This window comes from Helicoverpa armigera, chromosome 1 (genome assembly GCF_030705265.1).
Source record: "Helicoverpa armigera isolate CAAS_96S chromosome 1, ASM3070526v1, whole genome shotgun sequence".
NCBI classification, from domain to species: Eukaryota; Metazoa; Arthropoda; class Insecta; order Lepidoptera; family Noctuidae; genus Helicoverpa; species Helicoverpa armigera.
The window spans coordinates 3,009,396-3,132,663 of NC_087120.1; the positions used below are offsets into that span (position 1 = coordinate 3,009,396).

General features: G+C 35.9%; 3 protein-coding genes and 1 long non-coding RNA gene across 5 annotated transcripts in view; 1 reads left to right on the forward strand and 3 right to left on the reverse strand.

Annotated features, from left to right (window-relative positions):
* LOC126054805 (uncharacterized) overlaps positions 1-509 on the reverse strand; it is an 8,705-nt gene extending 8,196 nt beyond the window's left edge. Inside the window, exon 1 of the long non-coding RNA XR_010277265.1 lies at positions 1-509. This exon is cut by the window's left edge and continues 5,801 nt beyond it. This is a non-coding gene — a long non-coding RNA (uncharacterized LOC126054805).
* LOC110379467 (transmembrane channel-like protein) overlaps positions 1-4,338 on the reverse strand; it is a 28,662-nt gene extending 24,324 nt beyond the window's left edge. The window contains exons 1-2 of the mRNA XM_021339142.3: positions 4,267-4,338; positions 1,616-1,699 (exon numbers count right to left, since the gene is read on the reverse strand). Coding sequence (XP_021194817.3) covers positions 1,616-1,699; positions 4,267-4,278 — 96 coding nt within the window. The 5' untranslated portion in view covers positions 4,279-4,338. The remainder of the gene's footprint in view (positions 1-1,615; positions 1,700-4,266) is intronic.
* Positions 4,339-14,196: 9,858 nt separating this feature from the next.
* Lanb2 (Laminin B2) lies at positions 14,197-39,665 on the forward strand. Its single transcript, XM_049844544.2, has 29 exons — positions 14,197-14,381; positions 19,924-20,042; positions 20,375-20,523; positions 21,368-21,485; positions 21,730-21,913; positions 22,276-22,481; positions 23,077-23,180; positions 23,567-23,752; positions 24,101-24,326; positions 24,772-24,986; positions 25,290-25,504; positions 26,101-26,464; positions 26,896-27,081; positions 27,446-27,643; positions 28,148-28,317; positions 28,748-28,872; positions 29,294-29,449; positions 30,120-30,240; positions 30,588-30,772; positions 31,225-31,342; positions 31,535-31,776; positions 32,237-32,441; positions 33,049-33,286; positions 33,702-33,904; positions 34,451-34,532; positions 34,615-34,703; positions 35,187-35,316; positions 37,715-37,808; positions 38,337-39,665. Exons 1-29 carry the CDS (start codon positions 14,253-14,255, stop codon positions 38,470-38,472), a joined length of 4,893 nt encoding a protein of 1,630 aa, XP_049700501.1. The 5' UTR covers positions 14,197-14,252; the 3' UTR covers positions 38,473-39,665.
* Positions 39,666-61,413: 21,748 nt separating this feature from the next.
* LOC110379464 (inhibitory POU protein) lies at positions 61,414-115,752 on the reverse strand. Of its 2 annotated transcripts, XM_021339138.3 has the most exons (4): positions 115,492-115,752; positions 81,938-81,994; positions 73,962-74,144; positions 61,414-64,093 (listed from the first exon to the last, which is right to left on the reverse strand). In XM_021339138.3, exons 1-4 carry the CDS (start codon positions 115,612-115,614, stop codon positions 63,386-63,388), a joined length of 1,071 nt encoding a protein of 356 aa, XP_021194813.1. In that variant the 5' UTR covers positions 115,615-115,752; the 3' UTR covers positions 61,414-63,385. The 2 variants fall into 2 exon arrangements, with proteins under 2 accessions (XP_021194813.1, XP_049702255.1); XM_049846298.2 differs by lacking the exon at positions 81,938-81,994.
* Positions 115,753-123,268: the final 7,516 nt, after the last annotated feature.

The following is a 123,268-nucleotide window of genomic DNA, read 5'->3' on the forward strand; positions in this document are numbered from 1 at the left end:
TTGACCATGTCACTTTGTTTTCCTTGAGTAGATAAGTCCTTGATACATTATTGCGGTTGAGCAATCAGTGCTGTGGTCATCTCGTCTTCGTTTAAGTGTTTCGCATAGTGTGGCGTGATCATTAATTTTATTGTATTCGGAGCATTCGCGCCCCATTGGTAATTAGGCGTTTTCTGTTCTTCCCGCTTCTGATATAAGCTAGGGTATGATCTCCTAGCCTTAATCAGTAATAAAACGTCAATTCGTATCACAATAACTTCTTGTATTCACTTTTAAAACACAATTTAATATCAATCGTAAGAAAACATAGTTTATCAGTCCACGAAGGAAGCGCATGGAAAGCGCGCGCTCTAACTGTCAAAATCTCTTTTTAGTGTTGTCCTCACAGTAGAGGTAGTGTTGTCCGTATAAAACTAAAATGATTTAGTATACTTCGGTAAATATAGTATAGTTCCTTAATGTATGAAAAGAGAATATAACATACAGAACAACACAGGATAATATTAGTCTAACACTTTCAAGGACTCACACCCTGAGACTGAAACCAAAGCACATACCTGGGAACAAACTGATTTAAAGTTTTATTTGTAGTAGGTACCTACTTTCGACTCGATTTTTATTTTACTAACGTATATTGTGCCAGTGCTAAGTTAAGGCCTCCCCCAAAGTCTTCCAGTTTTCAGCACGCTGCTTAAATCTTCAGGAATGAATGATTCACATTGTTAAACTTATAATTTACTTAAACTTATATTAAAAGTGACAATTGTTCAGTTGCTAAATTACATACTCAAATACTATATTGGTAATAGTTGATGTCACGATTAAATCACGATACTATATAACCAAATATGAAACACAAAACACCGCCTTTGTCCGACTGCGCAGAGTATTACATTTCGTTAATTGGCTCCGTTTAGAGGTCGGGGAGTGCCCTGATTGGCTGTAATTACCTTTGTGTACCTTTCCCAGTAATGGTTACCGTTAAATGTACTCAGAATTCGGGTTTTTGAAGGTGTGAAGAATTTAGAATGAAATGTGAGTAAAATTCTAATTTATATACTTTGCGATGTGTTTTTGTCGATGGTAATTCTACGGTGTGTACCTACTGTGTCCATAGTTTTGGTGATTGGAATAGGTAAATGTACTCACAATATACAGATTTTGCCCATCCAAACTTTGGGCCAACAAGAACATAAGTACCGTGACACAGAGTGTGGGTACTTTTAACCTAAGTACTAACTGATTCTCGCGGTTTCACTTTCGCTGTCCTGTAGAAATTATATGAATCTGTCTAGCCTTTTGTGACGGCTGTGGCAACTGAATGCAACTGAATACCCGTATTTTCCATGAATAGACCGCTTCAACAAGGCTGACTTTCTAACCTCACTATAAAAAAAACTTATGGTCGAATAACGAACCACCTCTTTTTGGAATTGGTTAAAAATAAAGACGTTTTCGCATTTAGGACGCCCTCGAAAAACGCGTCGCGGCGTGCGGCATCGCATAGCATCGCATCGCAGTTTTGTGTGGAAACCCTTACGGTGCTTAGGTGCCTATAGTTAAGTACCTACCTAGATTTTATCTGTAGTAGCTAAGTAGATACAGTGTTACTTACCTGCGGAGTCAGCTCCGATTTAGCTGTGTCTATCACAACTCTCGGCCGAGGCTCCAACTTCAAGATGCCACGTTCTTTATTACCCTGCAGAAGAAAAATACTTTATATAATATACTAGCTTCTGCCAGCGGTTTCACCCGCATCCAGTGGGAACTACTTCCCGTACCGGGATAAAAAGTAGCCTATAGCCTTCCTCGATAAATGGGCTATCTAACACTGAAAAAATTTTCAAATCGGACCAGTAGTTCCTGAGATTAGCGCGTTCAAACAAACAAACAAACTCTTCAGCTTTATAATATTAGTATACATTTTGTAATTTTTCAAGTATGTACGAAATTACTGCAAAGATTTAATCGGGCGATAGTTGATTTTGGGCTCATAAACCAGTATGCAGATGAATGGAAGTACAGACATAACCACAATTAGGTTTTGTTCGGTGTCAGACCGATTAAAAAGTTTGATTGAATTCACAATAACAAAAAAAAAACACTAAGAACCAAACGAATAATCAGCAGTAGCGCGCAACCTTAGACTTACTTACATTTAGGTTAAAAAACAGCGGTAGAAATGGTGAAGAATTTCTTTGCAAAAAGTTTTGAGACCATACCGTACACTTTGAAAGCTCGTGAGCTTCTAAATATTTCAATGGCAAACAAAAGAGTGGTGTTATTAATTGGTCATCAGCTGCTGGTACAATCGCCAACAGTGATGGTATGAAGTTCCGCGTTTATTTAACCTAGGTCAATGATTTGTATAGTACAAATACATTAATCGTCATCAATGGTTCCAAAAAGTTGTTTAGCATCTTAAAGCCTTCCTCGATAAAAAGGCTTTACTTCTAACACTATAATAAATGGTTCAGCTCGGGCCATTAATTAGATAAAAAAACATACAAACTCTTCAGATTTCATAATACCTATAGATAACAAGCTATAGATAACTAAGTAGCTTCCGCCCGCGACTTCGTCCGCGTGGAACAGTTATTTTGGGCTAACGCTGACTTTAATTATAAAAAAAGGTTATAGTTAGCTAACCTTAAAAGATAGACCTCTGCTGTCGCGGACTTTTTTTTAGAACTTTTAAAGGGGAACAATTCTGTCATACATGATTTTTGACAAACTTTAACGCAGCGCACGCAGCGCACGCAGCGTTAGCTCTCTCAATAGGAAAATAATCCCCGATTTTGAAACATTCTTCATTGTTGCTCCGCTCCTTTTGGTCTTGCCGTGATAATATATAACCTATAGCCTTTCTCGATAAATGGGCTTTCAAACACTGAAAGAATTTTTCAAAGTAGACCAGTAGTTCCTGAGATTATCGCGTTCAAGCAAACAAACAAACTTTTCAGCTGTATAATATTAGTATAGATAACAACTGTGATACAATTACAATAACTCCTCCCCGCCATGTATTTGGGTATTTTTATTTCAGCTGACTGTACTATCTATTGAAATTGATCAACCAAAAGCAGTCAGTTTTCATCACTGGCACTGAGCTGGTACATCTATATCATTATTTCATCATTTCTTAGTGACGTTTATGCGATCTTCTTTGGAATCAACTCTCACTACAATTAAAATAAACTTTCCTAAAGAGGCACTTTTTTCAGACGGGTAAAGGATACCTTGCGTTTTGACAGTCTGTGTTTTTGTTGAAGTTAAAGTCAAATCATTTATTTTATTTAGGCCTTTACAAGCACTTATGAATGTCAAAAATTATAAATAGGTTTGATTCTAGTTGTCCGTAATTCCATCAGATAATTAGTACTTCCAAAATATACGGTGACTGGTAACACGTGAGTCATGATTATAAACAACTTTCTCTAAGTAACTTTTTATATACTCATAAGTTTAATCACAATAACGTAACAGTTGTTTCAAACCTTGCATTTTCAGGCAGTCGTTTGCTTGTGATTAAAATACTACTGTACTAATAAGTACATATAAAAAATATCTTTATTACGTAAAATTTTTTAGCATCAATTGTTCACTAATTACCGTGTATCGGTCACTAATTACCAGTCAAATCCTGACAAGCCGGTTAAAATATTAGCTAATTAATTAAGATATCATTTTAGTTACGGTAAACAGATTCCTCACTAGTTATCACTAAAATTAAAACAAAAGAAAAATATTTAAGAACTGTCAAAAAGCATGTTTGTCTTCGCCAAATTCAAAGTCGGACAATCTCACATTTAAAAACAATTAACAGGAAATTTGCTAGCAAAAAAATTTAAAAAGTGCTTTTAAGTTTTACTATTTACAACTTAAGTACCTATAAGAAAAATTATCAACACTCGCAATAAATTTGTATCTATATTATTTTACCACAGTATAATTAATTAGTCAAACTTGTGTCGGGGGTACCTCGCTGTATCCCTTAATTATTATTATAATCAAGACAAAGTTTAACAAAAGATAACTTGACACATACCTATTCTATATAACCAAAACTAAAATATGACTTAAAAAAAACAAAACGCTTCAAAAAATGTTAACATACTAAAACTTTTATGAAACTACATATTTAATTTTATTTTTCTAAAAACCCCGAAAACTTTCCTAAACTGTGCACACAAATTACACTTACGGCCAAAAAAGTTGACCACACAATAAATAAATTAACAATACAAAAATAATAATTGTGAATACCTTTCCGTCCATCGTGAGGCACGGAGCAGATAGCGTAGTAAAGTACTGCTGTGCCAACTCTTGCCGGGTGGCAATGAAACCGCTTGCTGCAAACGGTATAACTTCATAATCACAGATTTTGTAAATCCGTTCTTTTTACTGTTCGATTGCCAGTTACCAGTTACAGCCTTTTTATCGTCCCGCTGCTGGGCACAGGCCTCCTCTCACACGGAGAAGGATTGAGCATTAATCGAAGGATTGTTCGATTACATATTATTATTTGTTTTTGTTCTAAATGTATATTTTATATGAGCTTTCTTAGGAAGTGTCTATGGTTATGAAGTAAAAGGATACATGGATTATCTTCCATTGAGAAAGTTTTGTAAATCATCCCATTTGTTTCTGAGATCAACGCGGTTAAACAAAACGAATTCTTGAAATTTATAATTATTATTACAACGGAAACTGTACGGAATATGTAATTTAACTTAGTTTTGGACAAAGTCGTCGTTTATAAAAATAAAGTATAGTTTGACTCAAAACTCACCATGATTTCATAAACAGTAGTAGATAAAACATATTATTATTCTTTTGACATCCTTGCGATGCAATGTTCTGTTTTCAAAAATCTTCATAGCGTCAACTGGATTTTACATTATTTACTATAAAAAGCAGCTGACTGTTTTCACAATACTATCAAAGATGCACTTAATAAAATCTAAATGTTTATTTTTTTCATTCAGTTGTCACTTTTTCCGCAGCACCTTTTCACTCGCTATAATCTCAAACACTGGAAAATAAACGCGTAACTATGTTATGGTGCCATTTCACTCATTTGTGTAATTAATAACACGTATGTGTGTCAATCGTATACGTAATTGTAAACATACGTATACGTCATAAGTTTACTATGAGGAACTACTGAGGAGCTGGCAGGATAGGCTGAAGTTTATAATTTAAAAAGTCCATAAAGCTAAAACTAGAAAAAAAATCCAAAAACTTAAAAATCATTTTTTACAGAAACCAGTTTATGCCAGTTTCGAAACCAGTTTGTCAGTAATTAGCGGAAAACTGTGGGTTGTTAAAAGGGGTGAGACAACGGGTTGTTTTACATCACTCATCCACTGCTATTAAATAAAACGTCCCTTGATTACATGAATTCTCCAAGGTCAGTTACTAGTTAATTGCAATTTACGTTGTTAATTAATGCCATTGTTTTCCATTTAAATTGCATTTTAGTTGAAGTAAACAACACAATTGCATTAAGTGCATTTATTGATAGAATACATAATTCTATTATTCTGTAGTGAATGCTTACAATAATCCAGGAATTACAAACAGGACATTCTGAAAAAGTGCTGTTTTGCTACAAAATTTTACAAAACGTTTCTCCATTTTCTAAACGTTATTGCTTCTTCCCGAAGGGGCGCAAACTCTCCAGCAATCTATGTTCGTCAGCTAATCCACGATAAGACTCATTTAAACATCAGTAGAATTAAATACTAATAATTAATTATAAACTCTTTTGGCTCAACTTTTTGTGTTTCAACCGTCACCTGTTGCAACCGACCACATACTCTGACAAACTTAAACCAGCTAGGTAAAATATCTATGGGGATGTGCGACTATACCCTGTCAACGGTTGTCGTGTCTCGTCACGGCAATCGTAAAGACTGCTCCTGACCCGTTGTCCAAGTCGTTCACCCTTTTAAAAAGGTATACAGGAAGAAGTTAATGAATCAGTTCGGGTTTTGATTTTTATTGAGATACTATCTTTCCGCCCGCGGTTTCACCCGCGTCTCGAGATAACTGCTTCCCGTAGCCGGATGGTGACAAAAACTCCTATCTAACTATCTAACTGCCCTCTAATTTTCAGCCAAAGCGGTCTAGCCGTTTTCATGTTATGTCGTGACAACGGAAAGCGGGTTTCATTTTTATATATATAGATGTGATTGGTTTTATATCGGCAAAGGTGTAGAATTTGAACTGCTGAGAGTTCAAAATACATATTCATAGGTAACGTTGTGTAATGTCTTTTTTTAGGGAAGCGTTTTAGTAAATAACAAATTGCAATAAGAGCATAATTATGAGATTTTATATCTACATATAGTTTTATATGTCTGCGTTGTTTGATAGTGCACATTTTTAGGCCATTCTGCCTTTTTAGGGTTCCGTACCCAAAGAGTAAAACGGGACCCTATTGTTTTCGCTCCTCTGTCCGTCTCCGTCCGCCTGTCACCAGGCTGTATCTCATGAACCATGATAGTGAGAGAGCTGAAATTTTCACAGATGATGTATTTCTGTTGAGGCTATAACAACAAATACTGAAAACTAGAATAAAATAAAGATTTTGGGGGGCTCCCATACAGAAAACGTGATTTTTTTGTCCGTTTTATAAATAATGGTACGGAACCCTTCGTGCGCGAGTAGGACTCCCACTTGGCCGTTTTTTAAGTATAGATTTTAATCAAGTCATTAAAACCGTTTTCAAAATACACAAAATGTATAAAAGCTCCATCTATTGACAGTATTTGGAATTAAACTCTCACCACCCCAAGCACATCGTCCTAGGGGTTGAGGGCTGTTCTCTGGACTCAAAACATTTACATGCTTTTGTAATATTGTAGCTGTAAACCGTTGGGTGGCGTTAATTAGTGTACCTGAAAATACGCAATATTTTAAAAAAGCGTTTATTTATCTATACTAATATTATAAAGAGGAAAACTTTGTTTGTTTGTTTTTTTGGTTGTAATGGATAAACTCAAAAACTACTGGACCGGTTTTAAATATTCTTTCACCTTTAGAAAGCTATATTATCTGCGAGCAACACAGGCTATATTTTATCCCGGTGCGGGCAGTAGCTCCCACGGGACGCGGGTGAAACCGCGGGAAAACGTCTAGTACTCTATATTCTAAGAGTTTATTTATCATATAAATTGCACATTCATAAACAATTAAGCTCATTCAAAAAGCTCAGTCACACAACTGAAATAAACAAAACGCTATTCTAGTCTAGACACTATTTATTGTGCAATACTGTTACTGTTACAGCTTTTTTATCGTCCCACTGCTGGGCACAGGCCTCCTCTCACAAAGGGAAGGATTAAGCATTGATCACCACGCTTGCTCAATGGGGGTTGGTGATTTCTGACTTTATATGTAGTATTTATTGTGAAATATGCCTTGAATATTTCAATCATTTCCTATTGTCATTATCAATATCGAGTGAAAATTCATATAAAGGAACTCCTAAAATAATATATTTATTATTCTAGTCGAATTTACCTGTTGTAATTATATAGTAAAGTCGTGGTGGCCTAGTGGGCAAAGAACCAACCTCTCGAGTATGAGGGCGCGGGTTCGATTCCAGGTCAGGCAAGTACCAATGCAACTTTTCTAAGTTTGTATGTACTTTCTAAGTATATCTTAGACACCAATGGCTGATAAAAAGGTGAAAGAAAACATCTTGAGGAAACCTGGACTATATAGTCTGAAATCACCAACCCGCATTGAGCAAGCGTGGTGATTAATGCTCAATCCTTCTCCGTGTGAGAGGAGGCCTGTGCCCAGCAGTGGGACGATAAATAGGCTGTAACTAACTAAGACTAATTATATAGCGTCTACGGAAATAAGTAGGTAAATCATCAATTTCTTCGGTCTAAGGCCAAAAATGACTACATAAAGGTCGGTTTTACTAAAAAAAACTAAGAGCATGTAAAGGCCTAAATGAAATAGATAATTTGACTTCGACAGGGCAGAACTTTGACCCTTTGAGTACGGAACGAAAAAAAAAGTCGTGGTGGCCTAGTGGCGCGGGTTCGATCCCAGGTCAGGCAAGTACCAATGAAACTTTTCTAAGTTTGTATGTACTTTCTAAGTATATGTTAGACACCATTGGCTGTGTTTCGGATGGCACCTTAAACTGTAGGTCCCGGCTGTCATTGAACATCCTTGGCAGTCGTTACGGGTAGTCAGAAGCCAGTAAGTCTGACACCAGTCTAACCAAGGGGTATCGGGTTGCCCGGGCAACTGGGTTGAGGAGGTCAGATAGGCAGTTGCTTCTTGTAAAGCACTGATACTCAGCTGAATCCGGTTAGACTGGAAGCCGACCCCAACATGATTGGGAAAAAGGCTCGGAGGATGGAGTACGGAACGAAAAAAGAAAAAAGTGCATTGTTATTTTCGTGGTGCAGCCAACGATGCTTACCTCACCGCTACATTATAAACTGAGATCAAACTGTAATAATGTCACTTGAGTTCTATGACCTCTTATCAGTTACAAGCACGGGTTTAAAGCTTCCGTTAAATCTAAAATTAGGCGCCTGGGATTTATCTCATGTGATAAACTTGTATGTATGTACTGTCGTACCAGGAATTATTATCTTGCTCAAAATGAAAAACTGATTCGATATCACGACGTTTATTGCTTGGGCTCGAGAGGTGAAGTGACACACTTCAATATAAAAAACTTATTCTATGGAACAAATCGAATACATTTGAAATGATTGCCCGGTCAGTATCAAAAATATCTAACGAATAAAACCTTACAAATGAAAAAGTTTCTAACTACGTTACAGTACGTACCTACTTACTGCCGTTTAAAACATTCTATCTAAGTATGTGTTGCTTCGCTTACTACACATAGGTATATTTTTTTTGACATTAACCTCATACAGATCATCCCTTATTCAGATCTTTACTAAGTAAGTAGTCAAAACTCCAAAACTACTGAACCGATTTGAAATATTATTCCACTGTTAGAAATCTATACTCTTCCCGAGTAACATAGGCTATATTTTATCTCGCTACGGGCAGTAGTTCCCACGGGGCAAACGTGAAACCGCGGTAAAACGGCTAGTCAGTATATGTAAGTAGGTATGTATTCGGTAAATGCATAACATAACAGACATTAAAACCAATAATATCACATATCACGTGATATAATAATAATATCACATTCAGCCTACTTAGGATAAATGTTTTTTTTTGTATAGGTATGAAATAAGAAAGTAGGGATTTCCCCTAAAAGAACTGGCTATCAAATGATAGAGATGGCAGTTTATTGCTTTACTTAGATCACGTCATGCAGTCAAAATAATTCAGTGCATCTGTCCAACAAAATTTTTGGTACATAACGAAATAATTTAAGCCATATGTAATAACTAATTGTTCATTTGCACACATGTTAAGACATCTGCTAGACTATTACGTAGTTATGCCTAAACATAGGCACGTATGTAATCCTTGTCTTGATCAAAATTAATGGTCTAGCTAAATCTAAATAAGTGTTTTCTTAATTACCAACATAATGGTGCTACATATTACCAAACATTGATATAAATAGGGTGTTTGTTTTTGCTACCAAAACATATTATTTTCAAACTAATCCGACCCGGCTTCGCACGGGATAACAGTATTTCCCCATTATGGAATGGATGTTATTATACATATAAATGTTTCTCTTCAATCACTCTATCTATTAAAAAAAACCGCATGAAAATCGGTTGCGTAGCTTTGAAGATTTAAGCGTATAAAGGGATATAAGGACAGAAAAAGCGACTTTGTTTTATAGTGTGTAGCAAGGCTTATGATATAGAGGCCAGAGGCTCTGAGGCTCAGAGAGAGGCTCAGAGGGCCCTTTATAAATTCGTATTTTCAAGACTTTTGAAGATCGACCCAGTATGGAGCACAAGAGAAACTACGAATGTGTCGGCTTGGACACCAATGACTGAGTTAAGGAGAAAGAAAGCCTCGAGGAAGCATGGACTTTATATTTTGAAATCGTGAAACCATCCCGAACAAGCGTGATGGGTAACACTTATCCTTACTAAATGAGTAGTATGAGAAAAGGTCTATGCCATACATCGGTGGAACAGAAATAATGGGTAGTAATCACATAAAATCATCATGTTATGAGTGCACGCATCTTTTACGTGCTTCATTAATATCTCCTGCATAGACTTTTTTGTTCCTCGCTGTGTCTTCAATTCAGGATAAAAGACGATTCTATATTTATATCCTAGTATTTTAGTTTCCACAGCTGTTTCAAAGAAAGGATGCAACGAGTACGACATTGCTCTTTTTCGCTTCACTTAATTAATTAATCTTTAGCAATTGTGACAAAATAATGTTAGTAGGCAAATGGTCTAGTTGACGTCAGCACATTATCGTGTTCTTCTATAGTACATAAAGCTACAGGTCATTGGAGGTCAGCTATCTGCTTAGAAAAAGATAAAATGCACAAAAAGTGTGCCGTTATTTCAGATAGAATTGTTAAAACTTCTAAATATCATATTTAAGGAAACTTCTCACGAACTTCTTTTTTTGTGGGAAATCATCAAGTGACACTTACTGACTAAAACCCACCATGTTCCTTCTTAAGTTTTATTTGCTTTAAACTGCTTAATCTCTACTATCTGATTTGAAAAAAAAAAACAGTGTTAGATCACTACATACTACAAAACAAAGTCGCTTTCTCTGACCCTACATCCCTTTCTATGCATAAATCCTTAAAATTTTAACACAACGGATTTTGATTCGATAGAGCGATTGAAAAGGAAGGTTTAAAATAATATGTACATATAATAACATTCAGCACCAGCAGCGGGGTTGGTCACTTATTACTGATACATAAAGGAAGCGTATAGATAGACTATTCGAATCGCTGGAGTAAGCTGGTTAGTAATGATGCATCGGTTTCAGATTATCGGTTTTTCGGATTTTATCATCCCACTGGTGGGCACGGACCTCTTTTCACACAGACAGGAATTGAGCGCTAATAACCTAATAACCACGCTTGCTCAATGCGGGTCAGTGATTTCAGACTTTATAGTCCAGGTTTCCTTAAGATGGTTTTCTCCACCTTTAATAAGTCATTGGTCACACTAAGAAAGTACAAAAAACTTCGAGAAATTGCATTGGTAGTTACTTGCCTGACCTGTAAACAAACCCACACTCATACTTGAGAGGTTGGTGCTTTACCCACTAGGCCACCACGACTTTTTATAGACTTTTGTCTATTATTTATTTTGTCGTTCTTGTGTGTTGTTCTTGAACTAATTGAATAGTTGACTTAACTTAGAGTCCTATGTCCCCTGGATGGGGCAGAGGGCATCCACAGTGCTCAGTGACAGCTCCCAATATTCTCTGTATCTTTTGTTTCGCTTACTAAAGATGGGAAGATGTGAATAGAAACATTACTTGTGTGGGACTAATCTCAAAACTGTATCTTTAGTAATCAATAGATAGATTTCGACGATTCGATTTATGAATTTCTTGTGCCGTGAATATTGAAAGACTGTCCTCTCAGATATTTCTTGGTGTTTAAAATAATTTTAAGTTTAGGTAACACATCCTTAATCTACACTAATAAAGAGAAAACATTTTTCTGTTTGAACCCCAAAGCCTTCCAAACTATTGAAACAATTTGAAAAATTCTTTCACTATCCTCGAGTAACATAGGCTATATTTCATCCCGGTACGGGCAGCAGTTCCCAGGGAACGGAAACGACAACCTCAGATAACGGCTAGTAGTTAAAGTAAAAGTTTAAATATCTTGACAGATCTGTGAAAAAGTTAACTTTTTTTAAAACTGTAAAATATGTCATCTTATCAATTCAATTTAACTAAATCATCAATAATGATCTGGTTATTTTTTGCATAGCCCATTACATTTGGTCGGAACTCTGAGCCAAACATAAGCCTCTGTGCAAGCGGGACAGCGCAATACGGTAGAGCAGGACAACAAGATGAATGACCTAATGCTCGGGTACGCTAAAGACTATTCATGTGTTCAAAATGAAATAGCCAGACTAGGGAAACGACATAGAATATATTATTACAAACGGATATGACACTACATAAAAGTCACATAAGTATGGATATTTAAATGATTCCATTTATTTTAATTACCTAATGAATAGCTATTTAAAGAGTGAATACACTTTAGTTCTTTTTTTTAACTTTAAAAAGGCTTGTTTTGCTATTGTAGTGGCCTTTATTCGATAAGATCACTATAGGAACTAGGTACCCTCAGAGAAGATGCAGCTTTTAAAAATGTTGCTTCCGTCCGCGGTTTCGCCCGCGTTTGAGATAACTTTTTCTTGTAGCCGAACGGTGCTAACAACTTTACTGTCCTAAGTCCTTCTCGCAGGTCTAAGCTACCTTGACTCTAATTTTGAGCATAATGATGTAATCGATGTACCCCCGTATTATTCGAAATTTTATTAATAACATTGAAGGGATGTGATTATGTTCTATAGTAAACAGAAAACCAGATCGTTAGAACCAACGCGTCACTTGATGTTATTTTCAATTTAATGACCTATATTAATTACTACATAAACAAAATTGATCTCAGAATTTAGTCACCGATACTTTATAGCTGACATTGAAAGGTCTATTATGTATAAAATATATTTCTAAGGTCATCAAAAAAATAAAATCTTAAATTAGCTAATGCAACAATGAATAACCTCTTAATAATTGTAATAAGTCGTGGTAGCCTAGTGGGTCAAGAAACAACCTCGCAAGTAAGAGAGTGGCTTCGATGCCCGGTCGGGCAAGCAATGCAACTTTCCTGTATTTGTACGTACTTTCTAAGTATATCTTGGACACCGATAACCGATTAAAGTCGAAGGAAAAACTCTCAATAAATTCTGGACTTATAATTTCTGAAATCACCAACCCGCATTGAGCAAGCGTGGTGATTAACGGTCATTCTTTCTACATGTGTGAGAAGGCCTGTGCCCAGCAGTGGGACGTTTGAAAGGCTGATGATGATGATAAATAACCGCAGGGGACGACTTAATGTGTTAATGTATAAAAGAACATATAGATATGTATAAAAATGTAAAGGTATGAATAAATATTTAAATCCACACTACTTGAGTAGACTTGAAAGTGATCGAGTGAAAAGCTCTTCTTTGAGGCGTTTATGCTAATGTCACCATTAAATCTAATGTGATTTTTAAGTGCTTTATAGTAAACATAGAGACATAGGCAAAAGTGTGATGAAAAGAACTTACGTTAAGCCTGTATCACTACATGTAAAAAAGGGAATCCGAACTAGGCATGTACCTATAATAATCATTTACTGATTAGAGGTATATGAAATATAAAAACAATATTAAAATTTAGTGTTTTATTCAATACCAGGCATTAGTATTTGCTCTAGCCACTAACTACAGAAAACCAAAGGAACTTGTTCTCAATCGAATGTCTTCATATTTTTACTCTTTTTTATTAATCGGACAACTAATTTGGTGTTCCTAAAATTGGGAACATTGTCGAGACCTTTGCACGGCTCGCCGATTCCCCAAGTGACCGCACATGTTGGCATTCTAACAGAAAACAAAAGGCGAACCTTTTCAGGTTTGTTCACAAAAAACCGACGGTATGGGGCCACGTTCTCTGCCGCTGCTGGGATTGCAAAGAATAAGGAATCTGCAGACGTGGTAGGGCTCGTGTTTATAAGACTGTAATGTAAATTGCCGAAAATAGATCTCAGTGGCGGGCACTTGGAGAGGCCTATGTCCAGCAGTGGACTGCGATAGGCTGATGATGATGATGAATGTAAATTGCAGGTATTTTTCAAAAAAATATTTAATTTTATTCTCTGTCGTAAAATATTAATGTAACTAGTGTTATTATTGTATTCTTTCAGTTATTATATTTTTAGGCAAAAAATTCGTTACGCAAAATTACAATTCAAACATAATCATACAAGACATTTCTTCAAGAGATATCATAAATAGGACGGAATCAAGTTAAAAAAAAAATACGTAAAAATATTTGTATAAATTAATTAATATTACTAAAATATTTAGCAAAAGTCGTGCGTTAAGAACAGTAAAAATTCGTGCAAAAAAGTGGCCCAAACTTTCCTCACAGAGGCAGAGACCCATCTATAGCCGCGAACAACTTAATCTTTGGCCGAGTGTTGTGAAACCGGCGCGCGTCACTCAGTGCTTGGTCGAAGCGCGCGGGCTGACGACGCCTCGCGCAAAATGGCGGCCTCACAACTTATCACATTTATATGTATAATACTCACTGTATCAGCCCAGGATTACTACCACACGCCCAGGATTGGCTCCAAACAGCTAGCTTCGTGTTACAACAGTGAAGGAGTCGCTCAAGTAAGTCGAACTTTTAGTTAAATACTTTTTTGTCTTATTTGCTCGGCTTTCGAGCGTAACTGTATGTTTCGTTTAGCTTTTGAAGTTTGTTGTGTTGTTTTAAAGCTGTCCTGAAGATTACCAGTAGTGAGTAGGTAAGTTATAGATAGAAAATGTAGAGTTTTTAGAATGCAATGCTTTGCTAAGAGTTGTTAAGCTCTTGTTTATACGGACTTTTAGTGAAGTTTGCCCAAAGTTAGTCGTAATGGTAACTACAGACATACTTACTGTTGAAACTTTTAATGCTTCTTGTATAATCGAACATCTGTGCAGTTTAAGTAGGTATTACGTTTGTGACTGAAGTACATTTTGGTAGGTAGTTGTAATTTGAGCTTTGCCTACGTGTTTGATAACCTTTACGATAATACTGAGAGTCTTGCCCTAAAACCACATTATTAGGGCAAGATCACACGCCAGTATTTCATTGATGTTTTTCGTTGATCTCAAGAAATAGCTGAGATACTTTATTTAGGAGTAAGTAGATGAAAGCTTTTTAGTACCCAAAGCTCTACTGAATTGAAGAGACGTTCGAATAGAGCTTCATTTGTTTTTCAATTTTTCACAAATCCCTTTTAAAGATCAAAATATTCCCCCATACCAATAATTTCTCCGTACTTTAATACATTAGGTACCAAATATATTTATAATACCCTAATCACTTAACGTATGCTAGCGATGATAAAGACCCGTATTTTAATAACACACTAGTCTTATCTCTCGCGTTGGATGCGGAGGTCCATTGCCTCATATAAAACACAATTATTACTACACTCAGAAAACATGGAAGTCATTAACTTGCTCTTAAACTATTCGACAAAACGGTCAACAGAAAGAAACTCTTAGAATTTATAAAATATTGACGTGACTAATATTTTTGGTCATGATGCAAACATTTTTATGGAGGCAAGGAGGTCCCATTAAAAAAAGAGTTGACAAAAAAGAGTATGAATTAAACCAACGAATCTCATAAACCAACAACTTCAAGTATGAATGAACTGTGATAAAAACAGATAAAAGAAACACTCCAATCATAAAATAACCCTTCCAGTTGCTAGCGTACATTTTGGGGGATCAATAGGTTATCAAGCGAACCGTGGTGGTTCTGAGTAGTAATGAGTTCGTTAGCTCTCAGCCTAATGTACCGTTATCTGGGCAAACGGAACAACTTATCGCATCCGTCATATTTTATTGTCTACATGTTAATTGTGTCATTATTATATTGAAGTTTTACGCTCACCCTTTTAGGGTAGAAGCAGGGAGTTATAACTTAAATTGTATAAATTCGATCGTTAAGCTTTCCAAAATCATTTTAATGTGCACGCGAATATTTTCTTTCACGAATTGATAAACAAAAACTGTTATATTAAACGTCGGTTTAGACTCACTTAAAAGCCAAATTTTTAATATTAATTTGTATACGTTTTTTTACCTCATCATATTATCAACCAATTTTCGTAGATATCATAATTACTGTTCCTATTTTTAAGCACGCACTTCATTCAACCGTCACCAAATTCCATCGGAGATAACTTTACAACGAGCTTTTCATTCTAGAAGCGGTCTATTGTTAGGCAAAAACAAAAGACATCTGTTATGCATTCTATCAACCGCTATAGATGTTTAGGAATACGTAAACTGGTACAGGCTCGCATATCCAACCCCGCCTTTGTTTGAAATGGCCTTTCTAGAAAAGCGAATTGTCTTTTATTGCATTGACAAAGCTTTATAAATACTTGAGTTAAACACGGGGGTAAAGAGTAGACTCTGTTGTTTCTCAGGTTCTAGACTATCTGTGCGCCAAAATTAATTTAAATCGGTTCAGTATTAGCGTGAAAATATGAAATATAGACAGTTACATTAATATGGATAAATAATAATCATCTATTTCAGGAAAGCGTGCCCTTACATATTAACGTCATCTATCAGTCTGTAAACCGATTCATAAACCATTTTTATTGCATTACTTACTTATTTAAAGATCAATTTAGTTTTGTATTCAATAATTGATCCGAAATAAACATTGAAAACAAATCGACAATTCTACTATTTCCTTTCGAGCTCGAAAGCGTGACATCTCCATTATAGAAATGTATTGTAAAGCAACTAAATGTATTGATGATTACACGCTTCATTGACGAGTAATTGTGATAATGAAAATGGAATTGAAACGTTTATACATTATTAATATTTTCTTTCCTATAGCCATAAGCAATCAATCCTTACTATAACGTCTAAAGCAAATGCGAAAGTAACTCTATCTGTCGGTCCTGTTTTCATGACAGAATTAGGTAACCCATTTGAATAAAATTTGGTACACGGATAGTCTAGACTTCTAGGGCCCAAGAAAGGACATGCCTAGACTTTTATCCGTGTGCGGAAAGGTAGTCACTCGTGTAGAACCCCGGTAAACAACAATGGTTGTTTGGCTAACCGTAATTCGGAATGCAGTGTTTTGTTTATTAATTATCCGAATCAAGTTCAATTCTAAGAAACTGGGGAATTTCGGGACCCCTTTCACATGATAAGCTTTTAATTAACTTGTATTACGTGAGCTAACACAACAAAAAACAATATAGGTATAGCTATAATAATGTAATTCTTTATTACTGGAAAAAAGGCCTGTTTCCGTTGTAATCGCTATTCAAATCACCAGTCCTTCGTGGGGCGAAGCTTGTTAGCTCTTTGTGTTATCTTCACAAATGCCCCTATTTGTTGTTATAGAATTCTGTAGATACAATACTATTAAATAAAATAAAACTATTCTGCGTTCTAAGGGTGCATACACACGGTGCAAGTACCTTGCGCATGTTGACAGGTTACATACATTTTAAAATCATGCGGGTCGAGCGACTCGCGCATCCACCAAAGCAAAATACCAACCCGCGTGCTCGTCACTTGCGCATGTTAACTTGCTCCAGCTACATGCGCCGTGTAGACGCACCCTACCTGCCTCGTTGGAGTACGAGGGCTCGGGTCACCTTCCGGAACAAAACTATACCAACTACTATGTACTGAGGTCGTGGCTGGATACCATCCACACGGGTTGAAGATCATAGGTTAAACTTCGCAGTTAATCTATGGATGTTCCGGAAGGCACGTTAAATTGTGCCTAAGAGAGTCATTGTGGTAGTCATAAGTCAAAGACTCCTATCCTTCCTCCCACTGCTAGTTGCAGGCCTCCTCTCACACAGAGAAGGACTGAGCTTTAATCACCACGCTCGCTTAATGAGGTTTGGTGGTTTCAAACCTAATAGTCCAGGTTCCTCGAGATGTTTTCATTAACTTTTAATCAGTCATTCAAGATACAGTATTAGACGACTAGTCTTACTAAGGAATTCAGGAGATCAGATGACTCTGCTGCATCCAGTTAGACTGGACGCCCGCAAAGTCGGGGAAAGGCTACACACTAAACCTCATTCAAATCGGATTCAGGCTTAAAGCTTACTGTTATAGACTTTCTCACGCACATTAGCAAAGATATGGCTTCCAAAGTCGAGAACTCAGGCAAAAAGTATTTAGTTACAAGCTTGAATAATATTCATTCTGTTAACTAAGCAACATTCTATCTGTCCGTTTGGCGTAATAGCAATAGGAATTTGACATGACTTGTTTAGGCTAATGGCTAAATTGTATCTCTAGTATGCTAATCCACAGATAGATAGAATATTGGAAATGGTGAACAATAATTACTTCATGTACCCGACACAATTAATAGCCTTTATCCATGACAATTCCTGAGTATTACTTAATGTCAATGCACGAAAATTCCTAAGTCTTGCGTTTGTTTCACACTTTACGAGCATACATTTCTGTACGCTTTACGAGCTGGGCATATTGATATTTAATATTATGTACTAAAATCTCTGTAACCTATGAACAACAGAATAAGAGGCTTTGACTCTGTCTTTAACTTTAATCATTCAGTGGTCACCATTAAAAATACCACGTGAACTTATTTAATGACCACATGTACAAATAATATTTGTTTCTTACCGGCTTACTGTTAATTGCTTTGTTTATTATTATTTGTTTATGTAAGTAATTAAAATAAATAATAGAATCTACTGACTTCTTGCATGCTGTTGCTTTATACTTTATGTACGTAAAGCCTAAGTGCTATAAGTTTTCTCAACTAACATCGTAACGAGTAAATATTTTGTTTGTTTTTTTTTGTACCCTAAAGGCTCCAAAGCTACCAAACTAATTTGAAAAATTCTTTCATATATAAGACAAATCAGAGTATATCAATGCGTGTACAGTATTTGGTACTGTTTCAAAGTAAATTGTATCGAATGAGTGGGATTTTTTTCACAGGAAAAGATAACAGACCCCGCTATTCAGCAAAAGTCACTATAACACATACTCCATGACATCAGACATAAATTATACTTACCTAAATATATATATATATTATATCATAACTTGTTCCTACAATCGGAAGAAATCATGCTTTAGCCAACTTTCATTATTTGTAAATAACAAGTAAATTAGCTATGGGAAAAATAAACATTTTACGAATCATTCTTGATTCAGAACATAACATAACTTTAACATCTCTAAAAGCTGCACAGAATATCACATGAGACTATTCAACTCATGTCATACTCTTCAAATACCAGCTAGAAAAATAAGAAAGACAAGGAAACTCGCTTTATATCGCGACACATGGTGTATCCAAAATAGTGCGGCTAGCTAAATATAGCCCCGACTCATAGGACATTCACCCACACACCTTTCATGCACTACGTAAGGATTTGCGCTGACTCTTACATCAGTTCGAAAACGTAAACTTACTGCTTACACACAAACGATAAACTTTACGATTTTGATTGAGCAAGCGATAAGAATGCTGCATCTTGTAACTGACGACTTGAGACTGTATTAACTATAGCTTTAAATAATTAAATGATTGATACCGAAGATATTGTTCTTAATATAAATCCAAAAACAAATAACTCTTTACAAAATTAGCTTGCAATTGATGTAGTTGAAGATAAATTGGCAATAGTTGATATTGCAACAAGAAATTTTAAAGATAAAGCTGATAGTAATGTAGTTATTCATACTGAATATAATGACGCTGTAAGTACTTTATATATTGAAATAGCAGCAGATAATACCGGCTCACATTACTGGCGACTAAACGTTCTTGCAAACGTGCAAGCAAATAAATAGGACATTCTTAGAACGTCGAACAGATGAAATCGATTATTCATGCCGAAGTTTGATGGCTTGGACAGGCACTTTATGTTTTATAGGATCGTTTGGGCATAAGGAAGTGCTTATGAATGGCAAATATTATATCATTGGCTGTATACCAATATTAGAAGTTGAGAGCAAAAATTATAATGTCAGGGTGTATTTTTAATACATTTATGGTTAATCGCGAACAAGAGTAGGTCCGTGCAGTGATGGTAGCTTAAAGTCCACATGAATTGTAAGTTTTTGGTATATCCAAGATAGTAAAAATCCCTCCATTTTAATTCCTTTTCGTCTCCAACAGAGATGTATCCCGGAGTTCGAGAATGCCGCCTTCATGGTGCAAATGGAAGCGACCAACACTTGCGGAGACAACGGCGTCAAGGTGTTCTGTATCCAGACGTCAGCTGGCACTTCTACTAGGTACGCTCACTTATTTACTTGGCGTATCCAGTGTTGCTAGATACATGTAACTTACAAATTCGAAAAAGAGAAATCTTAGGCAAAGAACAATGATACCACGGCCACATTTTGGCCTGCGTTTGTATCTAAAGTAATTTTCATCTTCTACCATATAAGCAAGAAATATGGGATATATTTCCATAAATAAAATAGGAAAAGTATTCCTCAGAAAATACTACACTTATCAGTAAAACCACCGCCGCTTTACTTACGCTGGCTTGTTAATTTAAAAACTAAGAAGTAGACAAGAAATTCCAAATACTCCAAAGGTCACCTTTTCTTGTTGAATCCAGGTCGTGTGACAGCTGTCAACCTGGCCAGTTCTCCAGCTACTACCTGACGGATCTGCATTATGAACAGGACAACCAGACGTGGTGGCAGTCTGAGACCATGAAGGAGGGCATCCAGTACCCTAACCAGGTCAACTTGACGCTGCACTTGGGTAAGCACGTTCTCAAAACATTTGGATTTTAAGAAGGAAGATATATAAATAAAATCTTTACGTATATTGAGGAATCTAAACTTCAATATTAATATAATAAGGGGGAAGCATTGTTTTTGTTTGTTGTACCTCAAAGACGCTAAAACTATTGAAGCGATTTGATTTTTTTTTTTAAACTTTGAAAATTAGAGTACCTCTAAGTAGCACAGGATATGTTTTGTCCGGCTACGAGAAGGACAGGGGTGAAACCACAGGAAAACGGCTAGTTAGTGTATTATAATATTGTTCGTTGACGTGTAGTATAATTTTCATCCCACCATCTCGGAAAGAGTAGTTTTATCCTTTGATATCTGAGCGCAAAAGCCGTTTTTATCCTCTAGAGCGGCAAAGTGATTTGAATTTAGAACATCGTGTGCAATACTCCATTTGTGACAATCTCGATAAGACTTTTCAAACAAATAAATATTAAACAAATAAAATACTGCTTAAAATAATTATTCAATTAATTAAGTAATTTTTATTATTGTTTTTAGATACATTTTTAACGTCATATTATTTCAAAAATGTGTTTTTAAATAAAAATAAATATAAGAACTTCTTTTTAATTTGATTTAGTAATTCCTTTTGAAACACTCGCTACGCTTGTGTTCCAATTTTTGAAATTTCGCTTGCTCGGTCATCAAAGAGCCCGCGGTTAATAATCAACTTTGCACTCTTGTATAACAAATAACTATTGTCCGGGTACGAAAAGAAATTCCTCTGGGATAGAAATTAAAGAAAACTTCTACTCAGTGTATTATAATTTTGTTTGTTCATTTTAATATAATTTTGTTGGGTATTTCAGGTAAGGCATACGATATTACGTATGTGAGGATCGTGTTTTACTCGCCCAGGCCGCAGAGTTTTGCCGTCTATAAGAAGACCAGTGAAGAGAGGGTGTGGGAGCCTTTCCAATACTTCAGGTACATAGATTTTAGTGTCCTTGAAATTCAGAAGTTTTCATCAAGTAATGCCATAATGGAGAAAAGAACACATAATGTTACTTTACATAATATATGATCGAACGAAATTTTGTTTCAACTTTGAGACGTAATAAGGTGATTTACTATGGATATTATAAAAACTGCCGCAAAGACCAGTTTTCGTAATACCAGCAGTAACAGTCTAAACACCCAGACTTCCTAACAACCATTTGATTCTTCTCAGTGCCTCCTGCCGCGACACTTACGGCGTTCAAGAGCAGAGAGCAGCGGAGTTAGGCGCAGAAACCCGTGCCCTCTGCACCAGCGAGTACTCTGACATCTCACCTCTGTCGGGAGGAAACGTACTCTTCTCCACGCTGGAGGGCAGACCCTCGGCTTATACTTTCGATAACAGCCCTGAGTTACAGGTACTGTAATGTTCCATTTGTAGTGAAATTTTGTTATAATGATCTATAAATGTCCCGGGCCTAGATTCCCACCAAGGCAGAGCGGAACGGATTGCGGTGAAGTATTGAAACAACCATTAGAATTTCTATGGTAAAATGAAGGCCTGATGGAATAAATATGAGGTCTCAAAACATACGAATTCTATTACTCAGTTGTTTGAAAACTTCTCCGCTCCATTTGATAAAATGTGGGCCTTATCTGAAACATCAGAAAGTACTTATACCGTAGAAAAGCTCTTTTCAGTAGTCCGTTACAACGTAAATTAAATTGTCCAAAATATTCTCAATCTGTCGAAATCATTAACAATACCTTTTAACACCAGGAATGGGTAACAGCTACTGACCTGCGAATTTCCCTGGACCGTCTAAACACCTTCGGAGACGAGATCTTCGGTGACGTACAAGTGCTGCAGTCCTATTGGTACGCTATTGCTGACGTGGCAGTAGGAGCGAGGTGCAAGTGTAACGGTCATGCCTCCGTCTGCGAGACTCAGGAACTGCCTGATGGTACCAGGGCTAGGGCTTGCAGGTAAGAGCTTATTTTAACTGATGATTTCTTTCAATAGTATTCTTTCGCTCCATGTAAGACAATAGTAATCAGCTGGATGCTGGTAACACAATGACAATATGCTTTATATACAAACTTCCTGGGTATTCACAACGAGATGAAAAATTACCAAAGGGAAATGAGATCAACCTGTTTCAATTTGACATCGAAGTATTTAGGCTATTGGCGCGTTACACTAAGAGCCTCTTGACACAGTTCTTATCGGCGTCGATGATCCTTAAAAGCACTGTTTTCACATCGCATTATTCTTTAACTCATTTAAAAAACATCTTAATAATATACCCATAAAATCTTGATCATATTGACAAATAAATCTATAATATAAAAATGAATCGCAAAATGTGTTGGTAAGCGCATAACTCAACAACGCCTGGACCAATTTGGCTAATTCTTTTTTTGTTGTATTTGTTATTGTCAGGAGAAGGTTCTTATGAAAAAATAGGGTAAAGTAGAGAAGTCAGTTGACGGGAGCGAAGCCGCGGGCAAAAGCTAGTCATAGAATAAAATAAAGTAACCTATAGCAATATATCAAGTGTATATTATCAAAAAATTCCAGATGTGAGCATTTCACTGCCGGTCGTGAATGCGAGCGATGCTTGGACTTCTACAACGACGCGCCGTGGGGCAGAGCCTCACCTACCAACGTGCATGAGTGCAAAGGTTAGTTCGCCATACATTGACTGTTATCTGCACTGCGAATAGTTACCAATGCGAATGTCTGTGGTTAGCGGGTGATGGATGGGTTTACTGGTTTCTTTTGCGAAGCTAAAGTCGAAATTTTGCTAGGCCCGTATAAAGTTAGACCCAAAACTTGATTTATAAAAAATTATTGCGTGAAATAAACTCTAGGAAAAGTTTCTTAACATACCTAATGAGTAGACTTTATATTGAACTCTGTAGTTAGCTATCAATAAGTCCTCCCCTAACAAAACAAGCCACTCTAGTACTCGCGACTGACAAGCTAAGCGACAAAAACAAAAGCATCCTTCTCGAAGCTTCTAGATCCCTCCACACACCACCACATCTTGATTAAAATTCGTTTGCAGCGTGCAACTGCAACGGTTTCTCCAACAAGTGCGAGTTCGACAAGGATCTCTATGAGCGCACTGGTCATGGAGGAAGGTGCATTGACTGCGCTGAGAACAGGGATGGAGCCAACTGTGAGAGGTGCAAGGAAAACTTCTTCCAAGGTTCTGGGGAGATCTGCTTACCTTGCAACTGTAATCCTACTGGTAAGATTGTTTTTGTTTTCAAAGATCATGAAGTTGTATCAGGGCTGTCTCAGTGGACGAGTCGCTACTTTTGTTCACAAGCTACTCTAACCACTGAGTGCTATTTCACACTTTTATTTATATCGAAGACAGCGATGTCGACTGCGAGTGCAAGGCCTTAACCGGTTGAATTCAGAAGGGCAAAGTTAAATAAGTTAAATTATTTGCTACGGAAAACAGAAAGATGACATTTTGCTCATGCTTACTCGATCTTTCAAAACAAACTAGACGACGAGACTAAGGAATAAGAGAATAAGGATAATTTTATTTGGCTACACCATTCATGCTTAACGAACATAATTTCTCCAGGATCTCGCAGCCTTCAATGCAACGCTGAAGGCAAGTGCCAATGCAAGCCAGGAGTGACCGGCGACAAATGTGACGTCTGCGCCCCCAACCACTACGAATTCACCAGCCAGGGCTGCAAACCTTGTGGTTGTAACGAGTCAGGATCCTATGGGAACACTCCTCAATGTGACCCTCAGACTGGGGTCTGTCTTTGCAAGCAGAATGTTGAAGGAAGACGGTGTAGAGAGTGAGTAATTTTTTTTTAGTTTTGAAATTTATAGCTGTGTTTTTTGAAGCCAAATATGCCACGATCAACTTTCGAATTATATTCATCATCATCATCATCATCATCATCAGCCTATCGCAGTCCACTGCTGGACATAGGCCTCTCTAAGTGCACATTATATTAAAGATGTTTATTTCTTGCAAAAATATAACACTTACATACATAATGCCTTCTACTAGGTATGCTTACAAGTTTCTGACTATCCTGAAATTCTTAACAATAAGGGCTGTACCTACCTGCGATTACCTAATTCTTTTATGTTTTAGCTAACGTTACATTTAAATGATTCTTGCTAGGTAACTCAGGTAAACTGCATAAAAGAGTGACCCGAGTTGCCTTATTGCCATATCATTTCTATATCATTACTCTTTTACATGCATTTTACTAACCTATATCTTACTTCTAGGTGCAAACCAGGTTTCTTCAATCTGGACATAGTGAACGAGTTCGGGTGCACACCCTGCTTCTGTTTCGGCCACTCCTCGCAATGCAGCTCAGCGCCCAAGTACCAGGCTCATGAGACCAGCGCTCACTTCATCAGAGACTCGGAGAAATGGGCCGCTGAAGATGACCAGGAAAGAACTGCTAAACTGCAGTTTAATGCTAACACACAGAATATTGGTGAGTTCGTCTAGTCAAATAGTATTTATTGATATGTTGACCATTTAGTAGGTATACAAAATACGGGTTGCATGACCTAGTTCTTTGGTTCATTTTGCAATGTATTCTAACTTAGATTTTCTTTAAGTAAGCTTTGTAATTATTATTCTTTAATTCGTAAAAGCGATGTTGTGGAGAGCCAGATATGAGCATGAGTTAGATAAAATTTTAATTTCAGAACAAAATCTATTGAATTTATTTATCAAAATATTTTGATTCAGCATTTGCTAACATTCCTTTAAATTACGTATTTTTCTTCCCCAGCCGTCGCCTCTCAAGGAGTTGAAACTCTATACTTCGTCGCCTCAAGCCAGTTCCTCGGAGACCAGAGGCCTTCCTACAACCATGACTTGAAATTCTCTCTTCGTCTTGGCGAAGTGAGAGGCTACCCGTCTGCCCAGGACATCATACTCGAAGGGCCAAGAGCTTCTGTGTCCATCAATATCTATGCTCAGAATAATCCTGAGCCTACTAACCAGGTATGCTGTCATTTTATTAATAAAATATCTGCGAATTTTGGTACTGTGTTTAGCGACTTTTGTAATAATTGTGTGGTCTTATGTTTTCTATTTTGAGATTGAAAGCTAGAGGCGATTGTAAAAGATTGTTTTTTGTTTTCTGCTGATTGTATACCTACTGCGAAAGTTTTTTATTTTTATTTGTATTGTTGATCATGATTAACTTCATTTATTTTGACTGAATTTATTTCAACTGGCTAAGCGTTTTACTGTTGCGTTAAGTGCCGTGGGTTCGATTCCCGCTAGTAATATAACAACTAAAACTGTTCTTGGACTCTTAAATGTATTGTTTGAAGATATTAAAATCCGAGTCTGTATTCTTACGTAAGTGCTGGATTCTTCAAATTGTCAATGACCTTAGGACCTTTGCGTTGCTTGCATTAGCACATGGGTGAAACAGCTAGTTAAAAAAACTATCTCATTTGTTTCTTTATAAACACGATCCCTTTACGCTCAAGCAATCAAATAAACATAAAAAAAACTTCTTTACAAAAAATATTAAACAGCTGAGCATCGCGATTCAACAATCCACATTCTCAAAACAAAAATTGTTTCAGGCTCAAGAATACACCTTCCGTCTCCACGAAGACCCTCGTTACGGCTGGTCCCCAACTCTATCCAACTTTGAATTCATATCTCTGCTCCAAAACTTGACAGCTATCAAAATTAGAGGAACTTACAACAAGCCTGGTGAAGGGTACCTGATGAACTTCAAGTTGGACACTGCTAAGGTTGGAAGGGAGAAAGGTTCTGCTGCAGCTAATTGGGTGGAGAAATGCTCCTGTCCGAAGGCGTATGTAGGAGATTACTGTGAAGAGTGCGCTCCAGGATATAAGCATGAGCCAGCGAATGGAGGACCTTATTCGACTTGTATTCCTTGTGACTGTAATGGGCATGCACATATTTGTGACACTGCTACTGGTAAGTTTTCTATGAAACTTATTTTTTTTTCTAGGTAACGTCGTTTATGCTTTAAAAAAAGGATTGAAACAGGAAAGTCTTATCTTAGAGCCAAAACCATAGTCAAGTGGCATTAAACAACCAGATCCTCAAATTGAATTTCAGAAGTAATCAACAATTTCGTCTTGTCTAAACAATTCACCTTAGCACAAGTTTACATGATTTGGATTCTGGTACTTCTGCCATCCCATACAATATAATCGGTGACAATACAGTATTTGTTACGGTAAATCACACTTATAAAAGCGAAAAAAGAATGAATTTCAAAATTATTAATGTTACTTTCTCGGTAAATAGTTTCAACTCGTAAATGGCACCAGAGTCACCTGAAGACCAATCAATTCTTCGATACCCATTTTTTCTTTATTACAACCTCCTAATTATATCCACAGGTTTCTGTATTTGCAAACACAACACGACTGGCAGCAACTGCGAGCTCTGCGCTAAGGGTTTCTATGGCAACGCGATCGCTGGCACGCCAGATGACTGCAAGCCCTGCCCGTGCCCTAAGGACAGTGGCTGCATACAACTCATGGATGGAAGCATAGTTTGTACTGACTGCCCTGAGGGTTATGCTGGTAAGAATTTGTGTATTTTTTGAGTAGTTGAGGAAGAATGAGAGAAGAGATGAATAATCGTTCTTAATAAGAGACGACGTGTGGTTTAAGGACTTGTTATAAGAATGAATTTCGTTTGATGAAAATAGTTTTTTAAAGTAAATCTTGTAACGTGACGTTAACATTATGGAATTAGAGTTTAAACTCAACAACCGAAAAATAATTGAGCTTTTTCTCGACAAAACAGGCTGATGATGACCAACATCAAGTTGATAGTCTTGAAATATATTTGCAATTAATTTGTAGAAGGGTAATTCATTTTACCATTAGGAAGCCTGACCTTGAAATAATTAAGCTCATTTTCTTATTAAAACCTAATTTTCAGGACCAAAATGCGAGGTATGTGCCGACGGCTACTTCGGGGACCCAACTGGTCAGTTCGGACCTCCCAAACAGTGCGAACTGTGTCAATGTAATGGCAATGTAGATCCGAATGCTGTTGGCAACTGCAACAGAACCACCGGGGAGTGTCTCAAGTGCATCTATAACACTGCTGGCGAACATTGTGATAAGTGTTTGAGTGGTAAGTGATTATATTGTAACCATTCTTTTGATTATTAGCGAGGTTATTTGGTTATTTCTTCTGGTTTCTACGCTTCCACGTTATAATCCATTGTGATTAGACTACTTCTCATCCGGTTCCCGAACGTAGTTAATTATGATAAAGATATTTCCATGCAAAGTAGAATCCGTGCGTGCAAAGTATATACCTACTCTCAATTTAGCGCCAAGTAACTATCAGGCATCCATTGTAAAAGTTACATATAAGCTTCTTGGTTCGCCAAGAGGAACGTAAAAGCAATCTTGATAAGTTCTCCCCTCTAGCTAATACTCATCATCATCATCCTCCGAGCCTTTTTTCCCAACTATGGTGGGGTCGGCTTCCAGTCTAACCGCATGTAGCTGAGTACCAGTGCTTTTCAAGGAGCGACTGCCCTATTTGACCCCCTCAACCCAGTTACCCGGGCAACCCGAGCTAATACTCATAACCCTTTCATATTCAACACCACTGCTTTCCATGTCTTAGGTTTCTTCGGCGATGCTCTCGATCCTAAGCAGAAGGGTGACTGCAAGCCGTGCCAGTGTCATGAAGCGGGAACTGTTGAGAGCGCTGAAGGGCCTCCCCAGTGTGACGGCTACACTGGATTCTGTACTTGTCACCCACATGTGATCGGCAAGAACTGTGATAAGTGCGAGGTGAGTTCAAACTAGTGTGGGTTGTATGTAACAATAATAAAACCATAAAGAAGAGGGAAGTGGTAAAACCATGCTTAGGATTGTCAAACCAGAATTTGCATGACGAGTAACGGCTAGTCTAAACTTCGATACTCAGCAGTGCGATAGAATTTTAAGGACAAAGACACTATAATTCGTAGATACTGAACAAACAAGAAAGGCAGAAATCTAAAAAAACTGAACTTTTTGAACTCTTTTTCTTACACGGAAAGTCTCTTTAAACAACTCATAACTTTTTAACTACTTTAGCAGATCACCCATAGTCTATTTATTTAATTTATTCGAGAAAAGTAACACTTATACTTCAAAGATCTTATGATAAATTGTTAAGTTTATAGTTTATAGAGTAGAACACTTTACAAGTTTTACCAACTCATTATTTTTTTAATAGGATGGATACTTCAACATCAACTCAGGCGAGGGTTGTGAACCCTGCGAGTGCAACCTGGAGGGATCTTACAACAATACCTGCGACCCCTTCAACGGACAGTGCTACTGCAAACCTGGTATCGATGGGTAAGAACCATAATTTATTTTATTACTAGCGAAAGGCCCGGCTTCGCACTGCAGCTGGGTGGTATTAGGTATACATATAAACCTTCCTCCACAATCGCTCGATTTATGAAAAAAAAATGTATTAAAGTCCGTTGCGTAGTTTTAATGATTTAAGCATACATAGGGATATAGGGACAGATAAAGCGACTTTATTTTATACTATGTTGTGATTAGAACCAACGATCAATAAAAAGATCGAAATAACACAAGGCGATCAAGCTAATTTTGATGCTGATCACATATTTATACGATACGTTCAAGCTTTTAGTCGGCAGACTATTTAGTCCGCAGTGTGCACTAAGGAGAAGGTTTTAGATATTTGAAGTCCAACGCTACTAAGAACTTCAACGCTATGCCGTAACAATATTATTTTGTCTTCTAGGAAACACTGCGACCGCTGCCGCGCGTACCACTACGGGTTCTCGGCTGAGGGCTGCAGGGACTGCGACTGTGACGAGTGGGGCTCCACCAACTACCAGTGTGACATGTCAGGACAGTGCTCCTGCCAGGAGAACGTTGAAGGACGCCGCTGTGACAGGTGAGAATCTTTTAACAGCAAAGATAATCTTTTAAAAAGACCAGACTTAAAAAACTTGTCTGTTCCGTTATCAAAGGAGCCCTTTTTAACCCCCACCACAAAAACGACGGGTTGTTATACCTTTGGCGCGTGTGTGTGTGTATGTGTAAATGTCTATATGTCTATCTGTGGCATCGTAACTCCCAAACGGATGATCCGATTTAATGCTTTTTTTTTGTTTGAAATGTATATCAGTCGTGTACACTTATTTTGTCTTCCGTGTGTACTCCGTTATCGCGGCCTTGTTCTTGAAGAAATACAAGGATTTTCTATATAATTTTACATAGGATAGAAATACAAGGAGCACATGTGCACTGTACAAAAAAAACATTTTTTAAAAGTGTAATAGCAACTGTTTCAACGTGATTGACTTGATGGAGAACAGTATTATTACGAATGTCAACTCTATCCGTCCGTTCTGTCAAGTCGAAATTACCACACCGATTTAAATAAAATTTAGTAATCAGATACAATTATTAAATATTACTTTTATCCGGAAGTAGTTTCTATTTAACGTATTTGGACCTACCAGGAACAGCTAGTTAGTATAAACTATTTTTTTTTAAATAGACGTTAAACTCAATCACCGCACTTAAGTCATAGAACCAACTAAATATACCTCTACCCTCAGATGTATGGAGAACAAGAAGCGTCGTGCGGATGGCCAGGGCTGTGAGGACTGTCCTCCTTGCTACAACCTCGTGCTGGATGCTGTCAATCAACACAGGAGGGAGCTGAAGGAACTTGATGACGTAAGTCTTTGGGAATACATTTGGAAATAATTCTGTTAAATTCAGATTTCGGAAAAAGAATTAAGATCATGGATATTTTTTTAAATGCATTTTTAGTGCAGTTATCATCCTTAGGAAGGGACGGGCACTCCAAGATTCGAAGAACTATAGCTTAAATATCCAAAAATAGAAAATTGAAATCTAGTGCAGCTTTGTAAAGCTTTGTGGTGTGTTATGTTACTCGCAGATAACACAGCTTACTAATGGTGAAAGAATTTCTAAAATCGGTCCAGTAGCTATTGAGAACCTACATCCATTATTACACACATTAACGTAGACAACAATGCAACAAATTGTTCCTTTCGCAGATTCTAGCAAAGATCTCCAAATCCCCCACCGTGGTGGAAAACGCGGACTTCGACAATGAGCTGCAAACAGTACGCAGCGAGATCGAGCGCTTGTCTCAGGAGGCTCAAGCTGAGCTCGGCAACGGGCCGGGAGACAGCCTCACTGATAACCTTGCAGAACTCGCTGATAGGCTGGCTGATGTCAGGTGAGATATAGGCAATCATCTTGAATCCTTCCAACGTACGTGAAAAGTCAAAAGCCCGGGAAAGTATAATAAACGCTACTTTCTGCCCTGGTGCGGGAAGAAGTAGAACAGCAAAGGACAGCTAGTTATTATAAAGTTACTATAAATAGTTTCTTCAACACCTCTAGAAGGAGCCTAAGAAATTAATTAGCCCATAGTTTAGTGACAGCATTAAGACCAATTGTGCTTGCTACGGTTAATCCGTTGTCTGATCAGCTGGCTTACTATTTGGCATTACTTGTAATATGAGACTTGACTGTTATACCTATTAGTATAGATGAGAACCCTAATATTTAAATCTGTAAAATTGTTGATTACATTATAAAGCTTTTAGGAAGTGGTGAAATAGGGAATAGTAAAAAATTTAATAGTTTACTAAAACACATGACTCAAAACATCTCATATGTCCACAGAAACATGCTGTTCAAGATTGAAGACGAAAGTTACGATGGCAACGAGGCTGTCGAAAAGAGTAAGGGCAACGTCTCCAAAGCTGAGGACACCATCGAAGCTGCACAGAAGGAAATCAACGTAAGTACTACCTTCATGCAGTTCAATGCACTTTATCCCGGTACGGGCAGTAGTTACCACGGGACGCGGGTAAAACTGCGGGAAAGCGGCTAGTATCTAATAAACACAAGGTATTCTAAATAAATATTAAAGATGTAACTTTAATATTTATTGTAACACGACACGACTCTAAAATTATTCTTCTTAATCCAGAGTGCATTGGAATATATGGACGGCGAAGGTGCAGCCGCTTTATCGAAAGCTCGCAACAGATCCGACCAGTTTGGCAAACAATCCGTCGATATGTCAGCTTTGGCCAAGGAGTCCAGACTCTTGGCAGAAAAACTGGAAAACGAAGCGAAGAACATTCGAGACATAGCTGATAAGGCGTTCAATACTTCGATCACAGCCAACATTATTGCTAAAGATGGTATTACTAAGCAGGCTAATATTAGGTAAGTCCTTAAAGAAATAGTATTCTAGTGTCTCCTAGAGTTGATCAAATAACCACTTAGGGTGTTACCACACCACCTACGGTATTATCGATTGAAAGTCGATCAATTGGTCTATGGATGGAATGGATTGATTGATAGTATAAGTAGGTAGTAGTAACTACTACCACTCTTTGCATTTGTGTAAGAAATGTGTACTGCATAAGTATCAGTCAGATCGAAAAGTATGAAAGATAAAACGTGCTGCGCTGACTTTGAATAAAAGTTGGGATAAGGGCAGGACAGATGATAATATCTACCAAATTCTGTTTACTAATAAACCATGTATCATCTAACTTAGGTCCGATGTTATGCTTCAACAAAAAATGGTCGCAAAGCCAAATGTGATCAACCAAACAATTTCAATAGTTCTCAAGAAGTTTTAGCACCTACTCTCATAATAATAACGCTTATTTTTCCTCAGCAACGAAGTACAAATTCTGACAAACGAGCTGAACGCTGCATCAGGCAAACTGAACAGCATGACCGAGTTAGCCGACCAGGCGCTCAAGAGAGCTAAGGAGGTTTACGAGGAAGCTCTCGGCCTGTATGCTGAGGTCAACACCACGTTGCTACCAGATATAAAGCTCAACAAACTCAAGGATACCGCTAGGGAGATGAATAAGACGGTAAGACGTTTTGATACTTGATTTTTGATGCAATTATGAAGCAAATCTTACGAGGGTTTCCAATATTCCATGTAGCTGTTGATATTTTTACTACAAATTTAATTTTGTCGTAAACCTCACACAAGTAATGGCAATGTCTTATCTACAGTAAGCAAAACAGTAGATATGTAAATGGAATACTTATTTTGCCTTGTTTTTTCATTTTGTGCTCATTCATTGACATTCTTGTAAAGACCTCAATTAGTGTAGCCCGTTGATCTGGTAAGTAGGAAAAGAAAAATTCGAGTAATTTGCAAGAAAATTATAACAAACCCTGGTTTTGTCTTGAGAGATCATAGAAATATCGGCAACTGATCCAACAAAAACTGTAAATTTAGAATCATCAGCACGAATCTTGAGCGCTGACCTTCACCTGCGCAGAAGTGATTTATTAGCAAACAACCGATCCCAAGTGATGGCTATGACGCGATACGCTGCGGGCCAATCACCGTTTTAGCCCGCCCCCGCGCCTCACTTCATACCACAAAAGGGACCCAATAAATTACTTCTGCTCAAGATTCGTGCCGATGATTATATCTCAAGTAACATTTCTCATCTTCATCACCAGATCGACGAGAAATCAGCGGAACTAGAACGCCTGGTAGCCGACAACGAAGACACGTTACAACAGCTAGAAGACGCCATCAAACAGGGCCGTGGTCTCCTGGACCAGGGTCACGACAGACAGGACGAGTTGAATGACCTGCTTGCCAAGTTGGATGAACTCCAGGGTCAAGCCAGAAACGATGTGGACTTGACTAACCAGACGCTGAAGGATGCTAATGAGATTTATAAGACTTTGAAAGGTAGGGATAACAAAATCTCTTGTGTTCATAATTTTAATCTCAATTGAAATTCGACATGTCAAGTGATGGATGTGAGATATAAGAATAGTTAGGACTAGATATTTCCCGGAAAAAATATAGCAATTGTTACTCGAGGATAGTCTAACTACATAACAGGAAAAAAATCAAATCGGTTCAGTAGTTTCGGAGCCTTTAGCGTATAAACAAATAAACGATAAAGAATCCTTTTTATAGAATCGTTTTCATATTATAACTTAGATTTTTTCTTGTGATTGTGGTGTTTCATCTATCAAACACAAACATAGATCTTGATAGCTACATGACGTTTTTACTAATAAACTGCTTTTGATAATAAAAAAAAAATCAAAAGACACAAATATTACAAATGCAATCACTAACAACACATATCTTACAGAATTCAGCGATCAAGTAACAGAGTCCCGCCAGCTAGCCGAGATGGCGGCCCTCGACGTGCCTTCTGTTCAACAGAAGATAGCGGCCGCAGAAGACAGCATCAATAGCATCACTGAACAGCTGTACACTGCTAGTGACAAGGCGAAAGAAGCCAGGGACTTGGCTCAGCAAGCCCAGAAGGAATATGCTGATAAAGCTTCTGAGGTAAATTTATATTTGTTATGAATGTACTGTCATAGTCAAAAATGTCGTTATGAATGAGCTTTCGTAGTCAAGGGGGTTGAAATCAAGACTTCGTTACTTATTATAATAATATTGCTAATATGTGACAATTTTATATTTAATTTCAATATTTACACTATTACATTACTTATTTTTACAATTAAAATTAAAAACGATTCTAGAAAAAAACCTACATATTAAGAAAAATAAAAACTAAGTATCAAAAAATAAATAACAATTGATTTCATAAACTTATAAGTTCATAGAAGCAGCTAACATTTTAAAAAATAAATACTAAAAGCGGATTTTAGATAAGATACTAAGAATTTACTTTAAAAATATTGGTCTGGTAGCAAAGGTTTATCTTCAGGGAGCACAAATACGTATTTGATATAACTAACATTCAAACATACAAGTATAGGGAGAAGTAAGGATTCTGTATAAAGACGACCAATTATTGTATTGTACCCATTATGATTTACTCTTAATTATCATAGTAAACTGTATTAATCTTTTTAATATTCTCAGGCTGCGTTTGAAGTGAGAAAGAAGTCGTCCACATCGAGAGCCGAAGCTTCTAAGCTCAGATTCGAAGCTGAGAAACTATCCAGTAAGTACTCTTAACAACTCGTAATATAATCTTTATGTTAATGGCAATAAAGTTCAAATTTAATTGATTGCATTTTTATCAGCTCGCGTACAAGAAACGGCAACTCAGATATCGAACTTGGAGAAGGAAGCTGCCGAAAACATGCAACTCACTAGAGACGCTAAAATGAAGGTAAGGCCATTACTATGAATTTCAAGTAAAATAAAATCATTTTTGGGAACACTAGGCCTAACAAACTAAAAACTAAACTGAGAAACTACGTAATTTATTTGACAAACTGGCAAAATTTTAAGAAATAAATTGTTCAGTGTCTGTAAATAACGGAATCTACTTTAACTAAGTTACGGGTTTCTCGCCCAGAGATAATTAGAAAACCACAAAAAAACCGCGGAACACATACTTCGCATGCCCATAGCATGACCACCGTCTTTTGAACCACTATTATTTTGACCACTCTGTATAATCAGCTGTAACATGGTTTTATTCATTGTTCATCATCATCCTCCGAGCCTTTTCCCAACTATATTGGGGTAGGCTTCCAGTCTAACCGGATTCAGCTGAGTACCAGTGCTTTACAAGAAGCGACTGCCTATCTGACCTCCTCAACCCAGTTAACCAGGTTTTATCAACAGTTTCGCATATTTTTATCACCAGGTTGGTCAAGCGAACACCGACGCACGTGAGGCTGAGAAGCAGGTGTCCAAGGGCTTGGAAGACTTGAAGATCATCATGGAAGAACTTCAGAACCTGCCTACCCTTGACGATCAAGCTCTTGAGCGATTACGTAAGTTTCGTTTAAAAGTCTGATTAATTTATGACTGGTATCTCCTCTATGTATTCACAACACTTTAGGTCATTGATATACAAAAACCCAAGATGCACAGTCTCGAATAAAAGTTACGCTCGAAAGTGTTCCCGAGCACAAATTCTGTCTCTTTCTATAAGGTACAAGCATACGTTATTGCAAGTTCAACTTATTGCAAGTTCAACGTGAATGAGGGTCTTCTCAATTTTTTCTGCCACAGGGTGGCGCCACGTATGCGTCTGGTCCAAACAGCTGTCAAATAGTATGGAATTGTAGGTGCCGAACTTATTGTTTATTGAAATTCTGTTATATTGGAAGTGTTATTGATTTTATTATGGACTACGGTCAGAATAAGGTTTCCGAACTAAAAATTGAGCTAAGAGAGAGGGTGCAAAAGTCACTGGTACTAAGGAAAAGCTTGTTGAAAAATTTGTTAACACAATATGATTTAGTTTTTTTTATTTACTCAACCGCAATAGTAAAACAATAATGCAGTACTTTAATTATAAAATAAATAAAAAAAAACACTAAAATCGTTCACTATTCATAGTAAAGATAAGCACTTTGACAGTTACTTGGACCTGACGACTCGGTGCTGCCACCTCGTTGACGCCATTTTAGAAAACCCTCATTGCTTAAAGTCGTTATTACAACGCACTGTAGTTAAAGCAATAACATTTTACGACCGCAGGCGTCTAGGACAAAGAAATGAGCGTACAATTTTGAATGTTGCGCTCATTTGGTGAGGACGTTTTTGAGTCGTTGTGTGGGCATCTTTGGTTTTTTGTATATCAATGACTATAGGTATGTTTGTTTATTGGTTCATATTTAAAGGAAATGTGTAAATAATTACCTGCAGGTAAAGGTACTACTAAACCATCCATTAGAAGATGCACAATTTTAATGATGATTTAAATAAATTCAAGTGCTGAGATGTATAATAGTAGTATGATGAACATCATGGATCGTATTATGAAAGAGGATGTCAAGTATGAGTAACGATATTTTTATTGAGGATTGATTTTGTTTGTGTATATGTTACCGGCCGAACCCGATTTTAGGACAAACCAGTTTTGCCTAGGCTCAACTAGTTCTTCCTATACGCGTTAGGATTAACTAGTATAGCCTAGTCCAAACTAATTTATCCTAAGCCCGATAGGACGGACCAGTTTAGGCTAGGCAAAACTAGTTGATCCTGATATAAGTACGCACACTCTAGGATAAACTGGTATAGCCTAGTCTATACATATCTAAAAGTCTAAATAAATAGATGAACTAAATAAACTACTCCGTGTTTAGAAAAATAATCATCTTTATTAAACTATAATGATTCGTCGTTATGGATAAATTGATAATACGAACAATCATACTAGGTACATATATGGAGCAAACTAACAAATAAAAGGTAAGTATTTTTTTTAATAGAAGCAATAATCAAATCTCAAATTAAAATTGTTGTCGTTAAAAGTTATGGATAATAATTGGTAATACAAACAATCACACTATAACAAATAATACTGTTTTTTTTAAAGAAGCAATAATCATACGAGTATTATGTTAATTATTAAAATTGTTATTTATTTTTACACGGTTTGCTTTGGTGGCACTTAGAATTGCAGAGTATCATTGCCTTCTTGCACTGGCATCTGTTTGTGGAACAGTTCTTGTTGCAGCTGCATCTCACAAAACCTTGGCCTGATCCAACAGAATGTTTCGTAGCTGCAGTCGTCAACGATATTTCAGAGTCTTGGTTTACATTTGCTACCTCTAAAAAATGTTGACCAACTAGGATCTAGACCAACTAGTTTTGCCTAGCCTAAACTGGTCCGTCCTATCGGGCTTAGGACAAATTAGTTTGGACTAGGCTATACTAGTTAATCCTAACGCGTATAGGAAGAACTAGTTGAGCCTAGGCAAAACTGGTTTGTCCTAAAATCGGGTTCGGCCGGTAACATATATAAAAAAAGTTGTTGAGATAAAAGTCGATGCTTTTAGTTCTTGCTAGCTTTTGCCCGCGACTTCGTTCGCATGGAATAGTGACTTCCGGCATATTTTTGGTTTGACCAATAGATGGCGCTATATGTCCGGAATAAATTTTATTTTTTATTTTTATATTTTTTTTAAATAAAAATTATCCTATGTCCTTTTTCAAGTTCCAAACTATGTCTGTACCAAATTTCACACAAATCGGTTCAGTAGATTAGGCGTGAAGAAAAGACAAACAGACAGACAGACAGAGTTACTTTCACATTTATAATATTAGTTAGGATTACCTAACAGTTACGTATGCTTATTATTGGTATCATAAATAAGGCACGCCTCAAATTTTCCCATGTACAATTTGGACTGGCATACTAACGAATATTTTATTTTCCAGATGAGAGCTTGAACCAGGCTGAGAGCGATCTTATAGCGGTTGACCTGGACGGCAAGATCAAGAGCCTGACTGAAGCCAAGAACAACCACCAGAGGTACGTCATCATCATCACCATTTTTATTGATCCCCTTCAGACACCCATGTCTCTTCACGTAAAGAGAAGTGAGATGAGTACTAGATAATCACCTGTATGCTTAATGCGTATTGGTGATTCCGAACCCAAAAGTCCAGGTTTTCGTAAGATGTTTTCCTTCACCTTGACTCAGTCATTGGTGTCCATTTTACTTAGGTAGGTTCTTGTTTGACCTTTAAACGCGTAGGTACCTAAAAGTCAGGTGACCACCTTTCCCGTATCAAGGGTGGATGCTTGGTACCTACGTATCAAGGGTAGATGCTATAGTAAGTCCATACTCTCACAGATTCATAGAAGAGATAAGATACCTACTTAAGTGTTTTGAATTTCAAACTCACAAATCCTCCATTTTTCTTCAAGTAAATCAGTTTGATTGTCAAAATATTTACTTTTAGAGCCCACCCAAGGCACAGTCGCACCAGTGGAATCTCACTTTACGCTAATATGTTTTACCTACTAAAGCTAATATTTAATATTTATTGTTAACAGGTGGAAGAAACAATACGAAGATGAACACAACCATCTCAAGTTAGAAGTCGATAACATCAAGGAAATTCTTGACCAACTGCCGGAAGGTTGCTTCAAAAGAATCGTACTAGAACCCACTGAGGTATTAGGAAGTTAAAATTAGAACAAATTGGCTCCTTAACTAAAGAGGTAAGGTTGCCTTTCAAAATAAATGTTACAAAAAAAAAACAATGGAACACGTTTAAAAAAAACAAAATGGAAGGATTGAAGACGCCAATATGTCGTATGTTAAAATGACGAAAGTCTGAAAATATATTTTGTATTTCCTATTCAAGATAAATATAGGCTTGAATTTATTTGCAGCCTGAATTCGCTGAATTTAAACTTTAAGAATGTCTGGAGTGTAAGAAATATAATTAAGAAGCCTGTGTAAAATCGTTTATAAAAGTCCTTAAAGTGCCTTAAATAGTTAGTTTTAGATGACCACTATAATACCTAACTAATAAGTTTTCCTAAGGACTACTTTCCACCGTTTCAATTTTATACCTTTTTTACTGCAAGACTTAAAAACCTTACCTTTACCTTAAGAATTCTACTGTTCTGCTTTGAATATCTCGAATTAGTCAATAGCATTCTATTCTCATGAAAAACCCGTTTTTCTAGTTTTTTCAGACATTTCAAATCCAGTTAAGATTAAAAATGATCTGTAAGATATAAACAAAACAGTGTTGTACTGACTATTTTTTTCCTATGTCTATGAATCAAAATATGTTTTTTCTTCCATTGTACTTACAGACTGCATTTACTATCTGCATTTTTGTACTTAGAATTATTTAAATAGCAAAAATCGAGGCTTTTCTACATTAAACTATGTGCCATAATTTTATTGGTACCATTGTAAATATAACATTAACATAAGTACTGTTCGTAAGTGCCTTAAGACTACCCGCATACTGCAAACTTTTAGTCGGCCGATAGTTTGTTTGTGCTCATAAATCAGTATGAAGATGAATGGTAGTATGCACATTATAAAGATCAAGTATCAGACCGACCGAAAATTGAGCGGAATTAAGATTTTCTTTAAAAAAAAATGCCTACCAGTGGGCCAACTGTTGACCGACTTTTTAGCCTGCAGTGTGCAGGTACTCCAAGTCTTATATAATTCGGTTTTTTATATAAAAAATATTCCTTTTTAAAGTTCGCCAAAGAATTGACGATATGTGTGTTATTTAGATATGTTTACTATAATTTTTATACGTCTCTTTACTGAAGGATAATTTTGTGAGTAATATAATTTGTATTGTAGCATTTATAGTATTTATTTGTAATAAAACATTGATAACATTTAAACTGACTTTTTATCTTGACCACCGATGATGACAATATAAATCTGGTTTTAGGAGCAAAATTAACTGTAGATATCTATTGAGATGTCGTCTTAGTATTCAGAGTCTAGCCAGCTGCAAAGTTTTTGTCAGCTGACAGTTTCAGCTTATTAATGAGTATGATATGTATGAAAATTAATGAAAACTCAAAAGAAATATATTTTAATGTTTTAGCATTCAAACTCAATAACGTTTTTTCAAATTAGCCCTTTTCGAACGTCAAAAACAAAAAGATAAGACAGCTCCCAAAACGCCCGCCCTTCACCACTTCCTATGTGTTTTTGTTAAGAAGTAGTGGCGCAACAAACTCCCCAGCAACACATGTCTGTCTATTAGGTTGAAATTCATTCTTCATTAAAATTCTTCAGCACTTATCACGAAAACATACGCCAATTAATGTTTCGAACATAGACAAGACTTTATTTTCACTGCCTACGCAGACAGCTATATTCAAAAAATTACATTTAATCTCAATCTTTTCCAAACAACACAACTTCTTTACATATCTAACTACAACAAACTGAGCTACAACAGGTATACATGATAAAGGCTTAAGCATCCTAGCCAGGGTTGAGCCACGGGAAATCATGTTCCTATCGAGTAAGCAGTGCTCGCGGCCCTAAACGGAGCGCGTATGTGTGACGTGTGCTTGTGTGAGTGTGTGCGTATATGATAGGGGGAGTATGTCGTGGGTAAGGAAGATTCCTCTTTATTTTTTGCTTGGTATTGTGTGTTTATGGTTAGCTGGTGAATAGTAGAAAAGTTTGCATGGTAATGTAAAAATTCACATAGGTAGTATAATACGTAACACATTTTAATGAAGGGCTCAACAACATCCAATTTATGATACTGAATATGCAATAGCGGATATAAGAAAAAGGGTAAAAAATACCCAAAATTATCATTCTTATATCCTACACTTATCTATACATACAAAAATAGTTATTTGTTATACAAGAGTGCAAAGTTGATTTTTAACCGCGGGCTCAATTTTGATGACCGAGCAAGCGAAGGATTCTAAAATTGAATTCAATAATTAGAATCCTGAGCGATAGCGAGGGAATCAAAAGAGCACAAGGTGAAAAATCTTTGCACTCGAGTGCAACACGTAACTTTTCATCCCACCTCATCGAGGAAATTACTAAAACAAAATGGCGCGCACATATGAGTGTCAAATTAAAAAGATGTACCTATTAAACTTCATTTATTTGAAAACTCAGTTTAAAAATGAAACGAGGTTAAAAATGTATGTAAAAACAATAATAAAAATACTTAATTAATTGAATAATTATTTTAGGCAGTATTTTATTTGTTTAACATGTATTTGTATGAAAAGTCTTTTCAAAATTGTCACAAATGGAGTATTGCAAACGATGTTCTAAATTCAAATCACTTTGCCGCTCTAGAGGATAAAAACGGCTTTTGCGCTCAGATATCAAAGGGTAAAACTACTCTTTTCGAGATGGTGGGATGAAAATATTTTTTTTTTGTTTGTTTATTTGATTGTTTGTCCCCTTAAGGCTCCGAAACTAGTGAACCAATTTGAAAAATTCTCCCACTGTTGGAAAACTACTTTCTTCCCGAGTAACATATTTTTTCTGGCTACGGGCAGCAGTTCCTCCGTAACGCGGGTGAAACAGGGAAAACAGCTAGTTTATTGTATTTAGAGATATAGACTTATCCCGCATCAACAAATTTGACGCGGCCCCTACTCGGCGAGTATGCAAACGCTCGCTCCCACGAGTAGTACAATTTATGTCGGGCATTCCCTTGAATTTTCTTTTGTTTTTTTTTCTCAAAAGTAACGTTATACTCCTTGGATGTGGCCTCCTGGGTGCCTGTTATGTAGAAATGATTGAAATAATATTCACGTACAGGTTTAGACGTAGGTAGTTTTGTGAAAGAATTCGGTCTTAAAAAACTTGTGTAGATAATATAAATGGTAAGCGTTGGTTTTTAGTTGTAATTGGTTGGGTTTGTAATTGTGAATGTTATTTCGTTGATAAAAATATAAAAAACCACACCTAATTCATAACAAAAAAAATCGCTTTTTGCTTTTTTACTTGGCTTAAGCAGGTACTAGAAAACTAAAGTGCTATCAATTGCTTTTCCTGAAATTCCTTTAGGTATTTTTACAATTCAGATTTTTACAGATTTCTCAAAAAATATAATGTTAGTACGAAAAAACAGAGTTGCCAACAGGCGTTGTCGCCGCAAGCCGCGAGGTAAACAAGCCGACAACAAAACAAATTTGCAACAACGAAATTAGCGAATATCTCACTGTCTAGGGGGTGTCGAGTTTCCAAAACACCCTAACTAAACTAAAACTAAATAAGTGGCCGAAAAATGTTGTGACAACCACCGTTTTTCACTGACCTCCCATTCAGCTTTTCCACGTACATTCACTACCACCCCAATGGAGGTTAAGAGACCAGCTTACAGTGGTCGTTACAAGTGGAAAAACAAGGTGGTTAATCCGAAAACTTTCCTTAATTACGTTCGTACGAAACTAATTCCCTGAACGAATTAAGTGCCAGCTGAATTTGGGTGAAATCCTGGATCAGATTATGAATGTAGGTCCCGGGCGGGAGAGCGCGTCGGGAACTTTTTGTTTAAAAACACCACAAAGGGAAACGTTTGCTGAAAACTGCATGAAGATAAAACATTGCCTAATAAAAACTGAAAGAAAATTACGTTGAAACTATTCCGTGGAAAAACGAGTATTTTGTAGTACCTACAGCAGGAATTGAAAATAGTCGTGGTGGCCTAGTGGTAAAGAAAAAAGCTGTCGAGTATGAGAGTGTAGGTTCGATTCAAGATCAAGCAAACAAAAATGCAATTCTTCTAAGTTTCTACATATGTACTTTACTTCCTACGTATAATGTCTTGGACTCCAATGACCGTGTTTCGGAGGGCACAATAAACTGTAGATCCCGGCTGTTGTTTGAATATCTTTAGCAGTAGCTACGTGAAAGTAGTCATAGGCAAAAAGTCTGTCAACCAGTCTTACCAAGGGGTATTGGGTTGCCCGGTAACTAGGTTGAGAAGGTCAGATAGACAGTCGCTTCTTGTAGAACACTGGTAGGTACCCAGCTGCATCCGATTTGACTGGAAACCAACACATAAGTAGTTGGGTTTATAGCTTCATTGATAATTTTATATAGCAGGAATTGAAGGTCTAGGTATAACTATAGAAAATCCTAGCATAGTTAAGTCTAACAGTTATTGTTAAAAATGAATTTTGCTTACCTGTATTGTGTAATTTTATTCATCTAATTAAATATGTAAACACATAAGACCATCGCTACAAAGACTAGTATGTAGGCATACCTACCTACCTAATACCTATATGTACTGCAGGTACATACCTTAATGTATTAAAATTTTAAACGAAGTTGCTGAACTCAATGAAAAATTCAAAATGGTGTGTAACAGCCTTTAGAAACTTCCACCCGAATAAAGTAGCAAAACCCGTTCAAAACTCGATTTGATAAAATTGCCAAAAATTAATTGCAAAAAAAATGGTGATTAAAAAACAGCCCGGAGAAATGAAACGGCGCGTAAATTTCCCAATTATGGCGGGAACCAACTTCGGTGGCGTTCCAGAGAGTTCGAAAAAAAAAATTAATTAGTCCTTCGCGCCTTGTCCCTTCTTGCTTCTAAGTAACTTAATGTCGTAAAAATAAATTAGAATTTTTTACTCGGCGACTTGAGAAATAAAAATTCGTTGTCCCCATGTGGACTTGTTTTCACTTGCGTCTAATTGAAGTTTACAGACGTGGGGAACTTTTTAATCTGTGGTTGTGAACTTTATTTTTTAATAAACAGCGGTAACAGTTTTTTTATTGGGAGGGCATGCGATGGCTGGAGGGAATAAACTCCCCGTATCCTATTAAAAACTACTTTGTTTATTTTGGGTATAAAGCCATAGTCAAATATGAAGCTCTGGAGTTTAATTAGATGATTATACCGACGAAAAGCTTATTTAATTAACGTCAACCATAATGTAGTTCTCAAACAATATACATTAAAAAATGGTATGCTATTATTGAAAATATTAGTAATTTCAATGGTAGAATGGCAAACAAGGATTTCATTGACTTAGGTACTCAGATCCATTTAAAATGAATATAGGTTTCGTTAGGTCAAAAGTCAAATTCATCAACTAAGTACTTACGGGCATGGTTTCAAAAACAAAAAGCCCAATCAGTTTGGGCTACGTGTCCATAAAAAGATTCACCGATATATTTTTGCATAGTATGAATTTAATTTTACGGTTCCGCACAATAATAAAACAAAAGAAAATCTTGTAACAAAGCTTATGATCTACTTTTATGGATTGTAATACGGATCTGCCTATTTTACATGTCAAAATTATTGCAGACGACAATCTATGCTAATTCGCTTAAATTACTCAAAAATAGATCTTAATGGTGTAAAGATAGGGGTTATTCCGACTGTAAAATATATGTGTGTTTCGTGCCAGCCGCCCACAAAATCACGGGCAAGCCTACTGCAGTATTCACACGAAAAAAACGTAATGAGGGGTCCTGATCAAAGTTTTACGTCGATAGGGATGTGGAGTAGTAGTCGATTAATGATATCGATGTTTTATTTAAAATTGAGTTTCTGTATAGGTAAATATACATATTATAATTTATTAAAAATAATCTTTTTTTATTCTGTTATTTTTCCCTTTGCGTTTGCTCGCAATCTTTTTGTCATAAAAATTTTCCCTGTGTGATAAAACTATTCCCAGTTATAGGTAATACCAGATTAAGGTTATGATCTCCTGTGGCAGTATAAGCAGGAAGGATTTCAATTATTATGCTAACGTCAGAAATCCTCATAATTTTGCAATCTGGAGACAGTCAGTGTATTTTGACAAATGTTTATTCTATTTACCAATAAATACTTAATGGTGAACTACAACAACAATGAATAATTCATAATTGCAAGCTCTAGGCGACTAAATTTGTGACAATATTATTCTGTATTTGTGGCATACAAGCAAATATGAGAACGTTGCTATGATTTATTTCCGAGCTCCATTAATTATTAATTATCGATACACCGGTGCGATATATCGACATTTTGGCAACCCTAGCTACGTCGGTGAAGCTTGAAACCGAGTGCACCTCCGTGCAAGTCGATTTGAACATTCGCGGATAGTGGCTTAACTGTAATACTGAAATAAAGTTTTTGTTTTTATTTCGATTCCTGTAAAAAAGAAGCGTTGTTTTTCTTTGCCACGAAATAGCGTACTAATGATTATTAGGTAACTATTAATATTCAAAACTTTTGAAAAGAAACTCGCGTTGTTTGGAACCGACATTGCAAGTATAAAACTGTGTGGTTTTACACATATTATTAATTAAACTATTTAACGACCTTGAAATCTGATTAATTGCTAGTTGACTGCATCAATGGGCATTAAACCAAAACATCCTAAAAATCATTACACAACACCATAAAAAATCTGCGTTAAATTCAATACACATCTCATACTTTTAGTAACACAATCTACATTTTTACCTTAGCTCCATATAAATTATGTCAAAATTCAATCGCTCGACGTATCGTAATCGTCGACGGATGAACCGGTTATTGAAATCTAGACACACGGCAGTGTGTCCGCCAAGTTCGAGCAAAAAAAGCGACACACCGGCCGTGGGTTATATTACACGAACCATTTCGGGCCAAATTCGACCCCCCTGTAACTCAAAATCTATTTTATTTACGCATATCAAATTTCTAGTATCTGTTGAGACCCCCTCACTTATCTAAAATACAAAATTTCATTAATATACCTATTGTAGGTCTTGAGATATTGACGTCAGAAAATAGCTATTTTTACTATACACTCACTGACTGATTCACTGATTCACTGATTCACTGACTCACTCATCAAAAACCTAGACCACTTCCAATGGTCGTATTGACTTGAAATTTGGCATGGAGGTAGGTCTTTATGTCAAGGTAAAGGGAAAAATCTGAAAATGGCCAAGTGTGAGTCGGTTTCAAAATAATAAAGGTGTTTTATACCCGGTGTAAATTTATACCCCTAAGGAACTAAAACGAACTAAATTTATCTATATTTATATAATATATCTTCGAATGGTACAAAGGTTTGTATTTAGTCAAAGTAAAGTAAAAATCTGAAAACGGCCAAGTGTGAATCACTTTCGAAAATAACGAATGTGTAACTTTGATCCACGAACATAATATATGATAACATGTCATGTCAGTCAGTTGGTAAATCTAGTCCATTTAGTTAATCTAGTTCATTTCTTCGTAAGAAACATAGTGCATATTAAAAAATCTAAAAGATAGTATAAATGAGACATTTCTTTACCTAACTTCATCATAAGAAAAAAATAAAATAACCTTACAAAAATAAATGAAATCCCACCCAAAACAAAAATGTGAAAGACTGCCAAGTTCGATAATATGGGAATGCTTCGCCTATAAAAGAAGTGAGATCTGAATAAGTACCAAGTTCCATACACATACCTCAGTTAAAAATAGTTACTTTTTAATGATGTTACTTGGCAAGTTTTAATAGAAAATTAAATACTTGATTCATTGCGTTTAGTAGGTTTATAACAAGGTGTGTGAAAACCTGCCAAGTAGCATCATTAAAAAGTAACTATTTTGAACTGAGGTATGTGTATGGAACTTGGTACTTATTCAGATCTCACTTCTTTTATAGGCGAAGCATTCCCATATTATCGAACTTGGCAGTCTTTCACATTTTTGTTTTGGGTTCACCTTTACTGAAACAACGATGTCCGTTGATACAAAATGTGCACTAACGCGAATATTCAGTAAGCGCGTGTATTGTAGGAGGCTCCGGCGACTTGCTCTCGACGCATTGTCTTCCAACTCTGCAGACGAGCTTATACGTCTGTATTACTGGCTTTTATTGTTTTAATATAAGTAGCTTTAAATACCTACATATAGGTATTCGAGGCTTTGGTTTCTTTGAGGTTGGTTTACTTATTTGCAGGGAATTTCCCATTTAAGTAACTATAATGATGACCAAATCACCTTTACCGAATTATCTTTACATTAAGTATTTTCAAGGCGCTGGTAATCCTGGTACATCCTTGGCAATCGTTGCGGGTAGTCAGAAGCCAGGAAGTCTGATGACTGTCTAACCAAGTGTTATTGGGTTGCCCGGGTAACTGGGTTGAGGAGGTCAGATAGGCAGTCGCTCCTTGTAAAACACTGGCACTCAGCTGCATCTGGCAAGACTAAAAGCCGACCCCCAACATAGTTGGAAAAAGGTACTGATGTTTTATGGTGGTTTGCATCATTTAACTATATGATAGCTAACAATTTGTCGATCTTCGATTTAAACCAGTAGGTGGTAAGTACACGACTGGTTATGGTTTGGTCGCCGTAATACTTATTTGCAACTCACACTCAAAGCCCATACTAAATTCCCGAGCAAGTAGGTGATCATTTTCAATACTTTTAAGACAAAAAAATATATTTTCGATCAATAACTTACTTTCCTTTACCTACCAACAAACTAGTTAGCTTCCAAACAAGATAATAAAATAAAATAATGTATAGCAAGTAAGTTTCTCTGACCATTTGGTAACATGCTACAATAACGAATGATTTAATGACACCCTCCCAGAATTTAGGGATCCCCAGGCGCAGTGGACACCCCAAGCGGTTTTGAATTGATTTATTTATAGCATAGTGAGTACGGGTTCCGTACCTGGTATACTACTTAGCTTTCTAAATTGAATTGATAGTTGGTGAGCAATTTTGGAATGGGTTTGGGTTTTTTTTTGGTATAATATGAGACTTGGGCTACACTCCGTTTGAATGGCATTTAAGTGAAGGTAGGTAAACAATCCTGCTATGACTTTTTATTGAAAAATTCAGTTTAAATAATGCGGTGAGTAACTTAATGTAAATACACAATAATTACCGCTACGTAATCAATTCAATTATGGTTTTAAGCAGTAATTTATTAGTTTCATATATATTTGTGTGAGGAATTGCGTTGCGTACCTACCTTCAGTTAAGTGCCTACAAATGCAGTACGAGTACCTACTTAGTTTATGGTGAATTTTGAATCAGTACCTAGTTAATTTGAAAGACAATATACCTGCGTATTATTTCTCCCACTTTGATAGTAACAAAACCTTGACCTCATTTTATTGTTCTTTTTCAACGAATTTTTTGCATTTACAAGTCACCTCAATCACAAATATCTGTACTCTACTACCAGAAAACACTCAAAAAACAACTATGAAACTTCAAATGCTATCACAGGAACATAGTAAATCAAATGGCGTCGACTTCTGGCCACCCTTCAAATATTCATAGCGCAATAAAGTGGTAGATACACCGGTGAATTACCCCCTAGAACTGTGTTTGTGAGCAAATAGTGCCACCGTTGTGTGAATTATTGTTACGGATACATGACATATGGGTTTAGAGGTGCTGTTGCTGTGGTGGTGTTTCGCTGGTGAGCACTGTGCCTTAGATAGCTTGGACCTACTTGATTTCTGCTCTCTAGGTATGCGATGCTACGAAAAACCTTTAAGCAATACAAAAATGTGTCATATCTGGTCATACCTATTGTTTAGAAGATACCAATAGTATGTTACGCCGACCTTAATAATTTTCAAAATTATCGATAATTCCAAAAAAGTAGAATAATACTGTTATCTATTTTTAATGATTATTTAAATGTGATATTAAAAAAAAAACACCAATACTCGTTGAAACATAAGTCATACTCATAATTTAACAATACCGATATCAATAACCATATCACGATGCATCATTATCTCCATCTAAGACAGAACTTAACAATACCCACACTCTAATACAGAACAAAAGCCAGTATTTGTGCTATACCTACCTACACACCTATAGTACTACGTAAACTGAGCACAAACCCACAAGGGCCCGAACCAACCAGCTTCGACTACGAACAATGGATGCAGCGTGTTTGCCCATGATCAGGGCCTAATATCGAATGTATCGCCAACCATTGTAACACAAACATTATTTGGTTAATCTGCAGATGTTTACTCTGCCGTCTAATTGGATGATCCACTGTTTGCGACCAATGTTGTGGGGGATTGAATGCCTAAGGCTAATCATTAAGGCTAATACTGTTTGAAGAAAGGTGGTTTGTGTAGAAATTGGATGTGGGGTGGAACTTTAAAGAATGCCATGAAATTGTGTAATACAACGCTGTACCTATATTACAAGTATTCATGATGCAATAACTACGAAAAAATACTACAAACAATTAGTGACTATTTAAAAATGCCTCAGTACATATTTACGCAATTAGGATTAAGATCTTTTAGTTGGGCGATAGTTTTTTTGGGCTCATGAATCAGTATGACGATGAATGATAGTACACACATTACAAGGATAAGGTAGGTATTTAGCCGGTACCAGACCGACTGAAAACTTTAATTGGAATCAAGATTTTCTTTAAAAAATGCCAACCATCGGGTCAAGTGACGGCCGATTATTAAATAATTCTCCATGTCAGATTTCACATCAAAAGCTACTTCCAACGAACGCTGATTTAAAAATACCTCATCGTTCCTCAATTAGGACTTAAACCTCTGTAACGGGCAAACCGCGTCAACTGGAACCAGCCAATGAATGAATACAAACAAAATCGGTCCGATATTTAAACTAGTTGGCGTAGAATTAAGAGAAGCAAACAAGCTCACTAAATGCTCCAGGCACTTTTGCCATAGAATTTTAATGCAAACTGTTGGAACAATTTTGTGTTATAAGTACACATTTATTAGTTTGAGTACCAATTGATTTGATGTTTGCTTTTAATTTGCTGTGTTTGTAATTATTGTGTTATTGCACCCTCTGTTATGTTAAAGGAATTAATTTTGTGAATTTCAAGAGTTTGAATCTGTTCTTTGACTGATTTTATGTTCGTAGTTCACACTACGAACTATATTGTACAACTAGTGGTAACTATTATCTATGGTCTACTACTTACTTCTTACACGCTGATAAAAATATCCCATGGTGTACGCTGTCCTAGAAAAAAAAAACACTGGAAAAAAAGCAAGAAAATTATGGTTGTGGAAGGAATTGTGAGACTTGTCTAAAAGGGCCGTTGCACTCTAAATTTTCAGCTGATCGTTGGCCATGAAACTGCAAGCCAGATATAATGGCTTAAAGTGAATCCATGCAAAGTTTTTATTCTGTCCGATACCGGCTAAGAACCTCACCTGTAGGCACTGATTTATGAGCCCGATCAAACTACCGCCCCACTAAAATTTTACAAGTTAATAAGGCTTAAAACGTCGTGGTGGCCTAGTGGGTAAAGAACCAACCTTACAAGTATGAGTGTATTGAAGGTGCGATTCCGGGTCAGACATATACCAATGAAAGTTTGTATGTAGGGTACTTTCTAATTATATCTTGGACACCAATGATTAAACGTGACGAAAAACATCTTGAGGAAACCTGGACTGTAACATCTGAAACTCTTGAACAAGCGTGGTGATTAACGCTCAAACCTTCTCTATGTGAGAGGAGGCTTGTGCCCAGCAGTGGGACGATAAAAAGACTGATGATGATGAATAGGGCTTAAGGGTGCATGTAGCTGGAGCAAGTTAACATGCGCAAGTGACAAGAGCACGCGGGTGGGCATTTCGCTTTGGTACATGCGCGAGTCGCTGGACCTGCGCTTCTTTAAAATGCATGTAACCAGCGGAAGTGCCTCAACATGCGCAAGCTACATACTAAATCAGTCGGGGTTCCTTGATTTCCTTCTGTATATTTTAAATTTTTTGTACTATGTAGCTGTTAGAAAGATCTTCTCCTTAAGTAGTTACAGGTCATAATGTTGTACATAAGTAAACGGGCGTGCAGCCACGCAATAATCGACGTGATCGCGTCACTTGCCTAATGTGGTTACCTAATGCTAACCGAATATTGCTTATTTACCTATTCACAATTTGCAGTTTGAAATACCTGCTTATTACTTATGTAATGTAACCATTTCTATGATCTTTTTTAAGAAATTGCGCTAACGACTTATCTCCGTACTGTGGAAACTATATACTTCGCGCACCCGGATAAAAAATAGCCTGACTCGAGTTTTTCTCAATGTTATGGACTATTTAATACTGAAATATTTAGTTGGACCCACAGTTCTTGCGATTAGCGCGGCCCGACAAATAAACTATTCAGATTTATAGAAATGCGGTAAATCATTTTTTTTATTATTTTCACCTCAAAATGACTTTAAACATGTACGAAATAAAAGTGTTTGATACAGTACCTAAATTAGTTATATTTGTTATATACATACTAACTTTTGTTATATATATTTTTTAATATTTGTTATATACTGCTACAACAAGACCACTTCTTCAACAGCACCCCACATAGGTACCTACTACCTACTTAAGATATTCCATAATATGACTTAGTTCAGGTAACAAACGGGCCATTTCCAGCACGACCGCTGTACTATAACTACATTCACTCGCTATATAATATAATTCGGTGCCGTCCGACAATAAAATGTATCGTCCAAGATACCCCAACTATGATCGTAGGACGTAAACGTTCACGAGTGAAAAAGTAAGCGTTGGGAAAGAAGACGTAGAAGGTAATAAGTAGGTAAAAAGTTATGTGGGACGGAGTGACGAAATAAATATTGCTAATTTCGCAACATAAAGTTAGGTAGGTGTGACATTAATACATATTTAATTTACTAATTTATAAGCAATACGAGTTGAATTCTAAGATAAAAAATATGTCCGATCGACTAATTTGTAGACTCTTACGTACTATTTTATTTATTTTACGATTACAAGTGGATTTTTTGCTAAAAAAATGTCTTTCGTTTTTAATCGCTATTTATTTTACGTTGCAATATTTATAAGATAGGTATTATTCTGTTGTATAGAGTACTAAACGCCAAACGTGCTCCGTCTGCCGACTGTTTAGTCTGCATTGTGCGGGTAGGTCTAATTGAAAAACTTGTCTAAAATAACCTCCTTTTTGCAAGTCGGTTAAAAATTACCTACTTACACTATTCAACCATACTTCACTAAATAGTATAAAACAAAGTCGCTTTTCTGTCCCTGTTCTACTACTGTACTAATCTGTACTGTACTGTGCTACTATCATACTAATATTATAAATGTGAATGTTTGTGAGAATGTATAGATATATGTTTGTTTTTCTTTCACGGCTGGACCGATTTGCTTGAATTGTGTTATGTAGATAGGTGATTACCACTCAGGCGAAGCCACGAGCAGAAGCTAGTTGACTATAAAACAAGCAATATGGAACTAAAGTCACGCGGCTCGCGCGAGCACGTTCAGTTACGTGCTATGCTCTATTCCCTGGAGGCGCGTGACGTATGGCGCGGGGCGGTCCTAACTCAGTCTCGAACACTAGCATGCCTCGTCGACCGGTGGAAATGGGAACTCGGAACTGGGAACTCGAGAAAGGTAGGTTCGGATCTCTGGTAAGTAAAATTTGTGTCTACGCTGTGGTTAATTTCGAAAAAAATGCTACTCGTAATATAAAAAGAAATGTAAGTATTATCTAGTTCTTCAGTTTAACCAATTGAAAACAGTTATGATGCTTCAATTACTATGAGAATTGCTAATTAAATTAATCAGACAGGAGGATAATAATGCTGTTGGAGATATTACCTTAGTAAAGAATGAAGTGCATAGGTATTGCGAATGATGTTATCCAAGCGAGCCATATGTAATTTATTGATTATGAAGCTGAAGTTTTGAATTTTGTTTTAAAAACGCTAATATCAGAAACTTCAGAATCGACTTGAATAACCCTTTCGTTAGATATCATATTTATCGAGGAACTAGGAAGCATTATTATATGCTATTTCTGTAAGCCCGAAAAAAGTTCCTAGAATCGGATGAAACCCTTATTGAAAGCTGTAGTACTTCAAAATAATAATAAAACAACAGTTATAATCATATCTATGCTACTGTTCACTGGGATGCTCGAAAAAGTTGCCGCGGGTGAAACCACTGGAAGAAGCTATAGTACTTAAAAAAATAAACAAGAAATTACACTTACAATACTGAGCCACAAACGTCTCGACTCCCTTATCATTTACTATCACTCAAAACTAGATGGCTGCGCGTGACGGCTCACTTACAGCAGTAAAGATACAATTCACATGAACTACCAACATAAAAACAATACTTGATGTCCAATAACGGCTGTCGTTCGCTGTCAGAATTGTTAGAACAGCGTCTGACTGTCTGAAGTACCTTGTGTTGTCTGTGATTTGTTTTCTTAGGAGATTTTGATTATTTGTTACTTGCTTTAGGAAAATTAGGTATTTGAGTAGGTGCAATTTTGGCTACATAAAATTGGGCATAAAGTTTAAATTAAATTACATAAAGAATTAAATCAAAAATGATTTTGTTTATCGTTATTAAATCAAACTACATAAAATGCATTGGTAGGTATATTTAACCATTCATCAATAATTTTAAGATACCCCGATTATCGTTTATATAATATTTCTTACTATCTTCTGCATTATTTCCTAAATTCTTAAAATCACTATTTCCAGCTCAACTGAGAATAGAATATATTTGCCCCAACAAAGTTCAATTATTTAAGGCCTGAACATCGAAAGTAATACAAGAATACCTATCTAAAACTATCGTCTGACACCAAATTAAACTGCATCGAAGTTTACAAGGAAAATGTTGAACTAATCGCATTGAAGTCGCCTTAAATCAGTTCTGACGTTCCTTTCTATCGTTGATTTCGACTGGTTTAAATAGGTTTCTGAACGTACCTACACGTTCATTAGGCTTTCTAAGAAACTGTATGTTTTGGAACTTCGTTCATTAGGTACCAGTATTTCGTGGGTTTTCAGATTCCATGATGGTCTTCCGCGCGGTACGTATTATTTGGACAGTACTCGCTGGAGAAGTTACAGGCGTTACTGCAATCTCCGTTGAAGTCCCCGTTGAAACGCCGTGACTCTCAATATGATTGTAAAAGACAAACTTACCTGGGACCAGGGAAGTGGACGGGAAAGAATCTGCCAACGACGGGGCACTCGATGCCGGCCGGCCAGCGGGAAACTTCCTCCGCACATGCTTCAATATCTTTCCACGAGTCAGGGTGATACAGGCACTACTCAACGGTCAGAACTTCTAGCGAGGGTATTTTTATAGTTTCTAAATCGCGCGACGAACCGCGGGCGATACCAATATTTTGACAGACAGAAGAGAAAAAAAAAACAAAAGCGAAACGAAGAATAAATTAAAAAAACTAAAAAACACGCTTTTTGTAGAAAAACGAACTAAAAAATAGAAAATAAATTTAAATGAATTTAAATTAAGAAAACAGTGTTAAAATTTCAATGAATATAAATTAATAATAGTGTGAATACAAAAAAAAAATATTTAAAAAAAAGCGTGGGGTGCATGGTGTCAATAGTTATAAATATTTTATTGGCAGATATGAGTACAGTGATTTTCATTTCGATAATATCTTAAAAAGCACCCCACGCTTTTTTTAAATATTTTTTGTTGTATTCACACTATTATTAATTTATATTCATTGAAATTTTAACACTGTTTTCTTAATTTAAATTCATTTAAATTTATTTTCTATTTTTTAGTTCGTTTTTCTATAAAAAGCGTGTTTTTTAGTTTTTTTAAACTATTATTTATTTTATACTTTTTAGTTTGTTTTAAAACTATTATTTGTTTTGTAGAATTAAAATTCTCTTTAGTATACAAAAATTTGTCAATATTAGAGAAAAGGGCTAAAGATAATTATTGGAAATAAAAATTAACATCGAGTCCTGCCTTATCGACTGTAGAGAAAAATTCTAGAAAATTTTAATTAATTTTCTTACCTTATCGACTATTGATGAAAATTATATAAATTAACAAAAATCATATTTTGCAAATTGAAAAGCCTAGAAGTCGGTGTCTAATGGATGTTACTAAGTTAATTTTGCCACCGACTTCTAGGCCGACGCAGCTAAAATTAGTTTTTTTTTGCTTTTTAGTGTTTTGGGAAGTCGGTTTATTTTTTTTGTAAAAAGGTTATTTATTTAATTAAAGCTTTTCAGTGATACGAATAGTTGTCACTACCCATACAAGTGGGAAGTTAAAAGAATATAAGTCCAAACGAGGTATTTTACATATTCAGTTGTCGAGTTCCCTCGACTTTCTCTGGTCTCCATCATCAGGTCAGCTCCAAACCTTCACTGTTGCATAGGTCTTGTCAATACGAATAATTTAAGCCCAAACACGAGGTAGTTTACATATTCAGTTGTCGAGTTCCCTCGACTTTCTCTGGTCTCCATCATCAGGTCAGCTCCAAACCTTCACTGTTGCAAAGGTCTTGTCAATACAAATAATTTAAGCCCAAACACGAGGTAGTTTACATATTCAGTTGTCGAGTTCCCTCGACCCTCTCTGGTCTCCATCATCAGGTCAGCTCCAAATCTTCACATTTGAATAGTGCTTTTAGGCGTACACCTGAGTGTCAAGTTTTTACCCTATGTATGCCTACAACTTTTGAAGGTTGCCCTCGATTTCTCAGGGTTTCCATGATCAGATCCTGACCTGAGGACTATGGGACCAACTGGCAGTTATTCCGAGTCGAACAAAAAAAGAATCACGTAAATCGGTCTATAAACCTCGGAGTAATCGATGTGTAAGTGTAACCTCCTCCTTTTTGGGAAGTCGGTTAAAATGGAATAATTTTATCAAATTAGTGTATTGTCATCGGTCCTCAATAAATCTACAAAGTTTGAACGAAATCTGGCCATTTAAAGTGGGTCAAAATCGCGCCCAAAGAAGTCGGTTACAAACATACAGGTGAAGCTAATAAAAAGCGTGTAAAAAAAAAAGAAATGAGGATTGACCAAGAAGTCTGTACAGTATTAGATTGAAAGGTCCGAGCGAATTTCACCGTGGATGGCCGTGGTGCTAGGTAAGCCTATGCCATAGAGTTTCTCCGCGTAGTTAGGTGGAAACCCCAGCATCGCTTGATGGTGATTGAGACTAGCTTCTTCCAGCGGTTTCCCCCACATCCCGTGGGAACTACTTCCCGTACCGGAATAAAAAGTAGCCTATAGCCTTCCTCGATAAATGTAACAAATTTTCAAATCGGACCAGTAGTTCCTGAGATTAGCGCGTTCAAACAAACAAACAAACTCTTTATAATATTAGTATAGATTGTTTTTATGTCAAGCACCGCCCAATCGGTTTGGAGCACCAACCACCCGCTAATAAAACAAGCAAAATAAGCAATTCTCATCTTTCTTGTAGTTGCAGCATCAGCAGCTCGTAATAGCCCAAGTTCTGATCATTCTTTGAAGAAAAAAAATGACATGAAAGTTTGTGTTTTTTTTTGCTTTCATGATTAACTCCCGTGACATGATTGGTGCCCTGTCTACAAACCCTATGTATCCGAAGATCACGTGCAGAAATAACAATAAATAGAATGTAAATAGGATTATATATAAATATAATTTAACCATGCAGCCAGCCTTCTGGGCACGATCCACTCTGACAGCGATGTGGATGAATATTTTGATACTTAGTTTTAATTTTTACCCCCTTTTTTATTTTTGTAAACATAATTCTAAAATACCAATTCATGTAAATAAATACTTAACCATTTACAAACAAACTGAAATAATATTCCCCACCAGGTTGCCACCTCACTGGACGGTACTGTATATACTTCAGGTTGAGCGTAGTGAGCGCTTTGAGCTAATCAACTGTCGGCGAGTGATTACCCGTGTCTTTACGAGCCGCCGACGAAATTACATGCACTGAGTCACGAATGAAAGAAGGTGGTAGATTTTGTTTTAGGAGACTGAGATGTGGGGGAAAAGTCAATATGGAATTGCAGTTGAAAATAAATATTCGTATCATATATATCGGGTGTGTCGTTCATAATCACATTAAATGAAATGCGTTAATATACTGGTTAATGTCGATTAACACAAAGATAAAAAAAAAATACTTAAAAACAAAAAAATGATTTTTTCTAACAAAGTAAATGGAATAAAAATGTGCAAAAATTAGAACACCATATAAAAGTCAATCATTACAAACAACTGAAATTCTCCCTTGAAAACTGACAGCTGTCAACTGATCAAAACATACGATACTCCTAACTTTATCTCTGCTTTACACATGATGTTGTAAATTATAAAAACGAAAAATGACTCCTGTGGTTAAACCACTGAATGGATTAGGTTATTTTTTTTACAATTCGCCATAGAATACCATAAAGTATATGCGATATGATTTAATGTGATTGTGAACGACACCCGATATATATATTTATATATATATTTTTCAATCAAATATAAAACTCTGATACCTAAGAACTGAGAGTTTTCCGTTAAGAAGATAATTTCGCATAAACACGTCATTTTAATGAATTGCCGTAAATTGCTGAAGATAGGCCTCCATCAATGAATGCCAACCATCCCAGTCATGGGCACACTATCCCTCACCTTCTTCAAAACGACAAAGCAAGTATAATAGGTATTTTGACAATTCTATATTACCCACGCAGACGAAGTAGCGGGCAGTGCTAGTACACCTTTCACTCTGAAAATATTATAATAAGAAACGCGATGTAAACGACGTAATATAATTTGTTATAAAGTTTTGTTGTTTTACCTTTTTCTTTTTTTACTGTACGATTTTTGTTGCAATATTTTAATTTAATTAAACGAATAAAATGACAACGAGGGCGAGGTTTGCACGCATTTCGAACTCTTTGCAACACTGGCTGTAACTAGCGGTTTCATTTTTCAGTTCGGCTTTTGTTTTAGTAGTTGTCATCGCGCCGACTGTTATTATTTCATTTAGGGCCAGATTACGCTCTTTCTCGCTTGCCATTTCTTCAACCATTGAACACAATATACAGTGGAGGTGGACCTCCCACCGAGCACACGCGAAAGTAAGTAAAACCTATCATTATTTGAAAACATTTTTCCGTAGCTGACTACGGCGTAGCAAGCGTACCTTCGTAGCTCGGTGAAGTTAAAATGTTTTACATTACAACGCAATATCTCCTTTGTTCGCATAAGCTGAGTCTAATTATTTTTTATATTATGTCTAAGTATATAAAGAACTGTTACATTGTATATAAATGTATATACATTTAATTATTTTTGAAAAAAGAATAATGTTTCGGCAGAATATGTTCGAAAGAATTTAATAAAATTTATAACCCTGATTATTGAAGAATTGGTCTTTTAATAGTATGAAGTTCCACTTAATCGAGAGTTAGATAAGCTTTATCAAATACTAGCCGTTTTCGTGGTAGCTACTGCCAGTAAATAGATAAAATATAGGCTAAATTATTTGGGAATAGTCTAGCTTCCCAAAATTGAGAGAAATTTTCAAATCAGTGCAGTAATTTCGGAGCATTTTTTGTTATAAACAAACAAACAAAGCTTCCTCTTTATTATATCAGCGTAGTAAACTAAATCTGACATCTAAATATAGGAATATTTAGATACGTATTTAGTTATCGTAACTTTCTCAACGCAGGCTAAAATAGACATGAACTTACTCTGTCATGGTCGGCCGTGGCAGTGAAGTAGCTGACTGTAGCGGTCATACCCTGGCTGTTATATACAGTCATGGACACATAATTAAAGACACCCCCCGACTCGAAGTGAAATAAATAGTTATGGTACTGACATGAGCTTAAGCACGGTATAAACTGTAGTGTAATAATTATTAAAACAAACATATTTTCTTTCTTTAATACTTTAGATATAAAGCTCTATGGGAAATGAACACTAACTTTTGTAGCTGATACTTGGCTGGTCAGCTAATTAAAGACAGTTAAAGCCCAGTTAAGAAAAAAAAACGAAAGATACAAATAGTCCCATACTTTTTTTTAGAAGTGAGTAAAATACTTATGAAAACTCGAATTAGGTAATAATTTAGGTTTATTTCATTAAAAATTTTCATTTTAGTCCTATCAATAAGACTAGAACAAAAATTCTGGTAAGTAAAATGTTTTAAGCTTTTTAATATTATATTTTGACATACGGATTTATTCATACCACTTGATCTATAGTAAGGACATGGTAATAAATTTATTATTAAAGATTTCTTATCAATGGCACTAAAAAAGGCATGGTTTGAAAACAACTCAAAACCGACCCCAAGGAAAACTTGTCCGCAAACAGACTTTAAGGCGGTGCTATAGGCAAATAGTGAACCATTTACATGATTCGATACTGGTTTTTTTGGGAGTCATCTGATGCTAAAAGGACGACAATTGTGTCTGCAGAACTTTTAGACTACAACCGGGTCGGGAGAAGCTGTAAGGCATCTGTATCGGAAGATGTTACTTTTGGAAAAGCACCGCGTGTCCATACAGTAGTTGGCTATTTCTATCAAATGTGAAAGGTGCAGTTAACAGGTGTTCAAAAATGTATTTTTTTCTCATTAAACAAAGGGATACGAATAATTCTAAAATAATGTATCGAAATAGTCGCCTCCAAAACATGAGATGGAACCAAAATACACTAAGAAAGTTCTCAAACATAGGAGGCGAAAAAGTAATAGTGTGGTGCTTCTCTCCACTACTTGGTGTGGTGATCTTTTAGAAAGATATTATTAAAAATAGGCGAATTCAAGTACTATAATATTTTAGAAATAGCATTTTGTTATATGCTAAGCATAATTTACCGGTCCTTAGCGCTTTCCAAATTAGAAAAGTTCTGAAAAACACTGTAAGAGTAGTAAAAAGGACTCTTTGATCGAGCAACTTATGACGGTTTTGGTTTGGCCCATCGCAAATTTAATAGAAAAAAACTGGTGATCGGCCAGAAAACACAATGGCGATAAGTCAAACATGAAACATTGATCAATTTTACACAGATTTTTATGAAGCATGGAAGAAAATTCCCATAGCGACACAAGGCTCGAGCAGACCGGATGCGTATGCGTAACCACGCGCGTAGTCACGCGCGTAGTTACGGCGTAACCATGAGTTGTAATGTATGGAAATGTATGAGACAGGCCACACCGCTTGCGTAACGTAGACACGCGCGTCGTTACGCAAGCGGTGTGGCCTGTCTCATACATTTCCATACATTACAACTCATAGTTACGCCGTAACTACGCGCGTGACTACGCGCGTGGTTACGCATACGCATCCGGTCTGCTCGAGCCTTTAAAACAAAACTGACCGCTTGCACGCTTAGGGATGTCGTGCTGTCATTGAGGTAAAAGGAAATAAACCAAATATTAGTACTCATTAGTATGCTTAGTTACAGTGTAGGGAATGTTGTTATAGAAAGATAACATCAATAATATTAATAATTTGCATTTCTTCCTCTAAGCAAATGGAGTGTCTTTAATTATATGGCCAGGAACGTTATGGTTCATACCGCTCGAGATTCGGATAAAGCGAAAAAAAACTTGTCGCGAAGGATCACTGAAGATAGTCTTTAGTTTTAATATTTCACAATGCCCTCTTAAATATTTTAAAATAGAAAATAAAGTTCCAGTAGCAATCAGAAAAAAGAAATACAGATGAAATGCGGCGGCAATTTAAGATTCCAACAGTGTCTTTAATTATGTGTCCATGACTGTATGTCTTGCGCGCACACTACAAAGATTTAGTCGGCCGATAGTTGGTTTGGGCTCATAAATCAGTATGAAGATGAATGGAAGTACACACGTAACAACTATTATGTATTTGTTAGGTATCAGACCGATTAAAAACTTTGATGAAATTCACGATTTTATTTTAAAAAATATTTTTCTTCCAATGGAACTCCAGTCGGCCGACTAAAGAGTTTTGTAGCATGCGCACGCCCTAAAAGCTACATAATAGATACAACTTATCTTATGTTTGTAGGATTCCTGGCAGCTGACATGCCTATTGAAAATGTTATTGAACCTGCATTCTATTACAAGGTACACCTCAAAGTCAATCATTTTTCATCGAGTTTTATAAGGGCTCTATTTTGTTCAAGCGTATGCAGTAGATTCTTTGGTAACTCCAATGTTATTGAAGTTCAATCTATGTCTGCCTAACCCTAACCCATAGTAGCTTTTAAAAAGCACCTGCCTCTCGCTATTGCTTCGATTTTAGGTCAGCAAGTACTAATTTATAATATGAATACGTGAATTGTATATTAGACACTATTAGGTACTCAATAACCAAGGGGTATTGGGTTGAACGGGTAACTGGGTTGATGAGGTCAGATAGGGCAGTCGCTCCTTGTACAGCATTGGTACTCGCTCGAAGAAGAAGACTTCAAGGTAGAAGGAAAAGGCTCGAAAGATGAGACACTATTACTCAGTTAACGTGAAGGAAAACTTCTTGAGGGAACCTGGAGTCTAAGTGATATACACTCAATCATTCTCTGTATGGAAAGTCTTGTGCTCTGCAGTGACACACTAGGCTTGGTTGTCGTTAATTATAACTCTTTCAAGAAACAATCTATTGATACCTACATATTCAGGTAGACATAATTCAACGAATGGGAATCGAACCCATCAGCCTTGCGTGTCTTACATTTTATATGAGGGTAGTGCAATAAAACAACAGATATTACTAATATTTCTATTTTCAATTTATTGTTTATTGGTTTTCGAAATAAGATTGTCTTCTTTTTATTATTAATAATAATAATTAATTAAGAATTAATAATTGCAAGAGAAACTTTTTTCTAATGTCTACTTAAAATTATTACTGACTTAGTTTCAAGAACTAATAGTAATAATAGTTACGTTCGGTCTATTATGTAATATCCTCATTTTTATATACAAATTAAAATAATCAATTAATTATTTTTGTACATAGCTTACGTCACAATTTAGGTTTATCTTTTTAAACAGGTTTTCATCCATTTATATATTTACAAGAAATAGGAGCGAGTTTCCTTTACATAACAATTTCAGAGTTCACAAATATTTCCTAAGCTAATTAGTAAAAAATATTCAAAGTAAAATTCGTGTAATTATTTCTAATTTTAACGCTGTAATATCACGAATCTTATTTTACAATATGTTGAGTGGTGACGTAAGATATCGTACATAATTACTTTCAGAATACCAATTAAAGTACAAAAAGTTAACAAAAGTAGGTACATCTTGGATCAGAAATCTCTTAATAATTACACTAAAGAATTTGGTAAAATTGAACATCGGAGTAAAACAATATTTAACATTTATAAATTATAAAAATTAATTAATAAAAAAACAATACAATAAATATTTGAATACAAATTAATCTATGACTAGTCCGTTTATAAAGAATAACGTGTTACTTGTCTGTGGTACCTAGATCCCATAAATTCCTAGCAGTTATTTTACCGAGGTCTAAATTGCACGTTTCATTACTTAAGTCTTTTTATTAAATCTATATTTACAAAATATCTTTTAAAAATATTATTTATAATTCGCAAAAATTTTATGAGTATTTTTTTTTTCGGGTTTTCTATTACGTAAGCCGTGGTGCGTTACACCATTTTGGATTCATGCATTGAAGAAATAAAGGAGCGATGAAAGTTTTTAAATAATTTCATATTATCGTCAATACTTTGGCCGCATTTAATTTTATAATTTATTGACGTTTCAAGGTAAGATTTTGGCATCGAGTGTTTCTCTCCGAACATTACAAGGGTGACAGACAAACTGAACACAGTATGACATGAGGTGCATGAATCCAAGCGCGTTGTACTAATTCCTTCCGTTTAGTAACTATGTGTATTTAAACTAACGCCTACTTGTTAATTGAAAGGTGATCTATTTACAAATGAATTGTTAATACTATTTTGGCTAAATGTCACTAATAACCTCTTAAACTAGAAATTGTGCCATTTCGTGAAAATGTTTATAATCATACAAAACGAACGAACGAACAGAAACTAAATAATTTCATTATAGTACAAAATTCTACCGAATATTATCTACAACTTAGGCTTGAAACTATAATTTTCTTACAATTATTTTGTACAGTATCAATATAATGAGAACAAAAGGCCTAACAAATTTATCTTTTAATATTTAAACATTAGACCGCGCATAGACACCGGGCGGCAACGGCGCGAGACATCCACTTCTAAACAATGAGCCAACTCATCAAAATAATACCTTCAACTACATTTAAAGAGAACTTGTATCTCGCTCGCTGCCCGTCCGGGCCGTGCCGTGTTGCCTCCGGACACCGGACGTCCGGCTGTCTGGTGCGACTCCTGCGACTCGCAGCAATGAAGTTACTAACATTAAAACACAGAATATTGATTATTTGCAAGGCACATTCTCTTAAAAATCCTGAATTTCAATTTTTATTCATGTACATTTTCGATGCTCCGAAAACATTGTAAAGACGGCGCGCACGAACTGAACGATTGAAGCGACATCTACTCAGTGTAATGATATGTATATAATCGATTATTATATACCCTGTGTCTCGAAAAATATATCAGAATCCGTGGAAAGTGTATAGACAAACTCAAGAACGGTATAATATCTACACTAAGTACTAAGTTGCTCGACTCGAAGGGAGTATAAGAATGAGATCGGAATGAGATCCTTATTGCTGTGTAGGGAGTGGCGTGCCGGAGCGGCGTGCTCAGTAGCCGTACCCGGGGCCGGGGTACAGGAGAGCCGCGCCGCCGCCCGCCGGTCAGTGCTGCGCCGCGAACTTCATCCGCTTCTGTTTCTGCCGCTGGTTGCAGAACCACACTCTCACCACGTTCTTCTTCAGGTCCAGCTTCTCCGCGATCGCCGTGATCTTCTCCCCGGAGGGCCGCGGCTGCACCGCGAAGTACGCCTCCAGGCTTCTCTTCTCCGGCGCCGCGATGGAAGTTCTCTTGCGTTTCTTTTCACCAGCTGGAAGCACGCTTGGCGCGTCGGGGTCTCGTCTTTTGTTCTTAGCCTGCGCCTCCGCCTCCTCGAGCCATGCCTGCAGGATTGGCTTGAGCGCTATCATATTGTTGTGACTTAATGTTAGGCTTTCAAAGCGGCAGATGGTGCTCTGTGAGAGGGCGCCCACACCGGGAAGTTTGAGGTTTGCAAGCGCTTTGCCGACGTCAGCTTGCGTGACGCCTAGTTTAATTCTTCGTTGTTTGAATCGTTCGGCGAAGGCCTCCAGCTCGCGGGGGTCTGTGTCGGTGTCGGGGTGGAGCGCTGCGGAGGGATGGCCGAGGTGCGCGGGGGGTGCATGCGCGAGCCCGCCGGCGTGGTGGTGGTGGTTCATGACGTGGTTCATGGCTCCGTAGCCGTGCAGCTGGTGATGCGGGGGCGCCGCCTCGCCCATGGGTGCCAGGGTCGTCATGGAGGACGAGGTAAGCGGGTCGAGCATGTCCAGACCCTCCATGCCGTGGTGCCCCATCTGCGGACAGAAGCACTCGTCAGTTCCCTGTCAATATTTTAATGATTAAGAGGATTATGAGGGGCGTCGTCGCCATTATACTTGTCCGCCGTATTAACTTCTGCATTCATGTTAAATCGTACGTTTTATTGTAAATAAAGGAGGGTGCTCGGCGCAACAATGGTGCTCGGGACGATATGGAAACATAAACAATCATTGTGCAGATTTGCACTCATTCTTTATGAGAGCAAACACTTGTTTTTTTATAGATGGGGGCGAGTGTTGTGACGTTGATTGGGAGTGAGTGTTCAGCCAATATGCTTAAGTTGTTGGCCGGCATTGTAGCCGAAATGAATGTTTGTCGTGTAGCCGTCGCATATGCGCGCGCTATAAATATTTTGCTGCATCCCCTGTTGGGACAAGCGCTTTGATTTTTTATGATGAAACTTCTTTTGTTCGGCACCTAATCAAATGTTATTGTTTGGTATCCCACTAGACGAACTTGGCGAATAACTGGAATATGTATCAGATTTTATTCAGTTTTATACTGTAGCCACGGTCTACAATAAGAGAATTCTCAGTTCCAGTTAAAATTACAACACAACAATTAGAATTGATCAATGGCGTTCTCAAAAGACAGTCATAATTTAAGACATTTAGTAGAACGTACTTTAACGAGGACTACCTTACAAACGATTAATTTAACCAAGCCCTTTCTCAATACCCAAAACTAACACTTACACTCACGTGCATCAAAACCGACCAACTTTCTCAACGTTCTCAATTCATACACTGTTTCAACCCACAATCGAACTGTAGGAAAAAAATAAAAAGTGCACTATCCATTACATAGTCTGGCATGTCTGCCGACTCCCAGGGGCGCACTAACTCTCTATTAAGAAGCCTCACGATATTGCAAGCTGGCTGCACGTTACATATATTTTTTACGGCATTTTCTTACTGGCTATGGAAAGGTATACATAGTTTGTTGGGTTTTCAGGTGCGCCGTAAATTATGTCGCGTTTTGTTTGGATGGGTCAGCGAATTGAATTAGGTGAGCTATTGGTTCTTATAAAAAGAGGAATATCTGGGTTATCAATTGACTGGAATTTGAAACTGTGTTCTTGCTAAACAGAAAATCATTTGTTTCTATTTAAGTAATTAGTAGACCTACACTATGTATAGTGAGAGACAGATTCTTCAAAAAGATACGATTCCGACAGAACAATAATTTTTCTTGAATATACAGCTTCTTGAAAATCACTGAAGAAATGCGAAATCAATCTTGAAAACATATCCCTATTTTTTTGTGACTGTTGTCTTTAAATAACAATAGAGCAAGTTATCATCAGCATTATTCTTGTACTTATTACCTACCGTAACCAAAAATATTATCGAATTTCTTCATAACCCTTTATTAATTGTTAACTAGGGGTTATTAAAATTCGTATTTGGAGGATGTTAATTAAAATCTAACCACATTAGATTCACAGGTGCACCATAAGGCTATAATTCTGACTCCCCTCGTGTTCGATACACGCGTAGGGGACACGTATGTCATTGCGTAGTGGTGAGACACGCACGTTTTTTGGGAACTATCGATAAAAAAAATTAAGAATATCGGTGATAGTCGATAAATATTTTATTTTATTGTATACCTGTTTGAGATAACGTCTGACATTAAACCGTTGCATCTTCATATTTGTAAACTTTAACACTTTCTTTTGATTAACACTTGCAAATGACACTAAATACAGAGTTCATTTCGTAAAAAAAAGAAACAGAAACTTCCACTTTTTACCACAACTCGTGTCAGAACTACACTTACTTCACATACCACGTTTCTTCTGACCTATACACGTAACGGCTGCTTGTATTTGAACGAATGCCATCAAAAACTTATTGTTTTTCAAGTAGGTCAGGTTATGATGACCACAAAAGGTCAGCGCAATATTCGTGACCGGCCGAGCAATGTATCAAAAAATCCATGAATGTGGAAGGAACTGTGAGAGTGTAAAAAAATATACCTACATTTATGTAGGTAAGTCGGTCGCTTTTGATATTCTTTTTATGCTTTAAATGGTTCATTAAATTGTTAAGTAATAGATAGTTAATTATAAGAATAGAGATTTTCATTAAAAGAAAACTTGCTCTAAACGCTTCAGCTAACAAATAATAGCAAAAATCAAGAGATCAGATGACAGACCAACAATCAATAACTTTCAAAATTGTTTTCTCATAAAACAAAAATACCACATTACATAACAAGCTTTGGGGTACGCTGATTACCTCAAGGGTATCTTTATTTAATTGTTAGGTAAAAGTGATAATATAGCACTCAAATTAATGCATAATTTTGGTTCATGACGAATCAGTTCCTTGATTTTATTTTAGTTAAACATTTATGGCCTTACTACAAAAACTGAAACCCCTGTTTTACACTTGTCTAAAAAAAATTTGGCTGCATAATGAACCACATGTCGACGTCATAATTTGATTTTTTTTTAGACAAGGCATAAACTGACGTTTAAAAGTTTTTGTGGTAAGACGGTTTAAATCTACAAAAACTTTTACTTTTAGAAAAAAATAAATTAATTTGAACAAGTGGTTTTACGTTCCTACTTGTACACTACGCACATTATCTGACAAATATAAGTGTAATTATTTTTATCGACAAATTGTAATTAAATTATTTTTATTTATCGACAATTTCCCCCTCTCTAGGCAATCGGATTGCAAGTGGATATTAAATAAATTATATTCCTTTAATAGTGATTTGTGTCGCTACATTATGATTGGGACAAGTGGCCAAATTTGTTCTAAGGGGTGGCTATAAGTGCAGCGAGTGCATGTGCGACGTTCATTTAAGTATCACAGTATAATTATTACAAGGGATGAAGATTCCTGGATTAATTTTTAAGATGTGGTTGTTTTTTTTTTCATATATTTTTAACTTAAAATTTGAGAATTCTAACTAAATTTATCATCTAAAAAATTAGTAATTCAGTACCTACATTATAATAGAAGTTGGATTCCAGATGATGAATTTCCTTTCTAGTGCTATAATAGGCAGTGACTTTGACTACATGAATATTGTTAATCAATAGAAAAGTAAAGTAAACTAAGTTGGTTTGATTAGTTTTCTTTACGCGATAGATACGATAATATCTACTCGTTACGGCGTTATTTTAGAATTGGTGAGATTCCGAAATGATAATGAATCCGAAATTCATGAAGTCATGTGTTTGCACACATTGTTGACAAATTAAATATTATTAATACATAGTTTTTATTTTACCACTATAACAATCGTTTGTATAGTTTATTGCATTCCAGTTAACATCTAAATCGAATCGAAAAAAAACTTCATGGCCACACCGTGACCATTTCCCACCCCATCAGATGATACACACTCATAAAATTCAATAGCAAACACCTCTATGCGTCAAGAAATAAAGTCGAAAATCCCTTGACACCGTCAGACTTCAATCAGCAACCCTTATGGCTCTAGAAATAAGGTTGATTTTCACGTGGCAAAGTTTTACAAGAGTGGTACGATTACTATTGAATTGTGTTTTGACTGGTACCCCGTGGTTGGATCCTTGTGTTGTTATGCCATATATTTGGGCATAGACCCCGGAAATGGGTGGGTAGAGGAATAAGCGGAACTATTTGGAAAGCTTTGGCATATACAAGTGTAGAACGGTGTTAGTTTCATGTAGGTTGTGGTGTATTTTAAAGTTTTATCATGCGTTGGATGGTTGATGCATTTCATGCATCGTAGTATTAAGTATTTTTCTTTTCGGTTTTTGGTTTCATTGATGTAAGAAAATGCAATTCTAATTTGATGGTTCTACATAATTCCATAGTGTAAAACTCTATATCCTGTCCATGTTCATAAACCTACCTATATCCTTAAAACTATGTACCTGATTTTGATGCGAGATAGAGAAAAAATATATTATATAGAAACACTGATAATTTTGAAGTTTTTTTTAATGTGATGCCGTAAATTGTCATTTAGTGATTCGCAAAAGCCAGCTGAAACATACAATATACTTAGTTGCTTACAGTTGGCTCAAATCGATTAAGTTGGCATACCATGTAAATAATACTGCTGCCTTGGCCTGATAAGTCTAACCCTTCTTATGGACATTTGTGTTGTAATTTGTGTACTTTTATCACAATCTGACCATTTACGTAAATAGATCACTATTGATCCGCTGCACTTCTGATCTAACTCTGATAAACCTATTATTAGTTATCTTATCAAGAATCTTCTATTTTATAATTGGAGCCAAACCTTTTCCTTAAAAGCACTTAGAGCACCGTTTACGCACAATCCACAAACTTTTTTGAAAACACCAAAAAATACACATTTCCCTCCAATTCAAAACATCTTCTCGTCGCAGCACTTTTTCAATTGTAAACAGACTCAAGTTAAACTACGTCATCAAATGGAGTCTAATTCCTAGCATTTATTACGTTGCTTGGCCTTGTGCTAACCGTTTTATAAGTGTTGCCCTTCACAAGGTAATGTGTACCGAACTATTAAACGTCATCAATAATAGTGTTGGCATTTGTTTTTGTGTGAGTGCAAGTTCACTATGAAGGATGATAAGTACCTACGTGTTATGAATTTTTCTAACGGCTGTTCCCAATATACTATCTAAATATAAGAATTTTACATTACTTTAAAGGGGCTAATATCAAAATTCTATCCCTAGTAAGCTATTCAAAGGATAGATACAATATCGGGAAAAACCGTCAAAGAACTCATGGCTAAAAACAGAAAGTACTTGGCAAATTAATAGAATAGAAGTTTAAAATAGTTGTTCATAAGGTTGCACTGTGGATGAGAGACCATCTATCTAGGTAATAGCAAGTCCCTCCATGTTTCGACCTAGATGTCATTTTAATTTCTTTTGCAGTTACGGATAGTTAGAAGCCAAAAAATCTTAATACCAGTTCCAACAAAGGGGGTTTGTTGCCCGGATAACTGGGATAAGGAGGTCTGATTAGTCATAACTCCATGCAAAACACTACTACTGCATCTGGTTAGACTAGAAGCCGATCCCAATATAGTTGGGGAAAGGCTAGTCAGATGATAAGTTTATAGAGCCAGATAGGAAAAGTAAACCAAGATAAAACTATTAAGTAAATGTAAAGACATAAAGACAATTTTATAAGGCAATTTGACGCACTCCAAAAAATTTAAAGGATCAAAATATTATCAATTTTGATGTATTATAAATTATTTTTGTGTCAACAATTCAGAAACGCATACAATTTTTATTCATCACAATATTTTTCGTTCACGAACACCAGCCAGTCATTACAAAAAGACGCTTAATATTTTGTTTGTATTTTATTTCCGTGCTGAAACTTATAAATCATCACGAATTTAATTCCTTGAGCCTTTAATCTTCACCTTTATGGCGGACCAAAATTCGTAAATACTGAAGATTTACCTTTCATAATTGAAATGACGGACGCACTGCCTCGACTGCATAAAGCTCATGAATAATAATGTAAAAAACATATACCAAAGAGGTTGAAAAAGAACGAACATTTTCGTAAAACTCTTTGTAATTTAACATGAAAAAAAAAACAATAACAGCCAGTAGGTACGGCGTACGTACCCGGTTTACCCTAAGCAATAAACCCTTCACATTACACGGTCGATTTTTAAACAAAAGTAGAAAAAAACTGTCATGTGAGTCCCTTGTGACCGCAGCGACAATTGCGCACTAAAATGCTGAAGTTACCCCCGTATTGTTTACCCTTTATACAAGTTGTTTAAGTTCCAACGTTTGTTGCACGAATAGGGTTATCTTCGCGCTCGTGCCTTGGAGGGTAAGCTGGGTGAAAAGCCCTTTCTTTGTAAACATGTTTTTGAATAGAACGGAAAACGTTATACATAGTTTCAGTTGAAAAATTGGGGAAAATTAACAAAAGAATTAGGTTTTGCCGCGGACTGGGACATTTTACAAAAGCAACGTAAACTCGGTGAAGTGGCTTAGAAATCAATACATTTAAAATCCTCTTGTCTCCCACATCTTGATTACAATGTAACAACAACAAACAATTACCCCACGTAACAACTTAACCTGTCAAATACTAAAAACAAAGCTACTCGACATCAAAAATGCAACTTACATGATTCATATGCATGTAAAATAGCAGGTCGCACCAATCGATCCAACAGCAAAGAGGCGGCAGCAGTAACCAAGCCATCGTCTACAGACTAACTGAAAGAAACTAGCCGTCACAGTCATTACAACTGCACACCTAACTATACACACAATACACACCATTTCACCATAAAACACACCTAAATGCAACACCCATTAGGTTTAATTTCGCACTCCAACTAGAAGGAAATAAAATTCTTCTTGTGAATTTTTTGTCGTGTCATTTTGAACAAATCGAAGAAGCTAAAATAGCTTGCGATTGACACAAATAGGTATTTACTGAATGTGCCACCTCGACATATGTCATTTTCCAAAGAATATTTATGCGAAAATTGCACATTGTATGCTACGAGAACTTCTAAAGCCGCAATTAGCGATCACTAAAGTTTCGATACAGTTAAAGTTCTAACGACTGTCTTTTAAGTTCCTTGACAATTTGGCAAACTGTGGAAATTATGTCATGTAAATCAAAATGCATTCCCAAGTCATTAAATTGTTCAGATCCTATTTGAGCTATGGAGTCACTCATAGCTGGTGGTGGACCTCTGCCAAATATATCCGTGACTCTGTTATTCCCAAAACATTTACGTAACCTGAATTAGGTGGTCAATCAATCTTGCAAACGATCAAAAAACTACACTTTTGTACATAACTCTGAGGTCATCGTTTCAAAAAAGTCACGACGTATCGATGCAATTATTTTAATTAATCATTGAAATATTTCCAATCAATCCCACCTAAGTAACATTATAAATCATTTACATCAGGCACACCAAACCCAATTTTAAAACAAACGCCCATAACTCCAAGCGAACTAGTTGCCACCACTTTACAAGCTCCCAACTACCCCAAACAACTACATTTACAGATTAGAGACATGTAAGGAACCCCAAACTGCTTGCGTTTGGGTTCCGTGGGCAATAAAGAAGGCATTACGTGGGTTACAACCCTCCTAGAGGGCTGGAGGGCCCAAGAAAAATTGCAAATACATTCGGACCCGAAGCTTTATCATGTGAACTCTGAGCGTACAAACTGCAAACTTTTAGTCGGCCGATAGTTGGTTTGGGCTTATAGATCAGTATGAAGATGAATGTAGCACGCACATTAATAAGATTAGGTATTTAGACGGTATCAGACCGGTATAGACTCACGGTATTCTAAAAAAAACTTTTTTTACAACTATTAGGCTAACAGTTGGCCGACTTTTTTGGTCTTTTGTGTGCACATAGCCTAAATAATTTATAAATATTACTTGTTACATTGTATTTAGAGTGTCAATGTTTCAATTAAATTACTAATTGCGGTAACCAATTGAATGATAAATGAGTGGAAGGTGTTGGACGAAGCGGAAAATATTTATTTTGCAATATTTTCGGTAATTGGTGGTGATATTAATGTAATGTTAGGTTTGTCACCTAACTGTCCATTCAAATAGGTACTAAACATGGTTTTATTGGGTTCGTTTTCGGTGGAAAAGAAATTAAAGACGATTGGAAATAGATTTCAATGCTGAAAGTGTTCTCGTTGTCAAAATAATATTAAACGGTATATGGTATGGTGGCACAATGTACTGTCAAAACAAAACTTATAAATAAATAGTCCGCCCACTTTAAAAAGCTTACTTTATTCAACAGAAAAGAGCACTAAATAATTTATGAGGTCAACTTATTACTTTTTCTTCAATAATTCACTTAAAATATTACTGCTATCTTCATCCACGTGTATTCTGAAATTCACAAGAAATGTCGAGACTAATAGATTATGCCTGAATAAAAACAATTAATTGTCTCTCTCTCTTCTTTATATTTAAAGATGACGCAATTCATTATCATAAATATTCTCCAAAATGCCCTGTTTCAATCATATCCTACCAAAATAATCGAATATACCGAGACCTGTAAAGCATTGTTAAGAACGAAGAAAGAAAGACAACAGAACATCAAAGTCTATTTCAAGATTCAAAACAAACGGTTCATTATTTCTATCATAATCGAACGTCACTATAGAAAACTTAAGTATTTTATGGCAATCAAACTCCAATACTAATTACACTTGTACCTCTATTATCTTTCCGCAAATCAATGTAAATTGACATATTAAGTGCTATTATTCTAGTACTATCCACATTATTTGCACCCTAGCAATTTTCTTTGCCATCACAGCAAATACTGCATAATATTAGTTCATTTTTATAGTAGGAAGCACATATTTCTTACGTTACCAGCCCCTTTTGGTCCCAAAGGAACGAGACCCCATAGGTTCGAAGATTTGGTACACGCATACAGAAATGCATTTGTTATTATTATTTATGTTGTTGTGTTTTTGGGAAAATTATCTTGCGTGGGTCTTGATCTAGTCTATTTGAGATAGTGGTTGCTTCGAATTCGGATCTTTAGATTGTCATTTAAATCTTAGTGAAGTTCTGAGTACCTACAGAAAGTAAAGACAAGATAAAACCTACATCGTAATTTCATTCGTCTTCACTTATTTAATTGCGCTTAATTTCTTATTTTTCTTAGACACGGCTCTATCGGACCTTATCTCAAAGAAAATCTCTTTTTAAGAGGTAACATAGCTATAAAACGCACCAGGGTCCAGTTTATCAGCTAATTCAATACCTATAGCAAAATATACTACATACCTAAAATGCCTTTTCTTAAATGTACTGCAAGTAAGTAGGTACGTTAAAATGAAAGAATATGTTACCATTGATCCCTGGTCTTAAAATATGATGCATATTGGCAAATCAAGAAGGTTGCAAGGGTGTTTTATGAAGGGCGAGCAGGCGCCGAGCGGTTGAATTTGCCAACAATTTTATGGACTTTATGATATCCCTTAGTTTTATTGATGTTAAACTCAATTTTGTATGATATGTATGGATTTTTGTAAAGGTTATAGAGTTACCATGCTGAGGGATGCGTGAGTTGTACGGGAAATATAAGTTTTATGTGTTTCGTATTTCTTTTATTGGGACTCCTGTAGTGTTGCCTAAAATGTTATAAAAGTTGTCATCATAAAATCGTAAGCATTGGCTATTCCATGACAATTACTTTTTTTTGCACAAATGACTGACTGAAATAACTTGACCAATTCCTGACTTGAGGAGGGAGCAGACAATTATTTCTTATATCTCTACCCTCATCTTTATTTTTGAGTCGTGATTGCTATGCTGCCTAGTTTATTTATAGTTTTATGATTTAAGAAAGGATTATACTTATTTTTTTTATATTCGAACTACTTTTTATAAATGTCATTATTTTAATCACCCCTCTTTTTCTTGGGAATGATATAGAGACGTAAGTACAACAAAATTAATAGTTTTTGCACCCATCTTGATATAAATCCTGTGTAGGTGTTCCCCCTACATTACACCACAATTACAACACGAATGCCACTAAGAAGGATCTGATCTCCCAACTGAACTGCGGAAACGACTGTACTTCTAGAGTACCTACTAGCTGGCAACATAATGATCTGGATGGGTAACCTATAAACCTAGATAAGTTATTAAGAGTGGAATTTTTAAAAACAATTGCTACTCAGTAACAGCCGTTCTTAAAAATTCAACGTCAGAGGCCGTCAGGCGGAGTTGAGAAAACTCTGATACTTGGGCTTGTGAAGTGAATAAACCTGCAGCTCACACGATAGGAAGAAGTTGAGATGTTATTTGAAGAATTGTCTATGAGAAATGTTACCTGATGTGGTCTAGCATTATGTGGTGAAGGTCCCCCCACTCCATGATGGTAGACCATGTCGTGTTTGAGCTGCGGTAGTGGGGGGCCCGGCTGGGGCCCACTTTGGTGCTTGCTGATGTCCACGGCCGCAAGCGCCTCCGCTCTGCTCAGTAGACCATCGTTCAGACCCCCAAATAGATCGCCCTGGACAAAGGAGGTTGGACATTGAGACTGGCTGGTACAATTTTGAATTTGGTTCTAGAACACATTTTTTAAATTGAATATTGCGTGTTCTGGAATATGCTCAGATTTGAATTCCAATATTAAACGATGGTCTTCTAATTAGAACTTTATGGTATTTCTGTTCTACTTTCATGCCTAAAATTGAGTAAGTATAGGTATTTCTACACTAAGGTACTTGAGACAGACGCAAGGCAGAAAAGATTTTAAGAAAGAACAATAATAATGTAAGCTTTAGTAAATAGAAAAATAAGGATAAATTCAGGTGCATTTTTCAAATAGCTACTAATGTTAGGAAACTACTGGGTACATATAAAACTAGAAAGTTAAACTAATAATTCAAAGAAATACTTTTCGAATCTAATCATTCAATTCCTGTCATGCACACTACTTAAACGTCCGGGGAAAGCTAAGGTTATTCTGTAGTCATAAAAGTAGATACCTAAACATACACGGCATATTTTAAGTGGGTAAGTATGTGATTTTCCATATGAGATTGGTCTGGGAGAAACCTGTACTAATCGTTCAGTCGCTCTACACTATATAAATTACGCAAGCTAAGTTATAAAATATGCAATTTTTAAATTGATAACCATTAAAACTTTTCACGAATTTAGCTTTTTTAACGTACATTTACCTACCTTCCCATATAAATAAGAATTGTTATATACTAGCTATATTTTGTTATTTAAAACAACAAAAGTTTCATACTGACACTACTTACTTCATGCATAGCGACAATAATTTTGAAACCAAATTACAAAAATTCTACAACGCCCAAAAAAAATGAGATCCTCATAATTACATTACTCAGAAAATTAATTTCTTCACGAGACGACAAAAATTAGCACACGAAACGAGACGAGTACCGCCTACACTAATTTGTGAGGCAATATGTGGCGTACATAAATAAATAAAATACTAGTACCCAAGGCAGCCGCGGACGGTTTTTCCCGGATTATTTTAAATAATTTATGAGAAATTCGGACCCATGACTTACTCCGGGTTGTTACTTGGCGCTCGCACGTAGACGCGAGCCCGACTTGAAATTCAATTGGTCAACGTAATTGATATTTGTTTCAGACGCTGTTTTGCAGGATTAAATGGTTTGCCGATTGCAAATATGTAAGTACCTATGCGTTTAAATGCAGAGGTTTTGAGTTTAATTTTGTTTTTGTGTTTGTTGGACTTAATTTGTAATGAATTACGTGTTAAGTAAAAGGTAGTAGAAATTAGTAAATAAATGCCAAAATAACTCTGTTTCGCTCTCTGTTGGGCTTTCACGTCAAAACTATTTAACCGATTTTAATAACATGTGCTACACAGATAGTCAATGGCCTGAGTAAGGACACGTACTACTTTTTATCCAGGTGGGAGAAGTAGATCTCTCATAATGCAGATGACACTAAATCAACAGCAACTATATACAAACACACGAAACGAGTTGCAACCTAAACTTCCTAAAAATTCAAACTTCTAGAACTCCAACCAATTTTCCTTAAAACCATTTAACATTAAAAAGTCTGCAATCTACCATAAGTCAAGTGCAAATGTCTTGTCTAGAGTCCCGATAGATGCCCGAGCCGCGGTCTGACTCCCAAACAGGCCGGTTTATGGAGGCCGACCTCTTAAAGTGCTAGTTCTCCGGCTTGCCAATGCCGTTTGGCAATGCCAGCACGTTTGTTGCCAGTGGCAAGCACGTTTGCTAGTTTTATTTGGCAAGCCCCCGGTGATTCTGTTTGCATCGGAATTTTGTGGGCTTAAATTGATTCGGTTTCTGGACGTCGTGTTTTGATGCGATAATGGAAGTTGGGGTGGTTGGGTTAGAGAAAAAGAGATTGATCAATTGATTTGTGCGTAGGCTTGTGTGAAAGTCTCTCATAAATGTAGGTAATATAATCTTTAAAATATTCAATTATGAAGTACGCGTCGTGTTTTTGCTTTTTTTGTGAAGCGGAGTTATTGTAATTTTAGCCGGAACACGAATGAAATAAAAGCCTGTAATCACTTTTTTCAGAAAGTGATATGCATAAAACAAACGATTCTCGTAAACCTGTCAGAACAGATGCAGCTACTACTACAAGTTATACGCAACTCTAGCTTCCATGAAACGCCATAAAAAATGTATTAACCCTCAAAAGCGAAGTGTCCGAAATTCGACATCGAAAATATAATCCGGAGCAATTGAGCGTGGGAATAGAAGGTTGTTCGCATGCCCTCACTGAAGCCATTAGTTCGCATAACCCCTCATTGTAATTGCTAACAAGTGCCCATTTGATATACGAAACGTCGAGTAATTTGTCGCCGGGTGCCACCGACTGTGGAAGGGTTAGGTGTCAGGATTAAGCTTTATATTTATTAGAATTGCACCTACGGCTTTTGATGCTCTCGTCTGTTTACGGTTTGATAATTATTCATCATTGAAATAACCCCACTTTGATCTTCATATGACTTTGTATCTGCTGCAGATACGCAAATTATAATGAGGCAGGCCTCTTCTTACAAACTAGCTCTATGCTATCTAAGAAAACGAAATGTTTCAATGTGTTCAAAATTCAAACATTACCAAGCAATCGAAAACAAACCGCAAATAATTCGTCGAGATAGCAAAATGTTGTCGCCAAATGAAATGAATACACGATACTACGTCAAATTCGACCCAATTGTTACCGAATAAACTGAGCTGTTTAAATAAACAGAAAGGTTTATTAAAAGCCCTGTTGTATCGCTAACAGATGATGCAAAACAAGAATATTTTGCATCCACGACTCTGTTTCGCTAAAAATACTCGTCCACCGTTTCGCTAAAATTGGAAATTCTAGGCTTAGCGAACGTTTTGAACATTACATTAATTTAAGTTATTTTAATGAAGCAAAAGTGTTGTTTAATGCGAAAAGTACATTGTGTCATTCTGGACAGCGATCAAGCTTTCAATTAAAATAAATAGTACGTGTGAACGAGTATTTTCAATTTGCAGTCATTGATATTGAATTAGTTATTTATGCGAACGCTTGTGTCACTTTCGCTGCACTGACGGGCTAATAGATGGTAGCGGACCAACATTATGAATGTAACGAAAGATTCGCATACTACATTAAAGGCAGAATTCCGTGGGTAGCGGCTGACGCAGCCGCGCGCGGCCTACGACCGTCGTCGGCCGCGCGCGACAATAGTCAACATATGAAAATGTATGGCGCCGCTGCCGAGGCCAGCGACAGTCGCGCGCGGCCGACGAATTTCGTAAGCCGCGCGCGGCATTGTCTTGAAATTAGTCGATTTTGTTCGTCCGTTCCCTCTAGTCGAAGTGCTAATTGATATCCTTGAAGAAGAAGAGGATGACGTGTTGCTGTGGCTGTATTATGAAAATAGATTACCAATCTACCCTATCTTTAAAAAGTAGAAATGATGAAGGATACTACCAAATACTGGTTCAAAAGCATTTGTATTGTAATGAAAACAAAAGGTAGTTTTGCCGACTAAATAAAAAACAATTCAATTCTGGTTTTACTAAAATTCTATAGATGTTATTAAGCGCTAGACCATGTTGAGATGCATACGGCCGCGCGCGGCTCACGAAATTCGTCGGCCGCGCGCGACTGTCGCGAGCCTCGGCAGCGGCGCCATACATTTTCATATGTTGACTATTGTCGCGCGCGGCCGACGACTGTCGTAAGCCGCGCGCGGCTGTCGTAGCCGCTATCCACGGAATTCTACCTTAAGTGGTGAATTCTATATCAATGGTTTTGATTAACGTTTGTTTACTGTATGGAAACTATATTTTCACATTTCACATATTAAGTTATTGATGATTTAGAGTTAGGTCTTTTTTTTAATATGTATGGTAACGCAAAATCTCCGTATACTCAAGTTAAAGTAGCGTAACTTTAAATTACTTTTTAATACTAACCTTCTTAATAGAAAATAAACCGATGAACTAGCAGTTAATCAATTAAATATAACATAGAAAGGGGAGTAAGCAGGGGTCCAGCCTAATTCAATTGCGCATTTGGACCCCTTGTCAAGCAACAATTATTGGTGTCACTCTTGAAGCAGCAATATTGTCATAGTAGCAATAAAATGAGGGACGCTCTAATTCTTATTATGAATTGTAATTTGTTCTTTTTTTTAATGGCAATATGACCTTGCGTAATTTTTGAGAGGAACATGAGTGGGAACTTTTTGTACTGTACATTTTAAATCTTGGTATAAGTAATAAACAATAACATATTTTTTACATTTTGTAAAAAAAGATTCATGAATTTGAATTTTTAGTTCAACAAGAGTAATATGTGTCCGCTCCAAGTAATGTGGTCTCGAGTGTTTATCAGCTAATATCAACACACTAACAATAGATGAAATGTCTTAACTACTGGATTCAGTTGAGTATTAATGTTTTACACAGAGCGACTGTCTATCTGACTTCCTTAACCTAGGTACCCGGACCATTCAAGATATACATACATCGTGGATATGTTATGACTGACTGATACCGGAGTTGCGAATCTGTTATTTTGATAGATGTAAAATACAGTTTGGACACTCGATGCAATTTTTTTCTAAACAACTCCTAGTAATTAAAATGCTAATGGTCATAGATCACAAAAGCCCTACAAGAACTGGTTGACAAATTATTTGGTTCATGATAGGCTGGAAGGATAAGGTGTCCTACCTACGGTCTGTTTCCACTATCTCCGTAAAAGTTACTTGAAGATTTCTAAGTCAAGATAAGCCTATATTTTAAAATAAATCACTAAATTAATTATTAAGATTAAAAATATTACAAAAGATATATAAAAACTAAAGTTAACGTCATAAATAGGTAATCTAGTACTCCACAATATTAGGTAACTCCCCATTTTTCCCCACTCAAAAACTCCAAAAAAGCATTACCCATTCCAAAATAATTACGAACAAAAAGAACAGTCAATCCAACTTCAAAGCTTATGAATCTAAAACTTATCACTAAAAGCTGGGAGCATTAGTCCCGGTCTAATCCCGCTATTATTGCTCATCAGTAGAGAGTTTTAGGGTTAAGAGGCGGCATGATCCCGGCTGACTGTATCAAATGTCACAGAGATAGAGACCGGTCGATTAGACCGCCGTGTGTAATGTCGATGACAAAAGTGGGATGCGGATTTTTGATTTACGGCAGATGTGTGTACCTAATGTCTTGATGTGTAAGTAGTGGAAATGCGAATTTTAGACGTTTGTGCGGTAGATGTGGGTGGTGTGTAATTAAAGTTTTTGATATAAGTTTGAGTAAAAAATGTTGTGTAGAATTTAAATTTTATATTAAGAAAAAAATGTATATCGATATCGATCGATTGTATCGATAATTATAATTATGTAAGTACCTACATTCATCTTATAGTCCATTAACAAGATAAAACTATAATATCTTCTGTGTGATGCTTAGCGAAGCTTAGATAAGATCTTTTTAAAAACTTTATTTTAGTATTAAACCTTTATTGTAGTATTAACAACATTATTAAAATATTTCAATTATATACTCTGTGAATTACTCTAAAGTTTCAGCACACTTATTGACAACAAATCAACATAATTTAACGCGACGATTATTCCGTATTCAAATAATCGTTAAACAAATTGTCGGGAGCACTTTAGTCGGCGAGTGTACAAGTCGTTGCGACTGGGATTATGCGTTGTGCACTTAGTACTGCAATTATAGGGGAGCTTCCGAGGGTAGACGGCATGGAGAACAAAATGACTAGTGGAGATGTCATAACGCTAAATCTCTTGAAAAGTAGCGCGCGAAAATGCGAGTGTTTAGAGAACGAGGAACGTTGCTAGCTCCGTTACACGTCTTCTATGAAACCCGCCCATTATTATCAAAATAAAAACTTGGAAAGATTGGTATTGCTTTGAAACAAACGTCTCGTAAGTTTTAGTAACTGATTACTCCTATAGTACGTTGTTTGACCTACAAGAAGGTGCCTGACCTACCTTCCTTATGGCATCTCCGCTATCTTTCCTTACTCCGTGGTAGACAGACAGTCTCTTCGTGTACGTACAAATTATTATCATAATAATTATAAGTTATTTGCATTTTGTATTGAAAATATATTTTTTGAATAAGTTTTAAATGTTTGGGTATTTATTAGTACTTAGTGCTTTTTGAGAGTTTATGATTACGAAAGATTTTTACAAAAATGCTTTATTTGAGGCGTAACAAAGTGAACGTAGCAATTAAAAATTCGATAAAAATAATATTTTGATGGTTTTGAAAACCAAAAGTTGCGAAATAATGGCGGATTAATGATAGAACAGCTTGATTAAAACATTGATATATTATATTAGCGGATGAAAGGATTAGAAAATATTTTATTTTAATAGAAAAATCAAATCGTTTATTTGTCAACAGTTGGTTACTCATTTATTTTGAACAAACCTTGTTGTTATTGCTATTTTATTGCACTTTCATTCCATACCTAAACGTATAAGCCTTCCATAAAAGACCTTGATTAACTCGTCAAAAATATTTCCTACCTAATATCTAATGAATTAGGGTCTATATTTAATTAAATGTCAGTTTTTCAGGCAATTCGGAGAATCATTACAAAAGCTCTTGCCAGTATTGTATAGCTTCGTATGGCATATCACGATATATATTGGGCTCAATTTATTTTTAATATGTTCTTAGAAAACTCTATCAAATTATGAGAGTGATTATTTATTTGTTGTTTATATTTTTAGACTATGATATTTTAAAATGCGTTTTGTTTCATGTTTTCAAACTAAATGCTAGCAAAATATTTCTGGACCCACAGTCGATTCCAGTTTCAATAATTACACCATTATTTAATTTTGACCCCATTCAAAACAAAATGCTAAGATAATTTAAATATGTCATTGTGCATTTTTGTCTTTACCAATTAGTGAAACTGAAGTTTAGACAAAACATAGTTAACCTGCATTTTGTACCTGCGTGTGTTTATAGTCAGCTATTAGCAGTCAATTGTATCTCTTGGAAAGAAACTCCAAGAATGGCTACAAATACGGTCAACCATCATAAGCCTCCTTTTTTATCTACATTTTACGATCGAACAGTAAATTAAATGTGAAAAAAACACACCTTGACATTTTTAAATGGTTTATCTAAAACTGTTTTTAAAATATGCTGTGGATATACTAGAATTTCGGTTGATCTGGTTGGAAAATTATATATTTTTTGAAAATTGTTTTTTTTTTTGTTTAATATATATATAGCGCGCAATGTTAATATTGATTAATTTTAAGCCGTTATACTATTTTTCCGTCGAAACCAAAATAAAAGTATGTACTCGTTTTATAAACACGGCCCCACTAACACTGAGAAGTATGTCACGTAATTGGAACTAATTGTACTGAATTGGATATTACAGTTCAAAGAACCGATTTTAAAGGAACTTACAACTTACCTACATAAGTACGAGTGACGTACGATGACGTCATACCAGTGACTAGAACGCCAAACTAATCAACTATCTATAAAATAAAATTAATTAAATCACTACGAAAAAGGGCAATAAATCTATGTAAAGAAGAAAGGATACAAGATACATGATATACTTAAGAATATCGGCGAAAAAAATCAGATCGCTTAGCAAAAAAAAGAAAAAATAATACAAAAAAATTGAAACATCTTTGGCCAAAGATGAACGCAAGCTTATTCGCATGGCATGTCACAGTTAAACCTTGAAATCAGTCATTGTAAAAAAATTCTAAAAAGTATGGAAGCCTTAAAATTTTGGACTTACGTTGTGTCTTGGTGACCATGAGTTGCACATCAACGATGCATCTTCCAATATCCGACTCTGCAAAGAAAAATCTTGGTTCTTTTACAATCACAGGTTTTTGCATGCATCTTTTACAGTAGGTAGCGAATACCATGACAAGTAGTTTATACAATACATTTAAAAGTACATGCAATTGTTATTTTAGTCTTAAACGCTTTTCAATAGCTAATAAGATAATTGTATTTTTTTTTTAAATTGCCAAATACTTGTTTATATTTATTGCTAAGTAACGTCTGTTTTGGTAAGTTTTTTTTTAATGGGTTTTTGTAAGTTTTTTAGTAAGTAAGTGACGTCTGTTTTAGTAAGTTTTTTCTTATTTCAAATTGGTTTTTGATATACGATCTATAAATCTATTTGATATACTTTTGTCATTATCATACACAACCGTAATTACGCAATAGCATGTTCCAAAAAAACACCTCCAAATTTTAGCTATTATATATAGCAAACGTGAAACATAGCCTTACTTAGCGTTCAGAGAGTCCACCATACAAAATATAAGTACTTACTAACATGTAGCAACGACCAACTAGTACTAAAAGAAAATTTACTGCCGTCGCGTGGGATTAGACTCTCTCTACACGAGATTAAAACGGGATCTAATAAACAAACAACACTTTCAGTTAATTTACTTTCTAAAAAAATACTAGTAGACTAATTCAGCGCGTGAGCATTAGACTGGCTCTTATTTTATAAAACGGATTTGAATAACCCTTTTCCCAACTATGTTCAGGTCGGCTTCCAGTCTAAACCAGATGCAGCTGAGTAGGTACCAGTGTTTTACAAACTGCCTATCTAAACTCCTTAACCCAGTTACCCGGACAACCAAATACCCCTTTAAAAGACGAAATATACCCTTGTAATGTGTGATATAAAAAAAAAAGTTTTTGCTAGCACTGAACGAGCCTTTCATGAGAAAGTAATGTATTTACTGCAAAACAATATGGCTTCCTAATCCTACAAAATTAAATATAATATAAAATATTAGAACGCGCATCGAAGAAGCTATGTAGCACACAAAATAAAAAATAAGACAAGTAAGTAAATGACCGACTTAAGTACCACTCCGTTAACAGGCGTGGCTGGTTGCATTAAAAACGTGAGTAATGGTTCTTTGTAACACTAACACTGTAACCGGCTATTTGTTAGTCTAACTATTTGTTTATTTTCTTAAATAACCACCGGCCATGCCACTTGAACGTTGTTAGTCAAAGACCCCATTTGGGTTTTGAACGTCACACTATATAAGCTACGACATAGTTATATATAGTTTTACAAATTATGCAGCTTATTTTATTTAGTTGGAAAAGGTATTAATGAATAAGATAACATTTTAAGTCCTTTAATTACGTCCAATTAGGTAAGTATTTCACGTCATCAGTGCAGCCACGCTTCCAATGATTAGAATACGAAATTATAGTATCACATTCAATTCACTTTTAATTTCATTATATGCATTCTTATATCTAGCAAGCCTTTATAATAAAGTTTAATGTTTCTAGGATTTAAAGTAACTACTCATATTTATATGTAAGAGTTACATTTTCCGCATAAAATGGCCATAAAGGGGTTTTTTTAATAAATATTTTTATTTAATCTATTTTTAATTTCATCAGTATTAACAGTAATAGGTACATACAGTTCAGCACAGAAGTTATGACGATGGCAGCTTTAGTACCCGCACGCTGCCAACTTTACTTGTTTGGGCTTATAAATCAGTATAAAGAAAGTTAGTACACATGTAACATCGATCCGGTTTTTGGCCGGTCTCAAACCAACCGCAAATTTTGATTAAATATCCTAAAAAAATACTTTTTTACTACTATCGAGCCAACTGTTTAGTCAACAGTGTATGAGTACTCTATAGCTCAAATAAAAACAACGTAAACCGTGCGTGATGACCAAGACCGTACAATGATTGATTGCACTCCACAAAATTAAGAAGGACCAACAAAGCAATTACTCTAATAATGCCAACTGTACTTTTATTTGTTATTTGTACCAGTAAACAATACATTTATCATAGATATTATGTACTTTGGGAGTTTACAATTCACCATTTAGAAAGCGGGGCGTCACGCACATAAAATTTAGTTTTCAGGAGTCACTACGGATTACTACAATCGAACCATCCGTTGTTTTTCGATTAGAAATTGACATCCAACATTACTTATATGAAGCAAATGTCCAAATCTCTAATCGCAAAAAAAATATGGTTAATGTGTAATCAGCCTTACCTAAGTATACCTACAAGTTATCTATGCAATAATGTTATGAAAAGATAGTCCGCATTGTGTAAGTAAAATACTTTAAATTTTAAACCATTACTACAGTATGTGTTACTTTATGACGTCATCAATAACTAGTAATTTCTGTAAATGAATAATTTTACACCACGACAGTAGCATTTACACTTTAGTAAGTATTTGACCTCTGTGTCCTCCATTAAGCTCGGTTTTAAACGAATTATGTTCGGCATATTGCGGGAATTAATCGATTGTCCTGCCAATGGCATTCATTTAACTATTTTAATTTTATTCTGCCTCAACACTCAATAACAGCCTGCCGATGACATTTAAAGCAGGATTAAAATGTATTTTACATCGTATTTATAAAGTTTAAATATTGCAATATATAACGCGCGACTGTAAATGAATAAAAACATGCGCATTAAAGTTTCGTGCCGATTATTTTCATTGCGTTATACAACGTGTTTTTTTTTATATTTTTCACGTTTTAAAATAAAAATAGATTACTTAAAATTGAAACAACTTTATTTTATTATAAAATTTGTGCTATTTTAAGGTCGTATTCACTCAATCAAGTGAAAGTATGAACAGAGGGCTGTATCGCGAAATATGACCATCTACCTCTTTGAGTGACATCTTCCTCCTGTACAAGCCCTTTAATAATTAATTCGCAGCCCTTTGCCTCGGCTGTTTAATGGCGTGACTAAATAAGGGAGGGACCCTCCCCCGACTCCCCTCCGCTGAAAACTTTTAATACTGAGCGTTTGTTTTAGGGCAATTTTGAGTGCAGGTCAAAAGTACATCGATAGATGATTCTGTTGGGTATTTTGTTAGACAGGCTTTTAGACTCTTTGTTGCGAGTTGATTTTGTGTAGAGATAATTTTGAAACACAAAACCCTTATGTACATAGGTATCAAAAATGTTGATGCAAGAAATATGGTGATGAATTCAATATTGTTGATATAAACTCCATACGATAGTTAAGTAGTCCAGCTCCATGGACTTACAAAAAATATATATTTCCCAAACCCAAATCACATAACAGAACAGCTTATTATATTAAGCGACGTAATACAAAAATAGGCAAATAAGTAAAAAGTAATACAATTCCGTCGTTAAAGCAGCCATTACCTGGCAACATCTGCGATTTTTCACACGTAACAAATAAAAAAGTATCTCACAAAACTCATTCTACAATTACAGAGACATTATAGTCTCGAGAACTCAATCTGTCGCGACACAATGAGCCTTAAATTCGACGGACTTTAAGAGAAACAGGGACGCAAATACTTAAGCTGTTGAAATCCAATACGAGCGAAGGAGACGACTATAAGATTATGATAATGATAAAAATTGAGGGTGGGGGTACTTACAACCAATTTAAAGATATGTATTTAATGTTCGAAGCGGAGTTTTCGGGAGGGATTTGAATTGATAATTGGGGTGCACTCTATCGCTTCGGTTTTTAGGGATTTTCGTATCCCCGTGTCGAGTGAGAACTTAGTTAGGCTTTTAGTCGGTAGTGAAGGGTTATGTTTCGAATTCCGTGTGTACAGGCATTCGTGCTTAGCACTGGATGTTTGTTTATGTGCTACATAGGTAGGCGTGTTTTGTTTTTTGTGTGACGCTTTGACTGCTTCTAGTACTTTAGTGGTATGTAGGTAGCTTATTTTACAGCGGACGTATAGACCAGTTTTTGATCTTACCTAAAAACTCTTAATGCCTATGTAGAGACTTGAATTCTTGTAGTATTTTAAAATAAAGCTCGATTTTCTATTTGTAGCAAACCTTAGAAAAATATTCTATAAAATCTTGTCAGTGTAGACAAAGCAGTCACGTTCCTATCTGTTATTGATACATCTAATAACCATAACAATTATACGAAGATTCTGTGAAAGCTGAGAAAGAGAAACAAATAAAGTATCTCGACTTAGCGCACGAGGTTGTCGCCATGTGGAGTGTCGACACGGCTGTTGTTGTGCCGATTGTCGTTACGGCCAATGGTTTAATAGCCAAGAGCCTCGACGAACACCTCAGGAGGCTCTCGTTGGGCGGCTGGATCAAGGGACTGATTCAGAAGGCAGTACTCCTTGATACGGCACGTATTGTGAGGAGGTTTCTGTCTCTGGGACCCTAACCACCGGTACCATGGACCCTGTGCCCGATATCGGTGGCAACCTATTTTTTATATTTTTAAATGTTTTTTATTTTTATATTTAATATTTAAAAATGTAAATTATATGTTCTAAATAAATAAATAACTTCAAATACGAAGATTCAAGCATCTGCCCAAACCTATAAAACTCCATACCTACACAAACACATAGGTACATAGGCACATTGGCACATTCCGAATCACATAACCAGTCCACTGCACGGCCATGTTTACGCAAAGTCTATTTCCTGAAATCAAACGCTCACTGTACAGTACAGCGTACACTGTAGGTACCGTACAGTATACTGTACATAGCTATTACAGCCTCCCGGTTAATGTGACCGGGTAATCAGCCGGGAACCTATAACAGACTTACGTACAAAATCTAGATAGAATAAAAAAAGTCACCGTACATATCGTTCCGTTAACGTTCCTATCTGTTATTGATACATCTAATAACTATAACAATTAAACTAAGATTCCAATATCTATTCAAATCTACAAACCATAATACCTACACAACAACAGTAGGTAAACATATACATAGGCCGACAATTTCCCGAAATCAAACGCTCACTGTACGGTACAGCGTACACTGTAGGTACCGTGCAGTATACTGTACATAGCTATTACAGCCTCCCGGTTAATGTGACCGGGTAATCAGCCGGGAACCTATAACAGACTTACGTATAAAATCTAGATAGAATAGAAAAAGTCACCGTACATATCCTTCCTTCCTATCTGTTCCTATCTGTATTGATACATCTAATAACTATAACAATTAAACTAAGATTCCAATATCTATTCAAATCTACAAATCATATACCTACACAACAACAGTAGGTAAACATACATAGGCCGACAATTTCCCGAAATCAAACGCTCACTGTACAGTACAGCGTACACTGTAGGTACCGTGCAGTATACTGTACGTAGCTATTACAGCCTCCCGGTTAATGTGACCGGGTAATCAGCCGGGAACCTATAACAATAACGGTTAATGACTTTCATTAGAGACGAGGCATTCGCTCGATGTAGCCGTGGTTTCGGCGGATAAGGCGAGCTACTCTCGCCGCGTTGTAATGTAGTTAGGTATATTGAGCGTTGCGATTTTTTTGTCGTGATGATAAAAGTTGTATTTTAGATAGCAGTTTGGTTTAGAGTACTTGCACACTGCAGTATTTTTGGGGGAAGATAAGTTTTTTTGGGCTCATAAATCAGTATGAAGATGAATGGTAGATAAATGGTAAAGATCAGGTATTTAGACGATATCAGACCGACTGAAAACGTTGATTGGACTCAAGATTTTCTTTTAAAAAATGCCAACCACCTGGTCATCTGTGTGCACTACAAATACAAATACAAATTTTAGAATCATCAGAAAATATAAAAAGTACCTCAAAACAATATTTATTTCAAAAAAAAAACTCGTGCTTCCCTAATCAAATAAGTCCAAGATAGTGTTTGTATCAAAGGTAAAAGTTTCGAAACATTTCATATGGCTGAGAATATCAATAAAGATAGAAATCATAGCTTACAGAGGGATCCGATGCCCTCTGAATATTTAATGATGGCTCGCTCTATGAGGCACGGGACGCACTTCATATTGTTATTTACTGTCTTATTGCATTTCTGACGATAAATTAAACTCGTATTTGCATGCCTTTGTTTTAATTCTCAAAGCTTTGTAAACCCTTTCTTTTCAAACTTCTATAGAACTGCCAAAATTTGAGACAAACTTCAAAAAATTGCACTAATTACTTAAATTTATAAATTCAATTTCCAATCTAAAAAGACTGGATAGATCGATTATTGAAACCCGCAATGATGAGTTCGAAATGTTCATAGTATAGTAAGTTCAACTCAGTCGTGCGCGCGGCCTTATGTGTGGGTAACCCTTGTACATATACAGTGACTTTGTGTGCGTGACAAGAGGTACAGTCGGGTACAATACAGTTATGTAGGGGTTGTATACGGGTGTTTAAAGAAAAGCAGTTATTACGTAATTTAATGTTTTTTTATTTATAATGATTATGAATCGCTATTTGAAAAATCAAATGATGAATTTTCGGATTCGCTACTCTCCAAGGTGAATTATAAATTCTGACTCCATGTCAAAATGTCTATAGTATTCTTCTTTTTTCTTTTGCACATGTCGACAAGTATTACGCCACATCCCATCATCAATTTGACTTAAACGTTCATTTATGAGTTTCATTATTTTGTTATTTTGGTCGACATTATGCGAAGCAATATAATTTTTTAAAATTCCCTACATATTTTGTTTACATTATTATACTAGGTTATACCTCTTTTTACATTCTTAGTCCACACTTTTATTTATTGTCGGCGTACCCCGAGCTAGAAAATATGTAAGGAGTATTTAATTCTTAGATACTGTCAATGTCAATTTGAAAAGACATATGAGAAAATAATGAAAAACTATATTTAATATAAAGCTTTGAATGTTGTTTTTTTTTTGAAACGCTTTATCTGACTCCTTAATAATTCTCCGTCAATAACTAGTATTTTCGTAAACGACTGTACCCATAAGAAAAAGCGATACGAACACGTCATGCTCGGACGACGTCACTGTCACACGAATGAAAGTTGTATATTTACAAGCCGACGCACACATAGGGCCGCGCGCAAATCTGAGTTGAACTATCTATAATGTATTGACAAATGACGTCACGAGCAAATTATGACACAGCCGACTTGGTTACAAAAATAGATTGCCATACCTTGAACTTTACGGGGTAGGTAATCGAAATAAATGATGCATCGTGTGTGTTGCTTATTCATGGTGCGAGAAAATATTTGAGTAGTGATTTTGTGTATATTAGAAATGGTGAACTTGCAGCTGAGAATAGTGCGTTTAGTTGAGATTGTTTATCCGTTTTTTGTTTCGGTAACTATTTAAGAGTTTAGAAGCTTTTAATGCATTGGACATAGTGCAACCTTTTGCAAAACATAGAAGTATTTTGTTGTAAAACTTTATTTATAACTTAAAAGCGAAAAAACACCAACACAGAGCTCGTTAAAATCTTATTTAGAATTTTACACCAGATAAATAATCCCATTGCTTTAATGTACTATTTCTAACGTGGCTTGGAATGAAAAGGAGAAAATTTTTCTTTGTAATTTTTTGTCTACTCACAAATTTGAAATAAGGAAAATATTTTAGAAATAAATCTTAAAATCGACTATGTTTATTGTAGGTACAATTTACAAGACAACCTACTTAAAACAACATACAAGAATATTAGAATCTAATTAGTTATTCATTTATTTTACTTAAACATCTTTGCTACTAACAGTCAACCTTCAACCAACCAACAATACTTTTGTACCTACGACTTTTAGTCGCATAACCGTGAATCGCGCCGTGAATGGGACGCGATAGCGAATAACGTTACATTAGTGGTTAGCAGTAACGGTTAATGTTACAGTAATTGTTATTGCTATTGCCGTAACACTAGTTAAGGCATTTATGGGTAACTGTTGGAGTTTTCTTCTATGTGCAGTGTGGTATATAGGAAATGGCTAATGTGTTTCTTATTGTTATTACACACATTTCTGGGGACTGTTGTAACCTGAGATTGCTTGAAGACTTTTTAGTTCCGCCGCCTTTGCTATTTTTAATTGCATTATAGAGTTTCTTAATGTATTAGCATGATCATTACCATCCCAGCCCTTATCACCATTTTATTTGGGATCGAGTACCTACCTATGTTTTTTTCTTTCATACTCTTCTATATGCCGTCATTCCACAAGTAACATGCACAATGTGTTGACTAATGTTATGAGAAGTAAATAATCTATGGTAAAGTCAAGAAATTGGTACCTGAGCCTACTCAAATTCAGAAGCCTCCACTTGAAAATAGGATTGAATACATATTATTCAATTCTTGGATATTTTCAAGACAACGTTTCATCAATTCCTAATGCAGAATAAAAACATAACATTAAATAAAAATGATTCAATAAACCTAATAGTTATTTAAATTGACACGAAAAACACAACAGATTAAACATAAAAACTCAATAAATTATTCAGTGACAACAAATAAAAATCACTATTAAATTAAATTGAAACAAAATTATAAAACTTGTTTACTTAATCGCGTCGGTGACAATACGAGCACACTGCAAACTTTTAGTCGGCCGATAGTTCGTTTGGGCTCATAAATCAGTGTGAAAATGAATGGAAGTACACACGTAACAACGATCAGGTATTGACCCGGTATCGGATAAGCTAAAAACTTTGATTTAATTCACTATTTATTTTGGTAGGTATCTGCTTCGAGACATAGGGATATTTCGACTCCATAAAGCATCGAGTTTGTCGACCAAAAATCATGCAGACCCTAAATACTATCCGTCTTACCACAAAAACATTTAAACATCAGTTTAAGAATTGTCTAAAAAATTGTCAGATTATGACGTTGATATATGGTTCATTTTGCGGTCACATTTTTTTTAGACAAGTTTTTAGTAAGATTTTTCCAACCACCGAGCCAACAGTCGGCCGACTGTTTAGTCTATAGTGTGCGCATAGTCTAAATGAACGTTGAATAACTATCGTTTTTATTTTAACCGAGCCAACCCTTCAATTACTGCGGTTTTTAAACGCAACAAAATTAAAGCAATTATTTCGCGCCAACCATTTGCATAGACACAAAGAAATATTAATTCTTTTTAATTATTAAGGCTTGTCCAAGAAGGGTGTAATTAGTATTCTTTATCTATTTTATTCAATGGTTTTACCTGTACTTTGTAAGGACTAAAATATTAAATACCTAATAATCTTCTTTCTTTTATTTACGTTTTGAAAGAGCGAATTAGTTATTAAATATTAGTAAAGTAAATAATATCTTCAGTTTATTTTTTAAAGTAAAATCTATACTATCTTTACTAATATAATGAATAGGAAACATAATTTTGTTTGTTTGTGCCTAAGGGGTCCAAAACCACTGAACGATTTGATAAATTATTTCACCGTTAGAAAGGTTCACTAACCCCGAATAACATAGGCTATGTTTTATCGAGTATCGAGAAGAAGTTACCCTTATAATCAGATTATTAGTTCAAGACCTCTCTACCACACCTAAACAACTCTATCTTTTCTTAATACAACTTAGAAAAAAGCTCGATACCCACTACAAAACGATTAACCCCCCAACACGAACTTTAAAATTAGTACCCAATACTACAATTACAGTCGCCAAAAGACTGACAGGACGAAATCATTAACAGTGAAAAACGCCTACTGGTGCCAGTAGAACGTATAATTATTACTTGACGCCTAGCCTTATTAAGGCGTGAAGGCTGACAAATACGTGTTGGAACTGTCAGTTAATAGAAAACTCTAATAAGATGTTACTTTGAACTTAGTTTGAAGTTTCCTATTGATGGGTGAGAATGCTTTTTAGTTTGAAAAAGTTGTATGTGGTATTATTTTTGAAATTTAATGTAGTGCTTCGAACGGCAGTGGATTTGCGAAGGGTTAGCGATAGAATGGTTCTTTTTTAGGATGAGCAACTTTTTAAGTAAAATAAGTCGATGTAGTTTTCGATTTTTTTCTTGTAAAGAAAAGCCAGTTACGCTACACCAATACAACAAACTCAATAACAACCAAAAAAAAACTATGCTCCCCGTCAAAAATCATCTGGTTAACCCTCAAAAAATCACGTTCTTCACTGAAACAGGAGTGAGCCCGCCGCACGAAACTGAACAGCGCATTTGGGCGGGCTCGATCGATAGAGGGCGTGGCTTACATTGCGCTGCGTGCTTCATCTGCGCTGCCGAGCTATAATTGATTGACACAAACGGACTGACAGGCAGACGCGTTCGGCTTTTTATTGCTTGAAGTCGCTGGATTTAATTTGGACGCAGCCTTTTTAGGGTTAATTTTAATGTGCGTGGTGTATGTTTTTTTTGGATTGTTTGTTTGTTTAATTATTTTGTTTTTTAATAAAATAGTTAGTTATATTGGTTTATTTTTTCAAGTTGTATTTGTCTAATGGATTATGAGGAATATTTATGTAACATAATAAATTAGTAAAGTTTGTTGTTTATAAATGAATTGAAATGACCGAATTGAATTGACGTTTATTTTAAAAATGTTCAACTAATTTTACTTCGTAAATTACATACAATAGAATTAATAAAAAAAATACACAGAAACTGTCAAATAGACTGATGGAAATAATGTATCCTGATTTAATATTATAAATACGAAAGTCTGTATGTCAGTCTTTCACTCCAAAACTACAGAACTTATTCAAATATTTGGTACACAGTCTAGACCAAAAAAAATACACAGACTACTTTTTATCCAGATACTGGAAGTAGTTCCCCCATGATACGTAAAACCAGCTATTCATTCATAACCACAGATCAATAACAATCCACACTACCACACACTATTTTACCTTCTGGCATTTCTGTATCTCCACTGCATAATCTATGGCATTATCGTATAACCCAGACCTAGATACGTGTAGATAGCGGTCAAAGCCTTCGAGTGGTGCGATCAAGTCATTGATATGTGGCTGTGTCAAGGTAGAACTATAGCGTCAGTATTCCATGCATCTTGGTGAAAATTTTATCTTATGGATAACTTTCCTCGACAAATATCAGTCTTTACCAATGTCTAATATCCTTGTAGATAGTCGTCAAAACATTCGAGCTTTGATATGTAGCTGTGTAAAGGTAGAACTATAGTGTCAGTATGTTCAAGCGTCTCGGTGAAAATTGTCTCTTATGGGTAACTTTTCTCGTACATCATCATCATCTTACGAGCCTTTTCCCAACTATGTTGGAGTCGGCTTCCAGTCTAACCGGATGCAGCTGAGAACCAGTGTTTTATAAGAAGCGACTGCCTATCTAACCTCCTCAACCCAGTTACCCGGGCAACTCAATACTAACTGGTTAGACTGGTGTCAGACTTACTGTAACTTTCCTCGTAAAATTACGACAAATATCCGTTTTTATCAATGTCTAAAATGCGTGTAAAATACGTGTCTCCTGTGCAGTTGGCTGATCTCCTTATATGAGAATAGAAGCCGCGGCTGAAAATTGGCTAAAAGGACAGCATCATCATCATCATGTTCCACGCGTCTTGCTGAAAATTGCCCCTTATGGGTAACATTCCTCGCACAATTAAGATAAAATATCAGTCCTCACGAAATGTTGTTTATCAATTCATTCATTTTAAAAACTTCTTTTTGAAACTTGAGGCGCAAAGACAGAAAATTAAATGAAAATTTATTTTTAAAGGTGCTAACTGGGTAATTCTAAAAGAGTCTGAAAAAAGCGATTGTGTTTATTTCAAGTATCCACAGGCAGTATTTAGCTGCCAGAAAGTACCCGATGAAAACCATACCCCGCCGTCAGTACTGACAAAACTAACAATGAAGCAATAAATTAACTAAAAACACTTTCAAAACAAAATTAGTAGCACCTGACCACAAACGATTACCGTCCAACCGACTCGATCGTCGAAAAATCATAACAGATGGGTGATCCACTCGAAGGGGCAGTAATAACGCTGATAATTATCAAAACTACCCGCAATACACTTGACAACTCGCCGCCGGAAGCCGGGGTGAATCCGGGCGGCGGTCACGTGACCGGCGGGCCGCCATCTTGTTTAAATACGTGCTTCCGGTGCGGGCGCACTGCTTGCAAACATTTGGATAGGTGGGTTATCGATTCTGTTTTTTTGTAAGTCTGTGTTCGTTGTTTTTTGGAGATTTATTTTCATAGGTTTATATGCATGTTTTTCTTTTTAATCTTTGATTTAGGTATTAATCTGGGTCTATTGGCTCTTGTATTTTTTGAACCTGAGTCTTATTAAATTAGTAGGTACCTTTCATTTGAAAGATATCATCAATTTTATAATTATGCATCATAGATATCAGCAACAATTAGTGTTCATATAAATTATTAACAATACCTACTCTGTAAACTAAATAACAATATTAAAACATCTCAAAAATCACATCACAATACTAACACAAACTCACAAACCCCATTTAGGATTGCACCCCGCGAGCCATAACTTGAAATCCCATCTAGCACTCTAAAATCCGACCCAAGAAAATAAACTTAAAACTAAAACTATAAGATCCGGTTTAAACCATAACGGTCCGGTAATGGATGAGGCCGGATTACAAGCCTCTCTGACCGGATCGATCCCTCCTCGACAGTTATGAAAAGGCTGCGTTTGAGAGAGAAAAAAAAATAAAAGCCCTCTAAGCCCAAGGAAACCTCGGTACGTTTTCAAAGGAAAATATTTTCTTGGATACCGCACGAGTTTTCTTCACAACTTTATCTTTGCACTTGGAAAAATATCACCTGACTCTTATGCGGCTAGAGATAAGGTTGAAATTCCCTTGGCGGTCAAGGATTCTATGTTCGGGGTAACTTTGTGATCGTAGAGCAGGGGATGTCAAAGCCAGTCTTGTCAACGACTATCAATATCAGCCTTAACTGATGTATGGGGTGGCAGAGCCTTAAATCGATATATTTCGTTCAGCAGCCAGTTAGAGAAGTTTGGACAAGTTTATTGGCTATATTGACACGCGGTTGGCAAGTTCAGCTTGTTACCTATAATTATGTTGGGAGACTTTTACTTGGGTATGTGGTGGCTATTGTAGAAATCTTGGCCTGAATCTTTTATTAATTATTGACATTTCATAGGATTTCGTTTGGTAAGATCTTGTCTTTCTTCGGACGGTAAGATGGTATTAAGAGAGCGACTTATTGGATGCCACAAAGGCATCCTGTCTTCGGGAATGGGTATTATTGTTTTAATGTCATGAATGTATCTTACTATATAAGGTTAATACCAAAAATAATAATTATTCCGTTTCTGTCACAAACTACGGTTTTTGGTTATAAAAACGATTTAATATTTATTTACTGATAAAACATAACTGGCGTGTAACCAAAACCAGTATCACCGATACATAAAATATCACCTTCGAATGTGCGCTACAATTTATAGTATATACCACACCACTTCGACCGCGATTGACTAAACTTATTAATGCTGGTTCCGGGACTGTGTGCGTTGGACCGGAACTGAGCGTGGATGACGTCACAAACCGCCCCGCGCTAATAATCTAGTAGGAGGCATATCCGTGGTCAGAACATCATACATTCGTCATCGAAGCCAGATAGCGAATATTTAAGCGGATAACTACTGTAGTATTCTATGAGCTGGAAGCTGGTCGCTGGTCACTGGTAAATGCTTGCGTTTTGATTTTGAATGTGGTTTTTCGGTTATTGGTGGCTATTTTGACTTACCTACATTTGAACGTACTTTTCTTTGATGTTGGAATAAGCCTCCTTAACTTTTAAAAATTTGTCTTTGCATCGTGTGGTTTATCAAGAACCTCTATTGCAAAAAAATAAGAAAGCACTTAAAGGTTGTTAAGATTGAATCCGATTCGATCCGAGAGTCACACACAAATTATACTTACCGTACTTAATTGTTAAACTTTCAAATTTACGATTTTTTTTTCATTAAATAATCCTGTAACTTCGGCTAAGAAACTCTTTCTTGTCTTTTGTCAAATGTAAAAAAAAACTGTAAGAATCCTTCCCCAAATCATTTTATTTTTCATTACTGACAATCAAAACGTGGTAACCACATTATTATTTCTGTGTCACAAAATTACCGAAAAAAATATATTTCTTTTTTAATAAAAAAAACCTGTTCGAATCCCTTAGCATCGCGTGCGTCGCATAGGGCACATCCACAAATCGAGCGCTCCACACGTGCGACTAATTATTGTCGTCGGAAACCGATCCTATCGACTGAAGGGCACTCGAATGATGCGATTGTTGCCACAAATATGGACAGTAATAATCGCTATTTTATTGTAATGTGTGCTTCTTTTACTTTTTAGAAAAAACGAGCAGTATTTTCGTTAAAGGAGTATTTTTATGTTAATTTGTCGGATCGCTGGGTGCGCGGATTCAACTCATTGCTGGCTCTTTTTATAGTAATAATGCTTTGCTGATACAAATCCTTACAACATACAAATTTAAAGAAAGCACAAGCTGAAACTCTGCCTATTTAACTTTATGAAACTGCATCTATGATCTGCTGAAGATTTGAAGACGAAAAACTACTTTTAATCAAGTAGACATTCAAAGCCTGGAATGTCACATTACTTTACTTCAGTCCGACCATATTCACATCATCTTCCGAGCCTTTTTTCCCAAGTATGCTGGGGTCTGCTTCCAGTCTAAACGGATGCAGCTGAGTACCAGTGTTTTTCAAGGAGCGACTGCCAATACCCCTTGGCTGACTACACGTAACAACGACTGCCATGGATGTTAAATTCCATGTTCACATTGTGTCTCCAGCCTAAATCGATATCACTCAAAATCACTTGAACATTTTCTTTTAAAAGTTAATCGATATAATGGTTACATAATATGTCTAAATCAACAGTTCAGAGCGTATGTTTATTTACCGAAGGCTAGATTTTTACCTTGAATTAAAGTTGATCGACCTAAAATCAATAACGCCCCTGAGACGCTTATGATTGCGATTTAAGCTTTGACTTATGTGGTACGAATACAGATCCTGTATGGCAAAACCATAAAAAAATCCTTCGTGTCACAGAAAGAGACTAACTTCGTCATCTTTTATCTATAAAATACAAGAAAGTATGGAAGATAGTCACACATTTACAAGAGGCAAGAGGTTGCATTTTATGCTTATAAATACTTGAAAACAATTAATTTACCTACCAGTCAATATGATTAGTAAGGCACTAAATAATTCACCATCAAAATATTCAAAGGCTCGTTGCTGTCACTGATTCAATGCGTTTAAAAACTTCATGATTATTCTTTAATAACATAAATAAAGCTTTGTTGGTTTTGAGAGACATTGTTATCTAAATAGCTTATCTAGAAAAGACCAGGAACTAACACGTTCGTAACTTGGTAGATTAAATACGTATAAAATTGACAATTTAGCCAACAACGTTCTAGTTCCGGGTTCGGTGCTTACCTTTGAGCAAATAAGCTGGAATGTTTATAAGGCTCTCGATATCTAGGACAACACATACTTTACCACTATTTTCAGGATAACGTTATAAAATAGACAATTTTGTAGTTAGGTTAGTTCAGGTTAATTTTGGAATATGATATGTAAACAGTACCTATGTATGTTGTAACTTGCTTGAAAATTGCATTCATATGAAGACAAAACGAATCTTTAACAATGCTGAAATCATCGTCATTTTCAGAAGAAAGAAACTTCGATTTATTTATTTAGAACTTAAATAGAAGCGAAATTTTCAATAAATCTATTTCATCCAACTTAATTCAGCACATCGAATTGGCAGCAAAAAAAAACAAATAAGAATCAACGTCCATTCCACCATAATCTTAAAAGTACAAAACCTACGAACAACTCCTACACTCCAGCAATAAAAACAAAAATAAACAGCCATTGCAAAATGAACGCCATTTCATATAATAACAGAGTCTATATTTCAACTTGAGCCGCAAATGGCAGGTATGCCAAGGGAACTTTCAAAGTAGTAAACTGACCAATAAAAGTTTGTCCAATCGAGTGGTCTGCAAATAGCTGTATGGGAACGGTTCATATGCTCCCAACTTGAACACCTATTAAAGTTAGCTTTAAGACCTAGACCAATAGACTTCCCTGTTTGAACTACAGACAGCAATTTGATCATTAAAATGCCAATTATTGAACAAAGTTATTCTATCTTTAGCTGAAGTTTTGCTCGTTAATTAGTTTTAAGTACTGTAAGTCATTTGGGTGCATTAATTTGTAGCTGCATGTCTGCTAGCCTCGTGTTAATAAGAGGGTACTAAAATAGCAGGTTGTTATTATAAGTTTCAAAGACGTCATTTTGAGGCCTTGGTGGATTTACTGTGGTGTAGCTAAATAAAATTGAAAATATAATATTTTATAAATAAACTGCACTCACTAAGTACTGGTTAAGGTAACAAAAAATACATACATTTTTACTTACGAGTTCAAAGAGAGAAGTCCGTAAAAAAATAACAACTGTGACGTAGATACTTCAAGAAGTTATTTTTATCGATTGCACAAGATTCCCACAAACACTTCCACAACAAAAAAAAACAACAAAAAAAACGTAATTATAAAATTATAGTAATCCACAAAACTGAACCCTTCTTCAGCAGTCGGCAAACAGTTGTAATTGCCGTCCGTGCGTGACCAGCCGTGAGATACACCATATGTTAGCTCGGACCGATAATTTGCCACTGGACACGGTATGTGCAATCGATATGACATGCTACGCCCAATTTTTGGTCAAGCAGTGTACTGACGAACGTGTGGGTGTTAAATCGAGTCTAGTTTCCTAGTATTTCAAGGGAAAGGTCAAGTCAAAAGCGAAGTTTGAAGCGACAAGATAATGCCTTCCTACTAATTCCTATTATTGAAAACGTCATAGTCTTTGTTCTCGTCACTCTTTGCCCTTAAAATGACCTGGTACGTCAAGAGCTGGTCTTCAAAGAACGTGGAATGCATCGTGGAAGCCAACGACTCCTAGCGATCGATTGTAGAGGTTAAGGAACGATGCGAGGTCGCCTTGCACGGCCACTTACCCCCACCTGTCTCCGACTGTTTAGCATTCAGTCTTACGAAGATAGTGCACGTGATCAGTCGTGTTGACTCTTCTAAAACTTGTTTCTACGAACACTGATAGACTACCTCATGATTTTTGTGGCCAAGATCACAAAGCCAACTTTTAGTCGGCCGATAGTTTGAGCTCAGAAATCAGTATAGAGATGAATGGAGAGCGTACTTTATAGCGATGAGGTATCAGACCGACTAGAAAGATTGCATTCACGATTACCTGCAAAATAAACTGTCAGTACCAGGCCAAATATAGACTCTTATGGTATACTCTTACGCACTGGTAACATATCTCTGTTTTATGTCCAAAAATATAAAATCTTGAAAATGAAAGGTATCAGACGGAAGACATCGTCACCACAAAAATAATGTTCAGAGGACTTGGAAAATTCTACAGAAAAACTTTTTGAAATTGAAGAAACCATCTATGAAAACTTGACAATTGAAACTGATGAAAATCCTACAAAATCTCTGTCTGGAAACGATATTCTGGCTTCGTAAATGTATAATTAATCACATTCTAGAGAGGACAAGTATGCCTGTGTTGATTTAGCTGGCAATCTCAGAAAGAGCTTCTAAAGGACTTATCTTTATGAAATTGTTTTTACCTACAACATTACATATGTAAAATTCCCAAAAAAAAGCTTAGTTGTATTGCCTGCGATGAAAATATCAACAGAATAGCTCATACTGTTTAACAGCTTAAAAAACGAGAAACAGTCCAGGTGACCAAATGAAACGCCATCCAACTTGCAACATACATTTTCCAGGAAAGCTGAAAATGTCACTGAAAACGATGTCATTTTTGACAAAAACTTCTACGAATAGAAGTGACAAATAAATCGGAAAAAGCACTGTGAAACCGTTTTTTATTCCAAGAGAAGAGTGATCCTCTAGACTTCGCTAATTTTTGCTGTCACCTTTAGTGATACATATTCTAGAATGAATTAATATGACGACGAAGTTTTTTTTGAAATACTTAACAAATCGTTAAGTCTTTAGATCTAAAAAGAAACTATTTATTTTGGTCCAATGACGCCGAGTTTTTGTTAGTGTCTTAGAACGAAAACGTCAATTGGTCGCTTACCAACCTAATAAAAACATGACGTAACTTCGTAGATCACTTCTAATATTAATAAATGGATTGAACCCAAAATCATATTCAAAATAGCATAGAGTAACACGAAGAAATCGGTCAGAACACCCTTCAAGATATGAAAGAAAAATCGTAAAAATGATAAGTCGTAAAACTGGCAATAAAAAATGTGTAGCTACGATATTATGCGGTTCCACACGTGATTTCAGTATGAATTATTTTATATATTTTGTTTATTTAAAGGTTTATTTTTATTGCATAACGCTAGTTTTATATGTTTAAATTCTGAGCGAAGTAGGTTGGCTGATAACGAAAGAGAATCAATACGATCATCACATAATCTTTGTCCGTGAAAATAATCATAGAAGTCTTAAAAGTCTTCATAAAAGTCTTCCCTTCCAACTAAGGATACAGCTCCATCACCAAGTTACTGCTACACTGCGCTACACTGGAGTTCCTTTGCGCAAATCACTAACTCATCTTTCCCATGTATCATATCATTCTTCGCGATGTTGAACTTTATACCAGCGAATAGATTAAAGGAACTTCAATTCCAAAACTCACACTACAAAACCAATAACCGCGCATAATACCAGCCGAATAATAGTGTAACTTTCACAGTTACCAAAACCTATTAAGTTCAAGACGTTAGTATTTTAATAAATGAAGATCGTCACGTTCTCTCGCGCAACTTGAAATTAACTTTATACCCTTGAGAGTTGTATGAAAGCTATGAATACGGTACGGTGTACGAGGCCATTGTTAGAAGCCTTACACTGTAGTTCGTGGTAGAAGTTGGTTTAAGCGCCATTGTGGTGCACGGTGTATGTACCTACGCCTGTGATGTTGGTTTTTGATGGTGCAAGATGACCGTTTGTTGTGGCTGCTATTGAAGGTTTACAGGCTATTTCGGAAATGTGGAGTGTGTGGGTTGAATTTGCTGTATTAGGAACGACTTAAATACCGAAAGAAGACTAGAGAAGAAATTTGATGACTTGGCTGTTTCAAGATCTACTAAAATACTTAAGAAAAATATAGAAGAAATTACGAATAACCGAGACAGTTATTTTTAAAAACACGTTTTTGATAAAGTGCACGGGTTCTCAATTCTAGTTCTAGGTTAAAAGTGTTAGTCAAATTAATCAACATTCAGTAGCTCTGATAAAAAAGACCAGAAAAATATTTGAATACATGTTCGCGAATAAAGTAAACAGATCGTTGAATAATTCGTGCAACAAAAATAATCAGCTTCATTCAATCTACAGTTAACCCGGTATAAAATATTAATTTAACTGGACAACTCTAAAAATACCCACGCGTTGTACATATTTTATTTAAAATAAGTACGCTTTAAACACCTACGTTATCGATATGAAAATAGAGTAAAAATATAACGATATTTAACATTAAATATTAACGAGACGTTAACGATAAACGCAACGTTTCCGTAACGGAACTACAAATATTTAAATAACTGTTACTGTTACCGTATTTAGTTCTACGATCCCGACAAAAATATGCCTTTTGATAAAGTTGAAAGATTTTCAAATTTTTTTATAGTAGTAAGTTTTTGCAATTCATAGTATCTCTGCGAATTTTCAACTTAGGGGCAATTTTTAATCATCAGTTAACATCTGTCAACAAAACCTGTCAAAACGTCAAACATATTCTTCACGTAAAAGATGCTGGCGATTAAGAAATTGGCCCTTAGACAGTCGTAACAGGGCATCTGAGTTTAAGATTTATGTTCTAGACGTTATGGTTTTATTTAGTGAACGGGCAGTCACTACTCACAATGCAACGTGGATTCTGTAATACTTTCAGTACCTATGTTCTACTGAAATACATCTTCTGTTAAAGGTACCTAATGAAGCATTTGCCACATTACCTAATCTAAATTAGCCTCAACGTAAAAACTATCTTCAAACTAAAAAAAAGTACTTTATAAATGACACAGAACTCTGTTCATCGCTTCCTACTGCAGATTACAGTAAAATATCCATCCATTATTTTGCGACTGATGATTGAATTTTGACATTAGCTTCATATAAATTTATTTATTTAAATGACGTCAAATTTCCATCTCTAATCGAAAAACTACGGATGGATCGCTTATTACAATTCACAGTTAATCAATCCATCCCTCCATTTTACCAAACCGCCAATCACATACAAGCACAGCAAAGGCATATGACAATAAGCTTACCTACAAACATAACCTAGCAATTTATACGCAATAATAAGGCTAGGCGCAGTCTAATTCAACGCTAAACCGGTCTGCAGACGGTTTGGCTACGTTGACAACACATCACTGGGAATTGTTAATGAAGATAAGGTCCCATTGACAGCGGGAAGCTGGGTTTAGTTTCTCATAGAGCGGGTGAGCATTTGAAATGGAGTAATTTATAATACAACTAGCTTCTGCCAGCGGTTTCACGCGCATCCCGTGGGAACTACTTCCCGTACCGATAAAAAGTAGCCTATAGCCTTCCTCGATAAATGGGCTATCTAACACTGAAAGAAATTTTCAAATCGGACCAGTAGTTCCTGAGATTAGCGCGTTCAAACAAACAAACAAACAAACTCTTCAGCTTTGTAATATTAGTATAGATTGAAGGACGAAAAATCAATAGAATACTTGGTAAAACAATTGGAGAACGAAAAATGTGGCGCTGAGTAAACAGAAACGTTGGAATCTAATGATTCTTTTTTTTGTTTTTTGTTTTTAATATTTCAAAAGCGTTTTTACTGATGATCACATTTGTTTTCAATGGTTACGATCAGAATAAAAATACGTAAGCTCACGTCTCTCGAGCAGTTCTTCAAAGTCAACTCCGCAACGTGATTTTCTGAGAAGACTTAAGTTATGTAAACGAACGTGAATCAACGAAGTTGATAATGTGAAAGAAAATTATTTATACTGAATTTAACCCGACCAAACAGATGGGAATACTGAGAATAAAATGTGAATAGCCGTACAGGCAACTCTGTGCATAATGTTTTATTAAAATTTGGGAACACCACAACTGTCCTAGGATGAAGTAGGAGCAGGAACACGAAGTCATTTACAATTAACCTTGAAATAAACTACAACAGTATAGAGAGTACTATGACTTTACCTACAATCTGATGTCAGCTACCAGATGGGGAAAAGGCCACAAAAGCCGAGAAAGTGTTACGAGAAGTGAGAAAACTTGCCTTGCCGAGAAATGAGATTGTATCAGAGTAGTAGTTATAGTATCCAGTTTGAATTAAGTCAAACTTATTCACGTATTATGGATGATTTTATCCGCATCATCTTCTCTCTAATTTCCACTATCCCACTACATCACATGACCTACTTCATAGCACATCAAACTAATTGCACGTCGGCCCCAAACCCGCTAATCACTCATCTTTAATCCCCGCTAGCAGTGACGCCACAAATCGTCAATGCATGTAAGTCTACGTGACACCTGGCTTTGCCGTCAAACCTGACTGATGGCTGAGCCTCATCGCGTCTAGACAGCCTAATATAGAAACGATTAAATATCTCGTCACATCGCTGGTTTATTTAATGTGAAGCCGGTCACAAACCGTGACACGTTTACGCGGACCATTGTTGAATTATAAAGTTGGTTAATGTATCTGTTTGCTGTTATTAATGGTAAGTTCGTTATTCATATGGTGGTGCTTCGGACTTAGGTTTTGTTTGTCGTTTATTGTATGTATTTTTTAATCATGTAAGTTTTTTTTTCTTGATCAATAACCATAAGATAACTTTTTCTTTTCGAAATTCTTCTAGTGTTCTCAACTTTATAATCATTTATAGAAGCATACTATATAGCATAGTTTGGTTCCAAAAACTCTGAAAACCAGACACATTTCAGTATACCTATCAAATAGTTTACTACAAAATAAAAAAGCAAACACTTCTTAAAGTAGCGAGCGACACTGGCTCCACAAATAGTCGCCAAGTGTGGAAAGCTCACTCAACACAATGCTGGTTAAATATTAAAAGTGCAGTTAGCGACAGGCCAGTTAACCTGTGATTGGGTACAGTTAGCACATAATTGAACTTACTAACTGTACAGTTACGTGGTTCGTTAGTTATTTGAAAGCTTTTGGAATTTAACTGAAGGTTTTTGCGTTTATTGTGGCGGCTTTTCAATTAAGATTTTGAAGTAAAGATGCAATTACAGCGAGTTTAATTTGGACTTTCAATTTGGTTGTGCCTGAAATGTTCCAGCTTTTATGGTGTGAATGTTTGCGCAAATGTTACAGTTAGTGCTGTTAGAAATCAAACTTCCATTTCATATTCCAACTAAAACATATAACTTGGTGGAGCACGTATTAAAACAACGAATATGTTAGAATTTGAAACACAAATTGTTTATAGTACGACGAAGTCATAATTCATAACTGGAAATAGAATCGCAAATTCACTCAGATTTTACCACCGGTCTCAGTTTATCATCATTATCATCCTCTTGCCCTTATCGCATATTTTCTTCTTGCATACTTTTCTTATTGCTGTCTTACATTCATTCCAGACATGTCGACATTCACACAATCCATCCATCGTTTCATTGTGTTGAATCTAAATAATTTTTGGCCCCCAAGCTATCAATGCACAAAGCCATAGCAGGATTAAGCAACTGATATACCAATGCTGATGAATAAATGAGATACGGAATATCACCTTGAATTGAATCCTTCGTAATACCGGCTCTAGCTTCAGATTTACATATAGATAGAAGGCTAATGCTTTAGGGATTAAGCGAGTGACATATTGATGCCTAGATATTGTACGTGACTGTTCATTTGTAAAGTCTAGTACATTGGGTTTGACAAATCATGTGGATACGGCGTATGGGTATCGTCAAATGGGTTTTGTTGATGAAGTATATGTTGATGATGTGATGATTCGCGGACTTCGTTTTCTTTGGGACTTAAAGTTGTTTTATTACTATTATTAGGTGGTTTTATATTATTTTTTATTTTGTTTTTATAATTATTTGTTTTACACTAAACTTATATATTTTTTTGTAATATATTATTGGAAGCGGAACTTATAATAATTCACATGCGCATACTAATGTTAGTTTTTTCAATATGAAGATTTAAGATTTTATTTTGAAAGTAATAAAGTTATAAAATAAAACAAGAATTGATAAGAAAAGAGCATTAAATAAACTTTTTTTCTAGATTAACTTTTATCCAAAAAAAGCGAATTTACTTTTATTCGTCCATTCTTTTATGATATTTTTGGAAACCTAGCGAATCCAGCTTTTAGGCTTTAAAATAATAAAAAGAAGAGTGTATTTATGTACTTACATATGTGTGAATGTTCGCTTCCATGTTGCCTACCTGGGAATTAAAGAAAAATATGGTGTATCAGGTGCACAATCTCTGGGGGATACCTTAGTGGTAGATATGAATAAATATTTCTACATCCAGTGCCTTCCTTATTATATTCCAAGAAATATGTACATGGCTACATAACTTAATTAAAAGCAATTAGTTTGTCAGACAACTGAGTAAGACCTTGAGAGATAGTTTATAAGCAATAAAACATTTTAATGTATGTTAGGAACCATCATTGTTTCACTGAATAGGTATGTCTTTATATAAACAATCCTTGAGTAGTTGTATCATTTTTGGAAATAGTTACCCCTTCTAACAGCATTTGAAACTGATGAAAATAAATTAATATTTTAAAATCATCAAGGTTTCACAAAAACGCAGCTGACCCTAAAGTTAGTAGAACCACAGTCAACAAAGCCTAACCTCTTAACAAAAACCAACAAACAAGTATAACTCCAGAGGACTAACAAAAGGCTTTTTAACCCATCAAATAAACACTCATCAATAATTTATAAACGCCTTTCTCAAAAATACTTCCTCATTTAATAAAACCAATAAGGTTCAATTTCATCTGCAAGTTTCACACAAATCCGACTTAAAGAAAGGTAAGTACGGTGTAATAGTTGAAAGCAATGTCAACCTTACCGACCAAAACAATAGAACGCCACATTACAAAGAACCTATGTGTTTGGATTATTCAAAGTGAAAAATGAACTCTGAAACGACCGCATAAAGTTGGTTTTAGTTTGGTTGTAAAAGCGGAATTGTAAAACGTTGACGAATCAATTTGAGCTTTATTCCTTGCTAGTCAAAAAGCATTTTCGATTGCGTTTAAAATAAAGAGAGTTGCCAGTATTTAAATTGAAGTCCCTATCATAATAATAATAAAATCGTAAGAATTGCGTATTAGCTACTTAATTAATTACAGTACATTAAAGTAATATTTCCTTTTAATAAAATATTCCCTCTAGAGGTTGATATCAGGCATGCTGTTTTAGACTTAATGAAAGTTAGTATGAAGTGAGCCTCACACAGAGCCTTGGACATTTTACCTTTGACGACAACGTTCTGAAAGGAGAATGAAATATCCTTTTTCTAAAAGGTAATTTATTAAAAGTGCATGTGTCTCTCAGATGAAAAACAGACAAAGGTAAAATTCACTCTTGTCCTAATACTTAAGACCTGAATCGGTGACAAAAATGTACTAAAACGAAAAGTTCCATTAAAATTCGAATTTTCTACAAAAAAATTACCAAATACATCTAGAATATAAGAGACAACTATACCCAATCAAGAATAAAACTAAGAACAGTCGGCAACAATAAACTAAACAAAATAAACAATCTGATGATTGCATAAAAACTAGAGATAAAATATCCCAGCTCCATAATACTCTAAATAAACCCAAAACAAACTATCTACTTAATACAACCAATTTCGTCTGTCAATATCGACTAAATTCAGCTTTCAGACTTTACCACACAAAAGCAGAATCGATTATAACAATTATAGCTATTCGAGAGAATTAGTCGACTATTAATCGGTTGCCACTCGTCTACATGTCAGTAAAATTTCGAATACCTATATCGATTTTCAGTAACACTGTCTTTTTAAGAGCACGCTGTAAAAAAAATATTTAAGAATGATGCCAAAAGTGTATCATAAATTTTGACAATCTAAGTACAATAGCAAAAAGTTTTTTTTTTCAAGTGTCCGTGTTCAAGAAATGTTGTCTAACCGGTCACTATGTATGTATCTATGTACCAATAATTCAAAACATGAATGTATAGTAACTACATAACAATAAAGGAACTAGCATCTCTCAGCATCGGAACAATAACTTGTTTACATATTTTCAAAGGTTACGATTCAATAAGTGCATTTTTTTTATTATAAGCATGCCTCCTTTACGACCGTCCGTACGTAGGTAGGTACATAAGAATAACATTCCGTAGCGTGCCCTCACCCACGTTTCGTTCAAAGACGGCCTTCAGACACCGCAACCGTCTCTTTCTTTCCCATTGTACAACCCCTATGCCTATCTCACGCTACGTCGGAGCAAACATGAATAAAATAACACTGACTGCCGCTATCTGTCTCGCTCTTTTGTGGGGTTGGGGAACAAGTGCGAGAGGGATGGTAAGTAAGGGTAGAAATGCAATAAAACAGATATGCCTACACGGGAGATTTGTGCCTATAGAGTGGTATAGTTCTCTCCATGCGTGGATGTTTTATTTGCTTAAAGAGAAACCGTTTGGAAGTGTTAACTTCCATTTAATTTGACATAATTATGTTGTTTATTTGCTTGCTCTTTGTAAAAATCGTTTACGAATTATTGTTTGAGATTTTAAATGATTTATTGGGCTTGTATGGCTGGATAATTTTGCGATGGTCCTTACTTTTTAATGGGGACATAATGTTTATGGTTTTGCGGTTAAGGTAAGCTTTATGCAGCGTTATTAACTAGACCTCTTTCATGGAACATGTGGAAGGCTTAATTGAAACGAAATGTGTATTGTTTATTTTCATTTTCTTAGTCCTTTTTATTACAGTTACATTCTACATCAGACTTTTAACATTTCGACTAAGTACGGTATAATCGACTCTTTGATATGAGCATAGTATTTTATATCTAAATGAATTATTATTTTTGTTTATACACCTTCCCAAAAAAAATAAAACTCCACCGATTTTGACAGATGGGACAGTTGAATCGTCGCGCTGTTGCCTAGTCTTAATTCTGTTGCGTAAAGAACTTCACAACCTCCGAGCACTGATACAAGAAAGTATGGCAACCTATAAGTATACAAGCCCACAAAGAACATGGAACCGTGCAAAAGTATTCTATTTTCAAAAACGTTGATATTTCGTAGAAATGAGTGTCATACCTGGACCGGTAAGAATCTCATCCGGTAGGTACATAGGTACTTAATCTATGCCTGAGGACAAATATAACCAAACTGTTATTTACGGGTACCTACATTATGGAATGCATTGAAGTATTAAATAAATTGCCTTAGGAATACTGTTATCGAAATCGATGGTAAGACCAACTCTCTCTCATTTCCTCTCTATGTTTCTTATTTCGAACTAGATACTGAAACTAACCTTTAAGTAGTTAGTATACTTTGTTCGATATAAAAATAAAGATGTCATTTTTAAAAACCCCTTTATTTTTTGTTATCTTCTAAGCATATTAATATTATCTTAAGAAAGATAGATGTCTTCGGGAATTGACTTTACAACAGTTAATTTAAGGATGGCTAAGGATGGAGCCACTCTTATAGCAAGTAAACCCTTGTTAATATAGTGTAAGGAATCTTCTAGAAAAACAATATTTATATTAGCAAAAAGGAAATCAATAAATCGATAAAAGCATACAAGCACATCACGTGGAATGATAGCATGGTGTGTTCATCAATGAAAACCTATTTTTATAAGATGCTTATATGCCTAGAAAGGCTGTTCAACTTTGAACTGACATTGAAAAATCTAACTTTAGTGTGCTGTAGTCAGATTTGAAATAGAGCTGTGTGTAGATAGATTGATTGAAACCGTCGTACTAAGGCCTGGTTTCAAAAAAACCTTCAAATTACCCGACTGCCTAGAAGAGTTATATGTTCCTATAAAAATCATAAAATAATTGTATAAAGTGTCGACAAAATTGACATTAAACAAAAATATATTCCAAGCGCTCTAAACGCACACAGATTTTTTTTTCAAAATGGTTTTGAGACATAAATTTATTTTCCACCTTATTTTGTAACATAAGTTATTTGCAAATGAATGATTTCTATTTGATTTATGAACTTTCATTTCAAAAAGTATTGTTTTATCGATAAGGACCCACGGGTAGGAATCAGGTGGAATATTTGGTAATGGAACAAATCAAATCAATAACACGTTGTGCGGGACAGTAATGGCGAAACTAAACCAAGAAAAAGGCAATACCAGCCATGAACTCAAAATACCAAAATCTGACTAGGTATAGTTTGCTTCGACAGATTATAAGGACAAACTCTATCTACTAGGTATCCGTTTTTCAAGAACACCTTACCTATAGGAATTTCTACAAAATTTTAATTAAATATATGAAATTATCTAAAGGACTGCTTAAAAAATAAAAAAATCCAAAAAGTATCGATATAGCCACGCGTAGGAATCAGGTGAAATATTTGGTAATGGAACAATAACATGTCGTGCGGGCCAGTAATGGCGAATCAATTTCGCGTCAGTGCCAGTCACGCTATTCGAGTAGCGTCACGTTAATGCTACTATCGATTTTAACTTAACTCTTTACTGATTTTCTGTTGGTTCAAAGACTTTGATTTTACTTTCATGTTGATTCATGGCCGGTAGACTGACAATTGATTTTGAAGCCATCGACTCAGAGTAATAATGTTTCTAATAGGTATTGTTGTTAGTGTATTTTTAGCTTCATGGTCCTCTCAGCTTGTGTTCTGTGATCTTTTAAAGTAAAATGACTAAACTGCCGGTACTAATATAAAAAATAATATACAGATAGAGCAACGTTTGAAAATTGTACATGAATTACAAAAAGTTTAAAACATAGCGAAGAAAAACTTGTAAAATAAAACCTCCTACTAACACCTTTCTTTTAAATAAAAACCATGTTGTATTACAATTATAAAAGTAACTTAACTGCAGGTTTTCTACCTCCACAAAACCCTATAGTTTACTCAAGCAACAAGCCATTCATTTGCAATTAAAAATGACACAAACAACTTGCAGTTTTTATTCCTTATTAATTGCTAGCTTCCTTGCAATTTTCTTTAAATGCAAGCTATAGAAGACAGTGACAAATAAAAACAAAGGCACGCAAGGATATGCACTTATCCGACTACGGAATAGTAAATGTGACTGAGAAATAGTCGCAATTACCTTGCCTCGATGAGCCAACAATTGCTGACATACAACCTTTTTTAACTTCCCTTTAAATAAAAAGAATATTCACTTTGGTTCGCACTGTAATTTATTTAATCGTCGCACGCTCCGACTGAACGGTTGGTACCTATGGATTTCACATAGCGAATGAAGGATCATTTTCTGTATTTTTCCTGGACAGTTGAAATGTAATTTTTTTAGTTGTTATTTTGCATGAATAAGACAAGTTAATCAATCTGTATAAAATTAAGATTAGATGTACTTTCTACCACGAATATTTTATTTTGACGACGGGTTAGTGTAGTAGTTTGAGTATCAGCTTGCCACGCCAGAGGTACCAGGGTTGGACTCCCACATAAATCACAAATTATTGCTAATTTTAGGGATGACTCTTGAGTCATCAGTTATCTTCTGTATTATTCTCATTAATAACTATACGTTTTTAATTTTTTTCTATAAATAGGTGTAGTATAGTGTGAATGTCAAAATTATTAGTATTTTGAATTCAGTTTGCTAATCACTACCTAAAATATATTTTTATTTATGCACGCGCTATGGAAAAGTTACTTATATAATCAGTTATTTATATCTAATACAAGAAACTAGGCTAATTGTGCTATCGACTAATAATAAGTGACTGTGAAGGTCAGTTTGAAATAAATAGCTTTATTATAATCGACACCTGCATTGTATATAAAAAGAAAAAGATCGAGCTATGTACAAGGCCAAGTCCGAACATTTGAGCGAATCGACTAAAGAGAAAAACCATGTGTTTATCTTTAATTTGAAAAATCTTTTGTATCTATAAAATTGACTACTTACTAATGCGTTTTTTGGTAAAACTTAAAGGCTCCGCACACTGCAAACTTTTGGTCGGCCGATATTTTGTTCGGGCTCTTAAATCAGTAGGCTGTATCAGACGGACTAACAATGTTGACAGGGATCAGGATTATCTTAAAAAAAAAACAATCGTTGGACCAACTGTCTTTAGTCTTCCGTCCATAGTGTATAAAGAGACTGCGACGAACTTTAAAAATACTACCAAGATAAAAAAAACTCCTGTGTGGAACGCACCGCAGTGTCAAAGTCAGAATCTACTGCGATTGCACCGCATCATCAGAACCTACCGCGATAAAAGTGGCAAAAAAAATTCTGTACAACAATTTCACCGATTTGCCACGCGAGGTTTCGAGTGATTTCGTAATATCATCATCTACCTAGCCTTTCCCAACTATGTCTGGATCGTCTTCCAGTCTTACCAGGTTTAAACTTATGTATCTCAAACAATTTCGTAGTGAAGAATTCTAAAATACAATTCCTTTGCCACGGTCAATTCTGACAGGAGTGCGTTAAATGACATACATAGATTAAGGCAAGCGCCATACATCCTTGATCGATCGACGGGAATTACCGCACGTAAGTTCAAAGTACAGCCAGAGGGTTTGTTCCACAACCTTAGGGTTTGTCCCACATAAGCAATAGTATCCTACACTATAAAGCATTATAGCTTTATCGCACGTATCGAGTAATTTCATAAATTGCACCGTTATGTTCCTAACGTATGTTTATCGGGGACGCAATAAAACATATGCAACTGGTGATTGTCGCTGCGAATATAGATTTATTAATTGTTATGCTGTTATTAACATTTTGTAAGATATATTTTGATGTATATTCAAATATATTATTCGAAGCATATTTTTATTTGTACTTGCTTCTGTCATCGATTTTACCTGCATCCCATTGAAGCTACTTCACACACCTGAATGAAAAGTAGCCAAAGTTTAGCTTGTCTCCATAAATGGGCGATTTAACACTGTTTTTTTTTAATCTGTCCTGAGATTAGCGCAATCAAGCACACAAACTATCTGTTTTTAAGATGGAAGATTTCATAATTTGTCTACACTTATAATATTAAAAGCTATTTTCTTTAAAAAATCTTCACTAATTAACTGCAAATCTATTCTTGAATTCAATGGCTTTATGAATGTAGGCATAATGATGAATAATGTTGAAAAAATATAAGTGCATGTACCATGACCAGATGGCAAAAAAACTGTTGCAACATTTTGCTATAACGATAACCAAACCATGACCAGCCGTATACTTGCAATTTGACAACCTCAAATGCGTGGGTTATAGCTACAGTTAAATGGTGCAACTCACCGTACGAGTTTAATTTTAACGTTCTCCCAGTAATTATCACCCGTCCGTCGTAACCGTGTATTTAACTAGACTATTATTCCTGTAATACACGTTTAGTTTATATTGATCGCTGTTAGGAACGACGCCATCGAGGTTGGGAATTATTTTATGAAGGAAACTTGAAGTATTGCACCTATAAATTCGGTTGGTATTCCCGACCATTTTTAATCAATTTTATAATTTTAATATGGTACATACATTCGTGTATGAACTTTCAATTAATTTTATAATTTTAATTATATATTGACTTGGTAAATATTGAGCTATTTATTCCACACTTATCATGAAAAAAAGTATACTATTGCAACGCTAACCCCTTTCCTCCGTTAACTCATAAACAAATTATTAATTCTATAATCTCAACATAATTCTCATAGTTTCAACCATATTCAAGTCATGCCTATTTCATAAAAAAAACTGTGCAACAAATAAATAGTTCACGGTATTAAAGTCAAATATATGCACGAACTAGGAACGGACCTAATCGGTTTGCAACTCCATGTAAAAAACCGTAATCACCAATATAAAAATTAACCTACATCTCCGGGAAACTCTTTCTAATTTTATTCTTACTTACAACGGAACGTAAAAACATTATGAATGCATGAAATCCGCGAATCATGACACATTTCCACATTTTATACGTTATTATTTAAAATAAACAGATTATATCCTTTATGTAAATAAATGCAATAAAAATACCTACACAATTTTATCGAAATGAGGTTTGAGTCTGTCAGTTTACATTTAAATTATTTTATTGTGTTTATTTTTTCATTTAAAATGTTTATTTATTATTTTTAATTTAACTTTAACTTTTTTGTTGATATTGTCTCCTATTATAGTTGATTTAATTTTTATTTATTTGCCAATATTTTGTTTTATTATTTTCAACTTAAATTTTATTTATTTGTTAATATTTTGTTTTATTATTTTAAACTTAACTTTTATTTATTTGTTACTATTGTCTCCTATCATTGTTAAATTAACTGATTCATTTTTTTATGATTTCTGCTAAAATGACATAACGAAAACTACACACTTTAACACTTTTTTTATCCTCATTAATGACAAAAACAAAAAAAAGTAGAACAAGAACTCTCAACACTAAAATTAAAAGATTATTTCGTGAATTAAAATAAACTGATGGCTATTTTCATAATAGCAATTAGCGTGGTGACACCACTTCCAAAAGGCACCGCCGGCTGCGATCTGAAAAATTAATCATTATTCACGCCAATCATCATTATAGTATGTGTCCACTTGCATAGTTTTCAGACAATTATAAGTTCCAATGACATGACTATCCATTACGAGTAAATGAGACAACGAAAGGTATTTTAATCGAAATTATTTGTACACGGAATTTGGAGCTAATTTTAGTTTTTTAGACTATATTTTTTGCCATATTTTTATTTAATTACCACGCGTAAATTTATTTTACTAATAGGTACATACACCCTGTATATACAACTTTGAACTGTCTTTAAAAACTAAAATACTTTACACTAAAATAAAAATAAATCTTACTTGAAATTTTAACAGTTAAAAACGTATAAACTCGAAAAAGAAAAGTTGAATTAAAAAATAGTGCTTTTATTCTTTTCAGCTTGAAATATTACACCTGCTTCTTTATTCTTATAGTGAAAGAAAATTCCAGCCCCGCCCTCTCAATGCCGTCGTAGGCAATCTACGACGCTACGGCCGTCGCTACGCGCTACGCCGTAGCCGTCGGCCGCTTACCTACCAAACCACATTATAGTCATTTGTAGGAGAAAATTGTAGCTCATTATTTTCATTATACGGTGAACGCGAATCAATGAAACCTACTGAAATTATTCTAGAATACTAGTTCATTTCTAAATTTCCAAGAAATTTTAAACGAATAAAAAAATCTACAGTTTATATACGGCCGTTGAATTGACTTGCTAAAAATAGCCCGGTTGTTGCATAAAAAAGAAATTACTAAGTAGGAAATACTAGACAGCTTTATTTGTAAACTGGAAGCCGCCGTCGGCAAACTGTAGGTTTCTTTGAACGTTGCGAGTAATTTTAAGGAGTAAAAATAACTGTCTATTTAAATAAACTGTATGGAAATTGAAGAGAGAAAGCCCCTGGTATATTATTGGCTGCAATGGCCGTTCAATTGAACCGTATTCAAACTTTTTGAATTAAATTGCTGTAATAGCCCGCAATCATTTGTTTCGCAATATTTCCGAATAGGTTGCGCAATTTTTGTTTTATTTTTAGCTTTTTTTACGTTTGATTATGAACGTTTTATGAAATTATGGGATATTTATCTAGAGATGTTTTTGTACTAATGAGAAAATTTAATTAATGACTCCCGGTAATTAAGACAGAATTTACTGGTATTACTAAACAATTTGGTAACCTTTTTATCCGTTATAAACAACCCTACAGCAAAAAATTGGACCCTCAGAAACCAAACAAAAAATAAATAATTATAATTAATAAATATTTTGAAATAGTAACAAACAGTCATGTCATATTTACCACCGACCACCGACCACCGACGCTTAATTCAAGATATACAAGAGATCACTGAAAACTGCACAAGACGGACACACAGACAAGTTCGCTGACACACAATCCCCCCATGGAGCTCCATGCAGTCGCCAGCGCAGCGCGAGCGGTATCACACACATCGCAAAGCAAATATATACCCATATATAACAACATTTATCTATTAAAACGACGTTTTTATATCCTGAAAAAATGTTTAAGGGTTAGTAACGTATGTATGTTTAGTTTCTGTGTGTGTAAAAAATATTTGTTTTGTTTTCCGTCGTTGGCGACCGTGTGTCCGACGACAACAAGCGAGACCTTCACGCTCGGTCTACTAGAGGCTGTAGTATAAAGGCAGTACTCACGGACGGGTTGGGGACGCACCGGCGCGGGTCGGAGCTCCGGTACGTCGGGCTGTAGCGCCCCGGGAAGCACCCTGGCGGCGCCATCAGCCCCCCGCCGGACTTCATCTTATCCGGCGAGTACATGGCACATGACCCCCACGGGTCGTCCTCCAACTTCAACACCTTGGAAGGTGAGTGATACTGCCGGTCGAAAATTTTGGCGATTTTTATCGTACTTTCGGGTGTATAAATGGCGGCGGTGCCGCGACCGTCCGCTTCGCCGGGTAGTGACCGACTGAAGCAGGAAAGCGGTGACGTCACGGGCCACGCCCTCGCCCCTCCACTCGCCCCCGCCTACCGCCCCCCTCGCCGTCTCACGCATGTTTACGTCGCCGGCGGCGGGTTCACGAATTACTGAATTATTTAATTGGTCCATTCACTTCTCCTGCTTGTTACCTTTTCACGCTTCTCTAAAAAGGTTGACGGATGGCCTGCGACGATCGGCGGCGACTAATTGTGCGACAATCGATACGCGTGGGCCCCGCTGCGCCCGCAAGGCCCAGCGTATTGTGTTGTGCACGTGGCAACCGGGCTAGCGTATGTAGGTATAGTGGGTTCGAAGTCTGACTGACGGGGCAGTTGGTTGAAAATAGTGTCTGGTTGTTGAGCCTAAAATAGGAAGTACACGACGGTGTTTTGCTACCATGAGCTTCGTGCACAGTAAATTGTTGAAGACCTTTCAACAACGCTACAGATTAAATCATCATTATACCTCGTTAATAAACACACAGTCTTATTAGCAACCTTATAATATTTCCCACACCAAAATGAGTACATGGAAAACTCACACCACAGTTCAAAGATACAAATAATTCTTATATCGAATCCTCATAATATTGGTTGAACGTCTATCACTGTAAGGCGACCTAGACCCTAGACTAGCGAGTTGAGCGCACGAGGCGAGGCGACTGCGTAACGTGAGCGACAAGGTCGCGCCCGATGCTAAGGATATCACGTCAACTACACGCGATTCCAATATGCTATCCATCGGTATTTTTGCTTAGGAATTTTACGTTAGTTGTTTGAAGGTATAATGTTAAACTTCTATCTTTTGTAAGGGAATCAACACATAGGTAAATAAGTATTGGGAACAATTGTAACAAACGTTTTCATTACTCCATTTGTCTTTTGTTTTCCTTAGGAATTGGATATTACTTGTATGGAGCTAATGTCAAAATTCTATCTCTAGTAAGGAATCAATAGAGAGCTAGAATATTGGAAACGGGCGTTACACGCGTTTTTCTGTCTTTATGATAGTTCTTATCCTGTAACTACTACAGATATTACTTACCTTATACTTACTTGATGTGCAGTTGAGTTCGCATCTAAGTCCACCTCCTTTTTAAAAAGTGGTTTCAAAAGTCAAGGTCACAAGCCGATATTAAGATACCATAACACTTTTATAAGCACCTGAGTAAATCTGAAGTCATGGGAGTGCCCTTGCCAATACGAGCAAATCAAAGCACAAGGGCAAAACTACTTTTCCTTTAGTACCTATGCATCGACATTGATTGAAAATTAGCTTATTACGTTCTTTATGAAACTATCAGACAGTCTTCTTGATCACCATAACCGTTCAGAAATCAATCAAAGGAATATCAATGGCATTTAATATTAGAAACATCAAAACGCAACAAAGCTTTGAAGACATAATGGAGTTTAATTCCTTTCACTGTAAAAGCCTCCGCAGACTGCCGACTAATGCGTCGCCCGATAGTTGTCTGACAGGTTATTTTGAAAGTGAATCCAATCGAACTTTCTGGTCAGTCTGATACTTACTTAGTAAATATCTGATCGATGTAATGTGCACACTACCATTCATATTCTTATTGATTTATGATTAAGCCCCCACACACTGAAAACTTTTTGTCGCCCGATTTTCTTTTAAAGCAAACCTTGATTGCAATCAAAGGTTTCAGTCGAAAATACCGTCGGTCTGATACCTACCCCTGGGTAGGTATCAGACCGACGGTATTTTTTGTAATGTGCGTATTACCATCCATCTTCATACCGATTTATGAGCCCACTCAAACTATCGGCCGACTAAAAGTTGGCAGTGTGAGACTTTAAGTCGTTACAGAAAATTACCTTTGACAATGTTCGTTGTCTTAGAAATCCTAATTCAGGGATGGTGAACCTATGGCATGAGTGTGGTGGTTCGCCGCAAAATAATTACTACACTCTATTATTTTGCATTAAATTCTTCATCATCATCTCCCGAGCTTTTTTTCCCAAAACGATGTTGGGTTCGGTTGAGTACAAGTGTTTTACAAGCAGCGACTGCCTATCTGACCTCCTCAAACGTTTTGACAACTTTTTTAAAGAAAATATTGCAATATGCCAAATGTACCGCTATTTTTATTCTAAGGACAAAATAAGTTTCCAAAAATGACTATCTCAGCGCTATACCATTGTAATTTTTTTAAGAACATGATACATAAGAAAACGTTGACCTTCCCTGTAGCAGGTAGCATCTTCAAAAGCCCTGTCTTAGACAAGCCTGCCTGACATACAGTAAGCTCGTTTACTTGACATGTAATGCGTTCCTCAGAGCTAGCATCTAGATGATTATTCTCGCCTGAAACTTGTTAAGATGGAAGCCTCGAAGTTCATTTATCAAAGTATGTCTGACTATGATAGTGTAAGTTAGTTTGTGAGTATTGTACTGGTGTTTTAGGTTCTTAAATTGTGGAAGCAATTGGGTGCTCACTTTGTTAAAAACACTGCGTTAAATATGAAGGCGAATCATGTAATAGTGCTTTATTTCTTAACTTCTTTCACAATTTTTGTAGCTGTTTCACTATATGTACTTAGAATTTTCTATTTCTTTCTTACAGAGTACATTATATCTAAAATAAAAGACAATGTGAGATTACTTTACAAAAGATGACTTCCTTGGAATTCTCTTGAAGATTTCGCTGTACTTTCATACCTATAGCATGATCATTTAACAACAATTAGTACTCTACTTACGATTTACAGCAAATAAAGACACAAAAAAAACCCTGCTTACTTTATTTTTGGTAATACACAATACAATGGAAAAATACAAAGTGACAAAAACATGTATAATAACAAAAACATACAAACCAAGGCCCAAACATACATAACAAGGATCATGCAAACCAAGTCTAAAATAACTATCCCTTCAGCTAAAAAACACCTGAAAGCAGAATAAGAAATCGCTGACGTCATTGATGACGTCAGCGATTTCTTATACTTCTTCCAAAAAGTTTTCGAAGACCAGGTCACAACCCAGTTGTGAAGTGTTAGGTCATTCTCCGGACAGGTGCTTAATAATATAACTCATAGTTTTAACTTTTTCTTTTAATTTGTAAATATGTAGATTTAATTTGTAATATATTGTCTAATGTAATTTTAATTGAAGCACAAACTACTGTCTAAATCGGCTGTGTCGTTCACAATCACATTAAATGAAATGCTTTAATATACTGGTTATATAACATATGTCGATTAACACAAAGAAAAAATAAAAATAAAAAAATGTTTTTTTTCAAATAAAGTAAATAGAATAAAACATGTGCGAAAATTAGAACACCATATAAAAAAGTCAGTCATTACAAACAACTGAAATTCTCCCTTGAAACAGCTGTCAACTGATCAAAACATTCGATACTCCTTACTTTATCTCTGCTTTACACATGATGTTGTAAATTATAAAAACGAAAAATGACTCCTGTGGTTAAACCACTGAATGGATTGTGAACGACACACTCTGTATATACTATCCAGATAAAGAAATCGCTGACGTCATCAAATGCATCTTCCAAAAAGTTTCGAAGACCAGGTCACAACCCAGTTGTGAAGGTAGGTCATTGGACAGGTTAAGACTTCGGCAGAAGCCGGTCAAGACATCTTCTAAAACTAGGTGATACCAAAATAAATAGTTGTCAATGTCAAACCATTTTATTGGCTTGTTTGTGATTGTGAATCTGAATTTCATTTTCAATAGCTGGATTTAGATTTGATTTTGTGTTGAAAGGGAAGAGATTGTGGCAGTTATTTATATACTGAATTTGTTGGGAAGGTTAGATGACACAACTAGATATAGATTTCTTCGAAGGGATTTTGAAAAATGCGTTTTATCTGCAATTAGTCAAACTGCACAGGTTTCAGTTTGACTAATTGTAGATAAAACGCATTTTTAGACCAAAGACCGATTGTTACCTGTGAAGATAAAACCAATTTTCCCTTGTAGTTCTTTTTTCATAACTCATATCATGGATTTGCGACAATCATTGAAAATCAAACTAAATACCCATACACCCAACACGACATACACAATAATTTTCCAAAAAACCAACCTAGCTACTAAAACAAAGCGACCACAACTTCCGTTGCAATCAACCCTCCACGCGTCCCACACACGTATCACACTCCATGATACACCATGATACCATGATAGCAACTCATCCCATTCTATCACAATGCTAATAATGAGCTGCATCAACCGGCCCAGTAATTACGCTTTCACCCGGCAGATGGCGGGAGTTTTAATTTTTCGATTTCGGACCAGTCTGTATAATGCATGAGGCTTTTATCGCCGCCGTGGCTCCTTCGGGGATTCGTGGGGTACGGGCCACGGGAGAAGCGGTAGAAGGTTTGTGATGTACCTACTGTATGATACTTTTTGTGTGGTGTTAAAGTCAAAATAATTATACAATAAGATAAAAGTTGTTCCAGGGGTAAAACTTATTACTTCTTTTATATCTATATAGATAGCTGTAGACTGCTTCTTATAAATTGATGCAATTTGTTTTTCAATTATGTCGCAACAGGTGGAGTACGAGTACTACTAATGAAGAGAAAAGGCTCCATATACTCACTTATAAAAACACAATTTCCATCATGTTTTTAATTAATTAACAAGTTAAACAACTCTGGGTGTCGCTAAACAGCGCACTGTGCGAATGGTCATTAGATTAATTTTTCTGTTCTTCTTTGAGGTATTTCCCCAACGGTGGTGGAATAAGAAAGGCTGTTAAATTAATAGTTTTACCTAGCTTTATACTTATTTAAAAGCCAGAAAAAAGGAACAATTTATAAAAATCTGTATTTTTTTATAAACCCGCTCCCTGCTTAAGACTTACACCACACGTCTACCACGTACCCTTTTTAGGGTACCACAGATAGGCACGGAAGTACGACGGCCGCTCGTGCCATACCCAGCTGTCCATTAACAATTCTATCGCGAATTAGAACGGTAATTAAGAGCTTTCTTTATCACTGCCATGTTCTAATGTTCTAGAAACCGCTATTTTTGCACTCATTCGGCCAGTTAGAGTGCCCACACATATACACTTTTAGTCGGCGTATAGTGGGCTTGTGTAAATCAGTAGTAAGGTAAATCATCATCATCTTCCGAGCCTTTTTCCCAACCATGTTGGGGTCGGCTTCTAGTCCAAAATGATGCAGCTGAGTACCAGTGTTGTACAAGAAGCGACTGTCCTATCTGACCTCCTCAACCCAGTTACCCGGGCAACCCAATACCCCTTGGTTAGACTGGTGTCAGACTTTCTGGCTTCTGCACGTAAAAACAATCAGGTTTTGGCTGGTATAAGACTGATTAAAAACTTTGATTGAAATCACTAGTTACATTTAAAAAAAAAGCAACTATCGTCGGGCAACTGTCGCCCGATTTAGTCAATAGTGTGCGGGTACTCTTAGTGAAACTTCTTTTCGCCTCGATAGTACTTTTATATAAATAGTCGACGTAATGTGGGTTTAAGCTAGCTGTAACTTTTTTTTTCTTTTTGTCAGATAGACATTTCTCCTATAGGTAATAGATAGGTAAAATAAGATCGGATTGCAAGTTTAAATAGTTTTTAATTGTGGAAGTGCAGTTAAGCTGTTTCTCGTGTTAGGTTTGCTGTTTTTTAACACTCTTATTTTTTACGTAGAATATAAAAAAAATTGGTGGCTGGTATATAAATAGCGGATTTGTTGTATTGGAATTATTATTCGTATAATTAGTCATTGGTGCCACTTCATCAATATCTACATAGTTAAATAATAACAATACTTAGTGTAAAATAAATTGCATACAACATTATCTTTACTAATGGCGAGTATGCGAAATGAGATTTAACTGTAATTTTGTCACGGAGTATGAATTTGGCACACATACAATATAGGGCCATAGATTAGAGGACATAGGCTACTTTTATTTGGATAACTAGTTTCCTCTAGACGCACTTGCAACCTTGGAAAACAGCTAGCAGCATGCAGCAGCAGCATGATGTGTTTTATTCATAACCTACTTTTATTTTCGACGTTTGAAAAACAGACATTTCATATTTCACCCAGATTAGACGTAGGTACATATACATGAAAACTCACAATATATGCGTGTACAAGTGGATAAAACACCACATGTCCAGGTCAGTGAAGGGGTGATCCAGTTCCCCCGGGAAACACAAAATACCCCTAATTTTATACTCGAGCCAAACATTTTTGTCCATGTTTGGGTATAAGATGTAGTAAGTAGTAAGCTGTGTTTTGTATGCCAATTTCCAAACGAATATCACAGTGGTAACCAAATATAGGTAGTACATAGAACCTTAAGCCTTGGGAAAGGGCTAGGCAGATAATGATAGTTCCTTGGATATTGATCTCGCAAAGGTCTCGAATTTTCCGAAACCGATAACCTTTTCCACTCAGATTCGAGCAAACAATTGACAAATCCTTACCAGAACAAAAAATTTGGTACTACTGAAACCACGCAAAATATTTGTGCCGCGCGAAAGATGTCACGCTTAGGAAAACCAAACTTATACTCAAACAAAATTCGCTAGTATGAAAGCGCTGTCATAGGGTAAGTCTGTTCTAATTAGTTGCTGTTGAAATTACAGTTAAGTGAATACATATTTCTTACCACGCTTTTATACAGTTATCACTATCCTACACTTAAAATTGTGCTATAAAATTTAACACATAGCACATTATTTATTCTGTTTTAAACAAAATTACCAGCAAATACATACTAAAATTATATTCCTGCCTTACTAAAAAACATAAGTCCTGACACAATTATGACATAAAAAAAAAATACAATAGTGGCCACTCGCACATAACGGTAGGCAAGTATCATTAGGTATTACATAACAGAAAAAAGTTAAAACAGGAAAGGTTTGAACGAGACGGGCAAGACAGTTGGGCGGGGGCGGATTGCAGCTTCCGCCGGATGTGGCGGCGCCCCCACTCCCGCCGGAAGCGACCGAGCCCTTCCGACAAACGCAAAGGTGGTAGTGATAGCAGAAAGGGCCTTTTTGTAGGTATTTTGGCTTCATTCAAAACATTTTTTTCTGCTTACGGGACTAATATAGTTTATACTTAGTACTTAATAATAAAAAAATTACCGATGTACGGTAGACTGCACGTCAGTGGTAACTGTCATGCACCTTAACTCTATAGTAATAAGTACGATTTTCCTTTAAAACTGTTACCACTGACCTGACGTTGACTGTACCGATACTCATTGAAACAGCACGTAGTGAAAAGGTTTCTGTATCGAGCCCTACTGACTAGAACTTTCGACGCTGTTCCAACTTTCCTATGGACTCAAAACAAATGTCAATTTTTAAGACACTCAGCCCACTTGAAGATTATTAAGAAAAGGAAAAGGATACTTAGATACCTAGTTAATTATGACAGAAATTACATGAACTTATTCTGTTAAATTTCTATTAGTTTAATTACAATATTAAGGTAGCTGTAA

Excerpts from the sequence above, each read along its gene's own strand:
- Lanb2 (XM_049844544.2), top strand. The coding sequence starts at position 14,253 with ATGGCGGCCTCACAACTTATCACATTTATATGTATAATACTCACTGTA. Across the intron at positions 28,318-28,747 it reads AGAACTGTGATAAGTGCGAG|GATGGATACTTCAACATCAA; the intron begins GTGAGTTCAAAC and ends TTTTTTTAATAG. Across the intron at positions 32,442-33,048 it reads CTAGGGAGATGAATAAGACG|ATCGACGAGAAATCAGCGGA; the intron begins GTAAGACGTTTT and ends CTTCATCACCAG.
- LOC110379464 (XM_021339138.3), bottom strand. The coding sequence starts at position 115,614 with ATGTACTCGCCGGATAAGATGAAGTCCGGCGGGGGGCTGATGGCGCCG. Across the intron at positions 81,995-115,491 it reads GGTGCGTCCCCAACCCGTCC|AGTCGGATATTGGAAGATGC; the intron begins GTGAGTACTGCC and ends TTTTCTTTGCAG. Across the intron at positions 74,145-81,937 it reads CATGGTCACCAAGACACAAC|GGCGATCTATTTGGGGGTCT; the intron begins GTAAGTCCAAAA and ends TCCTTTGTCCAG.